At 40.9% G+C, this 144,179-nt stretch overlaps 2 protein-coding genes across 2 annotated transcripts; one reads left to right on the top strand and one right to left on the bottom strand.

The window, feature by feature from the left end:
- Positions 1-11,476: 11,476 nt before the first annotated feature.
- On the top strand, positions 11,477-12,394 carry BHLHE22 (basic helix-loop-helix family member e22; the record flags this gene model as incomplete). Its single annotated transcript, XM_079533663.1, has 1 exon — positions 11,477-12,394. One exon carries the CDS (start codon positions 11,477-11,479, stop codon positions 12,392-12,394), a length of 918 nt encoding a protein of 305 aa, XP_079389789.1.
- A 10,948-nt stretch (positions 12,395-23,342) lies between these two features.
- CYP7B1 (cytochrome P450 family 7 subfamily B member 1) lies at positions 23,343-142,384 on the bottom strand (the record flags this gene model as incomplete). The annotated part of the gene is made up of 6 exons (XM_079533830.1): positions 23,343-23,639; positions 27,544-27,722; positions 33,981-34,187; positions 34,631-35,227; positions 41,890-42,026; positions 142,290-142,384. 6 exons carry the CDS (start codon positions 142,382-142,384, stop codon positions 23,343-23,345), a joined length of 1,512 nt encoding a protein of 503 aa, XP_079389956.1.
- Between the last annotated feature and the right edge of the window lie 1,795 nt (positions 142,385-144,179).

The following is a 144,179-nucleotide window of genomic DNA, read 5'->3' as shown; positions in this document are numbered from 1 at the left end:
AAGAAGGAAAGAAAGAAAGAAAGAAAGAAAGAAGAACCTTGCTATCTTGCAGTAACATTAAGCCTTTTATGCAAAAGTTCTTCAGGTCCCATAATCTATTATTTTCAAAATATCTTTGAGCCTAATGTAATACGTACCCTCAAGGCTGACTGCAGCCACTAGGACATTCCCATCTGGCCTGCCATCTTGTCAGTAGCAGACAGAGACCAGATGTTCAAGGAATTAAATTCATGGGGACAGATGAACTTCTTCCCATGCCTTCCCAGCCTGGTGTGGAGAGAAACACATCACTACTGTGCCCATCACAGCTGGGGTGAGGATGAGAGGGTTAACAGAACTGTTTCTGCCCCTGCCCTGGTTTGTTCATTAGAATCCAAATTAAAATCTCAAATGTCTCCTTGCTTTCCTTATTGAGCACCTAGAGCACATAAGCAAGATAATTTGATATAAGCAGGGCATAAAACACAATAACTCCTTGAGTGCACTCTTGTCTCAGGCTAAAGCTCCTCATCACATGGTACATGAGAAGTAATGTATATAAACCCACATTTAGCACAGGATGAGTGCATGTAGCCATTGCATGTAAACAGGGAGCTTACAGGACCCAAATGCAAACGTGGTCTTTCCCTACAATTTATTCTTTTGTTGATACCATGATGAGTAAGTCCAGGAAATGCAGGGCATGCAGCTGTATCTGACTCCTGACCCACAGGCCCTACAGGTACTTTATAGGTACACTAAACTGTAGCCTTTTCTCCTTGCTGAAGGCATTTGGAGGAGGAGGAACTTAGAGTAGATATCAGTAGAAAAGGTCCTTCAGGCTGCCCAAAGAGGTGATGAGTCACCATCCCTGGAGATGTTCAAGAAACAAGTAGATATGGCACTGAAGAAGATGGGTTAGTGAGCATGGTGGTGGTGGATTGATGGTTGGATTAGATGATCTTAAAGGTCTTATCCAACATGACTATGATTTCTTGGTCCATAACAGAGTCAATTTAACTGAGCATTGCAAAAGAAGTAATGTACATTTTTTTCCAAAATACCAGAACATCATATGAGTAGAACAGACACCAACAAAGTGTATTAGAAAGGTTGAGGGAAAGTATTATTTTAATAGTTAAAGAGAAGGCAGCTTCAGGGAGGACTCCCTGATTACCAGTGCCGCTGAGATCAGCCACTGGCACTAGCAAAGCCAGCACTATTTGTGCCAGTTTCCCAGTGGGAGTGATTGATTAGAGCTGGTTGATCTTGCTCTGTCCAGAGCAGGTGCAGAGCAAATTTGCCCTGACTCAGTCAATTAACTTTATCAGAGAATCAGAATCAACAGCATGAATATAATAATTGTGTGCTACAGGCTCTGTGTCTCTCACTATGCCTGCTCTCGTGCTACCAGCATAATCCTGAACTCATCATTAAAAATGGTGCCCAAATCTTGTAATGTGTTGACACTTCAGCTCAGGTTCATCCCATGTGTGGGCAGAAGGTTTGTGAGCTCACTGGATCTATGCTCCACTGCAACATGGGTTTCATTCAGCACAGAGAAAAGAAGGGAGATCAAAATAGAAAAATCAAAATAGAAAATTTTGATTTTTTGAAAAATCAAAAATTGGACCAAAAGACCAGATGTCCAAATGCCCAAAGGGCAAACCTGGTATGTGCCATGTGACACATAACCTGTGTCCCCTGGGTGACAGCTTTACCTGAGCTGAAGGCAGTGCTGCAGCCTCCATCTTCCATGCTTCTGCCATTATGTCAGGAAATTCCTACATAGTTACCTATAGCCAAAGTTAGGAGAGAGAAACAGGGAAAATCCCTTGCCTAAAACATGTGCTTCAGGAACCCTCAAGCAAGCATCCTTTGAGTCTAATGGCCACTCAGATTGGCGTGAAGCTGACCTCAGCTAAGTCTCCTTGCAGGCTGCTTGTTTTGTTCCTGGTCCAACCAGTACATTAATCAGGGCTTCTTTCACAGAATCACAGAATCAACAAGGTTGGAAAAGTTCACACCAGTCCAACTGGCAGTACCTACTGCCAATATTTACCCACTAAATCATGTCTCTGAGTACAACATTTAAATGTTTATTGAACACTTCTAGGGATGGTGACTCCACCACCACCCTGAGCAGCCCATTGCAGTGTCTGACCACTCCTTTAGAGAAGAGGTTTTTCCTAACATCCAACCCAAATCTCCCCTGGTGCAACTCGAAGCCATTCTTTCTAGTCCTGTAGCACCTCGCCACAGTCTCCTTTCAGGTGGCTGCAGGGAGCAATGAGGTCTCCCAGAACCTTCTATTCTCCAGACTAAATAATCCCAGCTCCTTCAGTCTCTCCTCATAAGACTTGTGCTCCAGATCCCTCACCAGCCTTGTTGCCCTCCTCTGAGCACACTCCTAGGTCTCAATGTCTTTCTTGTAGTGAGAGGCCCAAAACTGAACACAGTACTCCAGATTTAGCCTCACCAGTGCTGAGTACAGAGGGATGATCACTGCCCTGATCTTGCTGGCAACATACCTCTAATACAGACCAGGATGCCATTGGCTTTCTTGGCGCACTGGGCACACTCATGTTTAGATGAGAATCAACATATACCCCCAGGTCCATTTCCTCTACACAGTTTTCCAGTCATTCTGCCATAAGACTGCATTGCCTGGGGTTGTTGCAGCCAAAGTGCAGGACCCAACACTTGGTATTGTTGAACCTCATCCCATTGGCCTCAGTCCAGCGATCCAGCCTGTAATCCCAATTCCTGCATTAGGAATTTCCTGCATTAATTTCCTGCATTAATTTCTAGCATTAACCCAGTGTCATGCTGTATGTAGAGGCACGTACAGGGCTGAGATATGAAGAGACTGCCTGTGCATTTTCCTTGAGTGCCTCAATAGCTCATAAGTCCCTAGCTACTACAATCTTAGACATTCTGTAAATTAGGTGCCTAGTCTTGCCTCAGGCCACATCGTTTGTTTTCATGCCCATTTGAATTCAAATAAATCAAGTTGTTGTCCAAACGGATGGTCAGCAAGAGAAGTTGGACCGTCATGGAGTGAATAAGTCTGAAATATGTTTAGATCTCACTGGAGACTTGCCTCTTGAGAGATGACTGTCACCTTGGTGGATTCAGCCTGCAGGTCTGTGGAATCCTTGCCTCCAGCAGCCCTCTCCTGGAATAATCCAATAACTCTGCAGAGGAAACAACAGTAAGTCTCTGTGACAGCCCAAGGAGGGGCTAAGGACGCTAAGTGCTTCTGTCAGCCCTCAAGCGTTGACTGGTCACTCGTCCTTACTCTCAGAAAGGAAGCAGTGCGTCAGCTCTGTAGTACCTGAGCATTTCTGGGTATCTGAAGCTGTGCTACAAAATGCTCTGAATAAGCCGAAGTTTCTCTAAAAGCTGAGCTGTAGTGCTCTGGGATTTTTTTCTATGTTGTTCTCTGCCCTTATTCCAAAGGACTAAGCTACCAGCACAGTGAAGAGCAACCCTAAGGATGCCACCTCACCTGCCTGTGCCTCACTGTTCTTCTTCCATAGAATCATAGAATGGCCTGGGTTGAAAAGAACCACAATGATATCTAGTTTCAGCCCTCTTGCAGGGCAGGGTCACCAGCCACCAGTCCAGGCTGCCCAGAGCCACATCCAGCCTGGCCTTGAATGCCTCCAGGGATGGGGCATCCACAACCTCCTTGGGCAACCTGTTCCAATGTGTCACCACCCTATGAGTGAAAAGCTTCCTCATAATATCTATCCTAAACCTCTCCTGTCTCAGTTTAAAACCATTCCCCCTTGTCCTATTACTATCCACCATCGTAAACAACCATTCCCCCTCTTGTTTATAAGCTCCCTTCAAGTACTGGAAGGTCACAATGAGATCTCCCCAGAGCTTTCTTTTCTCCAAGCTAAACAAGCCCAGTTCCTGCATGGAACTGAAAGGAACCTTTCCTCATAGGAGAGGTGCTCCAGCCCTCTGATCATCTTACTGGCCCTACATTGGACCCGCTCCAAGAACTCCACATCCTTCCTATACTGGGGCCCCAGGTCTGAACGCAGTACTCCAGATGGAGCCTCACAAGATCTGAGTAGAAGGGGACAATCACCTCCCTCTCCATGCTGGCCACCCCTTTTTTAAAGCAGCCCAGAACACAGTTGCCCTTCCAGACTGCAAGCACACACTGCTGGCTCATGTCCAGCTTCTCATCCACCAGGACCCCCAAGTCCTTCTCCACAGGGCTGCTCTCAGGGTGTTCTTGCACTTGGCCTTACTGAACCTCATTAGGTTCACATGGACCCACTTCCCCAGCCTGTCCAGGTCCCCCTGGATGGCTTCCTTTCCCTCCAATGTATTGACTACACAGCTCAGTTTGCTGTCATCTGCAAACTTGCTAAGGGTGCACTAGGTTCCATCGTCTATGTCATTGATAAATGACATTGGTCCTTCCCTTGGTGTGGCTGCAGTGTGGTGGGATCCTCCAGTCTGCAGCAGCAGCTCTCTGCCCGCACACAGCCCATGGTAGAAGCAGGGCTGAAGCTGGCTGATCTCATCCCTGGATCAAATTGCAAACTCAAATCCCATTGCAATGGTTTGTCTCAAAAGCACCATGAGCTTGTGTCACAGTGCTAATCAGAGCTAGGCACTGTTACAAGGAACTCTCTTCCTGGTCGTGATCTCTGCTGTTATTAAAGGATATTGTCACTTTGAAAACAGGGTTGTTCCATCTCAAAACGAAGCATGGCCATATGGTATATGAAGAAAGAACACAAGGAATCAAGAGAGCAAAAGCAAGCAAGGAAGAGAAAGATGAAAAAAAAATACAGAAAGAAAATGAGAGGCAGAAGGACAGAGACAGACAGTCAGATACCAGTGAGATGTTACTTCCTCTCTTCTGTTACATGCCATTTCCCCAAACCAGTTTGCAGCCAGAATCACTGTATTATACTACAGTAAAGGAAAATAAAAAGAGTACCCAGGAGAAAAAATGTGATGTGAAAAAGGGAAAAGTCCCCCTACCTCAGATTATGTGCAATTCCAGGCAGCGTAACCATGAAACATGAGCTGAGATATCCCAGTTTCTGTGAACGTGCTATGTTTTAGAGGATGTTACTCTTGTAGCTTCTAAACTTCATGATATAAACAGCAAACCTAATTCTGAAAAAAGCATCTACCACACCTGATTTCCATAACCAGGAGCTCACACCTTTAAATCAAAAGTCAGTTGAGTTGGAAAAGGTTTAAGTTTTTTCAATAAATTACTTTTTATAATGACTATAAAAGTTATATAGCACACAGAGGCTTGCTCGAGGTAGATACTTTACTGTACCCGAATTGCTGGGAATGCTTCCCGAGACATAAAGCTGACAATCAGACATCTGAGTGTGTTTGAAAAACATCATCTACCTGGAGATTAAAGTGTGAATTCAACAAAGTAATCCAGGAAGGAAATCTTTTGTTCTTCCTTATTACTTAGCATGGCTACAGAAGTGCTTAATGAGAAAAGAGCTTACACCTTATTTCAAAAATAGTTGAAATATAGGAAGAATCTGAAAACGAAATTATTTTTCTCTGTTAAATATATGGATTTTTACTCTTACTGAGCTGTATTTCAGCACATTTTTATATTTTATGTCCATGATAACTTATTAAACTTATAAAATTACCTTATTTATAGAGTATAACAGAGTTGCTAGCAATAGCACCTGTATTTTTCGGTACAACTATGTAGATGTGTCCAGATTGTAGATGAGCTTTTAATTACAAGGGGAAAGGAATTGCTAGGAATAAAAGATGTTTGTTGTTCTATGAAGAAGGGAACAAAAGAGGTGATGATGCTAAGTTAGCAAATATACTGAACTGCTTTTTTAAGAAAAATAAAGCACAATCAGAAAAGAAATCCATGTAGCAAGAATTGTTGAGAGAAGGTCATAAGAAAGGTTGAAGGGGGAAGAAACTGAGTATGTGAAACTGAGCATATCCATAGGATGTGCCTCATAAGGAGAGAAGGGAATTCACTAATGAACTTATCCAAACTACTGACAATTATTTTGAAGCATTTGTGGAGAATTAGTGAGCTCTACAAAGTCTGAAAAGAAAGGGGAACGTGTTACTGGTCTTTAAAAATGGCAGGGGAAGAGGAAGAGAAAGAGCGATCCTGTCATCTTCCATCTGGTAAGCCTAACTTCAGGCTGCAGTAACATAGCGGGGAAAATATTAAAAGGTAAAAGTCCTGAGCACTTAGGGGAAAATGGATCCGCAGCCAATAAACAGCATGGATTTATAAAGAAGGGAAGAAAGGCACACACAGGCATTTTTTTCTTCCTGTAATTGCTAAGTGGTGACTGAAGGGAACACAGTAGGTGTAATATACGTGCCTACCAACATATAGATTTGGATGTATGGGCTTCAGTAAATTAAATAAGATCCAGCAGTGAGACCAAGAAAAAAAAAAATCCAATGTAATTTTTGGACTTGTAACACAGAGGCATTGTGTCATATAGCCAGGAAGTGATAGATGTCTCTCTCAGTACACAATACTGATGAGATAGCACCTCGACTGCTGCTTTCAAATTTAAGTACTTTCAGTACCAATAAAGGTGAACTGGAAGGAGTTCAAGAAGCATGGAGGAAAGGGAAAGGAAAGGAAGAGCCTATTGGCAATGAAATATTAACTGAAAATAAACGTCTCCAGCTCGGCCAAATGGGAGTGAGGAGAGTAAGCTCAGTGCCACACTTGTTACAGTGGAAAGTTTCCAATATAAAGAAAATAGAATTGAGCGTAAGCATAAAAGATGGACATGGAGTAAATATCAACTGCTCATGGCCAGCACTTCAACCCCCACTCCTGCTGAAAACCCATCCTGACATTTCTTGGGAGTGTTTGAAAGGGACGGAGAATGAAGACTTGCACTGAAACCTAGTGATTAGATAGATCTGCATAGGGCAGAACTCAGGCTGAAACAAATACCTTAGCACTGCAGATTGTTCAGTCAATCCAGGGCATATTTGCTAAGGAAGGAAGGAAGGAAGGAAGGAAGGAAGGAAGGAAGGAAGGAAGGAAGGAAGGAAGGAAGGAAGGAAGGAAGGAAGGAAGGAAGGAAGGAAGGAAGGAAGGAAGGAAGGAAGGAAGGAAGGAAGGAAGGAAGGAAGGAAGGAAGGAAGGAAGGAAGGAAGGAAGGAAGGAAGGAAGGAAGGAAGGAAGGAAGGAAGGAAGGAAGGAAGGAAGGAAGGAAGGAAGGAAGGAAGGAAGGAAGGAAGGAAGGAAGGAAGGAAGGAAGGAAGGAAGGAAGGAAGGAAGGAAGGAAGGAAGGAAGGAAGGAAGGAAGGAAGGAAGGAAGGAAGGAAGGAAGGAAGGAAGGAAGGAAGGAAGGAAGGAAGGAAGGAAGGAAGGAAGGAAGGAAGGAAGGAAGGAAGGAAGGAAGGAAGGAAGGAAGGAAGGAAGGAAGGAAGGAAGGAAGGAAGGAAGGAAGGAAGGAAGGAAGGAAGGAAGGAAGGAAGGAAGGAAGGAAGGAAGGAAGGAAGGAAGGAAGGAAGAAAGGAAGAAAGAAAGGAAGGAAGAAAGGAAGGAAGAAAGAAAGGAAGGAAGGAAGAAAGGAAGGAAGAAAGAAAGGAAGAAAGGAACGAAGAAAGAAAGGAAGAAAGAAAGAGAAACACATTGATTTAGGTAAGATCTTTTGGTTTTCCCCATAAACCTCAGCATAATGCCTCAGCGTGTGTGCACCCAGTTTTGCCTCTGAAACTGGAATACCACCAGGTTCTTCTAGACTATTTCAAGTACACACATTCCCTGATTTGGGACCATGTAAATGTGTAGGTAAAACATACAGAGTCTTTTGACTCCTACCCAAGCCCGTCCCTTACCCCCTAGGCTTCGGCTTTCAAAGCAACACAGTCAGGTGGCAATTCTTCTCGGTGCCCCCAACCCCACGCCGGCCCTTCCCTGCAGCCCGAGCCGAGCCCGGCGCCTCGCAGGTGCCCTGCACTGCGCCCGCTGCCCAGGAGATGGTGCTGTGGATTTTGGATCGGGAGTGCCGCGTCGGGACCGGGGCTCTGCCCGTCGTCTGCGGGGAAGGGGTCGGTTAGAGGCCGGGGGTCTCCCAGGGGACCCTCAGGTGGCACAGATCTCTCAGACTTTTCCTTCCTTACTCCTAGGGCCGCCCATTTCTGGAGGAGCGGGGCCGCGCTCTCACTCCAGTACGGTTCATATGTGCCCCGCTATAGAGTCAGCATCCGTAGAGCTCTCCCTTCGCTTCACGGCGCCGGGTTGGGAAGATGCTCCCCCCGCAGCCCCTGCCCCGGGACGTCCTTCACCCTTACATGGAGCCCTTGCCAAGTCGGGAATTCACAAACTTCTGCGGAGATGCCTGTGAGGGCTGTACACTAAGAGGGGCTGCAGAGGGGCCGTCATTGTCATTATTTTTAACCCTTTATTTTTCTTCACCTCGAACTCACATAAACTTTGCCAACGAGAGATGAACAAACGCAGGGATCTGCGGGGAAGGCAGAGCTCTCCTCGAGCCCCGCGGCTGTCCGGGCAGCTCGGTCCCGGCGTGCGGTGTTGGAGCCGGGGACAGGCGGACCGGGAGCTGCGTGAAACCCTCGGCCTGAATCCTACCTCGCAGCTCTCCTCTCCGTCCGGCTGCGGCCGGAGAGGGAACGCGGTCGGGCTGCTCACTGAGGGCCGGGCCGCGCTCCCTCCTGCGGCTGAGGGCCGCTCCTACCCCGAAATAACGCGCAACCAATGGCAGAGGGCCACGGTGCAATTAAAGCAGGTAACGAGGATCTGGACAGATGTGTTTTCATTGCGCTGTAAGATAAACGCGATGTTAAATGCCTGACAACTTCCCAGAAGCAATCAGCAAAAGTTTACGAGTGCATAAACCTCAAAGACCATTCCTCGGTATTTTTATAAGCCCCGCATTTAGAGCTTCTATAAATTCTTCTGTCCGCTCCCAAACTCAAGTTCTTGAGACTACCGAACAGCTCGGGCAGCGAGACGGTGACGGGGTGGGCAGAAAGATCGGACGGACGGAGAGAAACAGCAGACGGAGAGAGCGCATCTGGGGGAGAGCGGAGAGGAGGAGGCCGGGAGTGCAGTCGGCCCGACGGGACGGGCCCCGAAGGGTCAGGCAGAAGGGAGGGAGGGGCAGAGAAAGCGATGAGTGGAGAGGGATGGAGCCGGAGATCTCTGTCTTCGAAGCTGCCAGCGGTGAAACGTTCCCCTTAGCCGTCAAATCGGAGTAACAGCGTCCGTCATCCTCAAGTGACCGCGTGATTTTCATAAGCTGGCTCTGATTGAAATTTAAAATAACAATAATAATAATAAATAAATACTCTGCGGTGACAAACGCCTTTGTTGAAGGTCCCAAGGAAAAGGAAGTTGCTAATGGTGGGCGGGGGGGAAAGGCAAAATGCTTTTGGATCGCTAACGATGGAGGTTAACGCGTGGCAAGGGGTGGGCAGCTCGGTGGCTGCTCGCTTGGCCGGAACCAGGGAGAGGAGCAAGGGCAGGGAAGGGACAGGGCTGGGGCAGCCCGTCCTTCAGGGCCCGGCTGGCCTGGGGACGCGCGGTGCCGGGGTGTGCATTGTAAGGTCTGCATTATAGTCCTGTCCTCGCTCTCTGAAATCTCAGTCAATTACTCGGAGATCCGCAGCTTGGCTCCTTTTCATTCTTTCCAGGTGAAAATTCAAACGTTTGCTGTTGTCGCCTGCTCCTTTCTTCCCTGAAACAAGGCACCCAACTGTTCCCATATTACCATTCAAAAACAGGTTCTGTGGCAAAGCTCATTTGTGAATCTATTACAGAGATTAATAGATTATTTCTCCTTTTTCAACTAATTCTCAGTGGGGAAATTTAACCATATGGTAAGGAGAGAATTAGAATTTCATCACATTAGAGCAAAATGTAATGAAAAGAGTCCAACACCTGGGGCCAACTCCGAAAGACACAATTAAAAGGTTTTTAATGAAAGCGGGGAAACCAAAAAATTTCATAGCCCTCGGTAATTCTGCCCCATAAGGATGATTTAGTAGAAGCGTTGGGAAATATTGTCTTTACTGATGTCGCCGAAACGAAAACCCGCCGCTAAATAGTGGGTGCTCTCAGAGCGCTCCGCAGTGGAGAAGGAGAGCGGCTCTGAGCGGGGAGCGGCTGACGGAGCCCGGCGGGAGGGGGGCGGGGGGTGCGGGGTCCCGGGCTGCCAACGGAGCGGAGCCCCGAGAGAGGGACGGAGAGAGGGAGGGCGCTGTCAAAGAGTTGGGGGATCGTCTTAAAAAGTTTGGTGGGTTCGGGGCCGTCTTGGTAGGTTCGGGTCTTACTTGGTGGGTTTGGGGCTTTCTCTGCCCTCTCTCCTCCCCGGACCGAGGTAAATGCCGGGGATTTATTTTTCCATAGGGACGCGCGGGATAAGCATTAGCAAGAGGCAATCTGCTGCTTGGAGAGGAGGGGAACCTCCTCGCGGTTCGGGATCTCTCTGCGGGTGGGGGTGGAGAAGGCTGGGACCCCCCCCCCCCCCCCCCCCCCCCGCCCCCGGGAGCACCTCGGCTCGAGCTGGGCCGGGGCTTCTCAGTTGTCTCTCTTTTTTTTTTTTTTTTTTTTCTTTTCCCTTCCGCGGGGAGGGGGGGAAGGGAGGGGGCTCTGAGTGGATGTAAACGCGGGGGGCGGGTGGGCTGCGGGGGGGTGGGGGGGGAAGAGGGTGTCCCTCCGCCCGCACGGCCGAGGCAGTGGGAGTCGGGCGGCTCCGGCGCGGCGCGGGGCTGCAATTTGCTGAAGGAGGCAAAGAACATCCTTCGATCTAAGTAGGGCTTTTAGTGTGCTCATTGATGAGTGAAAGTCGCCACACATGTCAAGCTAAAGGCAGTTGTTGGGTTACTAACAGGACACAACGTCTTGCAAACATATGCGTTAAGCTGTGTATACAGATGGCAGCGAGAATAATGGAGCGGGCGCCGCTTATAAAGCTCGGGCTGCTGCCTGCCTGCAGACCTGGGAAATGAAACTATTCAGACTCGGGGCCAGATAGCGCCTGGGATTGTTTGTTACCGTTTTAATCCTATTAATTAAAACGTTAACCTGATTGGGTAGAAAGCTCTGTCCCAACAGGCGACTCTTCTCCATAATAACCTACTCTCCGAGATAATGATGTAAAAGACTCCCCCGTCTGCGGCGGCTGCTGGTTGATGGGTCCGGAAATCTCTTGAAGGTGAATCCAAGCAAGATAAACGGTGGAAGCGGCGCGGCTGGCAGCGCACAATGCCCCAGCGCGGCGCCTGCTGAGGGCGAGCCGGAGCCGGAGCTGCAGCGGGAGCCGCCGCCGGAGCACAGCCAGCCGCCGCCGGAACCCGGAGCGGAGCGGGGCCACCGAGCGCGGCGCAGCCCCGCCGGGAGCCGGGAGGCGCCTTTCGCCCGCGGGACGCCGGGGAGCCGCCCGCCGCGGCGCGGAGGAGCCTTGGAGGAGCGGGCCGGGAGCTGAGGGGGGCGGAGGAGGCGGAGGCGCCGATGGAGCGGGCGCTGGGGCTGCCCGCGGAAGAGGACCTCTTCCACAAGAGCCTCGCCGCCTCGGCCAAGCGCATGGAGTCCGCCTTCCGCTCGCCCCCGGGGCTCGACCTCTCCCACCCGCGCGACCGCCAGCCCTCGCCGCTCGCCTGCTACGAAGCGCCGGAGCCCGAGGCGCTGCTTCAGCCCGGCGTCGGCGGAGACCCGCTGGCGCTGCCGCCGGGCTCCGTCTGCGTCAAGTACGGCGAGAGCGCCAGCCGCAGCTCGGTGGCCGAGAGCAGCGGCGGCGAGCAGAGCCCCGACGACGACAGCGACGGCCGCTGCGAGCTGCTGCTGCGCGGCGCCGGGGGGGACCCGCGCGACGCTTCGCCGGCGGCGGGCGGCGGCGGCGGCGGCGGCCCGGGAGGAGGGGGGGGCGGGGGGCTGAAGGCTGCCGAGGGCGGCTGCTCCAACGGGCACGGGCACGGCGGCAGCAAGAAGTCCAAGGAGCAGAAGGCGCTGCGCCTCAACATCAACGCGCGGGAGCGGCGGCGAATGCACGACCTGAACGACGCGCTGGACGAGCTGCGGGCCGTCATCCCCTACGCGCACAGCCCCTCGGTGAGGAAGCTCTCCAAGATCGCCACGCTGCTGCTGGCCAAGAACTACATCCTCATGCAGGCTCAGGCCCTGGAGGAGATGCGGCGCCTCGTGGCTTATCTCAACCAGGGCCAGGCCATCTCGGCCGCCTCCCTGCCCAGCTCCGCCGCGGCGGCGGCGGCGGCGGCGGCCGCGCTGCATCCCGCCCTCGGCGCCTACGAGCAGGCGGCGGGGTACCCGTTCAGCGCCGGGCTGCCTCCCGCCACCTCCTGCCCGGAGAAATGTGCCATCTTCAACAGCGTCTCTTCCAGTCTCTGCAAACAGTGCACGGAGAAGCCTTAAGCCGCGCCGAGCCCCGCCGCCGCCGCCTCTGCCTCCGCCGCGGCCCCGGGGAGATGAGAGGGAAGGAAGGGGCGCCGGGGGGCCGCGGCCGGGCCGGGCCGGGGGGCGCAGGGGCGGCGGAGGGACTGAGAGCCGCCCGGATCCCCGCCGCCCTCCGCTCCGAGCGCTCCGCGGGCTCCGCCGGGACGGGACGGCCGCGAGAGGGGGCCGGGGCGGGAGAAGGGGCGGCGGGGGGCGAACCCTGCAGCGGGGAGCCGCGGGCTGAGCCCCGGGGGGGCCGCAGCGTGTCCGGACAATGGGGCGGTTGAGAAACAGCGGCCGGGAGGGAGACAGAGCGCGGGTACGGGGGAGCGGAGCCGTATCGTGGCCCGCCCGGCACCGAGCGGTCCAGGTGATGGGGAGCGGAGGTGGATGGGACAAATCAGAGAGGGCACGCGAACGTAGGTTTTTTTTTTTCTTTTTTTCTTTTTCTTTTTTTTTTTTTTTAATTACTAGCAGTATTATTGTAATTCTTCTGAGCCAGGAAACAAACAAACTTGAAATGTAAACTTCTTATTTAAGCGACTCGCAGAAACAAAGAGACTGGAGCATTGCTTATGGAAGACTTTGTATTTTTTAGCGTCTCGAAACTTTGATCCCGTGCAAACGCGCAAAGTTTTGGTGAGAGTGATTAAAAAAAAGAAAATAGGAAAAAAAAAAAAAAAAAAAAAAACTCCCCGATCCGAACCCCTCCTCCGTGTATGGCTGAAAGCACCGCGTTTCTGAACGAGGGATCTGTGTGCACCTCGTCCTCCCCCACCCGCAGCGCTGTACAGACGGGACGTATTTATTTGTTCTTCTTTGGGTGATCCTCCCGCCCCGCCGGTAGTTCTCATGTGTTAAGTCAGGGGTCTTCTGTGCGGTTACTTTATAATGCTTCTAAAATTCTGTTTATGGATGAACTTAAAACTGTGTGCCAAGTGTTGAAAGCGTTTATTTGCCAACACCGTATAACCGGAACTGTTGCTGTACCCGAGCTGCTGAGGTTTCTGAAAGGTCATCTTGGATTTTTGAGTTGCATCATCCCTGTATCTCAATTGAGCTTTAATAAATCGCTTCAGTCCAAAAATGACAGGAAAGGTGTATTCTTCGTGGCTCGGCCACTGATTTGGGAAAGGGCTTTGCGTTAGGGCAGGTGATGGCCGTTCCCTTTTCCCGGGCTCAGAGCAAAAGCTGCTATGCGAATATCGCCAATGTTTCCCAGGGCGCTGTGTTTGCAGAGGTATCGTTTGGACCGCTTTTAATGTGTACGTAAATCATTCCTTTCCGACTGTGGATGATAATCTTGAAGTTGAAACACTTGCAAATACTTTGGGCTGATTTCCCGAGAGCGTGTGGAGTTCTTTTCTTTTTTGGGGGGTGGGAGGGAGGGCGGGATGGGCTTTTTTTTTTTTTTTTTTTTTTTTTTTTTTTTTGGGCGGGGGGGGGGGTGGAGGGAAGAAAGATGAAGAACAAGAAGGAGCTATTTTCCCAAAGTGAGCCTTCCGCTTGAGTTTGCATGGCTGGATGCTGCCTCTCTGCCAGTTGTAAATCCGGATTTTGTAATTATTCTTTTCTTTTCTTTCCAACCCCGAGTCCTGCTATTTTCCTCTCCTCGCAGATAATATAAATTCGGACTGTCAGGTTGGATGGCGCAATGGGAGCCGTGATGGATCTGTTGGCAGGTCACGGATGTGTAAAGAGTGATATATATTAAATAGGTCAATCAGATTATGACAGCAATGTACGATCGTTTGTATGTGTACCTATGTCGGAAAGAATCTTTATTAAAATATTTTGAACAAACGTTTGTAATCGCGCTGTGCTTTGTGTTAAACATTTACCTCCAGGTTTAAGGAGGTGGACGAGGGGGGTGGGGGGAAAGGGCATGTGGAGGGATGACTCCTTTCCTTTGCTCCCCAGTGCCTCTCCCCCCGCAGCCCTGGGTTGCCTCCGACGAGGCGCTCCTGCTCGGAGGTCTTCCTCTCCTGTTGGGCCCCGACTGCCACTCCAGACCCCCTTCTCTCCGTCCCCGAGTTTTGGGGCCGCCTCCCCCCCCCAGGCCGGTGCCCTCCATACCGCCGCTCCCGTCGGCAGCCCCGCACGGGGGGAGGGAGGAGAAGGGGATCAATCTTTTCCGCTCCACTTCCCATCAGAAAAGATTAATCAGAACCTGTAACTTTTCAGGAAACATAACTGTAAAGTGCCACGGAGCGGTGGGAAGGCGGCCCGGAGAGGGTGGGCAGCTCAGCCCCCGGGCGCCGGGAGCAGCGTCTCTCAGCATTTGCGAGACAAAGGCTGGGTGCGTCTAATTATGATTATTAAAACAATTTCCATGACGATGTCTAATATTATGTTAATTTGAAAACAACTGTGTATGAAAACTGTCGACTATAATACCTAAATTCATTTAATGAAACACATCGTTAAGGCAATTAAACCTCCTGGATGTGATTAAGGAACATAATTACGACACTGTTCTGCGCCATAATTGGGTGTCTTTAATCAAGGGGTAAAGTGATCAGCAACACAGCCATTAGTTTGTATTGTTCCGTCTCTGCTGTCCATCATTCTGATTAGGAATTAACCACCGCCACCAGCTTGGCGTGGTGCGTGCCTGTGTGTGTGTGTGTGTGTGTGCTCACAGCATCGGGGAGGTGTTTGCCTCAAGACTCAGCACTCGGTACCTCTGGTTTCCTAGAGGGCTGCCGGGGGCTGTCCCCTCGACGAGGTCACGTCGGAGCGGCGGGTGCCGAAGGAGGAACTCCGGAGCTCGGCCGGGGGCTGCGGGGACTGCGTGGACTGCCGCTCCCCATCGGGGCCGGAGGGGTGAGCGGCTCTCACCGCCGCTCCGTTAACCTCTCTTCTTCCTTTCCTGCAGATGGACGTAGCCGAGGTTTCTCCCTCCCGCTCCCCAATCCTGGCTCCGCCGGCGGGGAGGAGGAGGGAGGGAAGAGTAACGCCAACTCTTTGCCGTCCAGGCCGGCTCTGGGAGCTCGCTTGTCACCTCCAGGCTTTTTCCAAGGGGGCAGCGTGGTGAGGGGTGCTGCCACCCCCTGTGTCCTCCTGCAGCATCTCCGGGCGTGCTGGCAGAGCCTCCCCCGCCCCGCCTAACGCCTGGCTGATGGAAAGAAACGTGGTCCTTTCCAAAAAGCTCCCCATGTCCGCAGCCGCACCGCGCCGCATCTCCCCACCTCGGACCCTTCCCGGCCCTTACCCCGGCTCTGAGCCCAAAATGGTCCCAGCATGAGTGACATTGGCTTTCCTAATGTGATGACTTATGAAAGATATAATCATGTGTTAAATTGAATCCTCTGCTTAACTGTTAATGGTGTGCTCTGGGCACATTTACGTATTAGATGCTATGGTAACTAATTACCACTAGAAGAAGGGATAATACACTTTCCAGACTTTGACAAATAATTATGAGTGTTCACATCCCTGCTAGCAGCAGTGGCGGCGGATCTGCTGGAATGAGTAAGTGACTAAATGAATGGGTAAGTGAACTTGTGTGCATGGAGGGACCGCATAACAGATAGTGGTCAAGTGAGTTTTCTTATTAAAACCTTTAATGAAAATGTGATTTAGAGTGGAAGAGGGGGGGAGGGGAGGGAAGTGCGACGCTAACTCTAAACGTAATTAAATCACGCAATATAAACATCGGAAACATAAATAAGTTTGCTTTTAATTAAAACGCAGCAGTCAAAGTAAATTATCCACGTGTTCGGAAACTTTGCGGCAATTAACACTCGGGTTCTTGTGCCGAAGAGAGGATGTTGGGGGTGCGAATTCAATGACTCGGGACCCCACAGCTCTCCCTGCAGCGTCGCTTGCGTTCCCATAGGCCAGAAGGGGACCGAGGTTCCCAGCAGAGCCGCTCCCGGCCGGGGCGGGATAAAACTTGGGGCAGCACAGCTTAAGGGCCGAGCTCAGAGCCGCTGGCAGCCGCACGTCGTCCCATCATCCCTGTGTCCCCGCGTCCCCATCAGCCCCGTGTCCTCGCATTCCCCTTCCCTCCCCCGCGCTCCGCCACCCCCCCGGGGCCGTTCGGACTCTGCCCCGACGCGGTCGTCCCGCAGCCTCGGAGGGGTTAATTCCTTCCCCCGCTGCCCTTGTCCTCGCAACCCGACTCCGAAACGTGTCATAAAAGAAGAAGCGAATTGATGGTCTGTTTCGAGCACTTTACTGCTGTGTTTTTAAATTCACATACGCGCATGTAAGAACTATGATCTGTGGATAATTTGAGATGCCGTAGGGAAGTGATGCGGTTTAGCTCCAACACAACCGTTTGCTTACCGTTTGAAAATAAAGAGAAAGACGCACTTCGAACAGAGACAAAGCTGAACGTCTAATGACAGCCATAAACTGCCAGACAGCCATAAATTAACGTCTTCATCAAACACTGAGGGGATCAGCGCTTATCTAAATCAACAATTATTTCTTCCAAGAAGTTGCCGAACAGATTGCCCCTCTAATACTATTTTTAAACCCCTGTAATTGAGGATTAGGGGCCAACAATCGCCTTTCCAGTGTAAACCTCCTCACCACCGGCTCCGAACTCACCCAGCGCTCCGAGCGGGCTCACTAGGAAACCTCTTCGGGCTCCCGTCCCCGTCCGGGCTGCTTTAAGAAGGGCGGCCGGCTCTCCCTGCTTATTCTCAGGGGCTCTGGGGAGCGGAGAGCGCCGAGAACAGGGAATCGGAGAGCGGGCAGCACGGCACCCACGGCTGAGGTGGGACGGGCTCAGCCCCGGGGTGCGGAGCCGGGGCAGCGGGAAGGGCGCTGCACTGAGCGTCCGAAGCGGCTTCGGAAGTCCACGGCGGCTTCTGAAGTCTCTGCCGGGAAGAGTTCCTCCATGGGAGGCGATGGAAGACGCGCTCCGCAGCCGGGCGGTTCACTGGCTGGCAGCGTGGGAATGTGCCTGCGGGAGGCTGGCGGCTGAACTCTTGGGAAGACGGGGGTAGGGGGGAAGAGGAGCTGATGCAGAAGTTCATCGGCAAAAGTCAGCACGGGGCATTTCCTTACTGTTCCCTTTGTTGCCAGATCCCAGACTTGCGGTCAACTTTCTTGTGATAACAAGTGTTGTTTAAAGGGAAAAACAAATAATAATAATACAAGCAGCGTAACAAAATACGGCAAGACAGACTACTGCAGTGCTCATGGCAGAGACAGGCTGCTTCTGAGGTGCAAATAGTTGGGAAGATATGCACACTGATGCTATTACAGAAGGTGTGCAACCACAACCTCAGTGTTTGAGGTCCCAGGGAAACCTGCTGCACATCACAGATGCAGCATTGTGTTGTACAAGGATCAAGATTCCACTACATTTCAGTACTTCGCTTCCACGTGAAAAAAATCATATTTTAAAGATTTGCATATTTGCTTCTTTGTATGCAGCAACTGCTTACTCATACTTACTAACATTTATGAATACAGCCATTCAGCATCAGTGCACAGGTGTAGTTGTAAGTGGTTCTTTTGTAATTAGACCAGTTTCTTGGTGTGCTGCAGGTATTTGGACATGGCTGGCTGTGGTACAGGCACATGTTCAGGTAATGGGCAGGAAAAGACTTCACTTGCTATGGTCTGACAGTTGAAATAGCTCCATTCATATGAATTAAGCATGTGTCATGCATAAATTGATGTCTCGATTTTAAAATAAAATGCGATGTAAGTAACATCAACAAAGCACCTGGTGTCCAAACAAATATTAGACATAATACAGTACCAGGAACTACTATAATCCTCTCTCCTCCCTCCCTCCAAATCTGCCTTTCATACAACAAAGAAAAGCTCACGCAGAAGAGTGGCCTTCACGATACCTAAAACAACATCGCTTTTTATTTCTGAGAGTTTGAAATAATCTGGAGGCAGTGGAATTAAAAAGTTACAAAACCATGTAGAAAATGCAGAAAAATGCTGCATGTCCCACTTCTGTGCAACGTATCTCCAGCAGTCCTCACAGATACACCTCACATACATTTCTGCATGATGGAATGAAGAAAAGAGATCTCTTTAGGCTGTGTGTGAAATAGCTACTGGCAGAATTCATAGCGACAGTGCTGCTTAGAAAAGCCAAGTTGTGCTTTGCTGGTGCAGTGCAGTACACTGAAACAATTTTTGATCATTTCTCCTTCTAAAGTGAATGATCTAAGAGTGCAGAGTATTTAACAGCAGGTAGTACATCTACTGTACAGAGATTTGGCAAAAGGAAAGGACTAGGAGCTGTATTTAAGAAGCGATCTTTATACTGGGAATGCATATCTTTATTCTGATTCAGGATAATGCCCTAGGAATGTCCGAGGTCCCACATTCCTCCTGATAGGAAACTGCTTCAATTTGACGGGGTGTAAAGAAGAGGCGATCATTTCCTAAATTCCAAGAAGATGCTCCATGCCAGTACTGAATTAAAGGCTTTTTTTGTTTTCCTTACAGAAATATTTTTCAAGATCAAGCAGCACAAAAGTGCTGTGTGCTGTGTTTTAAAATGAAAGCAATAGTTGTGTATCTGTGAGAAAAGTGCAAATGCAAGGTGGAAAAAAATCAACACAGATGCTCATTCAATATTAAAATAGATATATTTTTATGCGTCTTGAAATACAAAAATCACTTCAGATGTTAGATAACTAAAATAATGAAGTTTCAATTTTCTTGCTTAGAAATTCACAATGTATCTTATTCGACCTAAGAGCTATAATGATGGATATTAACTATTAAAGTGAAGCCTAACCACTGTCTATCTATATACAAAATGTCAGTTTTTGCAATTAAGAGTAATTCACAATCTTCTGAACTACAGAAGCTTCAATAACGATGACATAAAAGATCATTTATAATACTACAAGAGAAATTTACAGATCAGCAATCACTCAAAAAAAAAAAAAAGTAATAATAATAAAAGAAAAGATGTGCAACACCAAAAAACAGTGACGTGCACAACGTTCTAAACAGCTCTTACATTCTGACATGGTTTTAGATTATTACATGGCAATGTTTCAGCAGAGATGTGGAAATCAAATTTGCAAAGAGGTGCACATACAGCAGCATGATTCTTTGAGACACAGAGCGGGTTAGTGAGTTGGTGGTGGGTCACAGCAACAGTGCACGACAGTGCAGAACAAAGTGTAAATTAAAAGAATAGTGGTAAAAAAAAAAAAAATCACATTTCAGCATTCACATTACTAATGATGAATTCACTTTCCTGCTCAGGTGCTACAGATGAGACATCCTGATTTAATAAACCTATTTTATATCAGAAGAGTTTTTTTTCTCCCTGAACAGCAGATGACAGTATCAATATAACTGTGCAGTGATAGCCTGTAACTAGGCCAGTACAGCCCAGCACAGTCACTTGTAACACCTAGCAGGCTCCCCATGTCACCCAAGGCAGAGTGGAGGCAGCCCTGGCCCTGCAGTGTTCTCTAGCTGTCCCAATGATCAGCAGTGAGGCCAGCCTTCCATGGCTGACAGCTGACCACATGCCAACACAGCTACTGCAGGTTTCTACGTGAGTGGTTTAGCCATCACAGTGCCTGAGTGACTGGCACCAAGCTGGTACCTCCTGGATGCTATGGCCAAACACACAAAGCTGATCTTCTTCCCTGGGCAGCACTCTGTGGCCATCTTGGCTCCAGTCAGGCCCCTAGGGATGCTGCAGGCCTGTCCCATTTTGCTGCTTATCAACCAGGAATTACCAACACCACGGACCTTGTTCCCTGCTCCAAGGAGAACAAGCTGCTCCCAGTCAGCCGGCTGCTGACTCACCGGGTCGCTGCTCAGCTGCAGAGTCTGTGAAACAGCAGGATGACCAGGCCTAATGCTTCTTCTCTCCTGCTCTAACACTGACTTTAAAGCACTGAGCCTTACCGTGCCTGCAAAAGGATGCAGGTCCCACCTCAGTGATGCACCGCTCTCAAGCAAAAGCCATCCATCAGGGATGCAGCTTCAGGCCTTGCTCCAAGTTCCATCATTTTGGTTCCTGAGCAAAAAGTGCAACAGGCTGCCTTCATACCACGAAAGCCCTGTCATCCTGTGTGATGTAAGGTGTGTTCTCCAACTCCGAGGCACAGCTTCTGAGTGCTCTCACAGAGCTTTCCTTCAGCTCCCAGAAGGACTTTGACGCCTTGTTTCTTTCCTTTTTCTTTTTTTTTAAATGAAAAAGAGAGGCCTACAACTTTAATTTGCTGGTTTAGAAGCAACCTAGATCTCCTTTTAATTCCAAAACAGATACTCTACAAACTGATTAGCAATTAATCTGAAATTACTAATGATTTGCATGTACTTCTGGCACAAAAGTGTCCCACTACATTATGCTGCAGCCTGTGCTATACTAATTCAGAATCCTAAAAATAGATGGCCATTAAAAAAAACAAGTCTTATGTTTAAAACAAAAAATCTACTGTTATTTTTGCAGTTGCTTCAGGTTTGTTTCAAAGTTGAATGCCAAAGAAAGACTTATCCTAACTGTAGTATGAGATATTCTACAGCTTAAACAATAATGTAATACAGTCAACAGTGTAATGATATCAGCGTATCCTCTCTCAATAAAATAGGCTCTAATGTCCAAACTGAATTGTGAGCTATGGCTGAGTACAAAATAACTCAGAGTAACTCCTACCGAGTAAGTACAGCAGTAAGTAACTGGAATGCAAGAATCTCTCCATAAAAACAAATTTTATTCTGTGACAAAAAGCAATAATCAGCTTCTGGTGTTGATTAAATGTTGAAGCAAAGTTAAGGCATTTAATCAACCGCAAAGCCCATTTAATGTAACTGTACACCAACACTGTAGGCATTATTGATATTACATGTGAAGAGAAAATATCCATCTCACAAAAACACAATTTCCTACTCAGAGGATTTGGAATGTGGCTGTGCCAATGTCTGAAAGCCTTTCAATTGATGTTTATTTAGGATAGGTGCTTTACATGAATAACTAAACAGTCTTCTACAAGAGTAACAACAAATAATTCTAAACTTTAGCAAGAAAATAGCAGTTTTCATCCATAGGCTACCAAGTGCTTACAAGACAAGTAAAATTTCTGATTTTGGAAGACATGCAAGATTGAGGCACAAAAGATTTCAGCTGAGAATTCTCAAAATGAACCAGTGGCTCCGATGCTCTACTGGGAAAAGACAAATCCAGCTGAAGTTTACAGAACTCTGTGTCTCTTGTTTGAAGTAGAGTGTCAGGTAATTTTTTTGAGCATCACTAACTCTGTCAGGGCAGGACACTCTGAAACACAGGAATGCAGACAATGAGAAAAATATTTTTAATGATTTGCTTTGCGCTGACTAACGCACTTGGAGACTCCAACTCCAGATGAGCTGGCAGTTCATCCAACAGTGTCCAGACAAGGGTAATAGTTCTGTGATTGTTTAGTGACTTAGCAAGTTGCAAATTCTGGCACAGAACAGATTCAGGCTTTACTGCCCAGGCTAACCTGCACTCGCAGCAATTATGCATCTTTCTTTCACTCTGACTTCTATGTTTGATGACGGGACATTTGGGAGCATCATGTAGAGCACTGTTACTCATCAGCTGGCAATGTGGGCAGAACTTTGGCTGGTGTATCTCAAACAGAATTTTTTGGGAACACAAAGCAAGGCCAACAAACATGGCTGGTCTCCCCTAACAGTTATGCTCACGGCAAATTGAGACTGGACAGCCTCCATCTCCAAAGTGAGAGAGGATCTCACTAGAGAGAGACAGGGTCTAAAATCTTACATTTTGCAAACTGCACAGCAAAATAAATTAATGTTTGAAACAGGATCACCCAGTGGAGCAGGTTGTGCAGCCCATCTGCAGTCAACTACTGTGGCTGCCTGGTGTTTTTACTTGCTCAGATTTTGGGCCCAAAGAAGAGCCTGTTTTCCATCTTGCAGAGAGATAATTTTGTTTCCAAACAGAGGTCACACTAGTCTGCTTATGCACAGCTTAGGCACATTAAAATACTATTAAAAAGCAGTTTTAGACACTACACTTATCCTTGAAGCCCTCTCATTCTTTTGCCTTTTTGGAGAAACTAACAAACACAATAAATTGTCAAACTAAACACACAGATATGCTACTAGTAAAATGGTAAGACAGACATAAGGTAATTTTTGAGATGATGGAATCATTTCAAATAGGCTTATAAATTTTCTCTCTGAAGAGTATACATTTTTTGGCTCAAAAACCCAAACAGGTAATTTCAGCTTGATCCAAAACCTATTAAAATCAACAGAATCTCCCCTATGACTTCAGTTGGCTGCAGGAAACATCACAAATTTTGCAAATCACCCCATTCCATATAGCTTCCATTACATCTCCCAGATAAGGACTAAGACACCCATAAAAGGGAACAGAGTAAACACAAAGTTAGAATAATGATCTCTAAAAAATCCCTTCACCCTCTAGAATTAAGACCCCCCCATTCACACTATTATTTTTCTACAAGCAGACGATGTCATGCTTCCTGATGGTTGGTGACTTCTCAATTCAACAAGGGAGAACATCATGGCACAGTGATGGTAGGAGGTCTTTTGGCTCTGTCAGTAGGCCTGCAATGCATCTGGACTGTCAAGTTTCTGAAGAATATTTCCCTATATGTGGCTACTGAGCCTATTTCCAATGTGATGGCCTGGATTCAGCTTGCCATCTTCCCCCAAACCCTACTGAACTCATGGCCAAGAGTATGGGGATCCTTCATATTGGGATGGTTTACTCAGCCAAGTTCTTGTCATCTCACCTCAGCAGAACATGGGCAGGACAAATAGAGGCTCTTATGTCTCTGTGTCTGTCATCTACCTCCAGCCCACGGGCTTTTCTCCTCAGAAAAAAAGGAAGGAGCTGAAAGCAGAGAGGGTAAAAGCAAATACTTCCAAAAATACAAAGCTGAGTGAGGAAACAGAGGAAACAGAGATTAATAGAAGGCACAGAGGCAATCGTTCAATTTCTTAAGGGCCTCAGCTTGTAACGAAAGGCAATATCAGTGTCTGGCAGGAGGATACCAAGGCCCATACGACTGTTATCAAGTCTGACAGCTTTGTTTTCCCCTAGTTCTACATCAAAATGAGCCAAAAGTAAGAAAAGAAACATCTTCATCTCATTCATCGCGAGGAACCTCCCTGGACACATGCTGATCCCAGAGCCAAAGGGCATTAGGAAATACTTCAGTTTTCTTCCTGCCTTATAGAATGTAGTTTTCTTTTTGCCATTTTCTATGTAGCGATCAAACTTGTACTCCTGAAAATTAAAGAGAAAGAGTGAGTGAGAGATATCTAACAAAACAGTTGCATGAGTAGCTTTGTTTGCATGACTGCAATGCTTCTTAAATCCCAAAAATAAGATAAAGAGGAAGACAAGGAGCTGACAGCCTTTCCTTTTCAGCTGGTTCCCTGAAGTTTCATTAACTCCCTTTTTCTTCCCTGCAAAGAAAACTACTTAAATCCACTTACTTAGCTCAGCCCTTTTACATCAAGCTCCTTCAGCTCCCATGTCTCATTCACTACAGTGTCTGGCCTGTATTGATTGCAATTAGATTTTGACTGCTTTGTAGCAGGGATAATGAACCTTAGTGGAAGGACAATTTCTTGTAAAGCATCATATGTACTTGGTGTGGTACATACATCATGAATAAGGATAATCCACAAATGCTTATGAATAAATTAATGCACTGCACTGATACTGATCCTGTCCTTGCAAGGTAAAGCAAAATCCTTTTTTTTTTTGGCACCCAGTGATGCACATTATTCAAAAAGCAGGCCCAATACTTTACAGCCAGTTTTACCCCTCGGGAGGAGATCGTTGCTGCTTAATTTGCCACATCTGACCTTCACATGGCTTGCTCCAGAATCAGTGAGCAAAGTTGGAACTGCCGGTGACTGACCATTAAAAAGAATGTGCTTTCAAGTGAGGTTTGAGGTTGAGTTTGTAACTTGCACTCCATAAACTGAACATCTTTCTGACTATTTTCCAGCAGCAGGATCACTGTTTAGAGATAATTCATGTTTTTGAATGAAGGAGATCTGGCACCCTCACTCAGTCAACGGCAAATTAACCACTTACAAAATCCTCCTGCATGCTTTGAATAAAAATGACAGACACTTCTTGCTTATGGTCACTCATTAGCATTTGTCCTGCTTTGCATACATCTGCTATAGCAGCAGCCATTTGGAGCTGGCTGGGAACAAGTCAGTCAGACAGAAACCACCTCAACTGATTAAAAAAACCCAAATAACACAATGATAAAACACACTGATACTGATCTACCCATTAGATTAACAGCTCTGAAAACCACACACTGAGGGTCTGGCTGTCAAGAAAAACAGCAGCAGGGGAAGTGGCCTACGAGAAAGGGACAAGGGGAAGGGAGGGAATACAACTTTGGATGTTGATGACCAGGAGCCTTTTTCTCTAAATGGCAAGGGCCTGGATCTCCCAGAAAGCTAAAGGCAGTTGTATGTGTGTTTTCACCGGGAAGTACTTCTTTTCAGTTTTTGTGAAAGGAAGCATATTTTTTTTTTTTGGTCTAAATCACTGCGTCATCTGAAGGAGCACAGTAACAAGTGAAAGCCCAGAATACCCCCTCTTCCTTAAAAAAGAATCTCTTCCTGAATTATAAATCCCACTGTCAGATAAGAACTGTAACTGTCTGAAAAGAAAAACCCAAAGCTCTTCACTTCACAGGAGCATTTCCACAAGATGCGCTCCTGCTGTCTGGAACTATTGGGAATGGATGTATTGCACACATACACATACAGGGCCAAGCCTTTCTCGTAAGCTTTCTCACAATCGTAAGAGCCACCTGAAAACTGTAGTTCATTTTAACAAAAATTAATGTGCTGTGCAAGGAACTGAAAAAGCAGAAAACATGTGTGATATCAAAATCACGCCTGTGTTGTTGGGGCCATTAGGCTGTGATAATTTTTATAGAGCTAGTGAGATTGCTTTTAAAGAAAGGCTAGTTTTTTGACAACAAAGGGGATTTCAGCCATGCACGAGGCCTTCTTGGAAGGGAGGCTGGCAATTGTGGTGAGGAAGATGTGAAGAAACTGGAGATAATGTTCTTTGTGAATGGTCTGCTCACTGTATTAGGAAAACAGGAATCTCCTATGACTTGTATAAGTCTCACTCTGTCATGTCCTGTATTTAGCTTTATTTGGGAAGCCCCCTTGAAGGGTTTCCTGCAAGGTTTCCTTTTCTTTCATTCTAGGGAATTTGCAGAGTTCCGTTTACTGAGCTCTTAACTGTGCTGTGATTTGCAGGTTTACTTATCCACTTTACAAAAATGGACTCATTTATTTAGACTTTCAGTGGAGAAAGAGGTCAACAATATATGCTTACACATATACAATATGGTGCCAAAGCAGAAGATAACTTGATAGCTCTTAAATTTATGTATCCAGGAGAAAAGCATCGCTACAAAATTATCTCGTCAAGCTGCCTGTTTTCCCAGGAAAGTTTTCCCTAAATACTTGACAAGCTCAAGACTGCACCTTTCAAAAAATTCATTCTCCATTTCTATCTGATCTTCAGTAGTTATTGTTGAAAGCACACTGCATATTTTAAGAACCAAACAGAACACTGATTTCCCCACTTTTCGAGAGGGCCCATGTGCTGAAATCAAAGTACTGCAATGTGTGGATTGCTCATTCACTATCAAAAAGATAAAATATATGAACTAAAGCTGTACTGTGAAAGCTGAGCAGAACTGATACCAAGCAGATATATTCAAGGAATGGAAATATGGTAATGTATTCTTACAATTATTGAATAAGGGAGGGGGGCACAGCTACCACTCTGATGCTTTAGTCTAGGACCTAAACAAACAGATGGACTTTTGACAAATCAATAATGTTCTCCAGAGTAAAGTGTTAAGAATAAAATGAAAAAAAGCTTATTTGTTAGCTGTGACTTTTTAAGGATAAAAGTATTAATTAACTATTTGCCAATACATGATTATTTTTTAAAATCACTAATTTTATCAGTAGTCTTTACCTTCATTTTGGGTGGGAGCAGATAGCAGGGTCCTACTGGATATTATTTCCATTTTCATGGCTCTTGTGATCATACCTGTCTCTACATCCTGCTCCTTCTAACTCTAACACACACCACAACTCCCCTCCGCCTCTGGCAGGGTTCCTGTATAGCACAATGATGCCCTTCACCAACAAGGCATCTGAATCTCATCCTTCCTTTGCAATCCCACATACACATCTTTACCCTTAAATTCCCCAAAAGTAGAGCCTTTGGGAACAGCATCTCTAATACGAGGTTTCTATAAACATGTAAACATGCCTAAACATGGAAATCAGCATGGTAGGGAGAAGGCTGTTTTCTTAGGGTAAGGGGGATGAGGAGTGATTCAGGAAAAGCTCCTATATCTACAGCTGAAAAGGCCAGATTACAGACAATCTCACTTCCTACGTGGCACACTGGACCACGGACAGCGACCGAGTGGAATAACCTACTGCAGACTCAGACTATTTAATTTGCATGCAGGTGGTGAACTTCTGAAGCCATATGAAGGCTGAGGCAGGGTGGATTAATTTCGAGTCTTTGATATTCATTAACTTGAGCGTCAGAGAAAAATACAAGGAGATGACACAATTACCCTCGGAGCTTCGCTGTGGAGCAACAGCTTTACGGTCTCAAGTTCACAACGCTATACTAATTGATAGAGAAGGGGTGAATCCCTATGAAGAGAGGTGAAAAAGCATAAGGCTCAAGTAAGTCACTGCTATTATAGGGCTTCAGAGAGTCAATGATGCTTTGGGGGCACTTAGCTAAATGGCCCACATTATTTGCTATTTAAACCACCTTCTATTATTCAGCCCTCCTTGGGTATCAAATGATCCACTGACAAACAAAACCCACATTTAGCCTAAAGTTTATGGTAGTCAATGTGCAATTGTCAATTCCTTTGAAAGCAGTAGCAGTCAGTCTCATCACCATATTTCTCTCTTCAGGCCATGAATCTTTTGACCTGTAGGGCCCTCAAAAATACATCTGAAAGTCAGAAGATTTGTTCCACAAGAAGGAACAGCAGGAAAAAAAAAAAAAAGAAACAACAAAAATACCCTTCACAAAAGGCCTGGCTGCCACAATGTGCCTGAAGTAGGAAGAGCGGCACCAGCTGAGCATTTACCTTAGGATCTTCATAGACCTCGGGGTCCATGTGCAAAATCTGAGGGTAAAGGGCTATCCAGTCTCCTTTCCTCAAACTGACTTCCTGATCCCCTTCGAGCTTGAGAACAAAATCCTCCTGGCTGATGCGAATGTTCATGGAAGATGAGCACATCCGTAAACTCTCGTTTAAGGCACTCTCTGTGATTAAACAAAAGCGGAGGGGGGGAAGCATCAGAAATATGGGAGATGACTGCAAGTTATACATGGCTGCAGCTGCTGCATTTCGACAGGTTTAGTAGGGCAGGCTAAAGGAGGAAAAAAAAACCCACAAAAAAAACCAAACCACAAACAAAACAAAACATGAACCAGACACCATGAGAAGGTACTAAACAGTCCCGCAGGGCGGGGGCCGCGGCTCTGAGCAGTGCGATGTGATTCTCGCTGATGGTTCTGAGAAACTGTGTCGGCTGGAGGCAGCTCCGGATTTTGGGTGGAAAGTCATTATTCAGGCACCATGTTGAAAACAACACAATCAGAAGACATGAATGCTTTGTGCATTTCCTTTCATTTTGGAGCTTGAGAGCAAATACCAGAGAAAGCATTCGCAGAGCTATTCAGCTTGCCTTTCAGAAGCTGTTGGGTGTAGAGGCACAACTACATGCTAGAAAAAACACTTCGCTTGCTAGTCTGAGGATTTTTAAATTTATTTGCTTTGTTTTCAGTGAGCTACATTGCCAAATGGTAGCATCTCTTATGGTCAAAGTGAATGAAAGCAATTCATTATCTTCCTGGGAGTTTTAAGAGAGAAAGACACTTTTAATTGTCAAAGAGAAAACAAAACACAGCCCTTTCAGTACAGGAGAAGCTCAGTTTCTGTCTCCACCATCACATCCTGGAAAGCTCCAGAAGCTGAATGTCCTTGCTTTCCCAGTGGCCTTCACCTTTTGCTCCTAGCACGACAGATTTTATGGCTAATTTCCGGCAATTTATCCTGGCAGTTTGAGGAGGAATTCCTTTGGGAATAATATGCATAATTTGCATAAATCATTCTGATAGCATGTATATCAGCATGTAGCTCCTGTCTAAGGCTGCATCTCTCACTTTGTAATCAAAACTGACTATTTTTCCACCAGCGTGTATGGGTGCTGTTATATGTGACTGGATTCCTTCTAATCGTCAGCTTGAAAAACAGCCTAAAATTGGGTTTCATTTTCTCATAACAATCCATTTGTGCCCATTTTTATGTTTGGGGATATCAAATAAGCCTTCTCTAAGCATTCACCAAGGCGCTGTAACTGCTGCACCCGAAAGGTTAGCTTATTAGAGACAGTAGCTACCCAGTGTAGATGCAGCTGAAAAAAATAATAACAAATGCTCTTTCACTAAAAATTAAATCTGGTGCAGCATGCATAGCAAATAAAGTGGCCCTGGATGCTTTCTTGCAAGAGGTTTTTCCTTAAGCATGCATTTGTCTAAAGAAATGAGGCTGCGGTCAGCTCTGTGTGGCCAGCGCCGTGATTCAATGTGACGTACAGTGAGTCTGTGCATATTCTTTTGGACTGCCTTCGTTACTATAATCAGGCAGAGTCAAATCGGCTTGTTGGTGACGAAGCCAGAGAAGAACCCTGGTTCCAGAATATGGCCTCTACTGCGAATAGCCACAAGGCACCTGACACGATAGATTTCAACTGGCAGCGCTCTGGCAACAAAACTTTGCATGGTACAAAGGAAGGGTCCAGCCTCCACTCCCAGACTGCCCTCAACCTTCAAAATGCACAGCTCGGAACGCCACAGTTTTGGAAACGGCGGTGACGCATGTGGCAACACCATTCACCCAGGAAATCAAACGGGGTCGGGGGGGTGGGGAGAGCAAAAAAGGAAAAATAATTATTGCAGCGCTGCTGCGAAATACCGGGTCTGTGTTTAACTTGACCAGCGCTGCAGTCACATCCTATCGGGGGCCGTCCTCTCGCAGAGCGCAGCAGTCAGTGCCCAATGCCGGATCGCAGATGACAATCGGGCAGCATATCTTATGCAGAAGTTAATCACAATAATGGAGCACAAAGTGTGGCTTAGCGGTCAGATCGTAAATGACAAATCTGTTTTACCTTCCAGTACCAGTTATGTGTAGAAGGCGAGCTTGGCTCTAGCTCTGAGCGATCATGCCGATAATCATTAGATGACAAAAGTAATGAGTCACATTATGATCAACAAAGGAGGATGGAAGCTTATACTGGTTTGCAGGCAAACATTAAAAAAAGAGACAGTCAGCTTTCCCCAAATGCCGGGGCTATACGTTGGGAGGAATGACAACTGCACAATAAAGCTGCAGCCTTTGCTTGCAGTTGTCATAGTTGAGCAGACACCAGCCATCGCCGCTGACAGACCAGCTGGGTAGCTTGGGAGGCCTTCCATTCTGCACCATGAGGTACAGTAAATTATCCAGCGTGGTAGAGCAACATCTGTTTCTGTGCTTGTGCCGAACAAACAAGGCAATTTAAAGCATACCAAGGGATAACCAAGCAGCAAATGAGCATGACCCTCATTTTTTTCCCCTTCTTACACACACGAGATGCTAAACTTTGCTGTACACTCACTACATAAAGGAGCCAGGCTGTTGTTTGATAAGGTGTTGTCAGAGAGATTTAACATATTTTCTAGAGAGAGAGAGAGAGAAATATCTCATAGTATTGTTATTCTTAGAATCCTCCCACTTCTCTCTTCATTCCTCTTATACTAAAGCTAGCACTCAGTCTACAATTCATTCTAGATTTTTTTTTTTTAAACTGTTTCAATATACTTATAAATATTCAGTCTTTAAACCCTAATTTGCTATACTTAGTTCACATGCCTTCAAGCATTTGTCTTCCAATTTCCACTGAATAAATGCGTACTAATGAGAAATAGAGCAAGCTGCTGAGGCAAAGCTGGGTGACTTGAGCCTGGCCTGCCACCAGCTTGTGATAGGCAGGCAAATTGAGTTAAAATGAAAAGTCTTGTCAGCTGAAATACAACATGGTAGCCAAACAGCAAGCTGTCAATCATCCAGCCAAAACAAGGGACTGCAGGTAATAAAAGGTCACTGTGAATCATAAGTGCATTTGGCTTTCATAGGCAAGTTAATTTTAATTAAACATGATCTCGATCTGTAAATGTTTTATAAAACTTATTGTGCATAATGGATTGTTAATTTTACACTAACAGCAGGTAATAGGGTACTATAATTATTAGAGTGCATTATAGGAAAAAAGCAATTGGGTATGCAAATATTTGGGGGGGGGAAGGGTCGCTAACTCACATGCACAGCAGTGTGCCTGCACACATGACAATTGGAAACAACTACATCTGTATCTTCCTAAGAATTACATGGTACTGCCCAGCCGCCTCCAGGAAAAATATATTTATTTACCTTAACCCAAATAACGATGTTAATGCTTATTGCTCGTGTTACAGTTACACACTCCGCATTAGCTCTTTTGGGGTTCCTGTCCTTTTGTCTATACAAAACGATTTTTCAAGCTGTGCTTTCTTTGCAGGAAATCTCCGGGATTCAGCAGTGACCTGGGGCAAGAATACTTCACCATATAAATGAATGGACTAATACTGAACAAACGAACTGACTAAACATGCCTAGCGTTACACATGCACTAAGTATATTTCTGCTCTACCCTTTGCATTTCCCTTATAACCATAAAAACCGACAGACCATTCTCATGTATCGTTTACCGTATTAGAGCTCCATTGTGAGTCATAATGACTAATAATGTATGTTACTCTGTGCACACAAGCACGCGTGTTTTGGTTGCTGGAAAAGTCTTAAGCAGACAACACGAAGTGCGCTGCCCCAGAAATGCCATTGAAAGAAAATAATCAGGGCCACAATGTGTGACAAGAGGGTTGAAAGCTTTTTTTGTTTTTTTTTTAAACCACATACCTGTGTTTTGAATTTGGAAGTAAACTGGGACATGTCATTCCCTAGACCCAATGAACATGGCCACAATAACAACAGTGCCTCTCAGAAGGGCTTTTTAGCAATTCCTGCTTGCTCTCCATAGCATGAGGAATCCAAAAAAGGCTCTTGTTTCAGCAGGCCAAAAAGAGGACGGGGAATCAGAATGCTTAAAACAGGAGAAAGAGATGACAAGGTGATAAATAGACAAGAACCCCACCTGGCTGCCTTACCCAGGAACAGGGACACAAATTCCCATTTCTCTGTGCTGCAGGTCAGTACAGGGGGAGAGGGAGGAGGACAGGCTCCTTCTCATATGCCATGGCCAGAAAGCTGTAGGTACTCTAAGTGTGGGCAGGGTTGGCTCATGGCTTTCTCCACACAGCTGCCAGTGGAGATGGGGAATTCCTGCTGCACAAGCAATGAAAATTTGAACCTTTGTTCCTTCTATACATTTACTAAAAAAACATCCCTTTCTCCTTTCCACTGAAGCATGAATTTAATTCTCTTATGGTACAGTTTTTTTTCTATATTATTATTTTATGGGACAGTATCCAGCCCTTTACGACTTAAGTGCCAGAAGAATTGAAATCATTTCTTACATATCATATTATGTTTAACACCATTATAAAATTTAACAAAAGTGTAACTTGAATACTACGGAATACTACGAAGTAAGATGCAGCATTTTCCTCTTAACACGTGTATCAATGATACTGAGACATTTGACAGTTTCAAGGAGCAGCAAGAGGATGACATGGTCAACGTCGGAAACTGTTTATCCCATTTTTCACCAGGTGATTTTAGTGCGTTCTGTGCTTTTATTTTTCTTATTCCTGCACTTCTGGGGTGCTTTTGTTTTTCCCTTACCAATTGCACCTCTTGTCTCCAATTAAAAAATAAATTTTATCTTGACCATCGTAGGAAAAATTCTTCTCAGAAAGAGTGATGAGGTATTGGAAAAGGCTGCCCGGGGAGGTGGAGCAGTCACCGTCCCTGAAAGTTTTCAAGAAAAGGGCAGATGAGGCACTTAGGGACATGGTATAGTGGGCACTGTGGGGATGGGCTGATGGTTCCACTAGACGATCTCAGAAGTCTTCTCTAACCTTTATGAATCTATGACTTTATGATCTCGATGCTTGGCAACTTTTCTTCTCTATTATCTTTTGCTGGATGCTAACTCAGATGTGAAACAATTTTACTTGTGTTCCTAAGTTACATGAATTGCTTAGAATGTCACGTTACTCTTGTTATTGAATATCCTCCCATCATCAAAAGCCTTCTCCATCAACTACAGATAAATCTGTATCAAAAGAGCTGTAACTCCAGATGAAACCAACTTACTAGAGCCACACTGTATATAGTTAACAACAGTGCTTTACTAAGAAGTAGCTGAATCAAACTCAATTTTAAATTTGTGCTATGAGAGACAATTCAGATTGAACCACAGGCTCTCAGAATATGCCATACTGGAAAGTGGAATCCTTTATGTAATACTCACCAGGTGCACTGATCCCACACTGCTTTACTACCCCATCTCATAACAGCTTCATTTTAGAGCAGACCACCAGGTCAGGACAGGAGCAACCGAAACACACAGAGCTATGCTCAGCTTTATCGGGGGATTGCTGTCAGCATCTCAAACAAAAGGGATATTCACCCTTTATGCCTTTATAGAGCTCCTGTCTATTCTGATAGCACTACCTATGGGGATTTTCAGATGCTTTGAAGCTAGGCTGCTCCCTGCTACACACACCTATGAATACTTTCCTCTCTCCTCCCCCAGGCTAATTTCATCATTCATCTGACCAGTGTCTGTGCACTAGGAAGTGAAGTGAAACCACTGGGCCCTGAAGGCTCATCCAACCCCAGAACACAACTTCCCAATGTGACTGGCCAGAGTCCTTCTGTGAGCCACTGGTCTATAACTGGGAGACCTGGATCTCCCTCTCTGTTTTGAATCAAGGTACTGCTTTCAGTACTCAAAATGCCATTTCTCATCTGGAAAGCTTTAATTCTTCTCTTTAGTTCAGAGGCATAGCTATGCTGAAGCCTGCTTTAGAACTCTTTTTATCACATTAGGGAGAGAAAAAGAAAGAAACCGCTTGTGAAAAAATTACATTTGCAGTTTAAATGCATTACCCTACTTTAATTTCAGAAAAGGGTCTTTCTTGGCAGTACCATGCTGAAGTATTTGAAATGCATTAACACTTCGGCAGATGCTCAGAATCAAGCAACTTAATAGGCATCAACTTTTTTCAAATAATTGCAAAGCTTCGATTTAGCCTTTTGCATACCTTGCATAGTTAATTACCTAGGCTTTAATGTTTACATGCAATGAGAGTATCTACAGCTATAAACTACATAATTTATAATTGATGTAAATGGGTGTTATTATGTCAATTAGGCAGCTGTGTCCTCCACCTTCTCAGTAAACAGAAATGAGTGATAAACCCAGTTTGCAGGGAGAGACCCTCTTCTCTTGCTAACAGATAAAAATAAATTACCCAGGTAGACCAGGTTGTCCAATTGTTCTCTGGTGAGGTGGATGTTATACGTGGGCCCTCTCTTCTGACCTGTTGACTGCAGCAAATGGTCAATCTCGTCACGCACCGCTGCGAGAGCTTCTGGGTGCCGCAGCAGATAATACATGGCCCAGAATGTAGCTGGAATCGTGTTTCCCACAGAGGCCCACAGGAAGGCAAAATGATGTGCTGGGAGAAAATAAGTGAAAAGGAAGATTAATAGCGTTTATTACACTGATTAGATTTGCAGTGTGCTAATTAAAAGATGTTAGGACACAGACCCAGCCAAGGATCAGTGAATGCTAATGAGGACCAATAGGCTTCTGAAGTCTAATTTTCTGCTTAATGAGAATAGTTTGAAATGTAATGTCGGGGGGGTGGGGGGAATAAGGGGAGTAAATGCAGCTCAGTTATAATCTTTCTCATTATCACCATTAAGTATCTTGTTTTACCACCTCAGCACAAAAAAAAAATCAATTATCATAGAGGGTTGTTTCAGAGTAAAACATTTTATCATTAGCCAATTAGAAAGAACATAAAAAAATTTCAAGGTCGCCATTTTGCCTTTTTATTTCAAAGGTCTATAGTAAATTATTTTATTTTAGACAAGCTATCATTCATAAGTTTCCTACCTGCTTTGTCATAATCTCCAAGCAGCTCATATTTCTCAAATATATCTTGTCTGGCTTGGACCACTTTTGACCCTCCCAGCCATTTTGTCATGTTCTGAAGTAAAAAATGATGTATAAGCTCCTTCCGAACCTTCTTGGTAGCTCCTAGCAACTCAATTGGTATGTTTGCAGCTAAATAGGGAAAGCTGGCATCAAACTTGATAAATTTGTCTCTGATTTCACTAATAACTTTGCGGCCATCTGCAGCAGGAACTCTTCCATATAGTGTTACAAAACTGGCTTCAAACATTACAGAGCAGCAGAATTTGTACATTTTTTCTGTTTCCCAATCTGTTGCTTGTGAGCATTTCCATTCAAATATATCCTGGAGATTTTTCATCATGTGGTCAGAAATTATTTCCAAAGGCTTGCCTTGTAGATACTGGTAGATTCTGTGCAGGTTTTCCTTGAGATCGGGGAATTTTACATTTGACAAAGCTGGGTAGTCAAAAGTTTTGGAAGCCATCTTATCAGCAAATTCGTGGAACTCAAGTTGTTTGCTATTTCGGATGACGTAAACATATTGAAACGGGTCCATGATAAAGGTAATATATCTGCCTGAATAGAAGAAAAAAAAAAACAGACACGTGGCTTTGTACTCTGATGCTTTTAAAGGTAATAACTAAAAATAAGTACCATCAACATCTGGAAGAACATCAAGAAAATTGCCAAAGAAAAGATTTGTGAGGAGATTTGCAAAGAAAAAAAAAAACAAAAAAAAAAAAACAAAAGGAAGATACAACATATTGTATTTAGTTTTGGAAGAAAACACAATACTTACTCTCCTTGTAAGGATTTCACCTGCATGTACTTTCACAGCACTTCTAAAATCAGCACGAAAACACATTTCAATTGCGGACTGACCTACTGGTTTTGGAAACTATAGGGTGTGACCTGCAATTATGGCACTTTGGAATAAATCAGTTACTACCCCACTATGATTTATGAAATGTAATGTGGGATCATAGCAGCATTGTAATTTTTTTTTTTTTTAATAGCACTAAGAGATTTTCGTATTTCATCTGCATAGAGGAAAGTGTATGACGGAGGCTGAAGTGGAAAACTTGTTACCTAGGCAGATTTTCTTCAAGGAGATGACATCTAGACTGAAAATCTGCTGGCAATAGTTTTAACTGCATGTTGTAAAGCCCCAACATTTAAAGCTACATCTGTATTTTCCTTTCATGGTGTCTCAATTTTTTTTTGCTAAGAAGTTGCTTAGTATTAGTAAAATGACCACAACGGAATCTGACTTTGAAGCCCTGGCTTACAAAAGAGGATCTTATTCTTACAGTGCTTGCCATTATGGGGTATGCACTGACCTGGCACGGTCATGCATTGTGTCAGAGTGCATGGAAAACTTTATGGCCTTCTTGATGCACTTGTGGAGCTCTACAGCAGATTCTCCAGCTTTGGATAGTAAGGTACAGCACTGCCATGGTACGATGACTTTTGAAATTGCCTATACCAGAAAAAAAATCTAAATTTTCCCCCAAGTTTAAAGTAAACTAATGAAGAACATTTTGGTGAACTATCATGAATCAAAATGCTAATACTCCCAAAGCTCAACTAAGCCTTAACTCTTTATGGGTGATTCCCATATTAAGTCTAAATTTAGAGCTCTAGATTCTTAACTTGCAGGGACAGGTGCATTAGGGAAAAAAGGTACCCATTAAATGTACACATTCTCTGTGAAATATCCTAGCTATAAACCCAGAAAACATCAAAGCTTATCATACTTACAGTCTAATTCTGTCTTACTAGAGGGACAAATCTCCTTTGATTTTAATGGGAATGCTACATGCTTAACTGAGGGCCAAATTTGGCTCTGTGACAGATGTCCTGAGATAAAGTAGTCACTACCACTAAAAATGTCAACAAGTATCCATGGTTACCATGTAGTGATATTTGAATGATCTTAGTTATTCCATATCCTGACTTGCACATACACACCCTGCTCTGTGGCAAAGATGGGTGCACTCTGGACTTTGCAATAATAACCAGCTGGTGAAATTTTCATCCCATTTACACTCCCTGCAATCCCAGTGAAACAAAGGGAACACGAGGGAAAAATCAAAACAGAATCTGAACCCCTTCTTCTCAACAATGTGTGAAGGTTTTTGAAGTACTCATGTAGTTTGCTTTACTGTAATGTAACAAAGTACAGATATAAATCAATTTTGAAGAACAAGAAATCAGCCTGATGAAGAGATCCTCAATTCCCAGTCATTTTCCTGACCATTTCTTCCTTTCCAAGGCTCTTATAAATTTTTAGCCCCTTAATTTTTTTTAACTCTTGCAGGATATTCCCAAGCCTTTGTGAAGAGTCCCAGCACTGCTCTCCCTGCACTCCTCTCACCCCAGCTTTCTCACAATTGCACACTCTTCACTGAGGCCACCATCTTTGTGATCAAAGCTTGGAAAGAATGCCCATTGGAGTGATTTTTAATAAATAGACTTGGAGTGTTATTAACCCTAAAGATGAAAGCTGGCTTCCTAACTTTGCATTTACAGGGTAAACAATTTAAGTTAAGATTTTTAATTAATATTAATTTAAACCATCTGTCCACCATCTGCTTATTTCTGATGCAAAATATGAGTTTCTTTGTGATCTTTAATCAGACTCTTAGCAAACACACATCAATTCTTATCATTTTTAAGCAAGAAAATAATTTTTTGCAAATAGGTTTTCAGACAAACAAACTATTTTAGCAATAATTTTAAATCAAAATTCCCTCAACACTAGCACATACTTTGGAAAAGAAAAACTCTGACAAACTGAATAGTACAGATCCTTATTTTTATTATTCTCATCAGGTTCCTGGTAGCAAAAAGTAAGTATGTACCAAAATATAATTCATTTTGTAGAATCAGCTTGGGCTCCAGACCATAGCATTGCAAGTTGGTGATATATGTAAACACACAAAACAAAATACTTTGTTACTGTATTTATGCAATGTCTCTATAGTCAGAATAGTGGAACCCCTCTATAACAAAGGCAGCTTGTGTATGTACCTCACAGAGGATCCACAGAATCACAGAATGGCCAGGATTGGAAGGGACCTCAAGGATCATGAAGCTCCAATCCCCCTGCCACATGCAGGGCCACCAACCTCCACATTCAATACCAGACCAGGCTGCCCAGGGCCCCATCCAACCTGGCCTTGAACACCTCCAGGGATGGGGCATCCACAGCCTCTCTGGCAGCCTGTTCCAGCACCTCACCTCTCTCTCCGTAAAGAACTTTCTCCTGACATCCAACCTAAATCTCCCCTCCCTCAACTCAAAACCATTTCCCAATTTTAGATCTCTTTGTTAGAAAAAGACTAAAATGTAGGACTAATTAACTGCAGTTAGAAAGTTATTGTTGCAAGAGTACGGGTGCTTGTAGGACTAATTAGCTGCAGTTACAAAGTTATTGTTGCAAGAGTACGGGTGCTTACAGACATTAATATCATGCCCTGCACACAGACCAGCACCACAGGTTTGCCCCAGTGCCTTCCACCCAGTAAGATACTGATGACAATTACAAACTCATGCCCCGACACCTCCCATACCCTAAACAGACTTTGAGAACTTAACAGCAAACCACCAAACTTTCTGACCTCACTATACCATTCTGAGGTATCATCAATACTGCCATGAATTTTGCTTTTCAGATAATTTTGTTTCTGCAGTTAAGGTCTCTTCTTAACACTTAACATCCCTGGCGGTGTAAAATACCAACAAATGCAAAGTTCTTCCTCAAGATTCTCGTTACTCTGCAGTATTTTAAAATGCAGCTGCCCCTCCCCTCCAATACCATTCCACTGCAGCTAATGCCAAGAACTACCTCTTGCAGTGGTCTTTTCTAAAACAGTACCAAAATACTGATGCTCATAATTTTCCATCACTGGTAAAAGTAAATGACAGATCAGCCAAAAGTGGAGGCACGCCACATGCTTTCCAAATTAGGAAGCTTTAAATATTGAACATGTTTATAAAGAAACCACTAGGGACAAAGCCTGTCCTTGTTAGAATATAAAAAATTCCTTTGGCATAAAAGAGCAAGTAGACTTGTCCGTACAGAAATGTCACACTGAAAATCCCAATAGTTTAAGTCACGGAGCTATTTTATTTAGTACAATAGAAACAAGTCAAAGTAATAGATGTATACTTGTTTCTGTAAAAAGCCCTCTGAGTTATTTTAATATGGATACAGAAAATTTATACTCCTTGTCCAATCCTTCAGTTTGCATTACAACCGTGCTGCAAATAGCCTGGTTATCTCCATTTAGTTTATAAACTCTCCTACAAATAGAAGATTGATGTGAAAAATATGAAAATTGTCAACTTTGGTAAATCTGAGCACAGAAGCCAGTATTTGTATGATAGTTAAGAAATTACTCTAATAATGCATTCCGGAGCTTTTTAATGCTAATGATGAAAGACAAGCGTTTCATATGCCATATAATGATGGATGTTATTTCAGTAATGCTTGCAGCAGACTTCAGCTTTGTAAGCTCATGAAAATTACCTTTTGCCTAAGACAGAAAAATGTGGTACGTTACTGTAGGCGTGTCATGATTTAAAAGATAAGAATGACTTATTAGCAGAATTAAAAAAGGCCACATGTGCTCAGCAAAAGCACTGAAAGACAGATTACTTTATTAAGATTTGAGTCAGACAATCTCATAGATGGCGTTGCAATGCCCACTGTCATTTCTAATAACGTACCAGGAAAAGGAGACAAAGTTTAGAACGGGAAACTGTGACAAAACTGCTTCAAGATCGTTAAGTTCTTACCTAGCTGTCTGCCTACGCTGCTGGTCCTTAGCAAGCAGAAAGGCTGAGCCAGGAAGTACTACCATCTAAAAACAACAGACTCGGGAGCTTTCTCTCTCATCCCTTCCTTCTTCTTTTCTTTTCTCTTCCTCTCTTTTCCTTTTCTGAAGACTATCGCTTTTACGTAATCGTCCTCTTATTAGGAAGATTCTGCTGAACTGCTGACAATGATGTACAGTAGTGCTTCGCCGGTATGACGTTTGGGGAAAACGATTCTGCTGCACCACCACACAAAACCAATTAGAGAACTATTTTCTGCGACAGGTCAGGAATTTACATTGTTTCTCATAGAAAGATGTGCTTTTTAATTTCTTTATTAAGATGACATCCATGTCCCTTGCGACTTTTAGGTATGACAATCATTTGCTCATCACATGGGAAAGTACAATCAGCGAAATCGCATTACCGGTATGGGGCAATGCCAGAAACTCCAAGCATCGTTCCACATTTTCCAAATGAACTACTTTGAGAGCCAATAATTAGAACAATACATATTGATAGGATTTGTTGACAGGACCTGTAGTCCCTCACCAGGGGGGTAAAGCAATGATAGTACATACACAGCCGGCTGCGTTATGTTTGCTGAGCATACAAACATCATCTTTGTCAAATCAAAGAGATGCACAGAAAGCCTGTACATCTCAACATCAAGACAGGATACGAGCTACTAACTAGCTTCGTCTTCCCTTCTGAGTTGTGGCTGACAGGCTGTTTCTGCTTAGTGAAGTCCTGATGGTCAGTATTTTTAGATTGGAAAAAAGAGAAGTCAAGATAGCATCTCTGATACGACCAATTCACAAAATCAAAGACTTCTCTGCATAGGGTTGAAATGACATCCATAACTCACTGTTTGCTTTAACCTGCATCAACGAAGGTTTCCTCAGAATACTTAAACACAGGGGGATTAGTAGAAAAGGAATTCCGTTTATTGTGCCAACAGAAATTAGTTCAACTAAATCATGTTCACAGATTGCTGAAAGACACAAATCTCTAAATACAGTTTTAAATAAAACAATAAAAATAAAAAAATATTTAATTAAACACATTATGGATTCTCAAGCGTGACTGCATTTCCTTTTGTGAATGCATCGAGAGTCTTTCAATAATTATTAATTTTGACTCATAAGAAGCCATTACTGTTTGTAGTATGAATGTACACCAACAATGAAAAAGAGAATATTTCACAAAAAAGTTAGTCTTGTAGATGAACTCATTTTCAAGATACAGAAATATCTAAACATACCAGTTTCCAAAGGAAAAAAAAACAACACAAATGAATAAAAAAGCACGGTTAACAGCAGTAAAAATGCCCTTCTAAAAGACAAAGAACACAATAAGAGGGACTAAAAATGTATTAATTAAACATACTGCATGTAAATTACTTGATTTTTGAAGGAAAAAAATTGTATTGCAAAATAATTAAATGGAAAACTAAAAATAATGTCACCGTCAAAAAAATTACAAAGCAAACTTTGTACTTTCATTTTTCTTTGAAACTCTTTAAAAATACAAGGATAGCTAAAAGTGGGGTAGAAGACTCTGAAATAATAACTGATGCAACTATAAGACTGATCATCTGAACAAGGATCTCAGCTTTCAGGAGGGGCAAAAGCTCCATTCTCCTGACCCTGTCAGGTAAGAGTTTATCTTTTCCTGAACAAAGGAAACTAGTTGATTTTAAGTTGATTTTAGTAAAAAGTGTGTATGTGTATACACACAGGTATATATCTAAATTTATATATTTAGTTTTCATTCAAAAATCCAGTTTCCTTCTGTGCTTTCCTTATGCTTTTAAGCATCTACGTGAAATCACTCAAACGTTTGTATTCAAGCTAGTGTAGTAAAACAGCTATAAATACAGAAAGCAGCAAGGTTGTATCATACTTTATTATATTGTTATTTTCCGCAAGCACGATCAGAGTAAGAGACTGGCAATGGGAAGTTTCTGTGTTCTAGTCCTGATTGTATCACTGAGTCAATGTGTCATTCATTCCCTTGTGTTCCTGTCAACCAGTTGTAGAATGTGTGAGAACATATCCTGCACTTTTTTTTCTAAAGTGTTTTCTAAATTTAATCTGATATTTTTTCTGTGCAGTGTCAAGATGATGTTAGTTCTGCCTTCCTTAGGAAAAAAGCAATACACATTTAGATGTGTTCCTACATTACACTACAAATTCTGTTGATATGCATGTATACCTACAGCTACATACAAATACACATACTCATAATTAAATCCTGGGGATACTTATGACGTTATAATACATTTGAATTTAACATATTGTGTCCTGTGCTACAGAGGAATGTTTTTAGTTATGTAAGATTCTAAAGTAAGCATCTGAATTGCTGTTTAATATCACTGATGGAAAAACCAAGAGAATTACTAAAACATTTCTCACCAGCAATATGTACAGTGAAAATATCTCCAAGTTTCTTTTGCTGATCCAGTAAGAATTTGAAAGCATCTTTTCTAAAAAGCAGAGCCTTCCCCAGGTAAGGAATCCAGCCATTTATTAGTGGGGGCTCTCCAGTCTTCCTGTTGAAAACATAAAAAAAAATAAATTATCAGGAGTGAGCTTTGGCGACAGGGCAACTCATCTTTATATCTATTTATGTATCACAGTCAGACCTAACATCTACTCAATGTATAATATTTTGTACAGAAAGTTCTTCAGATACGACGGCAGGTTAAGTCTAATCACACCTCTGAGCACAAAAGGCTCTGTGCGGTGATTATGAAAAATAAGAGGGAGAAATTGAGACACGTTTAACTACAGGTTTTCCAGTTATTACCACAAAGTTATGAACACGGAAAAATTACATATTGACGAAAATCTCAGAGAGAGGAGTCCTCTCATTTTCAATATTTTGCATGTCAAAGAGAGGCGTATCAGAAGGCATTTATGACAGATTTAGGTAAATAGGACGCTGACGTAACACACAAAACAAATAGCTTTACAGATAAGGTTTTAAGAATTCCTGTTTACCAGCATACAAAACAGCTACCGTTCTAACTATGTATCTTTAATATATAGAATAATAATAGAGGCTGAACATTCACCGTAATAAATCACAGTCTCTGCATATTTATAGTCTGCTAAGCTAGAAACCTGCATGAACATTTTAAGATGAAATTCTAGATAACTGTATTTGTGACCCAGCCTGAACAAGCAGTCACGCTGTGTTGGTTATGTTTGCAGAACAGCTTAAAATACCTTTCAAGACTCTTTTAAGTTACATTTTCCCTTGCAAAGGAAAAGAGGTTAACGCTGTCCTAATCCTAACTGCAAGTAGATGCCTTTCCTCCGTGCTGGTCTTTACTTGCTTCAATCTGATTTACAACAAAGAAACATAAAGCATGCTTGCTCTGGAAAGGATTTAAACAAATATTCACGAACAACTCTGTTGCTACATCCCATCTGTGAAGGTGACTTATACTACATGCAGAACAACTCATTCTGATTAAACAAGATATTTACTAGCTCGGATCTAATCAAAGATCAAGGGATCACAAGCTTTACTACTATCATACACAGCATGGATTTTTGTGTAGCTGGATTAACCCTATCATAGTCACAAATCTCCCGTGAACTGCTCACACAGAAATAAAACAAAAACGTAAACGTGATATGTTGAACTTACATTTTCTATTTTTCTCATTAAAACTTTCCAAGGAGCAAATTACAAGCCCGTGATTTGCACTCGCACTGCAAAAAGTTGTTACAAATTCAGTTAAAAATGAACAGATGCAGCCAAACCACACTGCACGCCTTGAGCTCCTTCTGTTTCACTGGCTACTAATTACAGATGTTGGTTTTCCAGAAAATCATTTTGCAAACATTCTTGTAGCAACCAGAAAAATTTACATCCCGCACATTGGCACTGCTGGTTTTTTTTCTTCATTCATTTGTTTCTTGGAGTTCAGAGGGTTGGGGCTTTGTAGTTTGTTTTGTGATGATTTCTTTATTGTGGGAAAGGTGCAACCTTTCTCTTTTGTGTCTTGCATAAGCCAACATGCTATGCATCCTCTCACAGGCACATAACCCCATGATTTACTACACTGGGCAGCAAACTTTGTATTGCTTAATTCTGCGCTCGGTGTAGACAAGACAAGAACTAATCTGAGATTACATGAGAGGGATCACCAGCCCTGGAAGCGTAGCAGCCCACTCGATATCCTTAATTATCCCCTCAAAGCCTGTAACAAATCTGGATGATTTACCAATTTTCCCCCTGACTATGCAGTCCCACCTGCGGTCTGCTTTCCTTTCCTGGGTGACACCCCGTTCATAGCCCTGTGACAGATATTTAGATAGGCTTTTTGTCATATTCTAATTTAACGCATCTCATTTCCCGCTCCACGTTCTGTCAGTCGGTCAAAAGCTGTATTCTTCACCAGCTTTCTGCCGGGTAAAGAGGACGCAGCTCAGAGATCCAGGGGGAAATTATCTTAATGTTCCCAAGTCCGTGGGATCACATCAGGGAGACATTTTGCCATCGCCAAGACGTGAGGGTCATCGTTCGCTTCAGCCGCGTTCAGCTCAGCAGCGATGAGCTTAGCGCTGTTAAACACCGCGGCTGGGCTCCGTGTGCTTCACAGGGAAATGCAGCACCTCTTTAACTTACAACCCACAGCAGGCTGCTCACAGAAATGTGCCTTCATTCCCACCTTCGCTGCTCTTTGGGAGACGGAGGTCATCTTAATGACTTATAGTGCGCCAAGACAAAGCACGGTGCAGGTTTTTCTGCTCCCCTAGACATGCTTCACTGCACACACATTCAGGCAGTGCTGCTCACCTTACCTGAGCTGCCTGAAACCTGTGCTCAAAAGTCTGTACAGGCTTTAGGGTGCTGCACTGCTTTCACAGCAATTGGTCTGAATCACCAGCAAAGTCTACACAAACTCTCCCCATCAATTAAATTTGCTCACATACTTTAACTTAGAGCTCACGCTTCACAGCCTTTATGAAATGTGGTAGTTAGAACAACAAATGTTGAAAAATGTTAAAAAAAGTTACCACTTTCTCATGGCCTATTTTTTTTTGTATCAAACGTAACATATATATGAATTAAGAAAGAAAAAAAAAGAAACATGAAGTGTTTTGATGGCAATTTTAGATTGCAGCTTTTTAAATTCAAGTACTGAGAACTTACGACCTGACAGTCCTATGCATGACGGACTCATATCTAGTTTAACCACTTAAATCTGAATTTGCCTAACACAGTCAGTATCTCATAATATTTATTCCATGTTCCATTTAGTTTTTTTTTTTTTTTTTTTTTTTTCCTGCATATTGGCTTATTTTTGCACACATACAAAATATTTGTATGTATATTTATTCTTTCATGAGAAGTCCATTTGAAGTCTGTAAAACTTAATGGTCAGATTTCTGACATATGACTGAATTTTACAAATAAAGCATCAGCAACACACTCACTGTAAATCTAGAAGTAGGAAAATCACCTAACAAATGGAGGGAAACCAGCACAGCTGTATCATCCACCATTGCTAAATGGATGACTCCAAATGGCATTCTGCAAGAAATCATCTGGCTACAAATATGGTGTGTACATAAACTGAACAGACAGATATCTGCAATTTATCTCTGCTTTTATTTGAAAAGATATTTCCTTGTTAGCAAATAATAAAGTTGTCAATTCTACTCAATCAAAGAAGTGAAGTTTTGGAGTTTGTTTACAGTTTCCTTAAGAGATACATTTGAGTTCACTTAAAAAATTAAGTCACTAATTCAGGTATGATTATTTAGTTAAGAAGCTGAAGCAGCACAAGCAATGTGAATGTTGTGTCTATTCTGCAGTGCTTAAATAAAAAAGAAGAAAAATGGGCTGCAACATTAATTATGTGAGAAATGAATGAAAATATTTGTTTTTTATGCCAAAGTTCTCTAAATATTATTTTCCATTAGCAAAAGTGAATTATTTGGGAAATCCAAATAAGGTCATTATTTCTGAAGCTCTCCGACTATTAACGTACTTTTTTCTATAATTCTTCAAGAAAAAATATAAAGATTCACAAGAAAACAGACCTTGCCAACATTTATCTCTAGTAGAAATGCTATTGCTTATAGAAGTATCAGGTCTATTCTTTTGCTGGTTACATCACTGTAACTCCTGTGCAGTGCAGGGCATTGGATCAGTGTAAATGAGAGAAGAATCTTTCACTCATTATTTGTATTTCAAAGGAGCAGATGCCTTCCAAATTATGCAAAACTCCACAGAGCATCTAGTACTACAGCAGATGAACAGGTTAATTTTTCTCTTTGCACATAATAAATCATAAGTGCTTTAACACCCATAGTCGCATTTCATGAACATGAACCTTCTGTTTAATAATGTCTGTTTACAACTAGAATCAGACATACAGTAATCTCTTGCCTGGGATAAACATTAATCCAGATCTGTCTAGAAAAATTATACAATTCATTACCATAAGTAATCTCTATTGTGCCCTGTGCTAACCTTCATCTTTTTTCCTGTCCTATAATCTTGCAAATCCACTGGTGACTGGTGGTGTATGATTGGCATCTGGTGTGAGCGCAGCCAACGCTGCACAAAGAACAACCGAAAAAGCCATAGATGGCAATGTCACTCAGTGGGGAACTGCTGCTTCACTGCAACTTTCACCAGCGGGTAAAAGAATCCTCAAGCTAGGGAGAAAAAGGGCCCAGAAAAGACTGGAGATTATCATTTGCCACAGAGGGGCCATTTTCGCTTTCTAAATTATTACCATCCACAAAAATAAAAGGTGTTGGTCTGATTTCCCTGTAGCACTTTTGGTCCAACTGCCACATTCTGTGTAAATACTGGAACAGACCATGCTGAGGGACCTCAAGGAATGGAAATGTATGGGTGCAGGAGTAGAACAAAAGCTATTATGAACATGTCAGAGCAGTCTGAGATTATTCACAGGCTCGATCACAATATTTAAGCAACAAGACATGACAGACAGTGTCTTTCCAGGGGCTTATGAGCACTCTAACAGTGAGGAAAAGAATGAGGCCAAAGGCTTCAACCCCAACAAAGGTAATCCCCAGAAATGTGGTGTCTGGAGTGTCTTGTTGTATTATAAAAAAGAGACATGGGAAACTTAGGACAGGAGAAAACCAGCAAGTCAATCTTTCTTTCTTTCCTTCTTTCTTTCTTTCTTTCCTTCTTTCTTTCTTTCTTTCCTTCTTTCCTTCTTTCTTTCTTTCTTTCCTTCTTTCTTTCTTTCTTTCTTTCTTTCTTTCTTTCTTTCTTTCTTTCTTTCTTTCTTTCTTTCTTTCTTTCTTTCTTTCTTTCTTTCTTTCTTTCTTTCTTTCTTTCTTTCTTTCTTTCTTTCTTTCTTTCTTTCTTTCTTTCTTTCTTTCTTTCTTTCTTTCTTTCTTTCTTTCTTTTTTTTTTTTTTTTTTACATTTGGCAGTTAGTTTCTCCCAAACCTCTTCACAGCATTAGGTGTTCTGCATCTATGAGAGGACAAACCAACCCCCACCCCCCCATTTTCTTTCAAACATTTGATCACAATAAAAATTTTTGACACACACAAAACTACGCACGGCTTAATTACCTCATCAAAATCATTTGCCTCAGTGATACCCTGGAATTCTAAATTTTCTAGACTGAATACATGTAATATTAAAAAGTACTTCCTGCAGAATTAGATGGACACGAACTTTGGTAATATAGTTTTTCACCTTTGAATTCCTTGACTGAGCACTCCTGCAGAGGTAAGGATCAGCTGTTGCTCCTACCTGATCAATATTTGCAACTTTGTGTAAGCAAATGGATGCACTGGGCTGTAGCTTGGCAGGGTGACACAGGATAGACTCATTGAAGAAGATGTCTCCTCACACATGGAAATGAAAAGCACACTGCCCACTGCCTGTACCTTTGTCTAGGTGAAGAGCAGATAACCTCCTGTCTTCTGGGAGGATAAAGATCACTCCTAATGAAGTGGAAAAGAGCCCAAGAGGGGATGAATCTCTTGCTGTCCCCTGTTACGGCTAACCCAGGACAGAGCCCTCTGCAGTGCTCATTGCTTGATGTGCTGTGACAGCATGCCAACGAGGGGAGAACACAGGATGATTTTGCAATGTTATTCACATAATTTCAGCTTAAAAAATGTCAAAAAAACAATGGCTACACCTGGAAAATGCACCTGTGAGCACATCAAAGAAAAATTTTGTCTGCTTTTCCAAAAAAAGCGTGCTGATGAAAACCAAGCAGTGAATATTTCTTGTGTCTTTTTTTTTTCTCCACACAGAAAAATGCAATCTTTTTACTGACAGATTTTTTTTGGCAAAAAGTTCTGTTGTTTTTTTTTTTTTAACTCAAATACACCTCTTCTGTAAAAGCATGCAAGCTTTTTGTTTGTGCTCTAACTTCCACTGCAATCAGTTCTTCACAGGAATCTCTTTTTTTTTTCCCCTATTCTCATTTGGATCATCCCTAAAAATCCCCCAAACACCTGTACTTAGCAACATATTCAGTAGCTCTGAAATACTGCTACCTAGGAAGTTTTTTATTTTGCTTGTTTTTTTTTTTTTTTAGGATACATTATCTTAGCAGCTATAGGTTCACATTACACATATCACCTCATCAAAGTTCTGTGTTGAAGAATACATCCACAAATTCAACCACTACTTATAGTGACTGGTTGGAGCGTTGCCTAAAAACCCCAAAGGTGGGAAATCATCATTTTGAGGAACAGTTTAAAAATGGAAACCTACTGGAAAAGCCCTTTTGGCTCAGTCTTGTCAGAGGTTGAAAATTCCAAGAAGGGTTCTACACAAAATGTAATGTGAAGTTTCGTAGCAGCCAGAATTGGAGTAATGGAAAATACTCAGTTAATGCAAAAATTGTTCAACAGTAATAGAATTTAATACTGATTCAGTGCTTGTGGCCTTGCCTCTGAAATTCTACACTGTCTTTGCTCTGGGTGAAGTCAGTAAGAGCAGCCATGACTGCTCAGCACATTCCCCAGTCAAGCCCACAGTTATTTTATTATATCTTGATATTTGAAATCACTTGTCCCGTTCAGCTTTAACCAAATTAAAACAGTTCAAGTTAGGAAGGGATCCAGAGCAGATCCTTACTCCATGCCTTGTATTCCAGATAGGCTACTGCATGCCAACATCCTTGCTCATATTCACCCATGCTGCTCTTGCAGATATTCAGTAATAGAATTTCCAGTCTTCCCAAGCAATCTGTCCTTATCATCAGAAAATTTCCCCTCACGTCTACCCTTTATCTTCATGTTGCACTTCAAATCCTCTACTTCTGATTTTGTCTAAAGAGGATAAGAGAAAAAATAACCACCTTCACCCCTTTCAACAGGAGCACTTTATATATTCAAAGGTACTTACAATGTTCTCCTTTAGTTTTCCTTAGGTTAAGCAACTCCAGTTTCTTACAGAATTTCCTCACAACTGTTTTCTGCACCCCTATGTTCTCACACTCCTCCCGTCTTGATTTTTCCCTCCCCTTTGGAAGCACCATGCCTGCACCAAGCACTGCACAGTGATTACCTCGAGCATCTTGCGGGCATCTGCATCCCAGCACAACCTCAGCTTTCCATGCAATATCTCTATGGTGTTGAGAAAAACCCAGGTTAGGAATCATTACAGCCTTCAGCCCTTTCCCAGAGAAAAGATCCTGGTCCTATCCAGATGCTGCTGATTAGTCCTCTATTTTTTCAGTTTGCCATTTGGAACGCTAATCCCTCCTTTGCAGGCTTGCAGCCCCTCCTCTTAATATTATCCACAAACACAAATGCTTTTTTTCCCCTGCATTCATGTAAGAGGGAATGGATCAGAATACAAATTTACCAATACTTCCTTTTAGCACTATCAGGAACATATTTACACTGCACATTGATTGACTTCACCCAAGAGAACCCAACAACTCTCGTCTGATATCTATCTCTTCCATAATCCATTTCTGTACTTTAATATATTGCCTTACTGCAACACATGTTAAAACTGTACACAGTAAGTAGCTCAAAGTAGGAAATCATATTAACCGTCTGGCCTAGAAATGACAAGTGAAGTGTGGATAAGAATGTCAGCACTCCACACAGAAATATATTCAAAGATGCAGAAATCATTCCTTACGTAATAAAGAGCAAACAAATAAATTCAGGCAATTTCAGAAACAGTGGTGGGACTTCATCACATTAAAAAAACCATGTTAACAAGGGAAAGGAGGAGAATATTGCATAACGACACTACATCTTCTATGTGCAATCAACTGTATTTTTCCTTGAGTACAAAGTATGGAATTTCAGAAGAGAAAAAATGGTAAAAATCAATTATAATTTCCCCTGAAACATTATGAATGCTAGATAACAAAGGATGTTCATTTAAACAAAACAGGTACTGAAAATAGGCTTCATTTCATGTGAGTGAGCTGTCCAGAAGTCTTGCATCTTGGTTAAGCTGGATATCTTGAAGTTCTCTACTATCAGTAGATAGAAAATGTGCGGAAGGTTTTTTTGGAAGTAGTGGCCTTTATTAGAAACATGCATAGAATCATATCATATCAAAGAATAATATAATGGCCTGGGTTGAAAAGGACCACAGCGATCATCTAGTTTCAACCCCCCTGCTACATGCAGGATAGCCAACCACCAGACCAGGCTTCCCAGAGCCACATCCAGCCTGGCCTTGAATGCTTCCAGGGATGGGGCATCCACATCCTCTCCCCAAGAGGGGGATAACCACCTCCCTCTTCCTTCTGGCCACCCCTTATTAAATGCAGCCCAGGATACAGTTGGCCTTCTGGGCTGCAAGCGCACACTGCTGGCTCATGTCCAGCTTCTCGAGCAGCTCACCTAGGTGGCAGCTGATGAATCCTCTACCACTCCCAAACTCTTTCATGAGTGCTCTCACGCTTGGCTTTTCACTCCATTCGCATCTTCCATTCTACACACTTGTCCAGGTCAGTTTTCCTGGTCTACTAATTTACCATCTTTTTCCTCCTCCCCATGATCCCTCTGTACCCTCCCAGCCTTGCTGCCCATCCTTCCCCAGGTTCCTCAGTGGATTTGCCCATGCTGTTGAGCCCTTTGCCCTGCAACCGCTACCTTGCTTCTCGTACCAAGCTGCTATTCAGGTCTGGGGAGCCTCCTGCAATACACTCCTAGTCCTACTATTGTCCATCTGGCTTCCCTTGCAGCTCATCTTCAATTAAATCTCTTCTTGAATCCTGCACATCGTCATAGCTACTGCAGAGCACATCCATAATGCACACAGAGTCCATCCACTGTGGCCTCCTATCTGCCTACATCCATCTGTTGCCTCTTTGCCTGACACAGGAACAGCCTTCCTATAGTGTACGCCTGCACCCTATCTCATATAATTGATCTTCACTTGGGAGATGGACCAGTGTCAATGAAATACTCCCTCTGTCCATTCCCCATACAGGGAGCATCTGCCATTTTCAACAAGCAATTGTGATTCATTAAAATGCATGTGTGTGTGTTGTGTACGTTTTTGTACACAAACGATGTGTATATAAGCAAACTTATTTCTATACTTACATGCAAAGTTATGCACCCAGAGAGTATTTTCACTGTAGGAAAAATTGAGTATAGATAACATTTTTTTTTAAAACAGTAAGAGAAACAATTAGTTTTATTGTAATAAACTTCTGATGTTACAATCATGGTCGTCCTTCTGAGCTGAGTTGCTTTCAGAGGAATCCTGCAGAATACTCTTTTTCCACTTGCTCTGCCTACCATGCACATGTGTTGAGGGACATGGTTTAGTGGGAGCTACTGGGAATAGGTGAACGGTTGGACTGGATGATCTTTTGGGTCTTTTCCAACCTTGGTGATTCTATGATTCTATGATTCTATGATTTGCAAATACCAGCGGCCCACTCCTTATTTGTCAGGGTAATTAAGTAGGAAAACAGGGCCACATTCTCTGGCTTGAAATCTGCATATGTATAGCTCTGTATGAATTGGGGGGGGGGAAAAAAAATTAATGTTTAAAGAAGATGGAAAGCAGGTAGGAAGATTTTCACTAACAATTTAATGACTTCCACAGTTATGACCATGTGGTCCCCAACTGGGTGCCTAGTAGCATAGGGAGGCCTAAAATAATTGCCCTCTTCTCCCTGGCAGTTTTGGATGTCTAACATTCTGTGAATCGTAGTACAGAATTAACTGTCAGAACATACACATTTTGCTCATAGGTGTATTGAAAGATTCCAAAGAATAGTCTGAAGAGCTGAACAAATACAAAAATCTCCCAGATACCCTACCTAGTCCACCTATTTGCAAACACGGTCGAGATGGTGCACTGAGAGAAGGAGACAAATCTTGCCACTAATGCATACACTGCAGGAAAACAACAGCTGAATGCAGTACTGAATGGTTCAAAAACCTTAATGCTTTTCAGACGAACATTTTATCAGAAGGTCATGTTTTCTTTACTGTTAAAGAATTACACATGCTTACATTCCAGAGCCTTGTTTTTCCTCTTTCCCTTCTACCTTCTCAAATCTATAGCACTTTAGGATAAACAGCCATGAAATTTAACTCTCCACTACAAATTTCTTTTCTTCTGCTTTACCTCCCTATGCCACTAGCCTAGATTAATATCTGTTTCTCCATCCAAATTGATGCTGTATTTGAAATCCTAGCTATCTTTCTTCTGTCATCTTTGCCTCCATGCACTCTCCAAATTCAGTTTTTATTTTTCTCAGCACAGAATATAGGAAATTCAGAAGAAAGCAACTTGCAATCTGTGTTCTTCTTCTGCTCCTCACCAGCTGTAACATCTCCTTTTCTTCTCTATCCATAGATGTGCTTCTGTGTTCTTCCCTCAAATCTCTCCTCTTCTTCCAAAAAATTGCCTATTTTGTTCCTCATTTCCATTGAATCCTTCCCCTCCAACTTTTCCTTCCCCAAATTCCACTCTAGCTCCACACCAGCATAGAAGACCAGTTTGGTCCTTCCCAAGATAGATTTTTATCATAGCCTGATAAATCCCCTCCATGTCTTAACAAGCTTTCACAATCAGGGGCAACACACTTGATTTGCAAATAATGTTCCTTGGGCTGGGCAGTGATCCCTTTCACAAGGCTGTATGTATGAGAAGCACTCTTCTATTACTTGAGCTGCACACTCTGTAACAGCGACATCAGCCACCATTTGGTCTGACTGGATATAAAGTGCAGCCTTTTACTAAACAGTCATGGGTACTACTAACCTGAAACCAGATCTCTCATTGTGGGGAAGATTCTCAAATACCCTAAAATATTTTTATTTCGAATTATTAAAAACAAAAATAAAAAAGACCCTTCAATATATTTCCCACCAAACAGCTGTTCCTCAGTTTTATTTAGCAAATACCAGAACGGAGGCAGCTGCAGCCCCCTCGGTGTGCTCACAGAGCTCCCCGCTCCAGCAGGACCAGTGAAGGGGTGGTGGTGCCCCTCTGGTGGAGTTCTGTGGGGCTGCCTGCAGACACCCTGCAAGCTGGGAAATGGGCTGGGCTGCTCACAGACAGCCCCCCTGGTCTCCCCATGGGGTGCCCTCATCTGCTTTTCCCTCTCCTGAGCCTAAAACTACGCTGAGCCTGTAACAGATTTAATATGTATTAATTTAAGAGCTTTGGTGTATTGCTTGAAAACAATGGTTTGATGCTTGGGAAATATGCTCCTTTAATTGGTCTGCACCCACCCTTTTAAAGCATTTATCTAAACTCTACTGTGCTCAAGGGCACAAGGGTTAAACCTCAAAGAAGTTCTTGGCTTTGTACTTGTTAGCGTACGGTATCCGTGTCAGTTTTAGGTAACCTAACTAACTCCAATTCTAGGTAAATTGGAAATACATTTTCATTCTGCATTCACAGAAAGCTAAAATATTAATTGGAGATTGTAAGATGGAACAATAACAGGAACACTGCGGGTCTGAGCATGTTTTAAATCCCTCTGCTGTGAAAGAGAGAGTAGAAAATACAAATACGATCCTCAAGATTTTAAAATTATACTGAGGAAATGTCAACTTGGGAACTTAACAGAGGAATAAAAATGGCAAAAAAAAAAAAAATTGTTTCACTGCATGAAATAATACTTAGGTTACAACAGGATCATCTTTCTGAGGAGTCCAAGACTTCACTGTCCTAGACTAACTGGAAAATACATATATACATGTATATATATTTAATTAAAAAACCAAATAAGTATCATTCAATTCCATCATTTCCTTCTCTAGTTCAAAAAATATAGGATAGATCTCAATTTCATTCAGATTTAGATTTGAAATTTGATAGATCTAGTTTTGCACGGCCCTGTTCAGTCATATATACTTCAACAGGCAGAATCCAAACACCACATCCAAAAGGCACTTTTGCAGATTGTGACTTCCTATCCCCTGTTTCTCTTAGACCGCTTAACATGGAAATGATTTAAAATGTCACTACCACCACCCTTCAACAGTGTAAAATCTCCAACTGAAACCTATTTTCTAATTCAAATTTTGTGCCTTCAATCAGCTTCTGATTAATACACCTCCTGCCTCTAAGCTCCCTGACATACACAGCAGGAAACAGCAATTTACTCTTCCCATCAAGTAAAACACTGAATTTGAAAATTAGTAGTTTAGTTTAAGAAACATTCAATATTTTATAAACAGCTATTTCAAGTGAGCACTATCACACCTGTTTTGAAGCCCCCACCTTATTAAATTGCCGAATGCCAAACAGTTGATGTGGCAGCCTATACCCAGAACACAATGTGCTTTAAAATGGCAAAGCTTCATGAATCTCACAAGTTTAGAACATATCTACTGGGGAGATAAGTGTTATAGTGCAAAGCCAATGGATGCAGGCAAAGAAAAATTCCGGACACCTCATCTATCCTTACATGAGAATGGATGCAAAGGTGTGAGTTCAGTCAGGTTGCTCATCCATTCACCCTTCTCCTTGCTGAACTACCCCAAGGCTGGCTGTGGGGCCACTCATCAAGTATAGAAAACCATGAGCGTGAGCAATTTTTTAGCGTACACTCAAGGAATTTCTCTCATATGGTCCTTCTCATTGTCCTAATATTTGAAACTCACTAAAATTCAACAATTTTTATTTACTTAAACTGAAAGCTGTTACGTCTTGTGAGTACAACTTTCACAAAAGGATGGATATGAACAGCATTGTGAACTGATGGAGAAACAGTTCCAAATGTGGACTTACTGAAGTCAGTTTTTTACTCTTAAGAATAACTGCTTCATTTCATGTGCTGTGCTGCAGTCAGGTACAGCCTGTGCTCTGAATCTCCTATTAAAATTGTCACTCTGTCCTGTTGCTCATAAAAAAACCGGTGCTATCATACAGGTGACGATGAGTGCATTCAAAGGCATGGTCAAATCCCGAGTAATGGTTTCCCTAGCTACAGGAAAAATCTTAAAGATACTTTCGTTATAATTTTGAGTCTTTACAGAAGGAATTCTGCTTTACAAACAACTGTTCAATTTCTATGCAATTTCTATGTCAAGTACCTTTGACTTTATTATTTTTCAATAAGAAAAGAATCCTAAGAAAATGAAAATTAGAAATGAAAGGTTATCAGTGACAATTTTAACATTTCAATTCCAAGCATTTGCACCATTCCCATCCAATGTAGCCTTCTGTTAATGGTACATCTGTCATTCATAGACACTCCTAAACAGCTTTATTCTCTTTTCTAATTAAGAGACAAAGCTGATTATGTCAATCTATGAACTGACATCTGAGTGCTGTTGTTATAGCGTAAGAAGCAATGAATATGACTATTGTTATGCTAAAACAAAAAAACTTGGGAATATTAACTGAAAAACCCAAGATAGCAAAATACGTAATAGCTAAATTAAAACAGATTCTTCCTATTCATGCAAAATGCATGTGTGATTGTACTATCTAATTAAATGAAGATACTGTGTGAAAAATTAATTTTCAGTAATAGGAAACATAAAGCAACAATGATACATAACATGCCTTACTAAAATATGTGAGTTGAAGATCATAAACTATCTCAAATAAATAAATGACAGATTAACTCATCAATCCTCAAGGAAAAAAAATTAAGCTATTAAGCAATCTGGAATTTTTGCATGCAAAGACACAACTTCAGCTCCATCCTGCTGTTAAATCAAAGATACCTGCTAAGGGGGCTCTCCTGTGCAAGAGGATATTTTCTGGAAGTACTGTCCAACACTGACCCATGTGTCAGCTGGGAACACAGAGAATAAGCAGTTTTCACTGCCTCCCCCAAGCTACCATAAATGTTCCTCTGCTCTGTTAAGCAGAACTAGCTGCAATGACTGCTCAGCCTGGTGAACTGATTGGTGCTTTATGACAATACTGAATGAAATGATGAAATGCTCGCTATAGTGGGAATGTCTTCATGTCTGGATGGATGCAAGAAGGTACCTGAACAATCTCCCACATGTCCACATTAATTGACGTAATCTGTGTTACCTGAAAAGGCTGCAGAGAAGACAGCAACAGGCAAACTACAGAATCAGAAGATATTCAGTATTTTGGGATGTTAACAGTTTTCAGACTTGAAGATAACATTAAACAGTTTTCCCCTCAGTTATGACTGAAGGCAACAGACAGAGGTTACATGTCTCATCTGACAGCACCAGATCCTCAGTACCAGTGCCTGTGCTGAACAACTCGCAGTTGAAGCTGCTGGCAGGGGAGCACAGAGCCCTTTCCAAGGAGCTCGACTGCCTCCACGCAAGGGATTCCTGCAGATGATGCTGGCTGTCCTCAGGACAGAGCTAAAAGTGCTGCAGGCTCACACAGCTCTCCTGGCACCCACTGAGCTATGTGAATTTACACCCTGAATTGCTTCTGACTATGTCAGCCAGTGCTATAGATGTATTTTCTGTCTTTCCTTCAAAAACTTGTATTCTAAATTATAAACAAAAGACAACATTTTATAAGGTACAGTATCAACAGACTTCCTGTTTTATTACAGATTACAGCATCCATGTTCCCTAACTTGCAAGCTGCACCTCTACTTCCAAATTATCCTTTTACCACTTGCTAGTCAGAAGAGCATATCCTTCTCCCTTAGCAATTAGAGGCGGCAACTGATTGAGTGTCTGTGACCTCACATTGGAAAAAAATCCTCTGTCTGCTCCTCCACTGACTGTTAGTCAGTTGGGAATATACTTCCTCAGATTTTTATTAAAATACATCTGGAATGATAAACGATATCAATATATGTATTTATTTGCATAACCATAGAGAGATACAAGACAGGTGGGTTACTACTTATAAAACCAACACATCACAGGGTACCTAGCTGACTAAAAGTGAAGTGCTGTAAAGGAATTCTTACAAGGAGTAATAATTGTCCCTCTGCCTCACTGTCTCCTCTAACAGCATGCCTGTCATTACCAGTCAGTTTGATAGCATCCCATGCTGATAGCAGCCTGATAACAAGGCTGGGCTGCTTGCTGCAGAGTGGGAGAAGATTTTGGAATGCATGAGCTTTGGTTTGGAAAAGAGCAGCATCTTCTCCTAAGCCACAAACATTTTGCTGACATGGAAGTAATAAGATTGGGAAACCTACAGAAGAGTTGGGAAGCACATCGTGCTCTTAACTGTAGCTTCCATCTCATGTAGGGTCACCTCAGGGGAACTGAGAACAGTATCAAGCTGTCCTAACCCAAACTGTAAATATTTGCACTTTGAATTACCAAACAAAAATAAATTACTATTGATACCTGGTACTGTCTTATGTTTTTCTCCTGATCTGAGATACATGTTTTGTTTCTAGGAGCGGGTAAATAAATAAATAAATTAAAAAACAAGTTACAACTTGTGAACTTGGCTCTTCAGTATAGAAGCATTCATGCAATTTACACATTGCTATGGCTAGGCCAAATAATACCATGTAGGCAATAGTGCCGGATTAACACTGGTGCACAAACAAAGCAGCCTGTGGCAGTGGCAGCACGCACCAGCATGCACCAGAGCAGGATCTACATCACAGTCAGCACCGTGATGGGATTCCCAGGGAAAGGGATCCCACAGAACTCTCCACAAAAGCCTATGAAAAGCAGACCTGTAAAACACGGTAACAGAAACCTCCACAGAACCTGGCTTGTGCACAGTTCCAGAGCCTCTCCCAGCTTCACTGGGGTCAGCTTCCTGCAGTACCCCAGCTGCCTGCACTGGACACTCGCCTGCCCCACAGGAGCAGCACCTCCCAGTAGAAAGGCGCTGCGGCTGCTTCCAAGCTGTCCCTGCTGTCCACTTGCTGACCCCCTGCTCCCTGCCAGCTCCCCTGGCTGTGCTGGAGGACATGGCCAAGGGAAGGGAAGCGCAGCCAAGGCTCTACCATGCCCCAGCAGCTCCGCACTGCTGCGATGGGGTCATGGCAGCCAGGATGATTTAGAGTAGCCTTCAGGCTGTTCTATGTTACTGTGAGGGACTCGACTGACTCACTGCTGCTCCCGGACTGTGGGAACATAAAGCTACCTTAGAGCCATTTGCAGACATCCCTGCTTCTGAGCTAAGCTATTTCTTTATCTGCAACTGTAGAAGAAATGAGACCACAGCCTGCTTGCAAGTCTTGCAGCTGAAGCAATGGGATGACTTTGCCTTTCGCATGCCCTGCCCATCAAGAACAGTTTTATAATTTAGCACCTTAATTTTTAAAAATTCAGCTGGAAATGATAGGCTAAACTGCTTCATTTCAGTCTTAGAAGCTTATATTTTTACTCCAGAGAGACTCTGGTTTACTGCATTAATAATCTATTTTGTTAGTGTACAGAAAATAACAAACTACATTTATTCCCCTAGTTTCTGTGGTACCCATGCACTTACTGTATACCTTCTGTTTTCTCTTTATTTTTAGATTCACCACTTTAATGTATTGCTCCTGACTGTATTTTTTTCCACACCCTCTCTGTCCTTTTTTTTTTTTTTATAATATCTTTATTAAATCTTTTAGAAAATCTTTTTAGAAAAAAAGTACTTCCATTTTTTTAATGTTATTGCTTCTTCTCTATCACTATCTGGGTTTTACATCTCATTAAGCAGACAGCTTTAATTTTTCTTTTCTCTAGCTGCTCCTTTGATTAGACTGTTTCTTGTCTTGACCCCTTCATTTTATTTTCTCTTCTGTAATTTGCTTTTACTCTGCCTAACCAATGTGCATCTTGTTTCAAGTGTGCTTCAATTCCATGCTACTCTCCTTTTGACTTTGTTGCTCAGTGCTGTCAGAGTTCTTCACCAACCTCTATGAATGACATTGACAGCATATGAGTGGTAGCTGGCAGATTCAGGCACAAGAAATATATGTCTGAAAAGATTTTATTTGGTTTTATTTCTGTTTTGACCATAAAACCAGACCTCTCAAATCCTAGAGCACCAGGGGGCATTGTTTCATTTAGGAAACAAAAATTGTCACGATAGCTATTAACTCCACAACAAGTCCATTGCAATACTAATCAGATCCAAACGGGGAAAAAAAAAAATTAAAATGGAGCAATTATGTCAACTGCAGCAACCAATGCGGGTTACGGGTCAAATGTTTTAGTGCTTAAATATGGGTATTATTCTGGGAAGCGGCTCCATGGTAAATCAGAAGTGTTGCACCTCTGACCTTCATTCCTGTATACCCCAATGTTCAACCACAGCATCAAAAAGGAAATCAGAGTCCAGAAGGTGCAATGATAGCTTCCAACCAGAAACCTGAACTGAGACAATGGTGGAAAATACTGACTGGAGTACTCAGAAGGGAAAAGCAATGATGTCCAAGGGGAATTACACAAAAACATTAAAAAAAAAAAGCAACCTGAACTGCCTTTAAAACGAATGGAAAGGTAGAGCAGTAGGAAGAAGTACGAGTGTTAGCCAGGATTGAGCCCAGTGGCTGCATTTTGGTGAAGTCATCAATAGGTGCATCTCATAACCAAGTGCACGGCAATAACAATTGTAAGTGCAACTTCACAGCTGGCTACACTTGGAATAGCAACAGGCAACTCTATTAACACTAGTGAAACAATACTGTTTGCCAAAGAAAAAGAGAAAAACAAGGCAGCAAAACTGCCTACAATTATGAGGGAAATCATCTATGTAACAACTTAACTAATGCCCAGAAGCTGAATGACTCACAACATTAAGAAAACTGGAAAGGGTGCTCAGTAGTATTATATAATTCAGGGCACGTACATTAGAATATTGCAGTCTTAACATACCGGCAACAACTTTAAGCACTGAGCTTAAATGTATGGCTCCAAACCCTGCAGAACATAAGCAAATGCTTAATTTAAACTACTCCGTACAATTAAGCATGTAGTTTTGACAGATTATGGACCTAAATATCCAAATGTGGATTTTTTAAAAATTGTTGCTTCTTGTTATGGGTTATTTTTTAAATTTAATTTGGTGTTTGGGTAGCTTGAAGAGTTTCTGCTCTATGACTTGGGCTCTAAGTGTGTTTGGAAGGAGGAAGAAGCGTAATGTAGATACCTCTGAACCGTTTGCTAGAGCTGATGAACTCATGATGGTAATGACTGACACCGAGCAATGTGTGAAACATTCATTCCACTGCAACAACAAGCTTAGCTCAAACCATCGTGACCCAAGCTCAGGACCAGGCCACACATAAACCACACAAACAAATTAAGACCAAGCTTCATGTCATATACATGTCATCTATAAATCTGGAATGATTTTCATACGTGTGTAAAAAAAACCACAAAATTTGGCTTTTGCTGCTTTACAATAAGGAGAATCACAGCCTCTCCTGACCGGGTAAAGCCTACAGGTCTAGATTTGCCTTAGGGAGAACCCTGCAGGTGCCAGTGCTGCCCCACCGGGATGTCAGTTGGAAGGTCAAGCCAATTAGACACCAAGCTCAAAACCCCTACAAAACCCCTACAACCCCTCAAAACCCCAGTAAAGCTGTTACAGAGAAACTATTCCTTAATGCTTCCAATTCTTTAAGCTGCCTTCGCCTTCTTAGCCTCTGTCACTGCAACCCAACTACACAGTACTGCTTAGAACATCATATTCTTCCTCTGGATGGCATATCGACTTTTCACAGGAACGTGAATCATACAGCAGACACTTCATGGTTTGTTATAACTACTTAATTTTTGAGAAACACATGTCTCTCTCTCTCCATATATATATACATACAAATAAGTCAGCAAGCAACAAATGAAAGACAAAAACTTCCTATTACCCCGCCATGTTTTTTGCAAATGTTTTCCTACTATTTGCAATAAATACATTGTTACTTCATTTTTACAAATAAAGCTCATGTTGATATATGTCCTTTCTAAAGAACAGAACAACATCAAAAAAAGCGCACACATTCACATTATACATAAAATCATGCACATTATTATATGCATGTTTGCAGAGCTAATACAACACCAGCAATTTGCTTTACTGTGCTGAATTTTCACTTGCTGGTGTATTATCATTTCACTAATACAACTGATAGGATTTTAAATGCTTGTTTTCTTATTATATTATAAGCAACCTGTTGAAATCTAATTGAATACCAGACAAGTAATTTAATCTTGAGCTTCCACTGATATCTATAATATTAGCAAAATACTGTATGTAAATTACATCCATATACCCAACTGGTTAAGAATTTACAGTTCTCCAACAAAAAGTTCACCACAACAGCTTGCAGCATCTCTGTGTATTAATTTCCATTCTATTATCAACCATATCTTTCATGTATTTTCCTGTAAATTTGCATTTTATAAATCAAGTATTTATTTTTGTTTCCTCCATTATTATTTGTTTTGGAAATTAGGCTAAATCTAAAAGATATTGTTTGTAATTAAAGAAAATTTATGTTCAGTGAACACTTTTTGAGTAAATGTTTTTTAAGAAGGGCTGGATATAGCTTCATTAACCCATCATCCTGATGAAAATTCACCTAGGGAATTTGGAAGCACTGTCACAATGCAAAGCCTATAAATACAGTTTAGAGTAAGTCTTATAATATCTCTAGCTGAAACATCCTTTTATGATGTATAGAGACATATCTTCTATTAATATCTATGGATTAATACAGATCCGCATCTTCAAGAATTACTCTGAAATCTCGACCTAAGCAACTCTGTAGAGCTGCAGCTATATTACATCTGTCATTTCCTAGACTGTCATGATGAAGAGAATGTTATTGTTAATTTCAATTTAATGTGTGGATAATACTGTCCCTAGGCACCAACTTTCTACCAAGGTTAGATTATTACAATACCCACATAATTAATTGCATTATCAATTTTCCTACTTTTTAAACATTTGGTTTTGGTGAGAGAAAATTGTTGCATTGTTTCTAAAAATGTCTTTACAACTAATTATCTTTCAGTGCAGCATACAACTGCAAATGGATATTAATCATATAGGACTTTCTCATATTGCTGGGATTATTTCATTTTTAATTACGGGTGACAGAAATGGTTATGAGCTCAGTTGTTTACGTAAGGAATGTGGCAAAATATTTACAGCCTCTGTATTATGCCATTTTACACAGCATTCAGTCCTGTTACTTGTTTATATAAAATATTCCAGTTTGCTTGGAAAGGCTCTTTAGCCTTTAACATCATCTGTTGAGAGTTTCATCACAGAAAATGAACTTCATTCATCAGATCGGGTCTGCCTTGCAGCCAGTGAGTCAGGGACTTCTTCCTAGGAACTGTTCCCACCCAGACAACATGTAGGAATGTGAGCATCTTGTTTTAAAGAGATCTCTGACATACTAAAGGCCCACGTTCTTGATTAATTATGATTCCAAATTTGAGCTGACAATCCCACTAAAACGTCCTTTTCCTAGCTGCCCAATATGTTCAATCTTGTGCTGGTATGACTTCCATCCTCACTGACCAGTTTGGTTTACTAAGTGAACAGAGGTATGCTTGGCTGTGATATGCCCCAAACATTTCACTGTGTGTTCTGCCCATGGCAGTGGGGTTGGTATTAGATGATCTTTAAGGTCTCTTCAAACTCAAGATGGTTTATGATTTTAGGATTCTATATTTCTCTGATTCAGTGCTCAGCTAGCAGCTCCCACCTCGATGCAAACGCACAGCAGACATCTTCCCAATGACTCATGATGAGAAGAGCTGTCTGAGATAAATTCCTGGAGAGTAATGAAAGAAAGGATGGTGAGAGAGACAGAACATGATCAAGAGCAAAACCATGAAGAACATCAAGCTGAAAAAGAATTGAATAGATCTAGAAGTCATTCAGAGATCTAGGAAGGAGGAAAACAAAAGAAATGAAAAATGCTGAATCCCAAGGAACAAAAAGGCAACATCTTAATCAAGCTGGTCCAGATCCTGTAGATTTTTAAGGGCTGTCCTTTCTACACTAAGATCTAGAGGGCATTAAATAAGCCTGAGAGGGTGTCCATAGAAACTGTACTGTAGAAACTAGACGTTTGTCACATTAATCAAACAATTTGAGAAATCTGTGGATGGAAGTTTAAAATTACAAAAATAACGTCTGTATGTAGGAAAACCACTGAGTTGCAGTTTCACAGAAACTAGGGGAAGCAGAAGAAAGCACCTCTGTGTTTTGCTTCTGCCATGTCACTCTATGGTAATACTCACTTCCAGCCACTGAAATCAACAAGAAACCACACCAGTGAGCTGTTAGACTCATCTGACCACTCTTGGAATCTTATCTTTGAACGTAGCAAGGTCTATTGTGATAGGACCAAGAGGAAATGCTTTCAAACCAAGAGGGGAAATTTAGATTGGATATAAGGAAGAAGTTATTTAAAATAAAGGTGGTGAGGCGCTGGAACAGGTTGCCCAGAGAGGTGGTGGATGCCCCATTCTTGGAGACATTCAAGATCAGGCTGGATTGGGCTCTGAGCAATCTGATCGAGCTGTACATGTACCTGATCATGGCAGGGGAGTTGGATCTATATGGGTCCCTTCCAACTCTAAGGATTCTATGACTACAAAATGACAAACATGAAAACAAAAGTTCCTTGTGAAAGAAAAATAGTAGATAAAAAAAGCAGAAGACAATAAATGATTTTTAGTGAAAAAGAAGTCCCATCTCACAGCCATAGTGCTGAAAGTTGTCCTGCTTTGTGTTTGCTCACTGTACTGCTCACAAAGTTACTTCTTACGTAAAATCATTGCTACCTAGTTTTTTTATTTCATCCATTTAAGTTTTAAAGGAAGTTTTAGCCACATTTAAGCTACACTTCCTGGAACAAGACTTACCTCGTTATTTTCTTTCATAGAATCATAAAGGTTGGAAAAGATGTCTAAGATCAATTAGTCCTGTTGATCACCTATCAACAATGTTGCCCACTAAACCATGTTCTTTAGAACCACATTTACATATTTTTTTAACACTTTCAGGGATGGTGAACTCCTGGTCAGTTCTTCCTAATATCCAACCACCTGTACCTCCCCTGGCACAATTCGAGGCCATTTGCTCTAGTCCTATTGCTAGTTAGCTGTGAGAAGAATCCAACTCCTAGCTTGCCACAACCTCCTTTCAGGCAATTGTAGGGAGCAGTAAGGTCTTCCCTGAGCCTTCTCTTCTGCAGACTGAAAAATCCCAGTTCTCTCAGCCATTCCTCATAAAACTTGTGCTACAGAACCTCACCAGCTTTGCTGCCCTTCTTTGGACATACTCCAAGGCCTCAATGTCTTTCTTGTAATAAAAGGATCAAAACTGAACATAGCACTTAAGATGCGGCCTCATCAGACCTGAATTGAGAGGGATGATCACCTTCCTCCTCCTGCTCCAGTGCTGGCTGCACCGTTTATAATCAAGCCAAGATGCCATTGGTCTTGTTGGTCACCTGGGCACACTGCTGGCTCATGTTCAGCCAAGCACTGATCAGCACCCCCAGGTCCTCTGCACAGTCTTCCAGCCATTCCGCCCCAAGTCTGTAGCACTGCACGGAATTGTTGTAACCAAAGTGCAGGATCTGGCACTTGGTCTTGTTGAATTTCATCCCACTGGTCTCAGACTAGCAATGCAGCCTGTCCGGATCACTCTGTAGGGCCTTCCTACACTAAGGTGATTGACACTTCCTTCCAACTTGGTGTCATCCACATACTTACTGAGGGTGCACTCAATCTCCTCATTCAGATATTAAATAGGATGGGCCCCAGTATCAATCCCTGGGGAACAGCACTCATGACTGGACACCAGTTAGTTTTAACTCCATTCACCATTCCCCTCTGGGGCCAGCCATCCAGCCAATTCTTTACCCAGCAAAGAGTGTACCTGTCCAAGCTATGGGCTGTTGGCTTCCCCAGGAGAATACTGTGGGAGACAGTGTCAAAGGCTTTGCTGAAGTCTAGGTAGAAAACGTCAACAGCCTCTTCCTTATTCACTAGGTGGGTCACCCAGTCACAGAAAGATGAGGTTGGTCAAGCAGGACCAGCCTTTCATAAACCCACGCCAGATGGGCCTGATCCCCCGGTTGCCCTGCTCATGCCATGTGATCTCAATCAAGATAATCTGTTCCATAACCTTCACTAGCAGTGAGGTCAGAATGACAGGTCTGTAGTTCCTTGGATCTTCCTTGTATCCCTTGTAAATGGGAGTCACACTGGCAAACCTCCAGTATGTGGAACGTCTCTGGTTGACTAGGAATGCTGACAGATGGTAGAAAGTGACTTGGCAACCACTTCTGCCAGCTCCCTCAGAACCCTCAGGTAGATCCCATCTCGTTTATGGACTTGTGACAGACTAGACAGAGCAGAAGGTCTCTAACTACGCCTGAATCATGCAGGGTTTATTCTGCTCCCCATTCCAAACTTCCAGGTCAGGGGATAGAGTACCCCAAGGATAATTGGTCTGACTATTAAAGGCAGATGTAAAGAAGGCATTGAGAATCTCAGTATTCTCCTTATCCTTAGTGGCCACATTCCCCACCACATCCAATAAAGGATGGAGATTATCTTTGACTCTTCTCTTACTGTTACTATATTTTTAAAAATAATTTTGTTGTCTTTTACTACAGTAGCCAAGTTGAGTTCAAGACTGGCTTCTGCCTTTCTCATTTTCTCCCTGTGTATCCTAACAACTTCTTTATACTCTCTGTGAATTGCACAAGAGTCTACCTTCCTCCTTCCACAGGGAGGTAGATTCTCTTTTTCTCATGAGTCTCAGCAGAAGTTTCCTGCTCATCCACATCAGACTTACCCTCTGGCTCATCTTACAGCACAGGGGGACGCCCTGCTCCTCCTGCTCCTACACCTTCAAGATTTCCTTCTTTCCTGGAGCCCTTTACCCTTCATCAGGACAGGCTCCCAAAGGATTCTCCATACCAGTGTCCTAAATAGTTCAAAGTCTGTCCTCTAGAAGTCCAAGGCAGAAGTTTTGCTGACCATCTCTTGACTTCATCAAGTTTCATGTCAATTTCTGCGTACACATTTACTTGTTTATCTAAAGCTTAAAATCAAGCAACTTGTGGGTTATATAAGGAAAGACCATTAGATCTAGCTAACATTAATTACAATTAACTCCAGCACTCGGCATTCATGCTACTCAGACCTGCATCACCTCAAAGAAAGATTTCCACAACTCACCTGAGAGGGTACAGCAGACTTTCTGATGTGCAAACTGCTTTGTTTTTCTCAAAGAGCAGTATCTTTCTGATGCTAGCAACAGGATGAAACCTTCTAATTCTTACAGGTGATATCAACTGCAGTTGTTCTACAAAAATATGGACAAACCTCTGCCCAGCAATTTTGTTTCCTTATGCAATCTCCTTCATCTGAGACGCTTCCCAAGTAAATGAATACGGAGGGGGATATGGGCTTATTCTCGCCAATTTTGCCCTTATGATGTATTGAGGTTTTCTTAGGTAGAAGAACAGAAAAAATATTGTTACAAAGGAAAAGAGGACAAAAGACAGGGGGTTAAGCAATGTTCATTTAAAGCAGCAAGGTGCAGAAAAGTACAAAAAAAGTACAAGACTGTATTTCCAAGAGGACTTAAAAAGGTCATTCAGAAAGAGAAACTGCAAAGAAAACATCATAACATCAAGGAGGAAATGGGAAAACAGAGATGCAGAGTATTAGTGATGTTATAGGGAAATTCAATCCGTTTTCACAACATGTTGTTCTATTAAAAAAAAAACAACTCTGGGCAGAATTACTCTCCAGTTAACTATCACAAACAGGTTCGTATGCTATTAAATGTGCTAACTGGAATTTAAATTCAAAGCCTACATCTCTTTCACAGTTACTATGGAAGCGCCTACCCTCTGTATATTTCAGATTTACAGGCCTCTCAAAGCTACTGGAAATAGTTCAGTGAAGACTCTGCTCCTCCTTCTTCATTCTGACCAACTATAGCTGGGCTCTTTTGGTGGGGACCAGGGAAGGAAGCTGCCTTGTCCTTCTGCTTTCTTCATTCCTCTGTATCAGGTACAAACTGCTCTTCTCCAATGCTAAGACTTCCCAGCTTTGCTCTTGGGAAAGACAGTTTCCAGCTCAAGTTCCATTTCGTCAAACATGCTCCATCTCAAGGCCACAGTATCCATTTCCCATTATGCTACCAGTAGTTGGGAAGATCCCATGTACCCAACACCAAGGATGATGGCACCTGAAAAAACAGTGCGGACTTATCCCCTTTATTTGGGCTGTTAGATATACATATTCCCACACCATTTCATATGGCTACACAACACCTGACTAAGATCTGACCACTCCTGGCTTTCATGTGTGGCTGTTTTCTCACTCTCAGCCAGCGACAGACAGAAGCTTCAGCTATCTATTGGCTATTGACAGCCAGGGTGAAATGGATTCATGGCTCATTTCTAGATGGTCATATACCTATAAAACGACAATTAAAGAATTGAGGTGATCATCCATGGCAGATGTGCAGTACTTCATCTGCACATTTTATTAACTTCTCATGCAGACATCTCTCCACTGAAGATCAAGACGCCTGAATGACTGATACCATGCTGTACCAACTCTACGGAGTAGCAAAGGACTTTAGAGCTGTCTGCAACATTTCCCATAAAATCTGGAAGTGTATGAACAAAAATTTATTAATTCCACATACACACAATTTTTTGTACTTATACTACAGGCTGCGTATGTCTCTGGATTATACTCAAACAAGTTGAGGACCCTTGCTGAGGGCAGAACTGTACTACAGTGTAAGACAACATGTCTCCTGAGATCTATACCACCGTGACACAACCTAGACTTCAGGAATTTTCATAAAAATATACAATCACTCTAACACTGTCAAAGACAGTGGTCTCTGGAAACAAAAGACCAGAGTGCAGACTGCCTACCTATTCTTGTCTAGAACAAATAAAAAAATTCCTCATTATTTTGAAACAGCAGTTCCAAATCATCATTTACTCAAGGAAGACAGGGAATTAATGATCTTACTTGCATTTCTTCCATGATTACTTTTAAGAGAAATGTCTAGAGATGCAGAAGTAGCAGTTAATCTTTATGAGGCAGCTCTTCGCAGGACTACACAGGATAGACATACAAGAGAGCATTAGATAACGTTACTGAAAATAGACAAGAGCTAAATATGCAGGCTCTGCTCACTTTCCAAACTTTTTTTTAAATGCTGACCAAGCTCAGCCGGGCAAGACCTGCTTAGTGTAGTCTTTTTCACATTTCCACTGAACATATCAGTCTGACAATATATATATATTTTAATCTCAACAGCAGAGCGTACTACATAATTCCCTCTAACACAGCCAAGGAAAAAATATTTAAACCTGAGAAACTAAAAGTACAGATCCAGCGCGACATTAAATATCACCAAATTTTACAATGGTCCAATGTCCCCGATATTTTTATCTTAACACATCAAGGGTGATAGAAGCTTCTTTTTGCTGTCAAAGTGATCAAAGAGAGGTTGAGAAAGAATCTATAAACAGATGCTGCCCAGTGACAAACCTTAAAGAACAAGACTGTGGGGCCAGATGTTTGAGTGACCTTCGGACTACAGAACATGTTGGCATGGTGTTGATTTAGATAGCTGTTGGCAGGGGCTTTCAATCCAGCAGCTGAAAAAAAAATCTAAATTATGGAAATATTTTTTCTCATCTTTCCTCTAACTAAAAAAACTGAAACTACTGGTCAGCCAGGCTGATGGCTGTCAAAGAAGTTGAATTCACCACACAACCCTGCCAGTAGGTATCACATCAAAAAGGAGTTAGCTGAATGAACAAGAACATCTTCAGGCTGTGCCATTTTGCATCCCCCTCAACTTTCAACAGCTGTTTCTTGAGTGAATACAGATGCAAAATAATTATATGAAATGTTTTACATTTTCAATATTCTACCGAATATAAATATGGAATCTATGGGTACCTATTGGTGATATAACATAAACAACCGTTAGGAAAGGAACTGAGAAGTGGAACAGGAGAAAGAACGATAATCAATGATGGTTACTTTCCTAAATCATGTTCTTTTTATAGAATTTCTGTCATTAAAAAAAAGGGTAATTGATCATACGCATATTGTTTATGTCAAACAGTAGAAGACTGTGGGAATTATTATTGCATGAAACATCAGCTAAGCTGCACTTTTCTGGATCTCAGACTCAGGAAGTCCTTTTGTTTTTTATCACAACGTGTATTAGGAAATATAACAACAAACAAATTGTTCTCAAACCAAAAATTCCAGCAGATACTCAGGTATGAACCTCTACACATTAATAGAACAAATGAACCTCTACACATTACCAGAACAAATGAAGAAAGCAGAAAAAGTCTTGCTTTGTAACATTAAATGTGATTGAAGACTGTACAGTTCTTCTTACGCTTTTAGACGTTTTGTCACTTTACCTGGAGAAATATACACTGCTTATTCTGAATTGCTGCTGATGTCCAGCACTTGTCAAAACCGCTATCTGTCAAGCACTTCACAAAGTGTTGCAAAATGACAGATCAGGATGTCTGAATAGATGGAGCCCCAGGAAAAACAGAACAGATAGAAAATTCATGACTCTAAACTACATCAAAGCGACTTCTGTCAACATCATGTCAAAAGAAGGAAAAAAAGAACTGTTCATTTTAGAGGGTTTTTTTCATTATATAAACACTTTTTTTGTGTATGAGCTAAGTGTAAGGAAAAATTAACTTGGTGTACAGTATGATCATTCAAATGTGCCAAAAATACTCTTTAAATAATCCAGGAATAAGGAAAGTTCTAACAGTAGATACTGTCTGGCAGTTAAAACCAATGACATACAAAAGAAATGCACGAAGATTCTATCAGCTTAAAATAGGACAAACCATCTGGCTCCAAAGAAATAAAAGTACTCCTTTCTGCATGTTTGTTGGGTTTGCAGAATCCTACAACTGGATTAATTTTGCATTTCCTCTCCAATCGGTTTTGATCATCTCTGCTTAGTCTGTCAGTTGTACAACACTAATTCAATGGTATATTCCAGGCAGCAGATTTAGTAATATCAAGGCATTACTTTAATTTAAAAAAAGAAAAAGAATCACCATCAATATCCCTGGACCTTCCATCACAGATAAATCTTTTAAATAGTTCTTTCAAGGGAGACAAAAAATAAGTGGGTTATGATTCATGACTGTACTCATTCAAATTATATATAATCAAATTTCAAGCAAGGATCATACTCCAAAAGCTATGACTAGCACAGATCTAGAAATGCTGGCTGTCTAAAACACTGCAGGCAATTGCCTTCAGTACTGAATTCAAAGAAGTTTACTGACGCTGCATAGATCTCTAGAAATAAACAAGCTACACGGCCACGTGCAATGATTTAGGTGGCTTGGATGCCACTGGGAAATATGAAATGCACACAAGCTTGGAGAAGGGAAAGCAGTGCTCCATGCACAGTTGAGTAAGCATTAGCAAAATATGGCAATCATATTGAGTTTGGAACTCCAGATTTTCTGCATTTACTGTCTTCCTGTGTCATCTTTGCTTGCTGGTATTTGATTCCTGCCACTCTTCCACCCACTTTTTGAAAAGGACCTATAGAGTTGCTGCTGCTGCTGCTGCAGGCTGCAGGACACTGGCAGCAGTGACCGCTGATCCAGAAACCAGCCCTTGCTCAATGGTGCAAATATGCTCTGATTTTCCTCAGAAAAGCTGCCTGCCTGTTAACTGTAGCCAAAAAAGTTTTGTTAGCTTCAAAACACTTGCAAGACAGGAATGAGCCTGAAAAAGAATAACACCTTCTGGTCTGGAGATTAGAAACATGCCTTAGGATGTCCTGTTGAATGAGCAGACATGGTTGGGAATTGCAATCCATTAATGCTGGAGTGCAGTGGAAGGCATGCCTGCTCCTTATTTCAGGCAGAACTCAATATATCTTGCTTCCTACTTATAAAAAGATGTTTATTACCTGTAACTGTACAGAGGTGTGTGCTTCACAGCAGCAGTGATTGGTAATAAGCCTCCTTTTCTCATTTACATTGATAGCAAGCATTAGTGAAGATATATGCATTTCATTTCATGGTTCAGAAAGAACAAAGTATATGTATATGTGATAGCAGTGGGTGGTTAATGAAATGGTCTGACAAACATAAGCTAATACATAATCATACCAGAATGTGGACTGGAACACCTGTTCCTGCTTCACAGGCTTACAATTCTTAAAGAAAAGTTACTATGTGCAAGAACTGAAATCACTACTATTTAGACATCAATATGCTCCAAGGAAATTTTAGTCATTTTTTGCATACACTAAAGGAGGGGGGGGTTAATGATATCAAATCTCTTTTGCTCATGTCCTAAGAGTAATGAAAACTTCACACATGCATGAAGCTCCAGTAATTATTTTAAACTGCCTTCTGTTGTCCCCCTGAGGAACACGGTGGTATTTGTTTGATGCAGTTTAATTAGTGTCAGGGTAATTAATGCTATGCTATCTACATGAGATCAAAACCCTTTCTTTGTAACACTCTGGTAACTAAGAACTAAGAAAAGGAAGTGGCATGAAAACGTGGAAGCTTGGCAGGCTAGGTTCACAAACAAACCAAATTGCTCAAATCTGCATTTATGCATCAGAAATATTAAATGCATCCAGCAAAGTCAGCACCTTCAAGTGTGAGATTGGGATCATAATGCATTAGAACTGCATGGTAAGACGGGAGACCCACGGCCTCCCATGTAAGTGAAATTCTTTTTCTATGGATGTAATCAAATTAAGTGAGACATTCATGGACACCATACACCTTGTAAGGAGTTTAAATCCTTTAATAATGAAATTATATACTTTTGCACAACCAGATCACCACAGTTATTTATAAGCAGCATGTGGTGCTACCATGTGCTGATATATTTTTCTAAATAAAAGCATCATTTGAGTTTAATGAATGAATGTGATTCTGCTTTAGTGTCTGAATAAAATTTGCATTTAATTGAATGTTCAGTCTCCACTTCAAAATAGTGCCCTCTACTAGCAGGACCAAGGAGATATCAGAGTACTGAAGTTCCAAATATGCACAAGAATTCTGGACACACACACTGCATGCAATACATAAATCCTTTCTAACTGTTTCTTTGGTAATAAGTAACAGCGGTATAAATCTCACAACACACAAACTCAGGCTGATTATAGGCTTAAGGAAATAGCTACAGTTATCTTGACTGGATAAATTATTATATCCTAGAGGTTATTCTGTGTTATTTTTTTTTTCCCTAACAAAGCTTCCTAATGAAGGAAGGGGAGGGAGGGAGGGAGGAGGGGAAGGGAAGAAAGGGAAGGAAGGGAAGGAAGGGAAGGAAGGGAAGGAAGGGAGGAAGGGAGGAAGGGAGGAAGGGAGGGAGGAAGGAAGGAAGGAAGGAAGGAAGGAAGGAAGGAAGGAAGGAAGGAAGGAAGGAAGGAAGGAAGGAAGGAAGGAAGGAAGGAAGGAAGGAAGGAAGGAAGGAAGGAAGGAAGGAAGGAAGGAAGGAAGGAAGGAAGGAAGGAAGGAAGGAAGGAAGGAAGGAAGGAAGGAAGGAAGGAAGGAAGGAAAATTAAAGAAAAGAAAAAGAAAAAAGAAAGAAAGGAAAAAAGAAGAGAAAGAAAGAACAAAATAAAGAAGGAAAGAAAGAAATTAAAAAGCTTGAGAATTGTTTTTTCTTAATCAGTGAAATTATGGGCTTGCATGTGTTTTTGGACACCATTAATGTGAAGAACAGAAAAATGTGTAGAGCCACATCCATAGGGGAAACATTTTATGCAATACTATAGAATTTCTGTGAGGTTTCTTGCTGAAAACAAAACACTGATTTAAAGACAAACAAGGTGAATTCTCCTACCTTGTTTGCCTTCAAATCAAAGGGAACAAGCAGTAAGAACCCAGCTCAGGAACAGCAAATATTCTGCCAGAAAGCACAAGCGGCAGCTCTGCGCACTCTGTAAATTGCACTGGTGTCCATCGCCGTTAAATTAACGTTTATCTTTACAACGGGAAATTTCACCAGCTTCTGCTGGTGGCACTCCACAGTCCAAGCGGCTCTGCTCAACGCCGCTTCCCGAGGTCACCCATGACCAAACACCCGCTGGGATCAGGTGACTAGCAAAATATGCTTTTTCATATCTGCAGTTCTGCTCCCTGCAACTTGGTTGTTTATCAATTAAAGTGATAAATACAAATGACTTTGATAACACAAGCAGCACATTATGCAGTAAAGTAAGCCCCAGAAAGCCCGCTGTAAGAACTGCACGCAAAGTTCAACAACTGTGAAAGAACTATTAAAAAGGACACACAAACAAGTGACCTTGACTGACAAGCGCACTTCATTCCAGCAATAAACAGCGGCAGTGCTGATAAGTGTTCATTGGCGCAGAGAGTAATTACCTATCTGTCAGCGTTGCTGGTGTGTGCGAAATAGTATAAATGAAACATACATAATGTACGGCAATAATATCGGGCATGCAGAACCTAATGTATTATCATCATTCTCAGGGCTCAGGTTTATGTGGCTGCCACCACTGAGTAAATGCCTTCTAGCCATGATAATTTCATTCTAATCTCTGTTCCATATTATAATTTTCATAGCTAAAAGATACTGAGGAGCAATACGTTTCAATCAAGGGCTAAATAGAACACAACCTGTAACCGGGTATTTTATACACCTATATATTTTTTTCTTTCAAAAAAAATTTAGTCAATTTATGAATAGACTGAAATAAGCTGTAAATTTATGGATGACAAACTCTGTCTGTAGCAATGTCACAATGTCTGGAGACAGGCTTTACATATCTTGTAAAAGGAATGCCAGCTTTGTCTATCATATCTCACAAAAGAATTCAACCCTCTGGAAGAATAAAGGCTTCTATGTCCCTTCCTGGTATATTATCAAACAAGGTTAACTTATAAATGAACAAAAGAAGGGTCCTACTGAGTTAAAAAAAAAAAAAAAAAACAAGCTTGTAGACAATGTGTGTTCCTATTTTAAGTGCTGCTTAAAATTCTGTTTTATTGCATAACCTTCACAGCCAGACCACCAGTGCGGCAAAAAAATCTGCATGCTTCTCCATTAATACACACTTTAAAATAAAGTCCTTGTATATTTTGATTTTATTTTGGAAATCTTTATGAGGGAGAACCATAGTGATTTGCAGGCATCCTCAGCCTCCCCTCCCCCCCACACCATGAAAAAGAGAGAACAGAGAATGCTGCTTTATCCAAGTACCGTTGACTGTATTTTAGTATCGGGGAAAAGTGAAGTAAAATGTGCATTGGAGCCTACACGATACCAGCAGTGGGTGTCATGTGGATGACAAACTGTTGCGCTGCTGGCACCCTCCCAGAAAATAGAACCGAGACACAGACCTCACTCATCTGTGCTCAAGGAGCCTCCAAATGGGCCTCCAGCTGACTGAACGCAGAATGTGTGCGTGCTCCAGCTGGCTGCATCCTGGCAGGCAAAATGGTGCCACTGGGGGTTGCTGGGCGAGGGCTATGGGTGGTGTGTTGGGAGCAGCCCCTTGCTGGAGGCAGGAGAGGAAAGGAGGATGAGCACCTGGAGGACAACTTCAGCTGAGTCCAGCCTTCTCCATCCTGGTCCCCCACAGCAGTTTCCACCCCAGCAGGCTCCAGCCCTACATTCAGAGGGACACCCACCTACCTTCATGGACCTCAGCTGTGCTGGGATGCATTACATCAGTAACATCAGTCATTACATCAGTAACTCACATCCGGAAAGATAGGCAAATTTGAAAGTGCAATGAACAGGGGTGGGAGGTACAGGCAAAAGAGCAGCTTCTCTTACAATTTGCTTTCTTGACCTTCCACCTAGCAGAATCTCAACCCATCTGGACCCACCTCAGGGGTCCTACCCCAAATCTCCCCAGCTGCCTGCTTAGCACAATCCCAGGCCTCTGCTGGCCTCCTCAGGAAAGCAGACTTCACGAACCACCTCCTTGATAAACCCAGACTGTACTTCAAGTGGTATGGAAACCTGAAAGCTGGCATGTTTTGCCTGGCTGGGAGTTTCACTAGAGAAATTTCACATGGCTCTAAATATAACTCAACAGCAATATTTATTTTATTTAAATGTTTCAGAACATTGCATTTGACAGAAGACAACAGACTGGAAAATTGCTTATACAAAATGCAAGAGGTGGTCGCAGTATTTCTTGGCATGTGGCATTCCTCCGCACTTGGCTGACAGTCACATCACCTGCCAGGCAGCACTGCAGCCTTCGTGTGCCTGTCCCCAACACTCGGCTGCTGGGTGACAGAGCCCAGCACGGCGCCATGCTGCCCTGTATGCCAGCCCTGCTCTCTGCTTCCTGACATCGCCCCTTAGATTACGCGCTTTCAGACATTTGCTGGGAATCCAGTATATCAGCAGATGTGGGACAATGTTTTGATGCTGAAATTTGGGTTTTTGATAATATTCTAGTTGCGGAAAGTCAGAAGGGTGAAACTTTCAGGCAGTTATTCTAGACGATCTTTGAAGGTTCCCTCCAACTGAACTACTGTATTTTATGCTAAAGTTTTGTACAAAGACAGACATAGCCAAAATATATATTGAACTCAGACTGTAAATGTTATACTGGTGATCTGCCTCGTAAATTTAAATACAGATTTCACTTCAGGGAACAAAATGGTATCAAATACTAAACATTTCTTCTGAGATTAAAAAGGAACCAGAAAAAGCACCAGGAAGATTGCTGTGTCCACCATACACAATTAAAAGTGTGGCCCACAATGCATTGTCACCGTTTCCTGATTTACAGCCAAAAAGAATTTTTAGATGAACAAAGATTAGAAACAAAGGGCTTTTTTCATTTGTTTTCAACAAAATGAAACTGGCTCTCAGAGGGCAGAATAATAATGGCAGCCTTTTTCCCTGAGAAATGAAGGGAAAATGAAAATGCTTTTCGGCTCAGCTCAGAGCACTGGTATAAGAAAAGCAAACACAGAGCTATTCCACAGCTCTGACATCCATTTGCTGACATGAACTAGAATTGTACCTAGAACACAAAAAGCCTCTTTGAAATGCTTGCTGACATGCAGACAGTATAGAAAATTTAGTGTCGTGCTCCAGAGTAACACTTGCAGGTGCAATAAAAAGGAAATACAGTATGTTCCAACACAGCAAGAGGCACACTCCCCATTAACAACTGCCTCGGCAGAGTTCTTCTTTTTGTAGCATGCATGTCAGCCCTATGAACAGCAGAACAATTAAGAATGCAAAAACTACTGAGGCTCAATATACCCTGCAGTACAACCCCAGCCTTCAGTTCAGGCTGTGTCCCCAACTGTCCTCCATTCCTTCTTTGTTTCTTTTTAAATCATGCTAGATAGGGCACTGTTCAAACGTGATGTGCATACCCCCTGTAAAAGCTGCTGCCTACAGGATAAAAGGCTTATTACGCTTTCAGCTGAAGTTGTTAATCCCCTAACAAGCTGAAACAGCATGTGCTGTAGTCTTAGAGGCCCAGGGTTCAATGAGTGATCATCGCATATGTAGGAAGTTGTTGCTACAATGGCAAGCAACATCATTCTTTCTGGCTCTCAAAAAATACAAAGGAAACAAACAACCTAATGGAATTACATTTTAAATCTCAGTTAAAGGTATGTTGCTTTATCAAGCACAAAGCGAAGAAGTATTAGAATTAAAGCTGCCCCGTATCAATATTTTATTTCCTAAATATTATGACCCACTCATTGGTTACAGGCTTGCATGTGCTCTCTTCTTCCATGGCCTCAGTGCATCATAAAGATCATTTTCAGGGAGCAAATTAAGACTCTGCAGTAGGTGAGGCTGTTTTCAGCAAGATTTCTGCCTCTAAACGGCAATCAGGGTCAGAGATGTTCAATTAAGAGGTACAGAAATGGAAGTCTTATGGAACTGGAGAAAAACATCAGTGTGGTCAAGGGAGGTGAATGCCACCAAAACAAATCCTGTGCCTGGTGCTCTCAAAGATATTTTATTTCATGCGTGACAGAGCCTTTAAGCCAAATTTTTACAGATGTCTTTACTACGTATCCCATTCTTCAGATGCAGAATTTGTGGCACCTGGAGCAGAAATTGAAGCAGGCCTGAAGCAGTTGCAAATGTCATAGGCACATAGCAGGGGCTGGGTCACACAGCGTTCCAGGCACTGGAATGGTATGGCATGGAGCAGTGGGGGCTGCATTCTCAGGAGGGGTCACACCACCATCCCGCACTGCTTTGCCACCTGAAACTATTCCACTTTCCCCATTTGCAAAGTAGGACTAACAGCAATCTTTGATCTCCCAGAGGATCTATGAGGATTAATTAAATTCATATTTAATGGTCTCCAGAATACTGTACTGAAAAGTATATAAAAAAACCTGACTAACTCAGGGTTGGTTTCAGTTGCTAATGCCGTGAGGCACACTTCCAAGAAGTTCTTACACCATCCTCCCCCACTCTATCACAAACTAACTCATTACCTGAAGAATTAGAACTCAGACAGCACTCAGGTGGCAATAAAAAGCTCATTGTTGCTTACTGAATCTGATCTAACCCTAGAAGGCTTGGGCTGAGGAGGGGCCATGGGGGCCATGGGGGCTCCCACAGCCTCAGCCCTGTCAGCCCGCCTGCCTTACGTGTGACATGGAGACTCCATTCCTGAGCTGGCATTTTAGAGAAGGCAACTTGAAAGGCCAGGCAAGTAGAGCTGAAGCCCTGCACCCCCACTTGGGAAGGGATGCCAGGAGTTGGGCTATCCTACATATTCAGGATAAAATATTCAAACTCTTATTTTGTGGAAGGCTTCTTTTGTTTGTTTGTTTTTGTTGTTTTTCTGGTAAAAAGGTTCTTAGCTGTTTCCCTTTTTTTTCCCACCTATATGCAAAAAAAAAAAAAAAAGCAGCAGAGGAGTCTGCTGTGCTTTGCTGTTCCACTTCCCAAATTCAGGCTCTACCCAGCACACGGCCAAAGCAGAAAATGTGACTCTTTGTTAAAGCACTGTGATACATTATTAGCTCCCCCCAGGCCTAATCAGCCAGAAGGATTCTACTGTTTTTATTTAATTATTAATAAACTCTCCAACTGTTTGTATGGCAGAAGCAAATAAAAGTCCAATTAAAATTTGGAATCCCTTGTAGTAGGTGCCTCCATACCTGCTTCCAGTGTCCTTTCGTGTTTCTGTCAAACACAGAATTTCCCCCAGTATACATTTTCCTGTTGGAAACCACTGGCATCCTCCCTTCTAAACAGCCTTGTCAGAGAGTGGACTAAGGCAAATTACATTGAAGCCAAGAATATGCCTATTCTGGCTATATACTTATTTAAAGTCAAGGACATTTTAAAGAGCAGCTCCGAGCTACTGTAGAGATGCCAGCCTATGATATTTTGTGAAGTATGTCTATGAAGTAAATAAAAATAATAATGAAAATCCCAACACATTAAGTAATCTTTAACCAGAAACATAACCCGTTATACAATAACTCTGAAAACCACTGTGTACCCTAGCTGTTACTCTGCAAATAAAATACAATCTACCATAATTAAAATGCTCTAATATGCATTATCCATCCCCAGAGATGAATTATTTAAGAAATTACAAATTGGTACTTTTTCACTATGTGCCTCATATTGACACATTCTTTCTATTGAAGTAAACTACTCAAACGAGCAAAAGTGGAACATTTGGGCTTTTATTAACAAACTTCTATGTTTCACTAATTCTCTGGAAGGTCCATTTTGTAGCTAAAAATGCTGTGCTATGCAGTCTGCAGAACAGTAAGGATTCCTGACTGACTAGTGAGATGTTATTTTTCTTCCAGGAGAGAACGATTAATAAAATACTGCCTGAGCAATGAGAGATGATAATACATTTCTAAAATAAAATAAATACATAAAATAATATTTATTTCATGCAGTTAGAGATACCTACTGAAAGTTGTATCTCATCTTGTCCAGGATATAGGTGCTCTGTCACCTATACCATATACCAGATCGTAATCTCAACAATGAAAAATACCAGAGCTTTTCTCCCAATTTTTATGTAACATTATTCAGATCTTTGTAACTTTCCGATAGAAGAAGACCGTATGCCACAACACAACATATACACAAAATGTCTGAGTTATGGAGTGTTACAGAAATATAAACACAGAGCTGTTTCACTTTTATGAATTTATGACTTGGTATCATTTGAATGTATGTTTTATGGTCTGATTTTTGAAAAAGGCCTCACATAATCACTCATTTCGCATCCACAGCTTAACAGTGTTAAATTCAAATCTGCACCCATAGTATGCACAGAAGTAGGGTTATCTTATCAATATAGCTGGCTGCACTTTCATAGCATATGTTGTACTGAACATCCAAATGACATTAGCTACATCCAAGTCTACTTATTATACAAAAAAGGAAAGAGTAAGGGCTTAAGGTTTTCAAAAACAGACAATTCTCTTCTTTAGTATTTTTATTACATATAAAGAGTATGCACACTCACATATGTACATTAACTCTTCTTACAGAAGGGAATAAAACATATCCATACTCCTGTAAAAATGCCCGTACACTGAAACTGTCACAGTACTTTCAATAGTTCTGCTTTGAAATATTTCAATTAAATTAAGAGAAAGCTCTAAAAACAGTTGCAATTGATGTTGAAAATGCATGTTTTCTAAAATCACAGTGCAATAATCTCATGTTATGAACTGCAATGTAATGGAAAGCCTTTTCAATTGAAGGGAGGCACACATAAGAAAACATGGCCATGCCTAGAAAGAATACAGTTTAAATCACTCAGTTTTTATCAGCTTGCAGCCTGGCATGAGTTTGAACCCATGGCTGGAGGTGAAAGATCTCTGCACTAATTTACTGCACCACTGAAATGCTTCCTAATCCTTCCTTGGACTCCAAATGAGTTTAAATCTGTCTGTATACATTTCCCATTGTGTCCTAATATATTCAACAACAACTTCTGTGAACATGGAAGATTTCTCCCCCCCCCGTAAGCAATGAACGCGAATGGATGTCAACAACAGCAGCATCTCCCGTCCAACACCTGACTGAATCCTCTGGATGTGAATCCAGCACAGCAATATGCACCCCCACAGTCACGCAGGTTGGAAGCAGGAGCTCACCACCCTTCAAGTCTTGATATAGTTTGCTTTTAGCCCCTGTTTTCAAAGCCTTTGAGAAGCTTGCACAGCATTCACAGAATACAGCCTCTCTCCTTTAAACGTCAACTGCTCGTGGCAGCTCTGTCCCTTAGGAACTACAAATCCTGAAGGATGAATCTGGTGCTTTCACAACAGGGCTTCTCTCAGTACCCAGCTTTCTCAAAAATAAGCTGCACATACAACCTGTAAGCATGCACATGGGAAGGCGGGGGAGGCAGGGAGGAATAAAGTGGGCTCTGCTGTTTTAGAGAGGATTACCAGGATAATTTTACTTTATAGATGCAAAACAACTTCTGTTCTTCTACTTTTGTTTTTAAAGGCACATGTTTTCTATTTAAAAAATACATATACAATGAGTAATGCATATACATAAAAATTAATATTATATATAATTAATTTTAATACCACAGTCTAGGACACAGTCTGGAAATGTGGAGGAATGCTTTGATTTCTGTTTCTCCTGGAGCTTTAGGAAAATTCCTGATGACAACCTATTTTGTGCTCAGTTCTAATAAATCTTCCCAACTTTGTAATTAGAAGCAGTAAAAAAAACACCCCAAAAACTCATGCTGCAGACTACCATGGATTTGGGACAAAATGCTTCATTCAATCTACTTTTCAAATGCCTCCTTCCATAATTTTCTAACTTTCTAAATTTCTAATTTCTAGTCTTCTGAATTGATACCTTATTTTATTTTGTTACTGTGGGGGAAGATGACTGAATTCAAGTGGGGATATGTTCACGTTGAAGCAAAAAGAAATGCCTTGAGAGCATATGGGAGTGCAGGGCTTCTAGTGCATCTTTAGGATAGGTGGCACTAGAAACCACCTAAAAGATGTTATTGCACAAAGGCCAGAGACACCTGAGATAGTCTTCTGGACTGTCAGTTTAATTTAGGGCAGCCACCAGTCTCAGCAAGCAAATCTCTGCAGTGCTGGAGAAGTATACGTTCAGTCCAGAGGGCTGATTCAGTAGTCCAAAGCCCTTTCTACAAAGACCACCCTGCAGATGGCCTTCCTATTCAGTACTTAGCGGAGTATGGACTGTATTTGGATTTTTCTAAGGGCTTGAGACTGCAGTACCAATAACCCAGAGGCACTGAAAGGCAGAGAAAGACCTGTGTTTATCTTAGAAGCAATAAAGGCAGATATGAAAAGAGCAATATTTGTGAGTTAAGGCGGGATGGGCTGGGTCTCCAGCAGTGCTCTGCTGATTTATACTGCCCAAGGTCAAAGGAGCTCTGCTAACTTTCACCAACAGAGCCCCTGTCCTATTTATCTAAAAGCACTCTGCATCTGAATTTTCTGCACAGTTATTTCAAGTGCACATCCACAAGACTCTGTAAATGAGTCTGAGGCAATCTGTTTACATCTATTCAACATGCATGCACAAAGAAAGAGTAGCAGAGGGGCGACAGACACGTTAAAGCTCCTCCTATTACATCTCCCCAGAAGTGATCAAGCCCTTAATGGTTTCAAAACACATAGCATTTTGGTCAGATACAGGAAATTTTAAAGCTTTGCTGCTTCTCTTTTTTTTTCTTACAGTCTCTTGGAAACCTACCTCCCAAATTTCAGCACCAAATATGACACAATAAAGATTGCCATCACTGTCCTGATTTAGGTTAAAAAAAAACATGTTTTATCATATTCAACAGCCCATTGCTGAAGTCCTTCTGATAAAAAAGGAAAATAGTCATCAACATAAGGAACAAAGTGTCTATTTAATCCTTCTTCCTCTGTTGCTGTGTCACAAGGCAGATCTTTCCATCACACTGACCCTCACTGCACTCAAAGCTATTGCAGAAAGCTTTAAAATGAGATATATGGGCCATTCTGCTCAGCTCCTCTGAAGTCTTTAGGGCCCTGTGTGTCTGCCAGATTATAATTTGCCTCTGGCAAAGAGGCCGCTATTTCTTTTTGCTGAAAATAAGAATCAAAACTGAAATTCGTGTGTAAGAAACTCAGAAGTTATTTGCTAGGTATCTATTCTGGTAATGTCTACCTAGTCAAAGAGTATCAATGAGAAGGAAAATTAGGAGAAAAAAAATCAAGTGACAGTTAATTTGGGATTTCTCCTTGGTATCTATGTGAGGTCGTTTACAGAGAACTTTAAATGCAGGCAATTAAGGAACATGGTTTAAAAACAGCTTCAGGGCCAGCCCTCAAGCCAATTTACCAATTTTGTGGGTTTGCAACCAGGTTTGTATATTTTATGTTAAATTTAAAAACAAAACAAAACATAACACCAACCTTCTTTCTGTATCGAACAAACAAACAAATGGCAAATCTGACTAATGCTTCATTGGCTTCAACAGGCTTTGCATTCTCATCACTTCCTTCAGGGAAACACTGTAACAGTTTATAAACAAAATACTGTAAAACATAAGCAAAGGGAGAAAATACATTTTCCTTTTTTTTTTTTTTTTTTTCCCTCAAGTCATTAAAATGACTTGGAATAGTAACACAAATGAAGCTTAAATTGCTGGTGGCCTTTATTTTTCTGTTCTATTGTCCTGAATCATGATGAAAGGTTTTAGTTAGCAATGTACTTACTTCATAATCTCTGAACGAATTATTTTGACTTTGAAATTCACAGGAATTTAAAAGTAATTGCTTGCAGGTAAAAAAAAAAAAAAAAGAAACATAACCAAAGCTATCACAGCTAATCACAGGAATAACCTGCATTTTATTATTCTGGGGAGTAAGTCTATAATCTAAAGCATGAATCTGGAACCCACTGAATTTGTCACTGCTAAAGCCACAGCAATTGAAGAAGGCGTGATCTTCCTCAAAGGTACTACTTTAGACAACAGACAACAGTTATTTATAGACAGAAGAAAATAGCAAAATGGCATAGGAAAAGCACTGAGTTAACAGTGACTAGCAGTCATCTTGACACATATGCAGATAAACTATTTTTTGCATCATCACGAGGACATGTAAGCTCTGGAAGTCATCTATCAGGGGCAATATCCTCAAAGATGAACTGGCATTTTGGGCAGATAAAGGACAGTATGTAAATTTTGGATACAATATGAAAGAAAGGTTAGGATGGTCCATGAGAGGAGAGACCACAAGAAACTTCAAGAATGAAATTATGTATGTTGCATTTTATGGGCTCGGCCCCAATGCTTATATTCTGAGATGCAATACCTGAGGGATAACAGAGCAGGTAACAGAAGAACCACGCTAAATAAACAGAGACAAGGAAGGTGGTATCTTAAAGATATTTCTGCAAAAATTTTGTAGGATTTGAATAGGAAGACCTGAGCAGACAATAATCTGCATTACATGCATGATTTGTAGGAAGACTCATGGCAGGGAAGGACAGCAAAAACAATGGGAGTTGGAAAGTAATATAAAGCTCTGTTTCTTTTCACAGGGGTGGAAATGAGGAAAGACAGCGTCCCAAATAAAAGAAAGCGTATGTATACTTTTGCTTTTAAATAAATAAGTGAAGTTATATTACTGATATTTAGGTTGTTAGAAGCTAGATTTGATTACACTGACTAGACAATTAACAGCTGCAAGTGTTTTTTTCCAAAAGATAAGCTCTGTACTGTCAAAAATACACTGATTTTTCATCGTAAGACCAATAATAAACACTGAAGAACTAAGTACTTACTATATGGCAAGTAAACTCACAGTGAACTTACAGAATCAAATGCAAACTTTCTGCAAGGATAGTAACTATCAGTTGGAGACTGTACAATATTCTGCAGAAGCCAGTGTTACCTAGGTAATAAAATGAAAGGGATGTCTGAAATGTTCTTTTACGCACAAACAGGCCTGACCTGCGAAGATGAATGACTTGTCAGGAATTAGCAATAGCTTGCTCAAGTTCTGAGGACAAATTCCTATAGACATAAAACACAGAAAAGTTTGTTTCATCCTTATCAGAAACTGAGCTGTAGCTGAACATCAACAAAAGAGTTGTTAATTTTCTGTCAAATGGAGAAGGTGAAATAGCTATTACATTGCTCAAGGGTCAAAAATCTGTATCCAAGCAGACTGAGCATATGCATGCCTTGACTTTACTAATTTCATGGAAAAAATGTACAAGTTAGTCCACAATGAGAACACAGCCCTGGGGTTACGCATTAACTACCTAATTGGTTGCTTCACTACTATTTCCTGCTTACCTTGAGTTACAAGTAACTGCCAGATATCTTGCATGTTTCTAGCTCTCTGTAGATATAAACATTCTTTTCCAAGCTCCTTTTCACAAATATGGCGTTAGACACAAAATACATAAAAATGACAGTTCTTAAATTTTTGCAAAATGCTTCCTGATGTACATATTTTGTTTTTTTGTTGTTTTTTTATCCAAGGGATCAGACAATGGATGGATTCTCACCCAAGGCAATAGGATTTATCAGAGCAGAGACTGGCACATCTGGGACCAGTTTCTATGATAGTCTCTCTTTACCAGCTGTAAGTCATGTCACAGAGTTGCGAAATTGGTATACATCCAAATGGATGCAATGTGTGTTCTGATGATACATCATAATGTTATAGCAGCAAAACAAACATACTCTCAGTAACAGTATACTTTTAATTCTGCTTTCAGTTCCTCCCATTATTATTTTCCTTTTAAATTTCCTGATCTCGCTTTCTGCGTGAGTATACTTTTCTGAGGGAAGTTTGAGCATCAACAGATTAGCAATCCACAAGAAGTGAAATAAAGTCTTGCCATAATGCAAGAATCATTGCATCCTTGCTTTAAATAGCTCTCTAGTCAAGATGGCCACAGTTGGAAAGCCAACATTTGGCAAGAAAATTTCTCTCAGTGGGAAGATATCTTGGCTTCTTCAAAGGAAAACTTGCTCTGATCTGGTACATTCTTCTCAGTACATTCTTAAAAGTTCACAATATAAGGTCTGCTGGAGCAGAATCCTGTCTTTGACTCATTTGATTTTGTACCAAGCCCTGGTAGCTATGAAGCAAGTTGGTACATGAGCCTATTCGAGTGCCCTCAACCATACACTGGAAAACATGGGGAAAGTTAGTGCTGCGAAATGGCAGGGATGCCAAAGCCTTGAGAAAGCTCGTGCAGGTCTCAGAAGCTCTTCAGAAGTAGTCCTGTCACCTTCCATGACTTGAAGGAGCTGTAATAGCTAAAGCGAGGATACCACAGCACTTGAGCCACTCTGAGTACTTGTATTGTAAGTATTACCTTGCATACAACAAAACTGATTTATTTCAACAACTCAGGAATCATCTGCCCAATAATGAATGAAAACCTAACAACCTTCTCCCACTTTTTCTTTTTTTCTTTTTCTTTTTTTTTTTTTTTAACAATAATATTTTTGCTGGTATTGAACCAGAAAAATGATGTGAGCAGTTTTAGCTGAATAGTCTACCCCACCCTGGGTTGTGGAAATCAACCACCATCCAAACCCAAAGTTGCAATACCTTGAAAGCCAAGACTCCAAGAGAAAAGTTGATACGTTAATAATAATGACATTATCATACTGTGAACACCTCAGTACTGCACTGAAAGTCTGCTAAGCTTCAAACTTCTCTATGTTCTCAAGCTTTATCTTCTTGTGTATCAGCGAGACAATTTTTTGTATCTTAACTGATTGGAGGTCGTTGTATTTCTACATATTGCTTAAAGCCCCTGCCCAGACTCCTGTACATGTGCCTGCAATTATGACATAAAAAGGAAACCATTCAGCAACGGTTTCCTGTACTGCTTCATGTCAGGGCACGAGTCACAGAGCAGCAGCCCTATCAGAAGCCACAGAACCCTGCCTTCCCCTTGCCAACCCACCAGTCTCTGAAAGGAGCCACTGCTTTGATGAAATCAAGGCTTAAAATGGCTGCCAACACTCTTTGTTTCTGGAAGACAAACATAGTGATGTTGCTTTATTATTCCTCATCAATGCAGGTCACATAATTTAATGGCAGTTTTACTCCCCAGACAGAAAATTAGAGAGACAGGTTGTGCTGCCTATAAATTTCAATTCTAATAATGGAACTAAGCCTTTCCTTTAAGGGAAACATTCTCCCTAAAAAGAAAGCATGAGATAGCTGGGATTTGCCCTGGACTTAGAGGAATATCTCAATTTTGTCACTGGACTACTGGATGTGTCTGCCTATCACCATCTCCTATTTTTCTATATTTAGTTTCCATATAAGCATATCATATCTCACCTCCACCCGACCTGTTGGATTGCCAAACGATTGCTTTGAGGCAAAAAAGCATTGAGCTTTTCTTTCAGGGGAAGTATTTTTCCATTTTTTCCCATTACTTTCATGAAAGTAGCTTCATATATTACACATTAACAAGCACTCCAAATAAAAGGTGAACTCACAAATCTTTTATAAGCATAAAAACATTTGGACTCAATGGAGTATAAATCACCAAGTTTTTGCAATCTGGACCGCCGTACAGAAAGCAAGCTGCTGTGCCCAGGAGCAGTTTCCTTACAATTAACTTAATGCTGGAATGGTGCTGACATACTAAAGCAGTATGATAAATGTACAGTAATGTTATTTAAATGTTACAATGTATTAGTGTTTTTTTCTGCAATAGCTTGCAATGAAATCCAGATCACAATAGAAATTGTTTTAAAAAAAAACCAACAAACAAAACAAAACACAAATTATAGCTGGGTGGGAAAGATGCTTTTCTGTCATCAGTATAGTAAACCCAGTAATAGTCAAGCACTAGAATCAAACAACATCTGAACTATCTGTCAAGCCAGAATCAATACCTTTCATGGAATAAACTAATGTGGAGTTCAGGAGATAAGTGCAAGTTAGTGTCATTAATAGGCACTGTACAAATTCAGACACGATCATGCAAATTAGAAATAACCACTAACAACTGTGATTTGAATTACATGCCATAGATCTTCAGTTACATAGTAATAAGATGCTCAGAAACAAAGCTGAAAAACCAAAGACTTTCAGCCATTGGATAGAATTCAGATTTTGCTGCCTGCATAAACTTGCATCCAACTAGGAACAAGCACACCTACATCTCTACACTGAAGAACTCCAAAATTTACTTTTCCTGAAAAGGTCAACGATAATAAACTTTGAGTCTCTGAACGGAGCAGCATTTAGTGTAGGAGTTGGTCATAGAATCGTAGAATTGCTTGAATTGGAAGAGATCATAAAGGTCACCCAGAGAAACTCTCCTGCAATGAACAGAGACATCTATAGCTACATCAGGTTGCTCAGAAGCTGCTTCAAAATACCCTCATGTCACCCGTTGGATGTCCTCTCTTGCCTTTCTACTGAGGTAACCTGAGGGACAGGGGAGGAATGAGTGGATGGGGAAGACATGGAGCGTTTCCAGCATTACTAAACAGACTGTTCTGTTTCCCTGGAATACACATGCATGAACAGGGACAATAGCCAGTGTGATTCGGTAGGTGAAAAAAAAAAAAAAAAAGGCCCACCTAGAACATTTATATCATGGATGTCCATATTACAGCATGTCATTGTAAGTGACTGGATAGGTATTGCAGAATGGTAAGTTAACAAAAAGACATCACTAATGCTGTTAGAATGCTTAATTTCAAACACATGCGTCCTGTCTTTAAAATGCCTTCTGATCATAAAACTGAGAGTCTGCATATTAAAGTTATTTCACTCAATTTAAGCCCAAGCTACCTAAGAACCTAAAGATATTTAGATTTGAAAAAAAAAAAAAAAGGCATTCAATTTTGCATTAATAGATTAAAGTAACATATTTCTTGTTAGTATTGTAAGGTACTTTGTTGGGTAGTTTATGTGAAGAATACAACCTGCTAGAGAATGCCAAGGTTTAAATTATGGAAAGACTGTTGCTCTAGTAATGCTTTAAGTAGCCACTAACTCCACACTGCATTAGGAGAAAGTTACATTCCTAACAGAATGGTTTTAGAAGAGTTTTCTATGACTCCTGCCCAAATAAAATCTTGATTGAAATCCAAGTGGCAGCACTGAGAACACAGGGTTGACAGAACAAGTGCCACAGCCAATATGAACAATTATGAGCCCAAATCTGCCATCATTTACATATACATATGATTCCAGTTGGTGAGCAGAAATTTTGTATGCACAACAGAGAATACTTCTCTAACTCCAAGTTTTGCAAAAAATACAATGGAAACTCAAGTCAATAAGATTTGAGCAAAATAAGAGATACTTGAAGGAATATTTTAAAAATTACTTTGATTCCTGTGTTTGTCCTAAATGCTGCAAGAATTTGCTCAGTATGAGGTCTGGCAGGCAAACCACAGAGCCTGAGTAGAAGAGGAACTTCCAGTGGGCCTGCCTAGCCCACCAGAGCTCTGTGCAGCCACAGAAATATCAGCCATATCATCATAACACTACCACAATCAGTTCTTCCATCGTCCTCCAGATGCCAGTGGTTTTCAAAGTGTAATCCACGAATCTCTAATAATGGCTCTTGGATATCCACAAAAGTCAACTGAAGAAAGCGTCTCTCACAAACCAGAGAGATCTGCATCTCCATCGGAGGAAAAAAAAAATCACAGATTCAAATCTTTGCAAACATCTCACAGCTTCCACTGCACAGAGCCCAGCAGGGTGAAGGTGATCAGCTGAAGTAGGCCCTCTCAGTTTTCATGACAATAAAGTGAGGAGACTGATGACCTCAATGATCTTTGAGGTCCTTTTCAACCCAGGCCATATTTCTTGCTTTCTTCTACACCTTGTTTCTTGCATATAATCCCTCTTCTTTGAAGATGTGATAATGCCATCTTTGGTTCATCTGCAAGTGCTTTACGCAAGTTAAACTGAGAAATCACCAACTTTTCAAAATGAAATACTGAACTCACGAAAAAAAGCCAGCATTATCTAAGCTGTGGTTGAACATCCAGATACTATTTCAAAATTCCAAAACATTTTCCTTATTTATTTCATTTGCTCTGTATTTTTTTCTCAATACCATTATTATTGTTCTGTAAAAAGACTTTTTCTTCATTAAAATAAGAAAGGAAGCTTTTTCTTTTTTTTAACTAAGAACACATACTTCATTCAAATAGTAAATGCTGATCTCAGTACTTCATTTGAAGGGGATCAATGTATTTCTATCTACAGTTTTCTATCTATAAATGTATAAATCAACCAAAATATTAAATACTGTAACACAATTATCCCTAAAAGCAAGATCTAGGGTATCTGATACTTTCTGAGATCAGTGTGAGACTTTAGCTAGATAAACCAGGCTCACTGCTGTATTCTTCCATTTATGGTGCATCCTTCTTCTATTCCTTTTATCAAATATTGAGTGTTTCAGCAGAGAACAACTACATTACAACCAGTCTGAATTTAATGATCAGCTGTTTTTCAAGAAATGGGCAAAACAAGACCTGACCAAAAAATTATCACTCATCTCACAGGTAAGGGCTGTAGCAGAACACAGCACATAAAACTAACATAAAATACAACTGACTTGCTGTGCTATAGTACAGCAAGCCATTTGCTTTTTTGCAAGCATACCTAGAAACATATATTGAAAACAAATGGTGCATTTGACCTTACTGATAGTAGCACCGGAGGGAATCCTGTGCTGTTTCAGAGCTGGTAAACCTGTGTGTATCATCAATGAAGTGCAATTAATTTTCTTTAAAAAAAAAGCAAACACTCCAAAATCAAATAAAAACCCCTACAATGAAATTTTTTTTTTTTTTTTTTTTTCCCCCATCACACACTGTTATTTTAAAACACTTTGTGTTAGTTGATATACAATGACATTTTCTGGAAAGGAAATAAGGAGTTGGTTGACATCATGAGAGTAAATTAAGTTTATGCATGTGTAAATACAAATGACAAAATACTATGTTTATGGTGTGATATGATAAATTAAACCAACCTTGCATGATTCATGATGAATAAATTTATTGAACTCTATTTCTTACCTTATGGGCACATACATTAACCCATGAAAAGAAATGATTCCTTGGCACTATGCTACTTTTAAAACTCATGAGAACCCCCTACTGAAAGCAAATAATGCATAAAACCTGCATACTGGGGCAATGGTGAGGAGGTTAAACGACAGTGAGGGGCAGATAGAAGCAAGATGGAAAGATTTTCACCCCTTCCAGTCAACAAGGGAGTGTTCCAGCTGACATATGCAGCCTCTGCTTGCCCTTTGTCATGTATGTGTTTCACCTCAAAAACTGTCAGTGACTTGTCAGAATCAATCAGAAAACCTAATGCAATTCTGCAATGATGTACAAGTTTGGACAGCATGACATCAAATTTCTGGTAGTGTGTGTCAAGTACCATATGAAAACAGATGTCCTCATTACTCCACTGCTTTGGTACAAAAGAGTACATCTTACCTTTTTGACCCATATCTGGCAATTGCAAAATTATAATAAAAGACAGCAAGCAATTCAGCCTCTAGCTAGTACTTTTATCATATAAATCGAATTATAACGCTCCTTATCTTCTGGCAAATAAGTTTGCTCTATCAACTACAGTTTTCCGACTGGATATTGCTTTATGTTCCACAGGCTTAAAAGTCACTGTGTCAGAACTCTTTGGACTGCCTTGCTTAACACGATAGGGTCTTCTAAAGCCTCAGACATTAACTGTTACAATGTGAACAGCAAAGCCAAAAGCCTGTCACTGAGAGGCTGTGCAGCTACTGGATGAAGCCTCCACTCAGAGCACAATGAGGGACTTAAAAGGCTGCCTCAGTGAGGGTTACAGCCCTCTCCTACAGCCAAAATGCTTACTCCCAAGACATTCTGGACTCTAACCACCCAGGACCCTTTTGCCAAGACTGTAACTCTTCAAACTGGTGAAATCCTCAGACGAACTACGCTATCCAAGACATAATGTGGATTACCATCCTTCAGGACTTCCTTGAGGGAACAAGCAAATTCTCTAAGTCCATTGGTACAGGACCTAAGGGAACCCTATAACCTGATGTGCACCAGCAGGTAAGAGAAGCTTGATATAGAACAGATTTAACTGTAAAACAAATAAACTCCTATCGCATGTAATTAGTAGGAAAGGAATAGTTTTATCTCATGAGGAAAATGCAATCACGCCTCCTTGTGCCAGATAATACCCAAGAATAGATTCATAATTAGGTGCCTCAGGAAAGAACACTGCTCTCCCTACTTGGAGACAAATCTGAAATCTGAAATCTGAATCTTATAGAATTCTCTTTGTGTTAACAGGGAATGGCTAAGTGGGTCTCTGAATGACTTTGCTGTTTGTGCCTCCTGCTCTCTCACTAAACACTTTGGGGTGTACAGCCTGCTGCTGTTGAGGATGTCTGTGCACCCTCTCGAAAGCAAGGACTGGCATCAGCAAGGGAATCAGTCTCATCTGCAAGAGCTCACATTGCCTGTTCCCCAGCAGAGAGATTTGCTTGCACAAAGCCACTAAGAACAACAGAACACAAAATATAATACAGTAATGTCCAGAGTTCAGTATAGCTATTCCTGTGCAAATCTCAAAGCATGTTATAAAAGAGAGACAGGAACCAGTAAAAAGATCTGATTCATGGAAATATATGATTTCTGCTTTAATAATAGGTCATGCTATCATCATTTCCTAGAACACAGTATTCAACAGCAATGGAAAAAAGGATATAACAAAGATGGAATTGTCATCACTTGGAGTAATATGGAATTAAGCCCTTGAATCCTTCTAGTCAATGGCTTATCTGAAAGAGCCAAAAGTATCCCACACTGTTCAAGAGATGATTAAGGCTTATGACTTTATTTGAAACTGAGACTAGTACACTCACAGGCACCTGGGCACTTCACCTCAAGTACTAAACAATTTTGGTCAACACTAGATTAGCCTGATCTTTAATTTGCTGTGGAATTAGCTTTGCCTGTGTCCACTCCTTACAGAGATTTTACTGTCTTTCCTCCAAGTGTTTTTTTTTGCTTTTGTATTTCAAAGCTTCTTTTTCTAAGTTCAGTCTTTTCAACTACTGACATCACAACACACATCCTTTTCATCTATTACCACATCTAAAACACTTTGAATTAAAACATGTTTTGCAAAAGTATAGTAATATTAGCACACTTAGCACATTAAAAACATGGGAATAGTATGAAGACTAGTGTTGGCATATTGCATTGCAAGAGTAGCTACTGCACTGCAGATCCTATAAAATATCTTGTGTACTTGATTCAAAGTCAGTTCTTAATGCAGATTGGTACAAAGTTTGGAAGCATCACAACTACAGTCTGCAGTCCTTTGGTGTATATTATGTGGATCTGTTTGACTTCCCACACTTTGTGTGTTATGGTTATTCCTTGTATAGGGGTGTTAAGTGGAAATCCTATAAGTAGTAGGTTAAGAGCCGAATCAGCAATGTTTTTCCCTTTGTTTATTTCCTGTTTCTGTGCCACTGCTCCTCACAGGCCAAAATTATTCTGGAAGATGGACAAAACATAGGCCTTTGAGTGAGAAAAGTAAGAAGCATTTTCACCTCCATCAAACATATGAGTAAAGAATGTTGAACAGTGTTCAGTGCAGTATGAGTTATTAAAGCAACTGTATCACATATTAAGATGAAGTAAAAACTTTTCTTCAGGCATAATAAGCATAAATCAAAAAGATTTGCCTGCCTTCCCCACCTAAGTGCATAAGTATATGCACTAATGTTGCTCTGATTACTACTGCAGATTAAAAACTCACCCATTACACTCCACGTGTCACTGGAAGATACTGAGTGATGACGAAAAGGAAGAACCTCAGAGGGTGAGAAGGGCCAGATCTGAAGTCACCTTCCTGCAAGTGGTCAACAGACATTCAGGGAGAAACATCTCTCTGTTTCCCTGCAGCCTCACTCACCTTCTCCCTCCTGCCATTCCTCCCAAGGTTATCCAGCATCCCCCAGCTGGCCAGGGTTCTTCACCTGCCTCTTGCCCCAGGCACCAGGAAACTCTTGACACACGAGGCAGCCCCACAGCCTACTATCTTTCCATGTATCTGTGTGACACCTTCAAAGTGAGGTCCTGTCACTCATTCACTTATAACACAAAAATTGAAATGAATGGCTTTTCTTCAGTAAATACAGAGAATATTTTAATTTATATTTGCTCTTTTGCACACTGAGATCTCCTTGGGCCAAGTGACTGCTCTATCTGTAAATTAAATCTCATTTGTCACTGAAAAAACTCAAAACCCTGCGTTAATATTCTGATTATTTGCTATACTGAGTATGAATTTATTTATTGTTCTTTCGCACTTGTGACTCACTTTTGTGCTGCCACAAAAATATTTTGCTAATTATCTCAAACATTAGAACAGGCTTATAGCTGTTAAAATTGTTCTTTCTCATATTTACTTTGTTCAAACATGATCAAGGACAGGACTTCTGCAAACATCATGTTTTTATGAGAAATCAACAGGGCAGCAGATACATGCATTATGAAGTTAATGGTCTGTCAAGATATTAACAATGTTGATTCCTGAAGAGAAGTCTAGAATTTAAAAGACAAAACTGGGTTTATCAGATAGGACAGATTGCTGCTTGTCTGACTGACTTAGTTTGTGTGACAGAGCTATGAGCTGCCTTTGGGTTCACAAGTCCTTCAAAACCAAAGATTCATAATAGAAAGCTTTTCAGCATAAAGCACCCAACAATCAGAGTTAAAGTTTTATTTATTGGCTCTGACCATCTACTTCTGTTATCAACCATAAGGGCCCATACACTTCATCAGCTCCCAACAATAGCTGCAAGCTTGGACAATCTGTCTTGTGTCTTCATCGGGTAAAACTTCAATGGAGCAGCATCGATTAAAGGACAGCTCACGCATAAAATGGAAACTCATTAAAATAAACTTTTTCAAAGGGGGAAGAAACTTTGGTTCCAACTGAATTGAACTGTTTTTATTTCAGAGATGAAAGCTCCATTACCCAGCTATACATTCATGTGCTCCTGCCTTAAGTGCTTTTTATTTGACTTAAACTTTTGGTTCCTTCCCATGTCTTTTTGGAGGCTTGAGAAACATAATAGGAATTCAGACCTTATTGAGCTTGATTGGAACACAGTATCTGTGAACCTCATAATAATACCTCCTGGACCTTTATGTTGATCGTCTCACTGTGGCCTCTTTTGTGTGTTTTCCTGGCCTTTCCTCCAAGAACAATTGTGTCCTTTCACACGTATTTGCAGAGTTGTTTTTAATGCTTTAAACATTTTTAAATGAGTGGCCACAAAATAATGAAGAAATAAAAATAACACAGGTGTAGTCATTTACATTATGGATGGAAGGCTGCATAAGGTGCTGATGTCAAGATAGCTTTTCTGAAGTGTTTATATGAAAACTGACTTGCAGCTTACTGCCTGAAAGCCTCACCTTGAACTTTTTATGAGGGCAATAATAAGAAGAAAAAATACAGATGGTAACCTGTGCTACATGGAAACTTCACTTTAAACAGAGCCGGCTTAATACTTGGTAGATTACTCATTTATAGCAAAGTTAAGCAATAATATTCCGAACGCTTTGATTTTAGATGACTGAACACTAAATGAAATGAACTATATTCTCAGTTACTTACATACACTGAATGTCAACATAAATTTGTATAACGCTGTGAAGCTATACAGAAATATTCGCCAACTGTGGTGCCAAACACCCTGCGCTATAGAAAATGCTTTAAAAAATTTCATTCTGCTATATGTTTTTGTCTTCATATATACTTCTAAGAAGCAAAGTAATCCAATTCCATCAAAATATACACATGTAAAAATTTCTTAAAGCTTTTTTCTTAAATAGCAACACACAAGTTACAAAACATTTAACATGCAGAATATGAATGTCAGTTTGTACTTCAAGACCACCGTAATTTTTTTTTTCTTTTGGTCTAAATTCTGGTTTTGAATGAATAATCTAACGACCTTTGATTTCAGTTAGACACATATGCACACAAGCATAACTCGGTTCCTAAAGTTTACATATGACCACAGAAACAATAAGAAACCAGAAAAGTCTATTAACAATCATCTCCCTAGAAAACAAAGTATGTACTTCATGCAGCATATTATGAGTGGGCATTCGACAGATTTTAAACCTGCATTATTCTAAATTTTTGCATAAAGACTCAGTGTTGATTATAAATTAGTTTCTCTTATCAATGTGTTCATTCTCACACATTTAATTCTTCAGGCTGATAGACGTTAGTCTAACACTTAGACAAGGCAAGGAGAGTCTGAATGCTCAAGAGAGCCACGCAAATCTGGGAATCTGGGACTTCCACATCTAATCATAATCTTGCAATTTCTATATCCTTAGGATACATCTGCATACTGAAGGAAGGGACAGTTCACTGCCTGGCTACGAGAACTTCAATTAGCTTTCATCTTGGTCCCCTAGACAATAACATTAGTGAAGATATACCTTAGCTGCCCAGCTGTGCTGCAACAGTGTCATGACCATTTGTTATTCTTGTTTTCAACTTGATGAAAACCTGCACACTTATGGCAGCAAGCACTTCATCTGATGTGTGGAGAGACCTATTCCTTCAGAAATGGCATAGGAAAAATTCTATGGGAAATCACTGAGGCCTCAGCACAATAGAAGATCCATTTGTTCATTCTCTGCCTCAGTTTCTCCAGCTGTAAATGCAGCCTGCTTCATGGAGACACTGTGTTAATTGGGTAGTGTTGGCACTGATCTGTGTTCTCAGCCAAAGTATTACATGGAGATCAGTTTTCAAAAACATTTCTTTTAATGTATTTTACAGCTTTTTTTCCACTACAAAAACATTTACTTAACCCCTCAAAAATGTCTCAGCGCTAGAAAAAAATATTTCATGTATTTTTTACTTAAAATTTTAATGTAAAATGTCATTTGAGAAAACAACTTCACACTGCCCAGTTCAACAGAACCAACACACAGCACTTTTCTGCACAGAAAGGGTCAGAGTGCCTGAGAGTGACACAAGAAATGTCAGGTTGAGTACAAATAAGCTAGTTGCAACATAGACTTTTTAATGCAAAATTTAAAAAGCAATTTAGAAAGAACATAAAAGGTGAATGTCAAATATAGAAATGTCTAATTGGCAGTGTCAGTAATAAAACAACTCAGTTAAACATTGGTGAAAAACATAGCATTATTAAGAGCGTGAAGCATATTTTCACAGTTCTTCATGCAATTTGCAGTTCAAATATACTTATACCTGAAGTTGGATACAGAAACCGAAGCATACATCTATAAAACTGAGCTATGCTTCTAACTGTCGTGTTCCTAGGTTTTATGTTCAGTGTGTGCTCAACTATCACTACTACTCACCACTTTCAAGCCAACTTCAGAGCTTTAAAGAAGAAAGCAGAATTAGAAGGAAGCTGAATACAGAATTCTTGATTGCACAATGGTCTTCACAGGCCATTTCATTATTCCACAGGTGGTTGCAATCTGCTTGGACTTTAAGAGGACAATGTTAGACACAATCATATTCAAGTTCAAAAGTGTCTTTTATAGTCCAGCACTGAATTCTGAAGTTTAAAAAATAAAATTAATATATTCAGTTATTATTAAATCTACTAATTTAACTCCACACTATTCTTTTTCTCTTGTTCACACAGAATATAAACTTGCACTTCACACACGTGCACAAAAAAAATTGAGAAAAGTTTGCTTACGATATCATTGCAATTGCTGGCATGGAGATTTATCCCAATTAGACATTAAAGAAATGTACTGTCCTATAATCTGAGTGTGTTTTTAGAAATGGCAATCAAAGAAATATTCTAACATGAACAAGTGTTTCTAAGTGCTAATTATTCATGGTATCACTTGCTGATTGGTGCCTGCGGCCATGAAAATTTATTTCTAGGCTGTATTTACAGTAAAACCAAAAGTGCTTAGTGGCAAGTAGCTTAATCAAATTTAAGAACAGCAGACAGATAACATAGGAGAATTTTTTTTTTCTGTTGCTTTAATCCTCTCATTTGGTTTTGAAACATAAGGCCCTGTTCACTTCATTTAAGTCTCACAATGACTGGAAGCCTGATCAATCTGTCTTGTGTCTTCTTAGGGTGAAACTGCAATTGAGTGGAAGCAACAGATGAACAAAGCCCACATTCAAATCTGTAGCTCATTAAAATAACGTTAAAATAGGGTAAAATCGCAATTGTAAGTGAATTGTAGTTGGCTTCTTTCAGCTACATACATTTGATTAATAAACCATACATTCATTAGCCATGAACCACTGGTCGTTAAAGTAAATTTGAATGAATGACCCTGCTTTTTTGATCTTCAGTCAGTTTTGAAAACATTTATGAAATAAAGCTTAAAAAAATAGGTCAAGGGCTGTTTCCTACAGGCCAAAGAGCTAATGGGATACAATCTGTCAAATCCCATAATCAATTCACATTCTGATACAGAAACTTAGAAAGCTGCAAGTTTACAAGAGACATATTGTAAAACAGCTTTTACAGAGGGGAAAGAAAAAAAAAGAAGCATTGTTAATTTGCTTTAAACTCACAAGAAGTCCAACATTTCCAAGATAGTTAAAAAAAACACTGTAATGAGTCAATCTCAATTAAGGTAATGGCAACTCAAAAACAACAACAACAACAACAAAAAAACCACACACACACACACACACACAAAAAACAAAACAAAAAACAAAAGAATCCCCAACTCATACAGTTTTCACAGACCACCCTGTTCAGAAAGCTGAAGGAGGATGCTCTGTGTTCAAAACAAGAGTAGACGCTAACCTAGGTGTTTTTACATTGATTTTCCTTAAAGACCACAACTTGCATTAATCAGAACTGCCAAGATTTCCCATTGCATCAGACCTGAGTCTGCAGCCTCCTTGCCACCATCAACTTTGGCCCTGCAATGACCTCCCACAGGCAAACACAGGGTAGGATGGCAGTACTTTCTGTTTGGACAATCAGTATCCTCCCTGCCTTTCAGCTTTGATTCTTAGCCTTGTAAAACACTCAGCACTGTTGCAGGTAAGTGAGTAACTCAAGTCACCATCACAGGGTTGGAAGTACAGTAGAAGGAGCTGTCCACAATCTCAAGCTGACCCTGCAGGAGTAGAGCCAAATTTCTGCAATAGTTACTCCTTGATTGCTATGGGACAGCCAGACTTCACTTTTATTTCATTTCTAAGAAAAGATCTTCTTTGTGTTTTCCAGAGAGAAGAAAACAAAATGAAGAACACAGCTTTGTCTCACAAATGGAAGTCATTTTTAGAGTATAAAAAGAATTACCAGGAACTGCTACTACAGCACAGTTTATTCTAGGAACACTTCAATATTCCTGGGGCATAATCAGCAGTTTCTCCCTCCTTCCCACTGGAATAATTCCAGTTGTTTGTCAGTGCTCTTTCATGAATTCCCAGTGGAAAAGACACGGGCTGGAGGTCCTGCTGACAGCTGGGATAAGCCGTTGCCAGTACCGTTCTTAACACAAAATCACAGGCTGTGCTCTTAAAGAAGGGCAAGGAAATAATTCCTAGTCCAAATTCAACACTCAGTTCAACACCTGAGGCTGTCAAACACCAAACCTATGTATGTGCTCTCTGTCAAACTCTGCTGACTATCTTATACACTTTAGGGGCCCTATCTGAAAATATAACATGAAACAATTTAGGTCCACACTAATGCCCTTTAAATTGAAGCAAACAGTAGGGATCCTAAACACCCTGTATATCCTATACAAAGTATCACTCTTCATGTTCAACTGTGGAAGATCTGAATTCCCCCACAGAGATACCTGCTTTACCACCCATGAGTGCACACAGGGACAACTAAAGCCTTCACTTGAACAGGCCAGATACAAGAATTTAAGAAGGGTGAATACACATCTTCACTTTTTATTTAAAGATAATCATGCATCATAATAGCTTTAGTTTACTAGAGAGCAGCATCCCACTTACCAAAAAGACACTCAGTATTCTGCTTTTGGCCTCATACAGGGGATATTTAGATAAATATTTTAGATTAAATGGATGTATCATAATGTAGGTACCTAAAAATGCTGTATCCTTATCAGTACAGTCAGTGGATCTCAGACTAATTTATTTCAGCTCAAGAAGACAAACAAGGCTCAGTTTGTTACCTCAAGACAGGGAGCCATGCAGTGCCATGAGACACTGAGTGGTACTCCATGTTCATGCATTTATGGCAGGTGTGACATCACCACAAAGGGAGCATTGCATCTTTCTGGACCAGCAGGAGACCATGCATGACAGACATCTCCATTTTGGAGAATGCACGGTTGCCCTATCTGTATTCATTACAGCATTGGTATAAACAATTTCCACAAGACCATCACTGGCACCTCAGGATAATTCTAGGGACCGAACTGAGGACAAAATAACACTGGAGCAGCTATGAAGGTCGTCGAACACACCTGAGGCTCAAAGTGGTAAACACACCACATTACGAATCCCACCAATCTCAAATTAGGGGTCTATGTATTACATCAGAGCTACAGCTAATGCTCAATTAAGCATGGCTGTACTTCGTAAAGAAGTAGTTCTGTGCCTGAACTTTTTAACTACAGGGGAATATAAGAAAAAGAAATCTAACAACTAGATCCAAGTAGCATCTAGAAAATGAAGAGGAAATTAGTTGAAGCAAAGCTCCTTATCTGCAGGACTTTTGGGAGTCTGAGGTCAACTGTCAAATTGCCAATGAAACCAAACCTCAGGGAGGAAGCGTGATGAAAACTGGACATCACACAGGGACTAAAAGATAAGCATTTCCACTTCCTCATGGGCCAGAAGTGAATTTATCCTCGAATAAAGCATGAATTTTGATTTGTTTGCTGACAATATCTGAATAATATCTAAAGTAATTTTAGCAAAAGTTACTGCCATTGTGGCAGCCATTTTTAACTCTCCATATACCTGCTATTATATATTTTTATATATAATATATTTTTATATATATTATATATATATTTAATATATTTTATATATATATATATATATCATATATATATTATATATATATATCATTCCCCTAAGAGTAAATTATCCTGTCTGATCAAAATGCATATCTCAGCCCAGTTGGTCATGGGAGGTATTAAGCTAAACTCTTTACCTCTCTCTCCTGTAGCAGTAATAGGAGATTTAGAAATGGATCAACTAGATTAACCCTTAGTGAAATTTCTCATAAAATTAAGAAAGAAACCATGAATTTTACTACTAAGCCTTTATGTAATTGTCTAAACAAAACTGTTTCTTTTAAATTATGACAAATACTTATTTTACTACAATTACTGTTCACTGTTTATACCTGTACAGAAGTCATCACTGTGCTATTTTATTACATAGTATTTTCCACATATATTTTACATTTTGTTTCTTGTGTGTTCAATATCGGAAAGACATTGGCTTTAAAACAGAAAGGACTGGAGGTGAATAAGTATCCATCAATAAACAATGCAAGGATGGTAGAAAAGTATTTTTGACCTACACTGCTTAAGATTCTGAAACAAAATTGAAATTTATAACCTTTCATGTTTATTTCATGCATAAATTCAGTTAATTTAGGACCATTACTATCATCAAACTTTAATTCACTCATTGCTGGAACAAGAGAGTTAATGTGTCACTTAAGAAGAAAGCCTTCACTTTAAGTTGAAAGCAGAGTACAAATTCCTCATTTGATGCAGATTAATAATATTCATGCCTATCAAGGACTGGATGTGCAATATTTACCTGCAGTGAGTGCTGAATATCAAATCTGTTAGATAACCTATGCACAATCTATGTCTTACAAAAGCCACATTTCCCACTTTCCCAAATTAAAAATCCACACAGGAACCGATAGGTCAGTCAGTGATTTCTCATAATAAAACACAAGAAAGCTATTTGAGAACCATCCTCACTTGAGGAAAACACAAATAACTTCCACTGTGCTGCTGACTAACCCTGCTTTAAGGTCTGACCCCACTCAGTTACATGAGAGGTACTGCAGTGCAGCAGTAGCTGTTCTCACTGTTTTATTTTGATTAAATCATGGACAGCTTTGGATATGAAATAATGGCAAATAACGTTAGAGGAGAGGTATTTTCTGAGATGACTTAAATATGTGACTTGGTAGAATTTGATGAGCATCCTACAGGATTCCTATGGGATCTCTAATTACCATAAACAGTCTCATTTTTTAAAATTCATTTGCAAGATGAGGATAATTTTTCTCTCAGTATGAATGGATCCGTATCTGTTGGCCTATACTTGAAAAGAAGCTGGAAAGAAACCTGTTGGGACTAACAAGTTTCTGACTAAAAATAATTCAGAAATGATAATTCAAGGTGATAAATTGATGTATAAATATCTATCTTGTGACCATAAAGTGTAAATAAACTTCATTTTCAAAACCTGCAAAAGATTACAACTCAAGAAGAGTCTTCTTTGAAAGACCACTGAGCTAATTTTTGCTTGAAATAAATTCAGTATTCAAACAAACCAGAAGTTGCACTGTACAGTTATGCCCATTTCCTTCCAATGGCAACACAGAAGAATCATAGAATCACAAAATCCTTAGAGTTGGAAGGGACCTTTAAATTTTATATAGTCCAACTGTCCTGCAATTAATAAAGACATGCACAGCTATCAGGTTGCCCAGGGCCTCATCCAGCCTTGCTCTGAAAGTCTCCAGTGATTGGGCATCAACCACATCTCTGGGCAACCTGTTCCAGTGCCTCATCACCCTTACTCTAAAAGACTTTTTTATATCCAACTTAAAACTCTCTGAGCTTGAAACCATTTCCCCTGTTCTGTCATCACAGACCTCACTAAAGAGCCTGTCCCCTTCTTTCCTGTAGCTCCCCTTTAGAGACTGACAGGCTGCTGTCAGGTCACCTCACAGCCTTCTCTTCTCCAGGCTGAACAGCCCCAGCTCTCTCAGCCTGTCCTCATAAGAGAGATGTTCCATCCCTTGGATCATTTTTGTGGTGCTCCTCTCAACGTGCTCCAAGAGGTTTATGTCTCTCCTATACTGAGGACTTCACCAATAAAGTATTCATGAGAACATGTAGTTGGGACTCATGAGCAACACAACCAGAAATCACAAAGGAGAAATCTGGGGTGATAGTAAATGAAATGGAAGATTTGTCAGGTAGCACTGAGAAGTCACGCACTTCAAGTCAGAAACAGGAACTTCTACTTAGTGCTGGGATTTCAATACTGAAAACGTAGAGGAGGCTGAAGGGCCTCCATCTAATATTTCCTTCAATTCCAATAGTGATGCACAATCTGAATGTTTTCCATAGAAATACTTGTATCGCCTCCAAAAAGCCTCCGATGAAACATCATCTCAAATTTCAAGGAAAAATTAGTGTGCCATTCTGGATATTGGATTAAAGAAAAAAAAAAAGTTGAATTAATATGGCACAGGAGCGAAAGCAGTTCTTTGGAGATCATAATTAAGAAGACACATTTATTTAGCACAGTAAAACTACAGCTTCCTAAAAATATAATGGAAAGAAGTGCAAGGTGAAAACAGCGGATTTATTCATACTAGAACAAAAATGTTGGCACAGAAATGTGTTTGCAAATTACCACTGAACTCATTCAGGTTTGAGATGAGAATTCTAATTTTTTTAAAGGTTTTACTTCATTCTCTCTCCTTTATTCCTAAACAAATAGAAGAATGATGTTTGGGACCACAAGTCAAGGAACGTGTTTGTATTCTTAAACAGAAGATGAAATTGTTATTCCACCACAACTTCACAAGTTGAATCCCTTTAAGATATAAAACAAGAAAAACAGTCTTCCCAGTGTTCTGACAGTAACAATGAAATGATAGTTTGCCACAGTAAGAATGAAAATCAAATTTCTGCAAGAGAAGTCCTTCCACGTCACAAATTAGGGTTGATAAATTAGATGCCTTGTCATAAAAGTTTTGAATTTATGTGCCAAATGGGGGATAGCAGGCAGTCCTGATTTCTCACAGTGGTGAAAACCTGTCTCTGACTGAAATCATGGGTGATGTGAGGATTCTTAACAATTTGACAGTTAAAAACGTGACCCACCTTCAAAACACAAGCATATGGCTTTCAGCACCCAATTCTGACAACGTTTTGTCCTTATTCCAATTTTGTGCCAAATTCTCTAACTGTACTACATTTTTGCCTAACATAATGCTCACCTCGTGAAAGGATGTGAAATAGTATCATTGTCAAAATGTTTCTTTGGGAACAAGTTTTCCCCTTCAGAGAAGGAAATTGCCTCAAAAATCTTCCTAGGGTATCATAAGAGAAAAGTGAAAATAATATTTCCATTACTGGGAAGAAAACAGGTTTATTCAGACGTACATCTGTTTATACTGAGAACTTTAAAATTGTAAAGGAAATAAGGAAAAACAGGCTTTGTTTCTGTGTGCTCACCTCAAACAAACATTATTTATATTAGACCATCATAATCCTGTCTCCATCAGGATTTAAAAATCTCCATTATCTTTCACTGTGTAAAAGCAACTCCCACTTTTTTCCTAACGGAAAGAAGAAAACTGATGTTAATAAATACACACAGAGTACTAATAGCTCTATGTCATAGCATCAACCTCTACACGTGCCCAAATCAGGACATGTTCATCAGGCTTGGAGACTTCAGGATGACCCAACAGAAGGCCAATTCAGTCCCAGACCACACGCAAATAATTCCTACCAGATACCTGCAGCATAGAACTACAACCCTCCACCTGCAGCTGATCGCATCTCCAGATTTTCTCGGATGAAAACCGGTCATGGGAGGAGGTTAAAGTGTAATACAGTAGTGAAGTACTGTTTCCAAGGCCCTGTGTTCTGTGTTCTTATGTATTTAAAGTGCTCTTCATCGGAAGCACTATCACCTAATGCCAATCTTCTGCAGCTCCTGCCTGTGTAATTGCATCTGAAGTAAAGTGGATGCAGGAATCACATTCAGTAAAATCTCGGGATTTGACTAAGCATTCATTGTCACATAGCCAATATTTGGTGAAACTAAATAGCTTTGAAAGTAGGCAATGAAATCAATCACTGGAGGCATACAAAAAAAGGAGGGTAGTAAAAGCCGATGTCTGGAAAGTTGCAGGAGAACAAACAAAAGCTAAGAGAAGCAAGAAGCTGGAAATGCTTCCAGGATGGGAATGAGCCTTATCAGTACTTTGTGTGGCGTGCTGCACACAGCTGAAAGCATCCTTGAGTAGGTGACATTAGCCTCCACTGCAAGAGGAGATAAACATGACCTGGAGTCTCAGCAGTGAGGGAAATTTGAGCAGGTTTTCACAGGGGCTACAGAGAAGTACCGGGTAGTGAACAAAGACTTCCATGGCTCCTTCACCCCACCCTTTCTGGGGAGTGAAGACAGCAGGTGCCTTGGCTTCTGCTCAGCCTGAAGTTCCCCGGTGGTGCAACTTCTCCCTCTGTCTCTCTCCTGCTCAGAGGTTTGGTCCTCTGGCAACCAGTGAGTAGGTGTCTGATACGTTTTTTTCAAACTTTATGGCAAGGATTTCACTTTGTTAATACTGCCAGACATATATGATAGCTGTCAAGCTGGTGAGTTATTTTAACGCTTACAGAACTGGCTCTAAAACAGTCAGGTAGCAAAGTGCTAATGAAAATGATAAGCAAATGAGACAAATTAAGCATGCTACACTGTCTGTCTCAGCATCCCTTGATAAGTCTGGTAAGAAAAATAAGTCTTTTTATGGGCTGTGCTTTTCCAATTTCATGTCTGTACTGGCCTTGTCACCTGGTACCTAAGCATCCACCTGCAATTCATGAACTGATGTCTCCTACGAGTGCCCCACTCTCTTCCCTACTCCCTCCTGGGCCACCCCATGCTGGGCTGGGAGAATTGCACATACCAAATTCTGGTAGTACTGGTGCTTTTATTCCTTTTACCAACTCACAGTTTTGATCTGTGGGTTTTTCTGCCAACTTTACAGAGCTTTTCATACAGATGGACCTACAATTGCTCTTACGTGCAGAAGTTTCTGAACAATGTTATTATTTATTATTTAGTAGAAATCAAAGAAGAACTATTGCCTGAGAATCATATCATTCACTGAAATAAAGTAGCATATATTTGACATGAGCCAAATGAAGGAAACATTCATGTATCCTAGTAAGAAAATAACACACAGAAGTTCATAATGCTGGAAGAGCAAATGGACTGTGTCCTGAGTTTTACCTACATTTTTCATATCTTATATGGAGGCCACACAGAGCTGACTCTAGTTTAATAATAGGTTAATGTAGGGTCGGATGTCCCTTCATAAAATTATGCAAGCAGTCTGAAAAGGGAATAGATTTGAAAAGCTACTCTATGGCTGTGAAAGGAAACATGTTGCAGCTGGTGCAGGTGATCATCTTTTAATACAGGCTGCTGTCCTATTCTTGTTTCCTTGCCTCCTACACACACACACACACACACACATCATTGTTAATGTTAAAAGACATATTCTTCATTTTATTTCCCCTACAGTTTCTTTACTATCTCATAATTTTCATCTGTGAATCACAAAGAGATAGAAAAAAGATTTACACAGATTAATATATATTAAGCTTTATGTGACTATGATGATTTTGAAAGAAATCATCACCTCTACCCACAGTTGTTGACAATTGTAATACATTTACTAAAGCATAATCACAACTTGATTGGAAGTTTAGATTTTGTGATATCAAACATAAACAAAAAGGATGTATCCGTGTATTGTAATTGGCTGATCATACAAATACTTATTAAATATAAACACATATGCTTTTGTAGATTTGTTAGAAAGATTCGTTAATTGCTTAATGAAAGATGTCTTTCAGATACTAATTCCTTCATTTAGTTCGACAGATTAAATTTTATATGAGGAGATATTAGCATGCATGCAATGAAGTGACAAGGACAACTAAAAAGCTTAAAATGTTAATGGATGAAGTGCAGCATTCTCAGTTATTCTAAACTAAAATCTATAATCTTCATTACATGCACTAAAGATCATCTTTTCCCCTGCTTTCTGAAGAGATAAGACAGCTATATTTAACACAGAAATGAACACTACAATATGTTTCAATTCAGCTGCTATATTTTCATCATCATAAATAAATTATGAAAACTTTAAACAGTGCATGAATGATTCTGCATTAAAACAACAACAACAACAAAAATGCAATTAATTTTTATTGAAGAGAAAATTGATAGTTGACATTCAAGCCAATCGTTCCTATATTTCACTGTGGTAGCTTTAGGTAATTATCTTTCTGATAATGTCTTTTTGCAATGTGCTTGCAGAAGAAAAAAAAAAAAAAGAAAGAAAAAACAATTGACTTTAATTACCAAGGCACTAGAGGGTTAATGTCAACAATTGCTGTAAAAAGCAAATTACTAGCAATACCAACAGTCCAGAGCCTTCATTTTTGCTGTAAACTAGAGTTCAATCTGGCAGCATCTTTTCTTTTTCCCCAGTAGGGTGCAGGGAGCCCTCTAGCTTCCATGTGGGTTTCCTACTGTGGTACATATTGGCCAGTATACAGCTGCTCTAAGCAACTATTTGCATCCACAATGCGGTCATCCCACCACCTCCTTTTCAGATCAATATGATTGGTACAAACAATAGTTTGATTTTGATTGCTCTATAGTACGCTTGGGTAGAGCCTCTGAATGCGAGCGGATCGCTTCGAAACAATGGGCTGGTTCATCATCCAAAGGGTCCCTTTTCAAACAGCTGCCTCTGCCACACTCACCCTGACAAACGTCCAGAAAAACAGATGGTTTCAGCATTCATGGGCAGTGTAGTGAAAGCCCCAGAGTCAACTATTCAAGACATTTTATCATCTATCTGATAATAGAGCACTGCCGGATGATAAAAATTAAAAATACGTTTAAAAATTCTATTAATCCACACCCACACACAGCTCCCCGCACATGCACACAAAACAACTTTCCTGCGTCCTATAGCATTTGGAAGTGTGAACACTAAAAGGAGCTTAATTCTTAATTCCTTCTGTGGGATATCTACATTACTGTGAGAAACGGCAGCCAGCGGGTAATCTCACACACCCCATATACTGCAATACTCACAAACAAAAGCAATGAATTACTAATTGAATGGCAAGTTCAACTTCGAGCTGCATGGGTTTTGCTTGGATTAAACCAGACCCTATTATTTTGTGTGTATATACATCTGAGAAAAAGAGAATTTTTTTTTTTTTATTGCTTTTTCCAGGCAAACATGAACATTTTTACATTTTTGAGGCTGTGCATTGTCAGGAAAGGTAAAGGATAAGGAGTGCTACAGATCCTGCTAGCAATTATGGACAAATGTGTGATTTCCACTCCAGCCACAGGTATAGCAGTCTCAAAGCCTTTCTCTGCACAACAGAGTCAAGGATCTCCTTGAGGGATAGCATTCAATGAATGCCATGATGCAGTCATGCTCTAGCTCAGTACTAAGGACAACCTGAAGCACAGTCATGACCATGGCTCTTCAGCTCCACAGGCTGCAGATGCGACCTAAGGACAGTTCTGTTCTGTCTCACCCCACTTATCATTTACAGGATGCATGACTATTTCCACTTGCCCCACAAACCCAGACAACCTTGGGGAAGCTTAACTCCCTCAGCTGGCATTGGAAGGACAAACTGGTAAGAGAGCATAGGAAAATTTCGTCTCTAGGAAAAAAAAAAAAAGGAATTATATGTATTATTCCTTGCCTAGCAGCTTACACACAGGGTTTCATTATCTACTGATCTGTTAATACCTTGTTGGCGAATACATCTAAATAATGGAAATTTTTGCAGTAGGCATATGAACCGATGAGCCATACAGTTAATAGAAAAGCAGGAAAGTAAGAGCCATTGGCAATTATTCTTGCCAATGCCTTAATATCTAAATGCTGCAATTCAGAAGAGATATTTTTGGAACTGAAAAATAAACACACACATGCAAAAAAAAAAAAAAAAAAAAAAAGAGGAAAAATCTTCCCAAACGCTGTGAATGTGTAGTTATTTCCTTCTTAAAATTTCTACTTTCTCATTCTCTTGCATTTCTATTCAGGAAAAAAATATAGAAAAAAATATTCCGGGTCCAATCAGAAATCTCCACTAATGAAAACTTTACAGAAGGAAAACTCAGACTGTTGAAGGTACCAATCTGTCAAAACGATGATACTGAAACGCATGTTGTCACACAAAAATAATAATCACATACCAAGTGGTTTTTTTCCACACTACTAATGATGTCGGTTTTGAACACTGATTTCTTTATTTCCTCCATAAATTCATCATCCTTATTGCGATACTCACACAGAGAAATCCTTGTAAATCACACCGAGTATCTGCTTTCTCTTTCGGATCTTTTCTGATGCCTCTGTCATGACATCAACTAACTGTGATTTAGAGGAATATAAGTAAGTCAAACGGCCGAAATTACAGATTGAACTATGAAAACATAGGACCAGGAGAGACCTCAAGAGTCTGTCTAGACCCTCCTGCCTCAAAAACGGGTAAGGGGAATAAATATTCTAGGCAAATCTAACTCCTTTAACCTTTCCTTTTAAATCATGCTTTTAAAATTCTTCATTTCCTCGTGATTTCTTTTGGAAACTCTCCAATTTATCTACATCTTTCTTTATATGCAGTCCCCAAAACTGGATTCAATACTCCAGCTGAGGCCTCACCAGCACCATATGGTGCAAAATAATTACTTCCCATGTCTTACACATGACACTCCTGTTAAAGAATTCCGAAAAAAGAGGTGCTTTATTTGCAATAGCATGTCCTTTGTGAGTTATATTTCACTTGTGATCTCCTAAAACCCCAGACACTTCTCTGCCTCCCAATTACTTTTGTATTTTGTCTTTGTGCATTTACCATATTTTTTTCCAAGGGTGGTATTTTTGCACTTCTTTACTGAATTTCACCTGGTTGATTTTTATCATTATAGAGATCTTTCCAAACACATTCATTCCTTCTTAGCTTTGCAAACCTCATCTCCCCCTGCATTCATCCTTGTAAAAAGAATAAATGTGTATTTTCTCATTAACAATTGAATGATGGGCAAGAGAACAAAACTTCCCTGGAAGAGACTGCCACATGAGCTGCCTCTGCAGCTGGAAAGAGAACCACTGATAACTTCTCCTGGTGAACATTTCTTTCAGCTGCTTTGCAGCCACTAATGGTGATTTCATCTAGGCCATATTTTTCAAGCTTGCTTATAAGAATGTCATGTTGGACAGTGTCAAAAGCCTCACTTAAGTCAAGATACATCGCATCTCCTACTTCTCTGTTAACCACTAGGCCAGTTACCTTGTCAAAGTAGGAAATGAGATTGGTTTGACACAATTTGTTCTTGACAAATTCATGCTGGCTGTTTTTTATCACCTTATTATTGTCTAGGTGCTTATGTATTGTTCTAACATCTCTCTGGGGGGATCAAACCAGGGCCAAACTGGACTTGGCAACTGGAAAAAGAAGTACCTGTGGAACTGATGACAAGCCCTAAGCCTGACTTTCTTCAGCCCTGCTAGGATATTTCTGCTTACATTAAACATACTTCATGCTTTTAGCTCAAAGCCCAGCCACCTTATATGTTAGGCCCACTTTTTAGTTAACCACTGCAGCTGCAGTAAGAAAGCAGGAGCTGTTTGGACATACTTGGATCAATTCTGTCCCAAAGCTGTAGAGGTAAATCCCTACTTGCATTTTCTTCACTGAGGCTGGCATTTTGGTTTTGTGCTGTGGAATGAATTGCTTCAGCTTTCTTCTGCTCAGATGTTCAAAGCTGTCTCTTAATGGTGTGTTGTTGCAGAATATGGACACATTCTTAGTTTTCTAGCACATTTAAAACGTTAACCACTTGTTTATCTTAATGAAAATCCTTACACTGTTTTGCAGTAAGTTTTGCATCAGGCTTCAGAACATAAAATTTATCATCTTTGTTGTTCGTGTAGTCTCCCTCTCTCTCCCTGAAAAATCCTGATTTTCTTCAAGACTTGGGGTGATACTACAACAGCACTAAGAAATACTACGGGATAATGAGAAGCTGGGAAATCGGGAGATTCTTAGCCAGAATGAAACAAAAACCATGAAACAAAAGACCACCAACTATCTGGGAGCATTCTGTTTTCTAAATAATAATAATAATAATAATAATAATAATAATAATAATAATAATAATAATAAAGAAAGCCCCTTCCCTCTGTTTGCTTCCAGTTTACTTTTTCCCTGTTCAGCCTTCCTTTTTACTTTGCCAGTGTGCAAATGAGATTTTCTTCAGGTAGAACTGCTTATACAAGTGTCTATCAAGAGATTTTTTTTCTTTCTTCCTTGTATTTTTCTCAGGCTTCCCATTACCTCTTTTCCTCTTTACCCTTCTCAGTCTCCCACAGATTTATTTCTTATCCTATCATGCATTTTTGTTATACTTACTGCACCTTTTCTAGTACTTAGTTCTTTACAAGTCTTCTTAACCATACAGACATTTACACAGGCATTCAACTAGGTGTTTAACATTATCCCATGCTCACACCTAGGTCACCTCGATTCAACATTTGATGCTGTTTCCTTTCTTATCTCCCACAACACATCTCACCCTTTGCATCACGGAGCTTACAAAGAGAAACAGTGCAAGAAAGAGCCTGGGAACACCAATTTCAGTGCCTCTAAAGACAAAGGTATGTAGATAGGAAAGATAACTCACATTTGACTGTGGTCATTTATCTTTCTCAGCTTTGTTTGTTTCTTTGGTCTCATCACATCTGTGGAGCCAATGCTGGATGGCTTACGTATACCTCAAATGGCTAAGCTAAATGAAATTCTGATTCATTATTTTAGGTTGTACTGAAGTCATTCAGCAATACCTCATAACAAAACTAACAGAAGAAAAATCCCTAACTATCAGCGCAAGTAATGTTAAAATCTACACTACAGCAGTTTGACTATCTCAAGTCAAAGGCGGAGATTTTAAATGAAAAATTCCTTTTTGAAAGTTTATGCATTAAAACTTTGAAAGTCATTTGTTAGCTTGATGAGCGTTATTATCTACAGAAATATCTGTTTTTTTCTTAAGACCCATATGGCTAAAAACACTTTGCTGCAGTGGCATCGTCACAACAATCAAGTTTTAGCTTTTCTATCTACCTGAGTGCTATGAAATCCAGTAACCTAAGCATTAGTCTGGAAGTCCCCTTTTTTGCATTTAACACTTCATAGAAAACAAAACGTTCAGGGGTTAAGCACAGGATTAGAATAAGTATATCCTGTAAATTTTATCTATGATATAGCCTGCATATGGACAGTTCTTCCATCTGCCTTGATGACTACAACAGAGATACAAGTAGATAAAATTGCAGTTAATTTAGTAACATGTACCCACATTACTGCAAGCCCAATTTTGATTGAAATCATTTGAAGGTTCTAACATTTGCATCTCTTCAATCAGCTTTCATTTCTCATAGAGATTCGTCCTCTCAGTATCTATCTGGATTGCATGTAAATATGGACTTCCATTAATTTCTAGAACAAAAACTTGAAACTAATCCCAGAGACCATCTGGAAGGTACGGGTAGCATAAAAATTCATCTCCTTGCCTGTAAGGCCACATCACTTAAAAAGGAATGAAAGTAATCATATAAACTTACTTTACATTCAGTTACAAGAGCAATTCAAGGCCCTCTCTCTCCCAGTCACACCTCTAAACCATAGTTGTAATGAAGGTATTGGGGTTCCCGGACTAAGACGTGAAAAGTTTATGAAGAAAAACAATTTTTTAAGCATTCACTTCCCCTAGTAGCTGAAATAGACATGAAAGGCAATAAAAACATTCTCTTGATACATAAAGAAAGGCCAAACTGAATAACAACTGCATGTTTTCAGAAAAATCTTCAAAACATTTTTGATCCTAATTAAAGGTGTCTATGTGAACATCTTGCTGGAAAAAAATCAAACTGTCAAGCCAGATAAAGAAATGGTAGATGACACAAGCTTTGCTTCGTGCTACTATTACTTAACTTACATGTGTAGCTTCATTGCAGCAAGTTTGATCACACACATAAATAGGAGTTTATGGGTGTGTACACAGGTAAATCTAAACAAAAATTTCTGGTTTTTAGCATTGACAAATGTATTTTCATTGTTCATTCTCTTCAAGAATAAAGCTCACTGTAATAGTTTGAAAGTTATGCACCACAGCTATATTAGAAACGTGCTTATATTGATTAGTGTCCTGAAAGATATTGTCCACATTTTGTTTCAGTACTAAAATACATTTGGGGGAGAGCGTTCTCATTCAAAATAAATGCTTCTTTAAATCCACTTTATTTGTTTTCTGTTGATTTAATCAGATATGACACTGATTTTATCCTGTATTCAGAACCTGTTAGGTATTCTGTCCAGCTGAGATACAAACACTGTTTCAATTACAGAGGAAGGCAGGTAGAAATTAAAAGAGGCATTGCTCCTTTAGGTTTAAAGTCACTTGGATAGCCAGATCTTCAAGAAGAATCTCCATTACTGAGCTTAAGATTTAAACAATCATGACTTTCGAGAGTGTGTTTCCACCCCATTAGTGATATAGTAGTTCACATCAGAAAGAACTACTGCATTTTACAGAATTCAGCAGAGAAATGATTCTTCTCTAGTACTCAGTAGCAGCAGTATTTCAGGTTTTTTATGCCACGGTTTTTACTATCCAAACACAGAAATTAAATGCCTGTAGTCATAACTCATATCCTCCAATTGCTTTAAAATGGACATTTAGCTCTTCAAAGGGGTTGACAATGTCTTTTTAAATTATAACTGCTGATTTACATCACTGTAATATGACAAAGTAGACTTACACTCCTCAACTCTGAAGATAGAACAAATATTCTTTGCACACAGTAGTGGGCAAAGGTTCTTCACAAATAAAATATGCCTGCCCTCTACTGACCATCTAAAAAACTCTTATTTTCCCCTAGCATTTGCACCAGCAATTTTTTAAAATCAAATTTTAAATTTAACTGTTTTCCTCATTCGGACAGTCTCAAAACTTCATTTCTCCAAATTAGATTTCTAGTCTCCACAAATCTGTTGCATCCCCCAGAAAGTTTAAAGCCTATTGGTTTGCATAACATGTTAGAGGTATCCAAGGATTTTTTTCCTTTTTTTTTTTTTATTTATTCACTGTCTCTTGAGAAAATCAGAGATAGACAACAGAGTAGCCCGGATTTTAAAATCTGACTTTCTGCCCAGATCTGTTAATAAGAAAGATTCCTTTGTGTCAGCTGTTACAAATCAAGAAGCAATTGTACTTTGGACACACACAGAGTATGAGTTCTATCCTCGGGAGAGCTTAGCAAAATAGAAAACTGCATACAAAATTTAATGGATACCAAATTTCCAGATTATTTTTGATCCAATGTGAAACACTGTGCACGTATGATCTCCAAGTGTGAAACACTGTGCACAAATGATACTCCAATTTTGAAAAGTAACAACAGAAATGAAGTCCTGGCTAGATGTGTGTGGCCATATTTGCTGAGACATGCAAGGGGGCTTTCTGGTTCCTTTCATTCTTCTTGTCTTATGGGGTGATGATCTCTGGTTTGACATTTGGACGAGCCATCACCCACTGTTAAATTCCCATTCGTCTAACCTGTTTTGGACTCAGACAAAATGAGATGAATCATGCTCTAGTAGGGCTCCCTTCTCCCAAATGCACATGTGGTCGGATGAACCCCGAGGAAGGTCCTCTGTCACATGTTCATATTTAAGCTACTCACAAGCAACTGCAACCCACAGTGAAGAGTGACAGGAACAAAAAGAACTGATGCTCTCACAGCAAATCCAAGGGCACAAGTTGCTTCATAGAATGAAGAGTTCAGTCCAGTGTAGATTTTACCCTTGGACTCCAGGGAAGAGTGGCATTCCAGAGAGTGATTTTACCATCATTTCTATAGGATCAAGTGGGACCAACACAAGCTAGGACTAACTGCTTTTAAAATTGCCTGAGTACAGTCAAAATGAACCAGTTAAACTTATAATTGCACACAGAATGGTTGGACCTGAATGGTCACTTCTCCCTTCAAGAATAAGGAAACAGACAGAAAGATCAACATCAAATAATTCAACCAGAATGTTATGGTCAGTCTCTCCGAACTTGAAGCTGATTTCAGCAGTGGTTTCAGTACAACTCAGATCAACTCAAGTGCTAAAAAAAGCTGAAGACATACCATAATTAATCCATTGCTTTTGTCACTGAAAACCCAGTTACTCACCAAGCATAGCCCTGCACTACTGTGGGGCTAACGCTATATTTTCCGTACTAATTCTACAACTTCCTATATTCACTAACAAGTGGATCTAATCCAGGATTTGGAACCAAGTGGGTAGATTCAGATACCGTAGATGGATTTAGGTATGAAATTCTACATAGGTGAATGGATAGCGCTAAGATAGATGAGTAGAGAGCTGGAACACAAAATTCCATCAAGGAAACAAGTTTCTTTTTTGATGCATGCAGGTCGCTCCAGAAGTAATGCCTTCTATTTATTTCCATAGAAATTACAACAAATACAAACAGCCCAATAACACTATTTGATAGAGCAAATTCTCAGTTACTAAACACTATTTTCCAACACGGTCACCACCATCAGCTATGCATTTTTACCATTAATGAACAAGAGGTTGCATGTTTGTCAAAATCTGCACCAGTGGAGCAGACACACTGCTGCTGTTGCTAATGCTGAAATGCACCACCCACCCCTCACTGTGCTCACATCCACTGTTTGGTCTCCATACACATTCAGGAAGTGTCACTGAACATCAGTGGGTGCCATTTTTTCCTCATAGAGGAATTCAGTTCCACCCCTATTCTTCACATGCACTTCCACGTCAGACGTCATTTTGTCAGACTGCCCCTCTGCTGCCATCTGTCAAACAGCAACAACATATAACAGAATATTGGTGGGAAGGTTCAGCCTCTACTGCTGTACCACCACCAACTGCCTCAGACACCATGGACCAACATAATAGATGGCATTACTTTCAGAGCAGCCTTTGTATACCCAAAGCTATGCTATGTAAATAACCTGGGAAGAATAAAAGCAACAGAAGTTATATGTTTTTAATTAGCCATGTGTCTAGCTTACCCTTTCCAGAATATGTATTTCTATATATGCTATAGAAAAATAGAGAGAATACGCTGATATATATATATTTTCCCCCAATAAGAAAATCAATAACTGTATCTTTATAGAGACATACAGTAATGGTGCTTCTGCTACTGCTGCTAGACTGCTGCCTAATGCCTGTCTGAAACTGTTTGCAAACAACAACTTTCCATAGATGAATAAGAAGAAAAAATGCTGGAACTGATAATTTAAAAGAAAAATAGCATCACCTGTTCATGAGTCAAGATCGAGCAAGAGCTTTTTAGAATCAACTCTCCACCTGTCTGAGCAGTCAAATAGCCTCCTATCACTGCAACTCCCAGAGCCCTTCTTTGAAGAACTCTGTTGGGAAGCTGGGGCTCCACTCTGGAGCCACACAGCACAGGCAGAAATGCCACGAGCATTCGGTCCCTGGAATCCGTCCCTGGAGAGAGGAAGGTGAAAGGAGAAAATACACCAACTGCGCTTATATCATCTGTTTAAAGATGAGCTTTCAACATATTAAAAATACTATAATGATAGTAGTGACCGGTGGAATTACTATGCAAGAATAACATATGATGTGTTCATCTTGCCTCCAGTTCCTGTATCAAGACTGACAATTTGTAGCTAAACAGGAGTTTCAAATAGCAAAAAAGTTTATTTTGACCAAATTCTGATCATTAATAAAGTGAACATAATCCTTCTTGCATACAACTGAAGTAATTACTTATCCATGTGGAAAGAACAGGCAGCTGTCTCCCAGTATTGATAGATAAATTTACAGATAAATTGCTCTGGGAAATTTTCATCACTCTTTCCTTAAGAATAGCCACAGGCAAAAAAGGTTGCCCTGCTATCTTATATGAACATTAATCACAGCCTGCTGGAAAACCAAACTACAGCAACACTGAAAAACAGAGTCCAGAGACATCTTCACTATCTATTTCCTTTCTATAAACTTCGATATAGATACCACCACAACAGAGACAGATGCACAGTATCAAGAAAAGCAGTTCTAAATGCTGCCTCTGCCAGACTATTGAGCCTCACAACGTACATAAAAAAGTGTTACCCCTGAGGCAAATAAACATAGCAAAACACAGTCCTCCAAGAAACACGACACAGCATTGGAAGTGTTATGGTATATTTAAATCCTGTCCTCTCATTTTAATAAAGAAATATTGGTACTGCAAGAGAAAATTACTCTTGCTGCTAATTTAAAGCAGACTGTTAGCTTTTGCAGTAGGACTGCTACGTGCGCTCTTATGGTTCCCCTAATCCCCAGTTTATCTTTGCAGACAGAGGTGGAAGAGAGCAGCAGGCCACAGCTCTCCTGCTGACGCTGGAGAAGCTTGCATCCCCTTGCTTTGGAGATATCTTCCTGCACCTCAGTGCAGAGACAAGCTCCTGGGACCATGCACAGCAAGGCTATGTGGGTTTTCACAAGCAGAGAGGATGCTCATCTGTGCTCTGTAATTGGCTGCTGAACACTTTCTAGATAAAAACAAAATAAAGTTATCTCTTTAAAAACATTTTGAGTACTTTCCCGTTTTCTGGATGGCAGGACATGAGACTGATTGTTGTAATCCCCTATCTTTAAAAAAGAAAATCTATCATGGTAGCTTTCACTTTCTGTTACACATTTTAGTTCTAATCTTACATTTTTTTTATTCTCCTTCTTCATTTCAGCTTTCTGAAACCATCTGCTTTCTGTTAAGATGAATTCTTAAAATCCTGTGAGCTGCTCATATGAAGTGAGTAAAGGTTGGATTTTCTAAAAGAGGCAGAGAATTGCAATATAAACAACCTATATGCAGCTTATATCTTCATTCAGGTTTATAGCAAGTGGGCGGATACACTGCATAACTACATTTCAGAAGGGGTAATTAGGTGCTGAAATGTGCTTTTGATTATGTACTGAGCCAACTGTGTTGATCTATACAAGCATGCATATCTTTGTGCCTCTATTCATTCCTTCACCTTTTGAAAATGTGATCTCATGAGAATTAATGTTCAAGGTTATAAGGTCTTACAAATTCCTTCCTTCCATTGCTACAACTTCTAAGCTTCATTGTCTCTGGTTACTCTTCACCACATAGGAAAGTATAGTGAAAACATTTACCCTGTGGTCAGCTCAGGTTAATACAGTTTATAAGAAGCTTAATAAATACTAAAAAATAATAATACAATAAATGCATCTGGTTTGCAGACTTTGGTAGGCTCCACTGCAAACGAGCAAGCCTCAGCTGAGGCTGCAGGTGTGAGCACTGTGATGTACCTGCTGAACTTTATGTGCAGGTTCTGGCCACGTCGCTGCCTCACACAGCCTCATAGCTCCTCATTGTTTAGATAGCAGTTCTGTTCCCATTGAGTTGCTTCTTCTTGATTAAAAAACTAATTGAGATGGTCTGCAGGTCACAGTATTATGACAGAAAATTAATAAATGTTCAGCTGACGTGTCCAACGCCCATCCTTGACACAGGATCACTGCTCCCATGGATCCAGCTCTGTGGTGGCATCCTTAAAATCTGTATCTGTGCCTCAGAGGTAAAGACCGTATCCACAGAGGTTATTTCAGCCTTTAATCACATCCATATCTTTTGCTCAGACACATTACCTTGTTCAGCCTACAGTTAGTGATGAAAAATATCTTCAGGTAGAAGAACCCTATTAAGAAATAATTCTGGAGCCTTTTGCATTGAAATTACAGACAGCTGTGTTTGCCCTCCTGAAAAGTGTGAACTGCATTTACAACATGATTTTGTCTTGCGTCTGCTCCACAGCATTTTGATCACTTTGGCTTGACAGATCTCAGTGATGCTACTAAGAAGTTCTGAGCAAAGGATAAGCCCCCCTGCTTGTCCAATCTACAAGGTTGGACAGGAGGTAGAGGTCTGAACACGGGGCTTAGAGCCATGGTCCTGTGGAGGGGACCCACTGCCAATCTGCTCCTGCTGCTGGTGGGGCATGGAACTCATCCCAAGAGCCTCTACCACTTCAACAAGGAACAAAAATGAACTATGTATGACTTACATGCTTTTAGGTCCTCCTTTTAACCTTAATAAGCCATTCTCACCAAATCCAACACACTGATGGACCAGTAAGACTAGACAATATATTTTCAGTGATTAAAATGTCCTTAATTTCAATTTTTCTTATAATTCTCAACTTAGAGTGCAGGTGCCTGTAGGGGACAACAGCATCATTTTCAAAATCTGAATTAGAAGGTTATTATATAATCAAACACCTACATGGCAAAACATGCCCTGTTTCACCAATGTTGAGCACAAACAAGTCTGATGGAGGAGAGAGCACAAAGACTGACAGCTGTGAGGAGATAATGCAAGCACAATACATCTCTGCAGAAGAGAGCCCCAAATCCCCAAAGGTGATATAATCTGATGGGTTCTTAACCCCATTTAGAGCTCCGTTAAACATAAACCCCAAATAAACATACAGGGCCTGAGTTCTTAAAATGTCTATGGTGTGAGGCATCTCTGGAGACACGTGAGTGGTGAAGAATTTAATTGTTGGGCAAAGTGCTCCTCTCCAAACTAAATGGTCACCATAAAAGTGGTAAATTATGTTCAGTTTCAAAGGAAAAATGTGAGGGAGAGCATTAATATATCTGCCTTCTGATGAGGCTATTTTGTTATAAAAGCATTTATAAGTGTATTAACCTGTAGGAACAAATTGCTGATGGGTTGCAAGAGATTGTTATGGAGGACTATTAACTATGAGAGAGAACAGTCACAACAAGTAAAGGGTGGAAAGTACAAACTAGCAGTTAGGACTCTTGTCTTTTTCCATTGCATCAACAGCATGCAAACTAGTATACCTTAACATATGACAGTACTTACACTTAATTGAACGTTTCGTAATTTAACTGTGCAGGCATTTTTATTTCAAAAAAAATCTAAAGCAAAACAGAACAAAACACACAAAAGCCTCTTTTCTTTTGAATTTATATTTTTTTAATTATAACTACACACCACATCTACTCAGGAAGCTAACACATGACTGGAGAACTAATGGGACTGTAACATCAGAGGTCTCAGCCCAAGCAAAGTGCAAAAATTATTTTTAACTGCACTTTTTAAAGTCACTTTCAATTCAAGGCCAATTAATTAATTCACTCTAATTATTAGATTATAACAGCCAGACCAGACAGTACCTTATAAACCATGTCATATAACTGAGGTTTCTGTGGTGGGATATTCAAGAATTTCTGATAGGCAATTTTTAAATACAAATAAATAGCTCAGATCCCTTACAAGTATTTGACGGAAAAAGAAGTAGGAATTAATTTAGGAATTCAAAATCTGCTAACAGTCACTGCAGAATGAGAATGCTACAAAACACACGTAAAGGCGAGCTTAAAAAATACCAGCTGAGGAATGCCAGACCTCACACTACTGAGATTCTCCACTATAAACACAGACATATTGAAATACATTGAGCAGGAAGAGAGTCGAGTGCCATGGATCTGATCCTGATGGCTCAACCAACAAGATTTTTATGTCCAAGCTCAAAGACAAGGCTGTAATCCTCAATATGCTTCCAATAACAAAGACAGCAGTGAACAGAGAACTGGAAGGTAGATTAGGTACTTCTGACATTAAAGTTTGTGCATCGCTAACATCACGGCAAAGGCAACTTCTCTTGCAACACTGGGACTCCCCACAGCTTTTAATGTCTTTCTTCTAGATTGGTAAATCCCTGTGACATTTCCTAAAGAAACATCTAAGTTTGTCCAGAGCAGGTCCCTCTGCCAATATAAAACATACAAGATTTTTCAGTGTTTGGTGCAAACAGACAGAAATAAGAAACAAACTCAAAATAAAGTAAGAAAAACCCCAGCAATGACACCTCAGATTAACTAAAACTCTGATGGAAACCATAATACTTAATATTGCCTTGTTTTCTTCTTCTCTCTCTCTTCTTCCCCCCCCTTCTCCCCACCTCCTAGGGGAGTGAGAAAGAGCACACACAGTCTTTTCCCCAACAAGCACAGATAGCTGCCCGCACTAACTATGAACATCCTCTGACCAAGCACTATATTCTGTCTTCTCCACAAGCGGAAAAGAGATGGAGAAATGCCATTCCTCATGGCACACATCCAACTTCAGAGCAGCTATCAGCAATATCTATTGAAAGGAAGAAAGAAAATCATTTCTTGCTAAGAAAATAACATCCTACTTTGCCATGAATTCCTTTGTTAAATTAAACTTTTTTTCTTTTCAACTTTATTAACAAACAAAATACTCTAATCATGTATTTAAAGATTTGCATAGAAGGAGGCCTCTTGGACATACTTCATCAGTTCAAAATATACAGTTTACACCCATGAAAATGTATCAAAGCCACAAATGCTTTGGTCAAGAAGTTTCACCCCTCTTGAATTGACTGATGATATCATATGTTCTAGGAATATTTTTATCATCTGGCATGTTGCTCGGCACCATATGGCACAGCACACTGACAAGAGAGAAAGGACTAGTTTTAAATATTATATATATAGGTAGATAAAAATAAATGTTACACTTCTATACAAGTATAAAGACACTATTGCACATTTCTGCAAATTCGTATTACAGTAGGGGATCATTACAGAAGGTATGCCTTTTGTCCTCACACTAGTATACAAAAGTAAAAACTACAAAAGTGCAGCATAGTTTCAAAAAAAAAAAAAAAAAAAAAAAAAGGAAAGAAAAAAGAAAAGAAGAAAATGCAACGCTTTACAAAAAGAGCTTGAACTAAACACAACACTTATTTTCTCACTTACAAATGCTTCTTTTTCCAAGAATTGTAATCATTACAATAATGACATATTAACCCTTTCTGTTGGAATTAATTCCCTGCAGTTATCTCTGACAGATAGACACATTTTACAGTTACTTATCACTTGTATACGAAGTAATAGAGAAGGAGGCATTTTCCTCAGCATCGGAGGATGAAGCCTGCTGCTTTTTTCTGGAAAACTTTTAAAAGAGAAGCTCATGTCATTTAGCATTAATGTACAGATATATTGTCTCAATTTTCAATCATTATTTAAGATAAAATATAACTATAAATTGTATGAGTGCTGAACTCAATATTTACTTTGGTTGCTCCAAAAGAAATGCCTTCTATTTATTTCCCTGGAAACTACAACCAATACAAAGAGCACAATAGCACCACTCGAAAGAGCAAATTCTCAGCTATTAAACTCTATTTTTCAACACGTCACCACTATTAGCTATGCATTTTCACCACCAATGAACAAGAGCCTGTATGCTGCATTTTTAACAATCTGTGCCAGCAGAGGTGATCTTTATCACTACCCACTGCCTCAGTGCCATCATGTCCACCGCTTGGCCTCCATACACATTCAGCAAGCTTCACTGAACATCAACAGGTGCCATTTTTTCCTCATGAATAAATTTAATGATACATCTTTGCTCCATATGAACTTCCATGCCAGACGCCATTTTGTCAGACTGCCCCTCTGCGGCCATCTGTCAAACAGCAACAAAATATAATGGAATATTGATGGGAAGGTTCAGCCTCTACTGCCATACGATCAGCATCTGCCTCTGACATCGTGAGCCAACATAATGAAACAGGAGGCATTACTTTTGTAGTGGCCCTAGCATTGTGAATAGTCAGCAGGAATAGGGAGGTGATCATCCCTTTGTACTCAGTACTCGGGAGGCTGCACCTCAAGACCTGTGTTCAATTTTGAGCCCCTCACTACAAGAAAGACACTGAGGCCCTGGAGCATGTCAGAGAAGGACAACAAAGCTGTGGAGGGGTCTGGAGCAGAAGCCTACTGGGGAAAAGCTGAGGGAACTGGGGTCGTTCAGTCTCCAGAAAATGAGGCTCAGGGGTGACTTCTGTATCACTGTATCACTTCTACAACTGCCTGGAATGAGGTTGTGTAGTGGTGAAGGTCAGCCTCTTCTCATGGGTAACAGCAATAGGAAGAGAGGCAATGGCCTCAAGTTGTGCCAGAGGAGGTTCAGGTTGGATATTAGGAAAAATTTCTTCTCCGGAAGAGTGGCGAGGCATTGGAACAGGCTGTGCAGGAAGGTGGTGGAGTCACCGCCCCTGGAGGTGTTATAGAACCACGTGGATGTGGCACTGAGGGATGTGAGTTAGAGGGCGTGGTGGTGAGGGGCTGACGGCTGGATTAGATCTTAGAAGTCTTTTCCAACCTTAATGATTCTGTGATACAACATTTTTCAACTCTGTTGCTGCTCAAATCTTTACTAGCTGGTCCATGCCCAGAAGTGCTAGCCCATCCCACATGCTGTGTTTCATTCTCCTCCTGCTTGTTCTGGCACTGGCATTTTCCACATCCTTCCCCATGGGCTCACTACTCTGAGTGGAAAAATATCTACCAGTTCCAGATCTTGGGAAATGTCATTTAGACTCCTCATCAAGCCTCCACAATATTTAAAAACAAATTAAATTACAGAGTTTGCTTTTGCATATGGTACTGTTCCTACTGCAGCATATACTACCTTAGTACAGGATAAAGACACTAGGAAAAAACAAATTGTTTATAATCTGAGTATTCTTACAATGCCGTCTACATATTAGAGATGCAATGAGATTTAAAATTCTTCAAGATCACTACGGTATCTATTAGCTGAACTATCAAAGCTTGGAAAATTACACAACATGGGTCAGTAAAGAACTGAGGACAACATTTACTAATAAAAAGTAAGAGTATAAATGGATGTTGTATGTATATAATAGAAAATATAGCTTTACCTTAAAAAAGATATTTGCTACCCTTTATTTGTGATAAGTACTCTATTTTCTAATTAATGAATTTGTGTAAAAAAAAAAGTCTTTTTTTTACATGTGGTTGGTAGAACTGAGAATAATGGAAGAGTTCAAGCATATCAGAAAAAGTGGAAATTATGAAAAGAAACTGTGAACTTGTAACAAAGAATACTGGCTTGCAAATTTGGGTAAACATTAATAGAGGGGGCTTGAATTCCAGCTTTCAGACATTGATAGGGTTTTAACCCAATAATCTCTTACATCATCTCTAAAAGTGAGAAGTGGTCAACACAGCAAGAGTACTTCCAAGAACTGCTGCCTCATATGGCATCATTGCTATCCTGTGATAGTAGTGGGAGCTCTGCCCACTGCTCACCTTCATGGATACCAGCTGAGGCTGCTTCCCTGCAGCTGCAGTGTGAGACCCACGCATAGCAGCAGCTGCACAGGGGTCCTGTGTGGCCCGAAGTCAGCATCTGGGGCCGATTAGGAGAAGGAACGTTTTCCAGTCCAACAACAGCAAAACAAGTCACAAGAACAGAACCAAATACCTGGCAGTTGGATGAAGAAGCTTGTAAAAACTCAATTAAGTCTTAAGTGAAAAATTGAGCCTTAACAGGCTTCAAGTCTTGGAGGAGAAAGACATAGCAACTGCCAATGACTAGGAAAGGATATATCCAGGTTATAGATATGGATCCACAAAAGGAAGTGGCTACCAGGAAAGATGAGAACTGTTTTGGAAGATGTTTGTTCAGCAAAGGGATGTTGGCCTGACACTGTTAAGTGAGATGCCAAAGCTTACCTCAAACCGAGGGTCAATGTTCATGCCCTTATGCTCTGGGATTTATAATCAGAGATTGTAAAACTGAACAGATTGTGCTCAGAACAGGCCTAAGCACAAAAAGGCAGCACAGAAATATCTCCTCAACAGCAGCTACTCAGACACAAAATCCCTCAGTCATTACTTTTCAACTTACTTTGTCCCGAGTTCTCTCTCCCTGCCACCAAGCCCACTATTTGTTTCATTTCCCTTCACTGCAACTACTAGATTTTGTAAACTTCCAAATCTTCGCTCCTTATAATTTTTTCACCACCTCCAAGACCTGCCCAGGACTGGACATTTTCATAGGCAGTTAAAATGCTGGAGTCCCTGGATGGGTTCCAGCCACCATTCAAGGTGACAACGAAAGGAACACCAGGCTTTTATACACACACAATATCAAAGCTAATTCTCAAATAAAGTCTCACATGTACATCTGCAGAGCAATGAAAAATAGGCCAAATTATCCACAAGACTCTTAATTTCTGTCCACAGGAACCTCAACTTTTTATTTTAGTATTTAAGGATGGATTCTGTATCCAGCAAGTGCATCTCAGCAGGCTTAGCCAGCTTGAAAGTCTGGCCTGTAAGGATTATCTTTTCTATATCGGGCATGTTAACATGAAAATTAGATCCTTTTACTAACTACTTGTCCATAAATACTTTCATGTAAAAATTAATATCGAGTAATAACCTCCAGAATCAAACCTTACACACCTCCATTTCTAGAATATTTGTAAAGGTAACAATTTAATTTTTATTACAGAAGTACAATTTTATTCATCTTTGATTTTTCAGCCTTGGGAAGGTCTCAGTCAAGAAGGAATTTGTCAAAGCAGTCAGTGAATGAGAAGCCTGTCCTCTAATTTTTACAACTTACTTTAGCACAGTCAAGTAATGCTGGTGTGCAAATGGCTATATCATCTATCCACATCTTTTTCCTTTTAAAGTCACTGGAAAAACTTAATTTTGATATATAATTAAATCAGGCTCAAGGAGCTTTATTGATAAACACTATGTAAAAAAAATTAATGAAGTCTGTGATACATTCTTCTTCAGTGAATCTAAGCAGTTGTTCAAGTGAGTGGAAAACCTACCCATTCAATGAAGTGGAGGACAGATGCATGATAGCTAACACTCCACGGAATAATCTGCCAATCTATGGGTATATATTAGCAGCAGAATAAACACTCCCCTCCAGCTTCTGACAAAACTGAAAACATGGAAACAAAGATGTTAGTTAAACAACCCCCTTCTGAAGAATGCTAATTAACTTTTATAGGTTACATTTTCTTGATATACCGAAATCAAAATGACACAGCCATTTGTTTTCCCTGGCAAAGTCATGCACACCACTGATTATTCAGGTTTTCAAAACTGTGTATAATACATACTACCACCTACACAACAGCACAACGCTGACATTTCAGCGCAGAACATGTTGAAGCAGTATGTCTGTACTGGAAAAAAAGAACAACTAACAAAGACATTTCCTAGAAGGTATCCATCGAAGAGATGAGAATAATGTATAAAACATGCCTCTTCTTGAGAGCCTGAGGTTACAGATGCCTTTTACACCACATCATGTTCCCAACATAGCAAATCTGGCAGAAGCACCAGGTTGAAAAAGAGAAAGTAATTTTATTTCGATTTTCTGGAGGAAAAGATGCTTACCAACATTTCATGGTATTTTTTGCATGGTAGAGTATATTTAGGGGAGTTACAAAAAAGTTGCTTGAATGTCTTTGTTTCATATTCTTTCTTTCTTTAAAAATGTATTCATTATGGCAGTCACCACTTTAAATAAGCCAAGATGAAATGACTGTATTCCTCATACTACATTAACTATCTTCAGTTACTCCTGCTTACGTGAGAGGTTTTACTTTCCATACACAAGGAAGTCTCAGTGATCCTATCTAAAGTCCTACCCAGACAGCCTTCTAATTACTCAGAACAAGTGCACAGAGCTTCCTTATTTAATAGGATGCTCACTGCTGAGAAAGGGAGCTGCTTGTTGTAGGCAAATGGAGGCAATGCAACAGCTGCTCTCTGATCTACAGGGATAGACAAGCAACATTCAATTCCCTGCTGCAAATGAGTAACTTGAACAAAGTCAGTGAAGTTCAACAGTACAAAACAGGTGCAAAGGACATGGAAAGCAGGCTGTATCCTCACAGCACTCCTGGCACAAACATGAGGGTGGAGTAGCAATGCTTCATAGTGAGTGTTGCGTGTCCCAGGATCTCACACACAGTAGAGAGAAAACAAGGCAGATAGCCCAGAACAGGAATCCCAAATCCTGACTAACCCCTTGCTGAACTCCTTGTTAATGAGCCTGCAAGAGGAGGTCAAAATTTCTGATGACAACACATGGCTCTGGCTGAAGCTGAAGTTTCCTATGAACTCCAGAATTGTTATTTCAATGAGGCCTTGTCTAAAAAATAGTGATTTGAGCCACAATGTGGCTACATTGCTGCAAGCACACAGGGAGGACAACAAAACCTCAGCATATTCAACCACAGATGACAAGGTTTCAAGCTATCCATACAGCACACACCTAACATCAAGCATTCAGCTACAGCAGCACAGTTCCACTGTGGGGCTACAGAGTCACAAATCTAAGGAAAGCCAAAAGCTGATGGCAGCCCGGTTCCACTAACACTTTTTTCATTATAAGAGGGAAAAAAAAAAAAAAAAAAAAAAACACAGGAAAAGGGAAAAAAAAGCAGCCTCAGAAGATCACACTTGAACTCAGACAACTACTTTCAACACATCAAAATGGAAACGACTCTAAAGTTGGATTTTGCTTCCAGTTTCAGCCTTCAGATTCAGCTAAAGATACCCAAGTATCTGAATTGATAATAAATGGTAATTCACTCTAAAGAAAATGGCCACAAATATAAATCAGTTTTAAAGAAAAATGAAGAGTTTCTTTTCTAGACAGGTTGTAGACTGACAACTGATACTGTTTTAAAAGACAATGAAGTTGTACCAAATTAGCAAAGTTCAAATTTTGACACCAGACAGCACAGCTAAGTGAATACAGAGGAAACTTGAAAGTGAGCATCTGAAATATTAACTTCAGGAGAATTAAAGGAAAATTACTTAGCTCCAACCATCCGTAATCACAGAATGATTGGGATTGGAAAAAGCTTCTGGAGGACATCTAGTCCAACACCCAGAATATAACCATTGTGATTAATTAGTACAGTAAGATGGTGGGAACATTTGAATCTGTTTGTAGTCAAGAGATTCATAAGGTTTTCACTCTACTTTTCTCTTATGAAGAGAAAAAAAAAGCCCTCTTTGTTTTTTAAGAATTTACTACTTGCTTATACTTGCTTAAACTACCTACCCAACGCTTCCACTTTTCAATCATAAGCAGGCAGTTATCTTCCATACTGCTTGTAGTCCTCATTCATTCAGAAAAACTACTTGGCTAAAAAAGGGATGATTTTAAAGTTGAGGCAAAAATTGCCAGTTTACAGTTGAACTCAGGATGAGAAGTGATACTTGGTGTACTAAGGAAAACAAAGGAGACAAAGGACATGGTCTCTCCATGGCCATAGCTGCATAAATACGATAGATGGTGAGGCAAATGCCCCATTATTTGAGGAAAAAAAAAGGAAAAGGAAGAGGAAAAAAAAGAAAAAAGAAAAAAGGAAAAGAAGCTCAGTGTGGCTATGTCTGTGGACAGAAGAAGAATCACCTCCTAGGTACTCAGTACTGTTTATCCATGCTGGGATTTTTCTCGGCCTCCCTTTGTTCTCCCCTCACATCTGGTTTCTGTGGGAAGGAACACATGCACGTTTCAGAAAAAGCCCATTATTTCTATTTGCCACAAAACACCTGTGCAACCTGGCTTACCTGTGCAACCTGCTGTATGGAGCCTGCTTTGGTGGGGGGTTGAACTTGATAATATCTACAGATGCTTTCCAACCCCTACAATTCTGTGATTCTGTGACATTTTTTCATACTAGAAGAAACTATCTCACACAAAAACAACATGAAGAAATTCTGGAAAATTCAGTTCTGAGCAGCTGAGGGCTACCAAGGGCAGTTCTCACGTGACAACTTTCTCAGAAACTTGGAACAGATTTGGTTAAAGAAGCAATTCAGTATCCAAACACTCAAAATAAACAAACAAAAATACTATAAAGTCACAAAATCTTTGTGGCTCAAAAGGCTCAAAAGCTCCTTCATCACTTTAGTGACTATGTGATGAAGTTTGTCATCCCAGTTGCAGAAAATTCACATACTATGTGGTCCACAGCCAGAAGACAGCCATCCTCAACTGTGTTCTTATATATAGCATACAAATGAAAAAACGCTTTGAAGGCTTACGCTTTTGAACACAGAAACAGACTTCATTTGCCTTGTGTAAGTCAGCAGAATTATGAAGGGAGATTAAAATTCAGCCTGTTTTTAAAAAAACATTAGTATCCTACAAGTTTGCCAGTCTATGGAAAGAAAAATAACAGATGAGTTTTGCAGTTGCATGACCAGAAGACAGTGAGTGTGCTAACTTCAGCTAGAGGCACAACTGCTGGTGCTACCCAGACCCAAGAAAAATTAGGAGAGACAAGTCACTGTTTCACAGTGCTAGGAATGTGAAAAAAAATTGCCTCATAATCAGGGCCATGTGGTCAGAATGGATTATGGCAACCATACAATTTAAATATACATAGAATTTTATTTGAAAGTAAACCTAAAATTGGCTCCAGCCCTTTAAAGTGCTAGCCAACATGTACATTCTTATGGAAGTAGAAGTTCTACTTTGAAATAACTTCAGTTGCCAACCAAGAAGTGGTCTCATAATCTACAGTCTTTTAGGAGATGAGAACTGCATTCTAGATTCTGAAGTTTAAAGGCCTTCTAACTGCATCAAAACTGAGCTTTGAAATCTGGTTTAGAGCCTAAATTAATGCCAGATTTCCTTCTTCCCCAGGAATCAGTAACACTAAGGTGAGGAAGTACTACTGTATATTTTACATCATACTACCAAACCTGAAATTCACATTTGCCTCAGTAAAAAAGTGCTAATCTGTCAAAAAAATAAAAAATAAAAAAAGAAATTGAGCTTCTGCTCTGCTTAGCAGCACAAATCCCACTAAAATCAGAGGCTATTCAAAAGCTTTTAATCAGCAGTTGCTTCAGCAATTCGCTGAATCACAAGTTAAAGGAATTTCTTAGGAAACCCAACGAAACTTGCAAGTATTATCCCTAACATTTTAGAGGTGGTGAAGATGAGATCAAGCAGATGAAGAACTTGTGCATGATCATGCTGCAAATCATTCACATCAGGATTTACTCTCTTTCCCATGGTGCAGTCTGCCATACCCATCAGAAAATGCCATGCAAGCAACTGTGTCTACAGCATCACCATTAAACTGGTTCCTCAAAGCAGGTGAGCTGCCTGGGCAGTTCCCCCCGACACCGTATATGACTGCAACTGTCCCAGGGCTTCTGCAAGCACAGACACCTTGGTGAGAAATGAAGAAGATGGATGAACCACACTGCTCTCTAGTACAATCAGGTTGGCAAAACATGGTCCTTAAAATGGAATTCAGAAATTAGCTGAATTAGAGACCTAAAGGTTAAAAAAAATGGCATCTGTAGTAGATGGTCCCCATCGTGGGGGCAAAGATAAGTACATTTAAAAAAAAAAAAAAAAAAAGGGAATTGAGGTAAACAAAGAAAAGGCTACATTGAATGATAGAAAAACTGCCAGAAAAATCAGAGAAGTATTAAATGCACTAATTTTTACTCTGTCTAAAACTGTTTAAAATCAGTTTGATCAGCCAGTCAAGAAGATTAAGCTGGTGTCACAACAATGACAAAATTACATAAATGAAGAGCACAGTGACTGCTCTAATCCCTTGCTCAGATCAAAGGAGGAGTCCTACAGAAGACAGATGTCCTAGAAAAGGCAAGAAGCTTTCAAGCTACTTTTGACCAAGTCAAAGATAAGAAAGAACGAGAGGATAACTCAAAGGCAAAGTTTAAAGCTAGAACAAAAAATCCCAGCATACCTTGATTTAGCAAAAACCTTGAGAAATTCATACTATAAATTCTGTAGTTCAATAAATGTAAATTTTCTTCAACAGACAGAGCATAGGTCTACCTGTGACACAGTGAGGCAGTCCACTCAACTAAAGCTGCCATCTCATTCTTGGGGCTTGACATTTATGCAATCAAATTCTCTGAGAACATTCATAAGACGTATGAAACTTCACTTCTTCCTACGTGTAGACCAGGTTTTCAGTCCTTATTTTCTCTTTCTTTCTCTCTGCTTCTGATTGGAGATGTATTATGGCCTGTTTGCAGGTTTCATCCCATCACTTGAGGGGTATAAATCCTACTCAAGGAGATCAGAGGGGAAATAAAGGGCAATTAGAGGCAGTGGACATTAAGAAGACACATCTGCTGGCAGCAATGTTGAGGATTCAGAAGGAATTGCCAGGTGACATATCAACAAAAGCACTTAATTTTTTTATTGTCATTTTGTCTATGGAAAATCCCCTTACAGGTTCCAGTGTGATAAATGCAATTAGCAAAACCTACTCAAATGAAACAAAGAAGGGTCTCATTAGCCTAGCTTATCCCCTGAGCAGAGCAATGGGAATTGATGAAGACAGTTCCTATTCAATGAAGTGAATTTTGTGAAGAGTAAAAGGGAAAAATTGGTAAATCAGGAGAAAAACACCCTAATACCTGATGGTAAAATGATACAAAATACAAAGCCTGCTGAAACAGGAAAAGGGGATAAAGACATCATCCTTTACTGACATAAATCCAGCATTACCCACTAGCCAATCTCTGCATTCAGGTTATAATGATTATCTGCTGAATTACACCTTATTTATCCTATAGAATTCAACTTGTTTTCCATATATAGAGCAGTTCTGAGGAATTCAGCATGCAAAGACATGTTTGTTGCAGCAGCTTTGACCAGACCAACCTTGGAAAATGGAATGGATGACCAGATTCTGTACTGACTTATACAATTCATACCTCAGCAGCGAAGCATCTCATCTATCCTTTCTACAGTCTTGAGAAATGAGCTTACTACCAGGGACACAAAAGACTTTCCCTACTGCCTTTAAGGAGATGACTCCATATTTGCCACAAAGAGTAAAAAGCAGCATTCAGCAGGGTTTGATCTGTAGCTCCATCTGGTTGGAGTGGCTGGGCTAACTAGGATATCAGAGGTACAAATGATCAATGGTAGCCAAAGCAGAGTTTTTGTCACCCGGAGCCTTTGTTCCTGTTCCCTGAGAAAAACTATGGGAGATGGCCATGTTGTGCACGTGTGGGAATCCCAGGGCAGCCTCCACTCTGGACCATCACCACAGACCATGTGAGAACTTCCATCTTCCTGACATCTCAAACAGTTCAATCCTGCGCTGAGAACAGATCTCAAACCTGTGCTGAGAATGGAACCAGCTTTATTTGGATGACTCCTAAGGCACTAAAACTGCACCTCCAAAGGACTTTCCTAACACTGCCAATTGTGTGAAAATACGCAGCTATAAGTGTACTGTTGTTTGGGATTTTTTTCACGTGGTCTGATAACAGAAGTCATTTGACATTCCAAACTAGCACCTTATATTCATGCTGAAAACAATTAAAACAAGAAAAACTTACTGAGCTTTCGCTCTGGGGAAATGAACCACAGCACTACAGTTCCAGTTGCTATCCCTTGTATTTCTTTTGAGTATCATGCATTTGGAACTCTAAAAATGTAAAACACATATTCTTGGCTCCTAAACAATAGTCTCAGAGGTATTATTAATAACAAGATACATTGAAACAGTGTACAAAACAAGCAAGACCTATTAGTATTTAAATTTAAAAAAATGAAACAGGAGTTCATCTGGTCTTGTCTGAATTGTCTCTGTTTTTTATAGCTTTGGTTAAGAAAACTTAACTGCTCTTCTGCTTTTCCCCAAAACAAGAAAGCATTCAGTGCAGAGACCACAGAACAGCAGCAGGCAGTACAGGTAGAGTGGTCGGTACAAATGCTCTTGGAGTGGGGAGAAAGGATACACAGAAATCCTTAATAACTTGATAACGAGACAGGAGGACCTGCCTGCACCTATAAGAAAGAATCACCATAAAATACAAAATATTTATTTGTAACAGCACTACACAGTACTTTGAACAGGACATGGCCTGAAAGAGTTTCTGGTGCCACCTCAGGCCTCTTTCACTCTTTAATTGAAACTTTTCACTATTTAGAAGGACACACCATCTACTCATGATACTGAATTCTTCAAGCAAGGACAGAAAGATTAAGCGGCAGTGCAAACTGTGGGGTGAGCACTGGATTACTCATCAGGAGGGACAAATAAACCAAAGAGGACATCTTCCCATACACAATATTGTTCAAACACAGTTCAATTTAGCTGATGCAGGGAGTCATGGCAGTGGCCTAGACTATGGAGAAAATGAGACTGGATGAGTCCAAATAACTGTGTTTTATTTGAAGTCTCTTTCTGAGTGCAAAACATAAAGGGATATCCTACTCCTCCAAATGAGATCACCAAACCATGAAGCCCAAACCGTCTCTTGAGTCCATCAGATTCTCAGCACTGTCTGTTTTAACTTCTTAGCACTGTAGAGCCAATGGGAGTGATATGCAAGGCTCTATTTTGAAGTCTTTATAACAACAGGCTTTTAAGGCTCTAAATTTATCATGTCTGATGTGGTTCTACCTATGGAAGTCCATGGATTATGAAATAATTCTCTTCTAAGTAGGATCTAGCAGCATTTTCACTATATTGGATGCGAGAAACTAAACAGCTTACAGAAAAAAATTCACTCCTTCACATATGCAAGATTTCTTTTCTTGAAGCTTAATTACCATTTTTTCTATCTCGGAGCAGCAATGCCAGAAATTCAGCTGTCTGTTCAACCACAAACCAGACATTGTGCAAGCAGCTGTTTCCCAAGCCACTGAACAGTGACACAGGCAAACTCTCCAGTCCTGCTGTGAGCAACTCTGTTGCTCCTTAGTGGTGACAGATAATTCAACCTGGCTTTAAAGGATACTACATGCAAGCTGCTGGGTCGCAGACTTCAAATTTCACTCCTTGGGTCCTCAGGAGTCCCAGATCTGAACCCTCCATGCTGCACTTCAGGATCTGGAAGTAAATCCTTATCAGTCACACACACTGTAATGGCAACTGCTACCGAAGGGTCCCGAACATCTTTTATATACCATCATGCACAATATTTCATCATCACATACACACGACTATGTTCTACTGCTATATCTCAGGCATGCATTTTGGAGGCAAAAACAGCACCAAGTATAAGCCTGTCCTCCCAGTACATTCATTCTTCCTCCCTTTTTTGCCCGAATATCAATTCTGCAGGTTCATCACATTTTACTGTTAGTTCTTGGATGAGTTCTGAACTGAGAGACATTTTCACTTCTCGCACAGCTACACAGCTGCTCCTTTTCAAAAGGAATCACATACAAAAGCCATAGTACAGGGTCTGGCGACATGCCTCACCCTCAGCTCTGTGGCTGGGAAGTTAGCAATTGAAGCAAATCACATATCAACACTGATAATATGAACGCTAAAAGACATCCAAAAATCTTTAAAATACTTGAAAAAATTCCATCCAACACGTAACAGAAGTTTTCAAAAGGTACAAGGAAGAAAGACATAGTCCACTGGATACTTTTTACAGCTAATGATACCAGAACTGAAGCAAACCTTACACAGAAGCTTTTTCCGTCTGAATAAAGTATAAATCTGAGGTATCACAGATCAATTCTTGAACAACTGAAGAAAAAAATTATACCTTGTTACCAATTTCACCATTCAAGTCAGCTTCAGAGAAGCTTCCCAAATGAGAATCCTGAAGCTTCTCATGTTGAAAAACTAGCTGATAAGAAGTAGTACAACTGTGACCTACCCTACACCAAAGCTCTGAAGAAGTGCTATTGTAACCTACACAGCCATGCCAACACTGAAGAGGAAATCAGGAAACAGTACTTTCCAACCACAGAAGCAATGACCAAATGCTACTGAAGCATCAGTTGAGTGCACAAAAATGTTGAGTAGCACAAAATGAGATATAGGAGGTTGTCCTTCCTTTGGCCAGCACCTTTCTTTGGTTAAGCAGAATAAATATAGAGAGTATCTGAAATTACAGTCATTTTCCTTAGAGCCCTATTAGAACGTTAGACTCTTTAAAGTCTTCAGAGACTAAAGTATTACACCATGACAAAGGGGCAAATCCACCCCCATTCTGGCATGTATACAAAAGGAAAGTACAAAAAGACTGAAATACTGACTTCTCAGGAACTTCATTTTAATCACAAATTCCCTGCAGTTTCTGTCTACTTTGCTTCAGCAGCAGTAGTTTCTCTTGTTAAGGAATATGCAGGCTCCTTTTTTCTTTTTCTATTCTTTTTAAGCTAATTACTTTCAGAACTAGTAATTGCAAAATTCCTGCAATGCTCACACAACACTGAAATGAGACCATCTTTTTTTTTTTTTTCCCTAAGTACTTTGTTACTTAAGAAGGTAATCAAAGTGTGGCAATTTTCTGTGATTTTTTTTTTCCTGTGTCACTCAAAAAGTGTCCACTCGAGGCAAGTGATGTAAGAATTCATAACGATCACTCAGGAAATATCTGGAGATGGGCTTTCTGAAAAGCACAGAGCTTGGATGAGGAAGGAACAGGCTAGTAATGAGTTTGCTGGGAAGCCACAGGAAATTAGACAGGCAACCACATTCAGCAGTGCTCCCCCCTCCTGGCCATCAGGAATAGATGGAATTCCATGGGTGCAGAGGAAAGCTGTCAGCAAGGAATACGAGGAGCTGGTGGAAAAAATACCCATACTCTCTCTGATAGAATGCTAGGATGCCACAGAACAGCAAGGAGATGCTTTGTCCACTTCCCACTGTGGCCACAACCTTGCAGAGTGCATTGTTGCAATCTGGGTGCTCAACGCAGCATCAGAAAGGGTCAAATGTGCGACTGAGAGGACACTATTCTAACATCCCCATGTTAGCTTCGTTATGCCCATCTGTTCTTCCTTCACCTGCCTGCACAGGGTTTCAGTAGGGCACCCTGCCAGGGTACCAGGCAATATTCCCCCCGATAACAGAAACACATCCACTGTGTTCAGCTAGAACCTCCTACTGCCAGGCCTCCAGCATGGAAGAGAATATTCTTTCAGAACATTAGAATATTGCTTAGGAAACTACAACATTAAATCACTAGAAGCACAACCATCGGATTTTTTTTTTTTTTTTTTTTTTTTTTTTGCTGATTTGAATTAAGAATAGAAAGTACGAGCAGTTAAGAGGAAACAAGATATGTTCTATATGAGAGCCAAGATTTTTTTTCCTGACATGTGCCAAACAAAGAGAAGAAACAGAAGAATCTGGCACCATTAAAAACAGTTTGTGGAGAAAGGAACTGAATATCTACAGCCAAGCTCCATGTGGTTTGCAAAGAGGAAACTTTTGTTTTATGGGACTCTCAGTCAGCCAAAATTCTCCCAGACGGCGTGCAAATGGATATTAGCCTTAAAACCTACACGCATCTTGTAGAAGAATCAGTAAATGGATGGGAAAGAAAAGGAATACTGCTGAAGTTTTAAATCAGAATTCAAAATCTGCCTCGTGGCTTAAAAAGTTAGTTTACCAGACAGCTATAATGTCATATATGGTAAGTGTGTTGGAAGGGAAATGCAGGAAGTTAAGGCATGAAACTAGAAGTCAGGAAAATGAGTTCCAGTCCTGGCTCCACTACCAAGGAGCTCTATAAAACTTGGATAAAAGAGAAGAAGACTGACAACTTAAATGTGAGATTTTCCTTAACTTCTCATAGTATATTAACACTGCACTTATGCTGCTTCTTTTAGCTTCTATATTTCCCCCAACTCCCTAGCATTCCCAGAACTAAGTTAAGTAAGTGATTTGGCAGAGCTCTAAGAACAGTTACATTACCTGAAGAAAACAAGCCTGCCCAATTTCTTAAACTGAGTACTTGACTGAAATATAAATAAATAAATAGATAAATAAATAAGTAATTCTCATAACTGAGCAAAACACTAAAGCAGCTGACATGATACAACAGCTTAGCTAAATATTTTGACAAAATGTGGCATTTCTGACTTAAAATGGTAACTAGAACTTGTACTTGAGCATACAGGTGAACAGGAATGGGGAGGCAGCAGCTCTTTGATACATACTGAATGGCTACGCCATGGAAGAAAGCTTTCAGCCAAGAGATTCTTCTCTGGCCACAACTGGAACACGTGAAGCACTTGGCTATGCTATTTGTAAATCAAGAGAGTACACTGACCTCCAGCTTGCAGCTGAGGAACTGAGGCAAACCAGCAGGCAGGTCTTTGGGTTCTGCACACATCCAGGTCCATACTTCCCACTGAAAAACCTTCTCACTGCAGGAGTTAACAGGTCCAGAAGGCTCTGTGGGTCGGACCTCACATCTGCCCTGAAGTAGCCTGAGGACAGAGATTTCTACTTGTATTGCTAACAATTAAAATGCATTAGGTGGCAGTTTTCACCATTGTGCTTCAGGGAAAAGCAGTTAATACCTCCTGTAAGGGATCCTGGGTACCCTGCTCTGAGTGTCTTTGACAGAGGAGGGGTTGGACCAGATAGACTCAAGGTCCCTGCCAACTTCCATCACTCTCTGGATCTGTGATACTAGTATTAAGACTTGCCCTTTTTTCCCTTCCTTTACAGATAACATTTCAGCTAATTTGTCAACTAGTACTGGTTTTCCTTCTCTGAGTATAGTAGTAAGCCTGAATCTAATTTTTGAAGCAATCCATTCTGCACTCTGTATTTGCTTGGATTTGTCTTGTAGGACTATCAACCTGAAGGATAACTCCAGGGGTTAATTGTTCAGTACTGCCTCTAAGCTAAGTGCATTTCTGTGAAGTGCTCTACATGGATGTTCCATGTTTCATTTTGCACTGGAGTAACAAAAAGAACTAACGACGATTCCTTTTAATTCACACACTTTGATTTTTATTTCTTCCAAACAATAAATGAACAGGAGAAAGCAAAACTGAAAAAGAAGCACAACAAAAAAAAAAAAAAAGGAAGAAAGAAAAAGATTATTGGCATTTCACAAAAGCACTGGAAGGAAAAATCACTGAAAAAGTGAAAACCACTGTATGTTAGAAAGAAATCTGAAGCCAGCAGTTCTGACAACCACTAAATATATCTTTGTCTCCCCACTCCATACATTCACCAGCGTGGCATCTACTGATGCATTCTAGATGCTAATTAAGAGCAGACCAGGTACAAACTAAAGCAGAACCCCTGACAAAGTAGGTCAAGAAAACTGGGAGGGAAGAGAAACTGTTGCTAGGTGGCAGTGTACCTTAAGCAAAGAACACTGTAAATCATAGATTATTGAAAAGCTGGTAGTCTGCTAAAGTAGGTGTCATCTTCAGTGTCATCTTCAAAACCTTGGCTGGAAACAGAACCCAAGATGTATACACTACACAGACAGTGTTTCAAGTAGTGCTGAAATAAAACTAAGAAAACCTATCTTGGGATACAATATTATGCAAGGTCCATATGATAATGGCTCTCCAGGTCAATAGTGCAAGAGAGCTCAAAGGCCAGTGAGCTGAGTCTTGTACGCCTTGAGAAGACTATGGTTTTGATGACGCCGTTTTATTCAATCCTTGCTAACTTTTGCTGAAGATAAAAGCAGAGAAATTAGCTTTTATCACAATATGGCACGGTGGTGAATGTATACAGAAAACCCAAGAGCACTGATGAAAATAAACTTTTCTTAAAAAAAAAAAAAAAAAAAAAAAAAAAAAGACCTCTAAGTAACACAACTGCTATTTTTTCCCTTGAATAGTTTCAATCTTCAGTCCTAATCTTTTCAAAGGTAAGAGTGGGCAATGAAATTTAGCAAAAGGTCATAAAACTTTGCACTCTGTGTAACACCAACAAGGAGGATGGAGAAAAAGGTCAATATACAAAGCCAAGGTAATACAGGAGAGGATTGATTTTTCTGATTTCTTTCTATCTGTCCTTCCTGATGTTCTCTCCAACAGAAAACTACCTTAACATATTGCCTAAATTAGCAGAAGTGGTAAAAAAGACAGGCTGATGACATCTTGTGAACTACAATTCACTTGGTAAGAGAGCTGTTAGCAAGCTCACAGCTTGTCACAGAGAAGGATAAGATGTTCTTGAAGGCAAAGATGGAATCTATATTCTTTTCAACAATGACTATCTGGGTTCAAGAGAGCAATTAAAAAAAAAAATATTTTAGATGAATATTGGAGTATGTGTTTGAGGTAATTCAGAGGACAGAATAAAGGACAGAAATGAAAGACACTTGACTTCAACAAGGCTTTAAATCCATAGCTCAAAAGGTGACAAAATTCTGTCAGATAAATTTATCAAGTATTTCTTCTCACATTAAGTCTAATCTACTATTTTCAAGGTTTTTTAAATACTGTGTTCTGACCCAAGCATCCAAAAGTAGGCATCAACTCAAGGGAGAGGAAGTGGAACCCCTGTGTGTCAGTAGGAGCCAACCACTGTTGATCTCAGGCACGCTTCCCTGACTTCAGCACATCACTGCTGGAAGACAAGCAGGAGCTGCCTTCACCTGCAGTGCCACCTCCTACTCCGTGAGACTGCACACAGTCAGTGCAAAAACAGTTTGAAAACAACAAAAAAAGCAACATAAAGCTGAAGCTGACTTAGCCATTTCATAAACATAAAAGGGAATAATTAGCAGGATAGGAAACCACCAGGTTTGCCATAGCAGGAATACTTTCATGGGATACACAAAAAGGAAGCATTCTGGAGAAAACATTCCCCAGCAAACAGCCTGGATATGCCTTCTTCATTACCAATAAGAGGGAGATCTTTTTGTAGCACGCAGAAGGCACTGAACCTCAGCTGACAGCAAAGTTTAACTCAAAATAAAATTTTCCGTGATTAAGGAAACTTTTGTTCTACTTCTGTTTCTTCGCCATCTGTGATACGAAACCTGGCAAAGACTCCAATTAGTTTCCTTTGTGTTATTACTGCCACCAGCACTCAAATGATAAACATTTATGCAAAAGGAAATTCCTCTGCATTTCTTTCTGTTTCCAAACACTGGGTGTAAATACTTTAATAAGAAAACCTATACTGCACTTACACTGAAATCTGGTAACACCAGATTACACCAAAGGCACTGCAGATAAACATAGTAGCAGGTTAAGACAAAACAAAATCTTTGGTATGGTAACGAGCACTCAGCCTGAGACTGAATGAGGCTGAAACACCTCAGACATGAAAGGCAAAATCCTGCAATGTCTACTTAAGGAACCCAGGGACTGATGTGGGGAGTTGTGTTCCTTGGGACACACAGCCCCTTTTTACACTCTGGAGGTGCAGCTCTAACAGCCTCATCGGTGGCTTTGCCTGTCCTGAGCTGAGCAAGACTGAGACATCATCTCACAGAACAAACCTAACCCAGCGTTCTAAGGCAAGGTTACACTTGGCTGTGTGCATGTACTTAAGCTCTCTATTTATCTACACGTTGTTTATATACACACATTTGACTACTGTAGTTATCCCAGGTGGAAACCACACATAGGTGTGGTAAAGATGTCAAATTTGATTATTCTGGTAAAGCTCGTCTTGGTACCTGAATAGTGAGAAGCAATCCCATTACAAAGAGTGAGTACATCAGTATAGGCACACAAACATTATATAAGATATTCATTTTTATAATAACACCTGCATAAGTGAAATAGCAACATTTTCTCTCTGTAGGGAAGCTCTGCAAAACCAAATTGTTTATGTCTCAGTCTAAGTGGGTATGTTCCATGTCAGGGCTACAGTCTATGCCTTTGGCATTTATTCATGCATTAGTTTGCCAATAGTCACCTTTCCTATGTCAACAGGTTCCCAGATGTCTTCAGTGTATGCCTGAGCAGGAGGGGGACAGCCCAGCCTGCTGTTGGGATTAATACATTCAGATACAAGATAGGGAGAGAAGAGTCTGACAGTTGGAGGAAATATGGAGGTAGAGACACAAATAAATCACAGAATCACAGAATTGCTTGAGTAGGAAGGAACACTGGAAGACCATCTAGCCCAACTCCCCTGCACTGAACAGGAACACTTAAAGCAACATCAGATTGCTCAAAGCCCCGTCCAGTCTGACCTTGAGTGTCTCCGGAGACAGGGCACTTACCACATCTCTGGGCAACCTGTTCCAATACCTCATCACCCTCACTGTAAATAACTTCTTTCTTATATCCAATCTAAATCCCCTCCCTTTTAGTTGGAAACCATTTCCTCTTGACCTATCACAACAGACCCTGTCTGTCCCCTTCCTTCTTACAGTCCTCCTTTAGATACAGAAAAACCACCACCCAGGTCACCCCAGAGCTTTCTCTTCTCCAAGCAACTCAGGGTCAGACGAGCAAGGGCAGACCACAAAACTGCCCTAAATCCTAGGTGCACAAACTTAACCTTATTCCCAAGTTTTAACACACTGCACCCTTAGCACAGCTTTCTGTACTGTAGAGCAGAAGGCAGCCAGGCTGCTGCCAGGCATCTCTAAAGACCACACACAATCTCTCTTCTTCCTTCAAGATAAAAAGAAAAAAAAAAAAGAAAAAGAAAAAAGAAAAAAAAAGAAAAAAGAGAAAAGAGAAAAAAGAAAAGAGAAAAAAGAAAAAAGAAAAGAGAAAAGAGAAAAAAGAAAAGAGAAAAAAGAAAAGAAAAAAAAAGAAAAAAGAAAAAAGAAAAACGAAAAAAGAACATCTTCCCGGAACAGGACAGTGCTTTTATGCCAATGCCTTATGCCACGGACTGTACTGCACAGAGGTTGATGGGTTTTTCCATTTTTTATTTCCAGTTGCTTGCACACTGGTGCTTTGTATACTTGTTAGACAAACAGCATGGGATTTACACAATTACTTTATTAATCACATAGCCATTTGGTTTTCAGGGCAAGACAGCAGGCCTTCTTGCTGAGGCCTCCTGTATAATTTCATTCTGTTGCACAACAAACATCCAAACAATTTTACTGCAGACTGGTTAGAAATAACTTCAAGAACTCTACAGACATGAGGGTTATGAAAATAACCCAAAATGGGTTCTTTGGCCTTTTTTGCCTACTGTCTACATCTGCCTGAAAACTAACAGTAAGGGCTTCGCCTGCCTCCATTTCAAAAAATTCATCCTATTACAATTCTGCTAGCATTTCTATGAATATCAGCATTTCTATGAGTGTTAGCAGCTGAGTTGATGCGACAGCACCTAACCCCAAAATATACCCACTGCAGTTTGCCATGACCATGTCTTCACTCCTGTGCCAAGCTTGTTTAGGGAGTTCAACCTGCAGAAAACTAAACCTGTCAAAAGAATGAAGAGCTTTCTGTTTATTTTCCTTGCAGAACTGGCTCAGGGAGGCTGAGAGGCACAGGAGATGACCCCACTCCAATGCTCAGAGAGATGTCTTCTCTGCACTCTTATGAGATGGGTTGGGCTCCCCATTTCAAAGCAGAAACATCATAGCACTAACCCACCTCAGTGACCAAATGCCTTCTGAGCTCAACGTGAGAAATTTCATGATTTCAAAATTTCCTTATGACACACAGTCCCAAAGTTACATTTGGTCTAAAAGCTTCCACGCCAATTTTTGACCATTCTTAATATGTACAACAACTACTTTTTTTTGCACTTGTACATTTGCTACACCTTCCAGAACTTCTAATGATCTAAAAAAGTAACTATTATTTAAGAATTAAATTTATTATTTGCTATGAATATTATGTGATTTTAAAAAAAAGAGAACTCCAGACCCTCCACTCCTTACTCCTCCTCTTCTCAAGCCTTTACATCCATTTATTGTTCAGCCAACTGAGAGGAACTGATACTGGAGAACATCAATATGAGCAACACCAGGGACACCTAGGAGAAGGTTTGCCATAAGGGACTGGTCAGAAGCAGACAGCCTCCTTCCAGGCAGTGCTTCATGCTCCCTCACAATGTCTTCTGTCTACTGAAAGTACCCCAATGCCTCTGTGTAACTCCTGAGAAGTTTAAGTGCCACGGCAGAAGCAAACTAAAAGCAACACAGTGGGATTCACCAACAAAAGCCGTGAAGATGCGCATCACATTGCTGTCGCACAACGCTGCCCTCGGAGTGCGGCTGTTGCAAGCCAGCACCTCCCTGGAGCAGATCAGCGCAGCGCACCTTGGACTCCGAGCGAAATGCCACCAAGAGCCGCACAGTCCCTTCTGCTACACAGGCCACACAGCGAACAACTTCTCACCAAACCACGCACATTCACACGCCAGCCCCAAGGCCGTGCGATGAGCTTCGTGCGTGTGCGCACGGACGCCCGCGCATCCCCACCGCCCTCAACCTCAGCCCCCCGAGGCAGCTCGGCCCCGCAGCGCACCACGCGCGGCCCCGCCGCTCCCCCGCCGCCCGCAGCCCCGGTGCCCCGCCGGGAGCTGATAGGGCTTCTCGCGGCGGAGGGGCGGGCGGAGGGAGCGCGGCCCAATGCGCAGCGCGCAGCCCACCCGTGGCGCCCGCCTCGCAGCCCCGCTCCCCGCGGCGCCCCGGCCCCGCTTCCCCCGCGCCGGTACCTTTTCCTCCTGCAGAGCACGCACACGGCCCAGAGTAGCAGCGCGGCGGCGGCCGCCCCGCCGTAGGGGCCGAGCGGCAGCGCCTCGGGGCCCATTCCCCCTCGCCTCTCCTGGCGCCGCTCCGCAACCGGGGAGCAAAGTTTTGCCCGTCCTCCCGCTCCGCGCGGGAGAGGCGCCCGGCCGGCCGGCCTCCCCGCCCACCCCGCGCCCGGGGGCTGGGTTTGGCTGCTCCCAGCTCAACTTGGCGAGCGGGCACGCCGCGACCCGGCCGGCTCCTCCCCGGGGAGCGCCCCGCCGCGGGGGGGTGGTCGCTGCCGCTCGCCCCGGCGCCGCGGTGGGAGCCTAGGCGGCGAGGCGGGGGCTGGCCCAGCGGAACGGCCGCGGAGAGCCGGGCGCGGGGCGATCACGCCGCGCCGGGGGACCTCGGCCCCGGGAAGGGCTCGGTTTGCCCGTAGGCCGGGCCTCGTGTCCGGCTGAGCCCCTGTGCTCCCAGTGCTGCGCTGGGGCCGTTCGCTGTTGGGGCAGACGGCCGGTTTGTGCTTGCTGCTGAACAGTCCTTCTCTCGTTTATAAAACCTAATGAGGCCCACCGTAAGAGATGTGGGTAGTGAAGGTTGGCTCTGATGCACTGCGTTAGGTGCTGGGCCAATTCCCAAGGTAGCACTTTCAGTTCTCTCAGTCCCATGCTGCTAGGACGAGGGAGGGGGTCCGAAACATGAGGCAACTTAGGATCCCACCTTGACGAAGTGTGAGGGGTGGAGACAGAGTGGGTCAGGGGAACAGAGTCTGCTTCTGTGACATCCACAGCAGACAGGGGCACGGCAGGGCCTTGGCAACGCTGGGCAGCCCTGCTGCTGTCTGTCTGTCAGACTTGGTCAGAATCACAGATGTGACACATGATGCGTTTGCAGTTAGACTGAATGCTGACAAGGCAGAGGTCTGAATGCCACACTCATTCTCAGTTGCACACACTGCTACAAACGTCCTCATACTTCATAATATTGGGTGCTGCCTTACTTCTTGTAGGCACCATGTACAATTCTAACTTTCTGAATTGCTCTGTTGTAAGCTTTCTTTAAATTGCAGAGACCCAGATGCACAGCAGCAGATAAAAACGGGATTTGGATACAAACCCGTCCTGACTTTGGCAAATCTCAATTTTAGAGCCTGACTCAGATGACTTGAACTGGGCAACACTTTGTGTCTAATTCTTCAAACATTCCTGTTGATTTTAGTGAAATAGTGAAAAATGCCATTCTGTTTTTTGGAGAAAATATGATTGTTGTGTCTCACATTGAAGTATCTGAGCAATGCTGCTTCGAATTGTCAGCTGCTCTTCCTGAGATCAAACAGCATACTGGAGTTGGGCAATACAACGCACTGAGAGAAAGCATAAGAAAAACTAACATTTTACTACAGCTCTCTAGGGCTTTTTGTAGGAACTCTGAAATCCCCAACTTGGGAATCCCAGTGGGTTTCTTAGCAGCTTATCCTGTTATTTCTTGCAAAATTAGTAATTTAAAACTGAAAGGCATTGCACATTAAGAAGTTATACAGTCAGATTATGCAAGATGAACTATTACTCATTTTACAAATGACCGCTGCTGTGAAAATTCAGTGTTTCACTTCACTATGGAGAGCATTATCTGTTCATTTACAAGTACATAGCTACAGCAGCTAGAGTAATCCCTCATCCAGATTCAAAACACTGATATGAGATTGCAATAGCTCTGGCAGAGGGCACAAAGAGGGTTGGGTTGCAACACCATTTCTGTATTTCCACAGTTTGTATTTGCCAGAGTTACTATCTCCAATCAATTGCAAATGGGGAAAAAAAATGCCACGAGGAAAGCACCAAGATCATCTTATTTTAAAATGCAGGGAATGCAAC

The sequence above is a fragment of the Tetrao urogallus genome, assembly GCF_951394365.1.
Source record: "Tetrao urogallus genome assembly, chromosome: 3".
Classification (NCBI taxonomy): Eukaryota; Metazoa; Chordata; class Aves; order Galliformes; family Phasianidae; genus Tetrao; species Tetrao urogallus.
This window is presented reverse-complemented; position numbering and strand designations above follow the sequence as displayed.